Source organism: Centruroides vittatus, unplaced genomic scaffold (genome assembly GCF_030686945.1).
Source record: "Centruroides vittatus isolate TY-2023 unplaced genomic scaffold, ASM3068694v2 contig_926, whole genome shotgun sequence".
In the NCBI taxonomy this organism is placed as follows: domain Eukaryota; kingdom Metazoa; phylum Arthropoda; class Arachnida; order Scorpiones; family Buthidae; genus Centruroides; species Centruroides vittatus.
In genome coordinates, this window is record NW_027122612.1 from 431,308 (window position 1) to 575,486 (window position 144,179).

General features: G+C 29.2%; 1 protein-coding gene across 1 annotated transcript; it reads left to right on the forward strand.

Moving 5' to 3' along the window:
* Positions 1 to 56,995: 56,995 nt before the first annotated feature.
* LOC136984686 (DNA-binding protein SMUBP-2-like) lies at positions 56,996 to 118,905 on the forward strand. The gene is made up of 17 exons (XM_067281766.1): positions 56,996 to 57,308; positions 59,836 to 59,912; positions 65,166 to 65,329; positions 65,420 to 65,615; positions 66,014 to 66,114; positions 67,940 to 68,100; positions 71,317 to 71,517; positions 71,602 to 71,826; positions 73,299 to 73,396; positions 78,716 to 78,898; positions 78,962 to 79,080; positions 84,584 to 84,678; positions 85,772 to 85,895; positions 97,050 to 97,226; positions 102,818 to 102,995; positions 111,126 to 111,261; positions 118,166 to 118,905. The coding sequence occupies exons 1-17, from the start codon at positions 57,204 to 57,206 to the stop codon at positions 118,841 to 118,843; spliced, it is 3,018 nt and encodes a 1,005-aa protein (XP_067137867.1). The 5' UTR covers positions 56,996 to 57,203; the 3' UTR covers positions 118,844 to 118,905.
* Positions 118,906 to 144,179: the final 25,274 nt, after the last annotated feature.

Below are 144,179 nucleotides of genomic sequence, written 5' to 3' on the forward strand. Positions count from 1 at the left end.
TTTTTGTAATTTAATATTAATTATTCAAGACTTTTTTCTTACATTTTACTTTATTTTGAAAAACAATTTTATTATTTTATTCCTAAAAAAGGTTTTAGTAAATTATTTATTTACTTTTTTATGCATTTTAAAATTAATTATTCAAATTTTTATGCATTCTCAGAATTTTTGAAGAATACATTAATTTTTTTTCCTTTTTTACTGAATATTTAATATATTTAAAATTTCCTGAATTCAAAAAATGATTTATCATTCAATTTAGAAGAAAATTTAATTCTATTTTATAATTTTATAAGAAAATGTTTTGAAATTTTAATTAAATTTTGATATATAAATTGGATTTTGATATATATATATATAAACTAATGATTTAGAACTAACGTACATTAAAGATTGAAAAAACATTAAGTAACAATGTAATAAAAAGTGATTTTTTTTAAATATTTATTTTACAAAATGAATTTATAATAAAATTTTATTTATTTGACTTGATGAATTCCAAAATGTATTTTTTTTTTTTTAGATATTTTTTTAATGAAAATTTTCTGGAAGTTTTTGTATATTCTCTACAGAATTTAAAGTTTTTCTAGATGATATAGTTTTTTTCTCAAATATTATTTTTTTCTTTAATTTTCTCCTTTAATTAATAAAATATGTATCTCTACTTTCTTAATTTTGTAGGACGAATATTAATTATATTTCTAAACTTTTCACTAAAAGAATCTAGAAAAGTTTTTTCCCGCTTTAAAGTTATATTAAAAACAAAAAATGTAAAATTTTTAGAAGTTATTTTTAAGATTTTTTTTAAAAAAAATCTAAGTTTAAATTATAAAAATTCTTTATTTTAAATTTAATTAAAAATCAAAATTCCTTACTCAAGTATAAGATGATGCAGATTTTATTCAGTTTTAATTAGAAAAACTTTTATAAAATATATTTCACTCTAATTTCGTTAAATTAAACTAAATTATTTCAGTTAATATATTTAAATTATTTTTATAAATTTAATTCTACTGATACTCTAATGTTTATGATATTAAATAAAATGATCTGATAAGTTTATTAATATAAATAAAATAAGTTTTATTTCTATAATCTTTTAATTTACATAAATTAATTTTATAGAAGTTTATAATTTTTTTCTTAAGCAAAAATCTATTTTATGATTTTTTTTTCTATAACATTTTATGTCCACTCTTTCTTTAGTAATTTCAAGTTTAATTAGTTTCAGATATTTATTATAACTTAAACCTTGTTTTTTACTTTATACTTTACTTATTTACTTCTTCTTTTAGTATATAAACTTATAAGTATAATGTCAGGACATAAAAATAAAGTGAACAGATTAAAGAAGTAACAAAGTGATCTAGACGAGTAAACTAAATTAATATATAACGTAAACCTTTATAATCTAGCAGTATTTATAAATAAATGCTGCTGGATTACAAAGGTTTATGTTATTTAATAATTTAGAACAGGTTAGATAAACAAGACATAAATTCATATACTGTGTAAGTTTATGACAGTCGATCTATTAAAGGAATCACTAATTGTAAATAGCGCTGATTATCAGACAATTTCCACGGATATTTAGCGAAATAATTTTAATTTATTTAAAAAATTTAAAAAAAAAAAACATTCTTTTATCGATCATGCTTTTTGAGATTAAAGGTAGGTACACAATGGCGTGTTATCCTATGGGCCTAATGGACAATTGCCTGTGGGGCCTTCACCAACAGGTGGTCCCAAACCAATCTTTTATAAGAAAATATTTCCTCCAAAAATTCCTTCGAAGAAAAACGCTGTACATGGCTCCAATTTCAAATAAGCCTGGGCCTCATAAACCACTGTGGGTACGGTTAGTGTGACTCTATTGCCATCATATACATCACTACAGTACATTTAGACATACATCATGATTAAATTCTATATTTGGTTATATTTATTCGGATTTCGGGCTGGAAATGTTGGGTAGACATCTCCAAAATATCATATAAATATAAGTCCTCAAAATTTCATCCTTCAATCTTAATTAGATGTGGATGAAATTTGAGTTGCAAGATTTGAGGACATGATAAAAAGCAAGTTAAATAAAAATGTTTAATAATAATTAATTAATATAGATTCCAAGACAAAAATAAAACTTCCTTCTACTTCTCCTTCTATTCTTATATCTATTTTGATACTTTTAAAACTCTGTTTTCTTTACGTAACATCTTAATATATTAAATTATATAAGCAGAAATTAATATAAATTATAAGTTTCTTATATCATAATAAAAATTATGGACTTTTTTATTCAATTAGTAAACACTTATGGCTTTTACTATACTTTATTTTCTTTTTCAGTAATCTGGATAAACTATCCAGATTTATTCGGAAAAAAATCTTTCCTCTTCAAATAATTATTTAATTAATGAAAGAACTTATTTTTTTTGTATAATGTTTTCTATAAGATCATATTTATCTCCTTAAATATTAATTATATTTATTTATTAATAAATATTAACTTATCGAGCGTTAAGAAACAATGAATTTTTAGTTTTTAATATTCTGAAGTTATAAACAATTTTTTATTGTTTTTTATTTAAATTTTAATTCTTATTGCTGTCGTTTCCTATATCAAAAAGAAGAAAATTTGAGTAATTTTATTTTTTGAATGAAAAATCAGCATACATAAATCCAGAAATGAAAATATTAATATAGATTCTATCAATTATTTTTATATAACTTATATATTACTTATTCGTTATTGATTTTCTAATAAACATTAGCCTTATTAGTTTCAATATTCTTTATTATTTTCTGATCCATTTGTCTCTGTGAAAACAAGCAAAAATTACGTAGAAATCAACTTGTCAACGCTAAATACATCAATTCACAGCTTCTAAAAGCTGTAATTTAATGCATTTATCTTGATTTTACATTTCTAGTTACATTATATTTATCAGACTAATAATAATTCCTATTTTTATGCTAGAAAATAATGGTAAGTTGCAGCATCATCTCTTAGTTTATCATTCTTCAATCATCAGATCAGTCTAAACTAAAAAAAGAAATCATATTGATTAAGTGCATATAAATATAAATAAATATTAAAAAATCTTATGAAAAATTCGTGTTATACTTTTTATATTTCATGTATTAATATATTAAAAATTTATTATTATTGTGGTTGTTATTATTAAGGAGTAGACCCTACTCAAGGGCTGAAGAACGGAAGAGAAAGAAGGGTCTCAGTAGAGTATTGGACAGATAAAGTAAATGAGAAAGACATATTTATATATTAATTATTTCCTTAAATGCTTATTTTTTTTACCACAGAAAATAATTTCTATTGTGTTATCGAAGAATTAGAGATAGAAGCTAACCAATAACCGTTCACGTAATAAAAATAAAGTTATTTAATTGGATAATTTCTAACTCTGATTCTTTATTCTTGATTGTGATGCGGCTTGAAAAGAGAAATTTTATAATTCACTAATACGTTTGTAATTATAACTTAGATTAAGTAATTCTAAAAATACGTTAAGTTTAATAAACAAATATTAATATTTTTTTGCTAAAATTTAAAATAAATTGTAGAAAATTAGCTTTTTTCCCCCTATTTTTGCTTTTTTTTTTTTTTTTAAGCATTTACTTATCTCTTCTCAGTTGATTCATTTTATGAAGCGTGGGATTTAAATTAGTTCTTATCTCAATATTTAATTTCAGAAGTATTTTCATGGATAATTAATTCGGATAATAGGCCTAAATAAAAACTTATTAAGCCCCTCTTTAAAACTTCATAATAAAAGTTCAAATATCGATAATTAATTTCGGAAAGTATTAAAATGCGGCATATTCTTTAGATTAAACTTAATTATTTATTAGTTTTATCTCTCATCGAACTAAATTTTATAAAAATTACTGAGTAATTATACGATAAAAAATAATTACATTAATACAAATAAACTTCAAATGAGGCAACCCAAAATTTGAAGCAATAAAAAATTCATCATTATTATTATTATTTAAAAATGAAGTTTATTAATATTCTAAACCATTATAAAAAATTAATTTAATATGAATTATTAGTTTGTAATTTGCTTGTTCGGTATAAATTATAACGATAACTTTATATATTATCTTGATAAAATGATTGAAGTGTTCGATAACAGTTCCCCAAAGTTATTAGAATTAGATTGTCTCATGGATGAATCACGTAAAGGCTCTCTCTGCATGAGTCCAAATGAGTTTTTCCATTAAGCAGACCACACGTGTTCCATCAGAAAATTAATCTTCTTTAGAAAAGAATATAAGAGTAATTGTTTCCCCCGTGTACTCCAGCTGATTACTTATCTAAATGTTAACTTTCACAAGAAAGCTGTTTATTCTGTGAATATAAAAAGGATTTAAACGTATATAATTTTTAAATTTGAGAAAACTGAAGCAGAAATTTTCATTTTTTACAAAGTTTCTTCAGTTCTAGAAATTAATTATTCCAAGTTTTTTCTTATATTAATATACAGTACACACAGCTTTAGCATCGCGTTAAAATGAATCCACGAATTTAAAAAATACATTTTATTATATTATTTAAATTAATTAATTCCATTTTCATATTAAAAAATATATATATATATATTACATAAATGTTTATTTATTTAATAATTTTTTAAAGTTTCTTTAAAATTAATCTTGTTATCAATTTTTTTTTCTATTGAGGACGTTATGATAAAAAATTTAATTTCCTTTTAAAATAAAAAAAAAATGAATAAATAAATTTAAATCTAAATAATTTTAAAAAGTTTAGCTTATTTGTATTTTAAAAAAATGCTTACAGGAAATTTAAATATAAGCATTTTTTTCAGATCGGAGTAAAAAATGTTAAGTTGAATAAAGTTTTAAAAATTGTAATTCAGATGTAAATATTAACGATTTATCTCTGTCTTCTAGGACAGATGATGTTTTGTTTGTCCTTCCATTTTTATTCTTTAATGAGATTTTTGCGTGTTTTTCCCGTCGAATACCACACTTTTATATTTACCAAATATTATTCTAACTGTAATTATATGATTACAGGAACAAAAATTGATCACAGATGAAATTTTATTTAAGTTTATTTACTAAAACGATAAAGAAAAAAGTTTAAAAAACTTTAAAATAATTTCAATATCGAAGCTAACCTACACGAAAACATGTCATTAATTTCGACTTATTTATACCTTTAGTAGAAATAGAGTTATCAATAATACCCGAAGAAGTTTGTTTATGTTTTTTAAATATCAATAGATCCGTTTAATTTAATATATTTTTTATAACACTATTTTCGTTTTAATTTAAATATTTAATAATAAGAAGAAGAATTAATAATATAACGAAAAAAAAAAATACTATTCTGTTTACTTCATAATTAATATTTGAAATTAACATTATTCTTAATTACAGTAAATTTGTCACCATAGTAATAAATATAAGTGAATCTAATTTCCAGCTGGCATTGTAACAAACATAACTAGATAATACCACATTGTAATTTGCTCATTAGTGTGACTCTTCTACCTTAACAGCAATGTAATATAACAATTCAAACTATTTTATTACAGTTCCTATTTAATTTATTACCATAGAAATTATTCTTATTAAATTATTTAATGATATTTAATGTAAATTTTTTTTTATATTTCATTACATTCAATTTAATATGACTAGTTCAATAAACATACATTTTATATTATTATACATACATTATTATTTTTTTCTTTTTTAATACAGTTAAACCTCTGAACAACGGACACTGACGGAAACATCATAAACGGTCATTATTTGGAGGTTATTTTGTACGAATTTTAAGAAAAGACCCCGAAAAATGGCGGCCATTTTTAAATGGCGGCCATTTTCATAATGGCGGCAAAATTCATAACGAAATTTTTCATTTTATTTTGAATATTTTAATAATTTATTTACATGTTTTCTCGAGTGAATAAAATTTATTTACAGTTTTATACTGTTTTATATATCAGTAAAGTATGAGTATTGATTTTTTGACAACAATGATGAATTGAGATTTAAAAAAAAAAAATCTGATTTTTAATATATTTAAATGTATATTATTCACGAATTAATATTTATAAGATATTTGCTTAAATTGTAACTTATATTATTTCGTAAAACATTTTATAGAGCTTTAAATTTTAAAATTTTATTTCAAAGTTTAATAAATTCTGATATATTTTACAAAATAAATAATAATAATAATAATAAAGTTACAAATTAATTATAATTTTATTAGATTAAATTTTAAAATTTTATATTTTTTATATTAATTAATATTTATCTTAATCTACTAAATTACTATTATATTTTCTATATTAATATGCTAAAATGTTTTATTTTTAATTATATTTAATTAAATTTTTTATTTTGTTTATTTTAATATTAAATATTTTATTTTCAGCTGAATGCTTTTCTTATTAGGTTAAAGTTTTGTTTTGAATATTTTTATGTAAATATTATTATTGAGATTTTAAATTTATTAATAAACATGTTTACGAATATTTATAATAAATATTTAATTAAAAATGTTTAGAAATTTTTAAATTGAATTTTTTTAGAAAAATAATTATGTTTGGGGAAGATTTAAATAAATAAATAAATAAATAAATAAATACACAAGAAAATAAAATAAAATATGATAACTTTATACAAATTATACTTAAGTGAAGACATCTGTAACACAGTTTAAATATAAAAATTTTATGGTAATTCCCATAAGATTTATGTTATAAAGTGTTTGGTTAAAGTGTACCTACGTAACCCCTATCTCGGCACTTCCGGAATTTCGATAGCATTTGCGATTAGAGATGCAAATTTTTAATTTTCGTGGGTCTGAGGACACGTTCTAACCTAATCTAACCTATTCTATTCCCTAATAAATTACCAAAAAGTTAGTAATTTATTAAAATACGTTAGGTTAGGTTAGAACGTGCGTCCTCGGGCCCACGAAAATTAAAAACTTGCATTTCTAATCGCAAATGCCATCGAGATTCCGGAAGTGCCATCATAGGGGTTACCTAGGTACACTTTAACCAAGTGTTTTTATCACTGATATCATCATTTTCTATAAGATTCTAAGGAAGTTTAAAGACTGAGTCGATAATCCAACTGTGTTAATGGATGTGCAATATGTTTTATATTATTGCTACTGATTTATAAAATAGTTATAAGAAACTGTATACGTAGTATAAGTTATGTTTCCAATTTTCTACGTTTATAAATGACGAATTCAGTAAAAGAAAAAAATCAAAAAACAAAATTAAATTTTCTGGAGTTGTGCGGGAAAATCTTATGAGGAATATTGATAAATAAATACAATTTTTTAGTATAAGACCACTACGATGTAGTAGTAACGTTGTCTAGTCTCATAATAATGAAACTAGACAACGTTATTACTACAGAGATTAAGGGTCAACCGATGCAATATTGTCACGCTGATTCTTCACCCGTAGGAAGTTCATTATTATTTCTTCTGCTCAGAAAATCATGCTGACTATTTTTTGGAAGGGAAAGGAAGTTTTCATGCGGAATAGCTGGAAAAGAGAGAAAAAATCAATTCGGTGAAATAAAAACTTCCGAGCACTCGAGAGGAGTATTCGTAGAATAAGGACAAAGATACCGACTTTTCCTTGTACTATGGATAATGTAATGCCGCACTACAATAAGGAAACAGTAACGATGATTAAGAACTTTATTCATTCTGGTCAACCAGAATGAATAAAGATATTTGATAGAAAACTTGCCAAGTGTCTTTGAGAAAAAACACACAACATTAGTGTTTATAAAGTCTAAGGTGTTGAAAAGTTAACGCTTTTCATTGGACATCAAATTTAAACTTGCTGTATGGAAATAGATCAAGAAAATTCTGAAAAAGCTTTTACATTCACAGAATACAGAAATGGATTGAACGTTTGAAAAACATGTCACTTTAAATCGGTAGTTCTTAACCTTTACCGCTTCCATGCCATTTGAATTTTTAAACTGCATTCTCTCATCCCCATTAAAAATTAAATTTTCTTATTTAAGGGGTAATGAAATTACATATTGGTGAAAGTACATATATACTCACCTGTATTTTAGTATATATTCAGATACAATTTAAGCGATTAAGAAAGAAAAAATATTTATCCCTAATCATCAGTATAAAAGTAGGCCTATTTAGTGAGAGGTTATAAGGCATTTACAACAGAGAAAAAAATGTATAATTGAGTTATACATGTTAATTTGATATTAGCAGATAGGTTGAGAAATTATTTAAAATTAAAAAAAAAAGAACTTATCTCCAGGAAAACGTGTTTCGTTTACTGGGAGGACTCCTGTAGAATAAAAGAAGTTTTTCAAAAATAACAAAATCGTATTTTATAATAAATAACTTAAAAATATAACAAGAATAGTAGAAAATTCCGAGCACAAAGTAAACTATTTTGACACATGAGCCGCGAATGTCAATGTTTAACAATGTGTTTAATGGAAACTTATTTTTAGCAGGTCTGCTGTTCAGAAGTCCAAGGAGAAACTACAATATTTTCAAGAAGATGCACAATACACCATCATCAAAATTATCTGCAAGAGACCAAGTACTTTCAGTCCAGACTTGATTTATCATAAATTTAATAGTCGTGACCGTCCAGTCTTAAACCATACTGAATCAGTATGAAACATTAAACTTATTATTTTTATAATTGCGATGAAACTAACAGTAAATATTTCATGGTTCAATATATATAAAATATAAACGCATCATTGCCTTATTTTTTTCAAAGTGTTCGAAGGTCTTAGAATAAATTCAATATAAGAGAATAAGAGAGTCATTTTTCTTTTTATGATTTTATGAAAGGAGTTACAATATAAGGAATATTGCGTGACAAAACTGGCAAACAATTTTGGAATTTTGGTTATATCTATTCAAAAATTTTCAATTTAATATTATATCCATGTTATATGAATATAAATTCAAACTATTACAAAGTAAAAAATTTAGTCAATAGCTGTAACATAAATGTTTGGCTGTTTTCATCCTGTGGGCACTGAGGACCTTTTTTTCCTATCCATTGTGGGTTCGGTCAGGTCCACAATGGAAACGACTGGGTGACGAGGTCCGATATATTCTGTACAGGTTAAGTTTCTTGCAATATTAAAATATGTTATAACTTATGTTTAGAATTAATTTTATAAAATTCGTGTCGACATTAGAAGATAAACAAACTTGTTATTTCGTCGTGTCGACGTTAAATTCCATATTTAATTATTATTTAAATATAAATCATGTAGTTTCATACCAAATTATAAAATTCTAATATCTTAACTTTCACAAAAATGTTACAAACGTTTATAAAGTAACGAACCAAGCAACGGGTTGCTCAACTTTCCCGGCAACATTTAAAATTTTGGTGGCGCTATCTGTTATAAAGAATTTTTAATAAAATATGATATGTTTTTAACTATTATAAAATGTCAAAAAGCTTAATTTTGAGGGTAAGGATGAGTTTTATAATAAAAAATAATAATAAATAAATGCTAATGACGAGTAAAATCGTCATTAAGTTTGACCCTATTCGAAATATGACACACGACCCCCTCTACTCCCCACTCCATCGACCTTTAATCACCAAACTTTAATAGCATCAATCTCCCTAACAAACAAACGAGAATTTAAATTGGCTGGATTATAGGAGCTGGTTTATATCTGTATATAAACCTGCTCCTATAATCTGCTGTCTGATATAACAATGACAAGATTGTTGACATGATCGTAACAAGAATCAAGCTAATGTCACATTAAAAGATAATATAACACCAGCTTGAATCTTCAATTTTGCATCCATGTTTGCATCCAGATCTTCTTTTCTATTCTCTTATGTGTAATAAAAGTCTAGTAGGGCGCTTCAGGATTTATGTTTAAAACATTTAGAATCATTTCAACTATAGTATGCTAAGAATATCTCGAGCATATTGTGTAAAACATGAAAAAGTCTTACGGCGAATGAATAAATTGACATAAATCTTACAATTCATAGAGATTGGCCCACTTTTAATATGAAAGGAGAAAGATTCTAAAACGTTATATGGATCTCTTCAGTCCACTGTTAATAACACATATAACTTTATAAGTATTAATAAAATACTCGAAATTATAAACACTTTTATTAAATTTTTGAATACGCTTTAAAATCTAATTTTTTAAGGCTAGGAATTATCAAATAAAACTCATTATACAGAGAAAGAAAGATAGATAAAATATTTGGCATCCAGGTCTTTATTATGATTATAAAATCTAAGGCTGGAACTGATTGGAATGACAATTGTCCAATTGTTCGGACGATAGATGAAGATGGGCCAAAGCAACATTGAGGATATGACACTAGAAGATATATCTAATTTAAATGAATTATGAAGACAGAATTATTATAAACTTTTGAGAAAAACAAAGTAATTAATAAATTGGATAAATAAACAAATAACAAACATCAGATACATTTTATAGATATGTAAATTTATAATTTTTTAAAGTTTGCATAAGATGTTTTTTTCAAAACTTCCGAACTTTTTACATAAATTAATATATATTGAAATGTGTTTTCAATTATAAAACTTTTTATAGTTTGCGATAAATATATTTTTTATAACCCTTTTATTTATTCATTTTATTAAATTTTAAGGATTTTAATTAAGAATTTCTTTTGATATTCAGATTTGAGTTAATATATATTCACATCATTTCCTCTCATTCTTCCTTATCAAATATTAATAGGGAATTTTCAAAATAAAAACGTAATTAAATATTAAATACAAATTTTGATGTTTTAATATTCATTAAAGATATTTCGTTTCTAAATTGTCCAGTTTTTTTCCGATAATTAAGAAATGTCGATTCATTAAAACCTTCGATATAAAATTCCATTTAAGATTTACTTCAAAGGAATGGAAATTCTATTCTACAGATGTAGAAAATCTAAAACATTAATTATTAGTCTAATTTTAGTTACGGTTTTATAAAACATCTGATTGTACAATGACTATTTTTTTATTATTAATTCAGTTTCTTTAATGTCAAAATACAGGATTTTGATAAAATACAGAATATAATATATTTTAACTGCCCTATTATTACTGCTGTTCACCCTTCTCACTATATATTCTGTCAAAACTATGGAGAAAAACGTGCTAATCTCTGTAGTGCTGAGTTGAGAAATGCATTAGTATGAATGGATTGCACCTACAATGAACATACCATAATGAACTTACAATGGACATATAACAAAGAACTATTGTTTATAACTAGTGTAGTGTCATCGTCTCTACTGTGACTTAATGGTAACATTTTGATCATGTGGTGGGAAGTGAGAGTTGGTGGCCAGTCTTGGGAGAGTTTCATGTGTGCCAAGATTGTGTTCAGTTCATTCTTCTTTATTAACATATTTGAATACAGAAAACAGACGTATTCATTTGCCAACAACATTTCTATGGTATGGATCGTTAACACTTAATGAGCTTGATCAAGCTTTACGAATCTGTGTGATTACCTTGCGTAACAGCACTTGCATAAGCTATTTTCCATTTTGGAGTAGAAAAGAAACGAACCACGTGCATATCAATATCATAGCCCATTCATTGATAGAAACAGCATTAGAGTCGGAGACTTTTGCAGAAATAGCCTATAACATGTCTTATGATCAAAAACGTCAGATGTTGTTGCCACAGAAATATAAGCTTACTGAAATGATCATTAATCATTACCATTAAATACTATTACATTCGGGCAATAAAATGTTATTATTCATGTTACACCAGCGATTTTGGATTGTGGATGCTTGTAGCACAATTTGTCAGCGCACTTTCAAATAAATTCGATGTTTACGCGACAAGCCAAAGAGAATGACACAATTCATTGATAAACTCCCGCTTTAAGTGTCCTTCTGGTGTTGACTTTGGTTGCCCAGTTTTTATCAAGACAAGACAAGAAAAATTAATCGCTTAAACTGCTATATGGCTGTTTTTATTTGCATATCTTTACAAAAGCGATACACATTAATGACAGTTAATGCAAGTAATAGTACAAGCAATTCTATAAGTGAAATGTTTCCGAGAATTTTGCAGAACAATCATATTTCAAGGCCCTGCACAACTGTGACATAAAACTGATAGTTCAAATATTAAGTTCTGTTCGTATGTTGCACATACACAGTGGTATGTTGCACATACACAGTAAATTCGCTTTATAGTTACCCTCGATTTAGTGACTCACGATGAACAAGTCAATAAAGTCATTTTTAAACTTAAAATTGCATTTAACTGATATAAAAATAAAAATTGTTTACAAATAAATTCATTTCGATAATGAATTAATGGGAAAATTACAATACGTGAATATGAAAAATCATTGCACGGTCGTGTCTAGCTAATATTCCAGTCCCATATAAAAGCATCATTTATTAAGTGCACAGGCCTTAACCGATGCAAAAGTTAAATGTATAAATTTTATTACATTTTAAACTAACATGTAAATAAAATTCACAAATTTATAAATTTCTAGTTTACTTTCTACTGAAATATAAATTTTCCATACTATTTTAATATGTCAGATGCCTTTCAATTTGCCAATCAGTTGTATAATTAACTGAAATTCATGTTTAACTATTATATTACAAATTTCAATAATGTTAATGTGGAATATGATGTCTTTTGATAAAACAAATTAAATTCATTTAATAAATTTAAATTTTCTGATTATTTATATTTTAAATATATTTGATGAAAGATAATATCAATTACCTAATTGTTTCAATTTTAAGATTACATATTAATTAACTTCTATAAATGTAACTAGAATATTGTGAATTGTTCAATTTGGGAAATTATTCATCAATAGATATTGTTTATAATTATTGTTAATTACTTGTATATTAATTTCGGAAATAACTAATAAGATTAGGAAATATTAGGAAATGGCCAGATGGCCAAAGGTGTCTGCCTATAACTCCTAATTTAAAAAATGCTGTACGTTACGATATCTGTTTAAATAACTTAAATTATTATTCTTTAAATATCACATTATTTTATATTTCTTTTATTAAATTCGGTTTCTAATACATAAGTACCATAAAAATGTTCAAAACAAATTGTTTTCATTTAAATTCTTATAGCACGAAATGTTATCTTTATGAAAAGTTTTAAGCGGTGTAAATACTTAAAATATTTCCTGATTCTTGACAGGAGAACAAGAAGAAGCTTATATTTTGATTGCCATTTATCAGTTTGAAAACTACATCATGGAATGACGTCTAGATCTTTCGCTTTTAACTTGATGAAACATCAATGCAATTCGAATAATGTTTATTGAATTATACTAAAGTGAAGTTTCTTCCAAAAGAAAAAAATCAAATAGAAATCCTACGACTATTGTTTATTCAGTTTTTAAAAATTTTTAAATATTATAAAATGTAAAAATTCCCATAATATAATGTGGAATTAACTGATTTTATTACGCAGACACAATATATATTTTTCTCTTCTGTATGTCTATGTTCCTCTTTTACATATTTTCATAGGAACTTCTGTATTTTTTTGTGAAAACATAAAGTTAAAAATGTTTTTAGATAATTTAATATCCTACTTGAAAAAAGAAACAGTTACTTTAGATCGCATTTCGTTACTCTTCCAAAAATTCTGTTAAATCATTTTCTTCTCTTGTATCCTGTATCCTGTATTCTCTTGTATCCTGTATCCTGTATTCTCTTGTATCCCGTGTCTTGTATTCTCCTGTATCCTATTTTGTTTTTAATTAAAGTGATTTTTATATTTTTAATAATGAAACTATTATAACTATATTATTAGCCTGCTGCAATATTTGTGTATACACCTTACACTAAAGATTCAGCCTGTCTTTATTATAAAATTTCTCTATTGAAGACTCTTTCTGACCTCAGAATACATTTATAATTTTCTGTATTGATCAATAGACGTGTAAAGCGGATAATTAAACTATTATTTACTTGCAAAATTTATTAAAATATCTCATTTAAACTAAGAAAACATCAAACTTTTAAATTTTCAGTTATTTTATAACGTGATCTTCGTTTAAAAGCTAAGTCAATATTTTGCTTATGAAACTTTTATATAATTGCTTTGGATTGGTTTGATGAGGTGTGACAACGTAACATATGGGCGATCTACCAAGGAGGATTCATCCTGACAGATTTTTCTGTGGGAAACTGGCCCCTGTTTTAGGTGTTAGACACGTAAGAAAAAGCAAGAAAACTCCACGTGGCAAGCTATTGGTATGTGGAGAACTCTCGATACTGTTCAGTAGTTTTATATATTCGGTCACTGGTGGGCTACAACTTTTATATATATATATAAAAAAAATATCATATAAAATTTGATATTCTTTGACGGTGGGATGACTGAGGCTGTTACGGCATCAGCTTATAGCAGAGATAGTATCCGGGCGAACAACTCCAAGAACTTTTTCAAGGTCGGTCTGTTCCTGATACCCACATAGATATGGGAAAGAACGTTTTTAGTGCTCACGAGACAAAAACATTATGGAAATCATACTACTCATTGTGGGTCGGGTGAGGGAAGTTGGGCCTGACATATATAGACTGATCAACCATGAAAAATTCCTGGGAAGATCCAAGATCCCCAGAGCAGTAAGTTGGTGCCTTATTTCCACCTTGGCATCTGGATGTTCCGTGAGTATAATTAAAAAATCTACCTTAAAAATCACAGAAAAGAATGAGTTAAAATAAAAATTTAATAATATATCAGATACTGGTATTTACTAAAAATTCTTAGAAAACGATGAGGTTTGATAGATTTTTAAAATTCATTTTATTAAAATTAATCTCTTCTTCTCTACATTAAAAATGTTAAATGAATATTTTCGAAACTTTTGTAAAATAATTTAAAAATCTTCTGAAGACTTATTTTAAAAAGTTAAAACATACGGCAGTGGAAAGAATATTAATGAATAGACGAAGAAACTTTATTACGATATTTCTTACAGTAAAATAGATGAATACAATCTTTTCTTTAAATAAACGTTAACTGATGAAGCGAAATGAAACTTTCAAAGTATTATTCTAAAATTCTGTATAACGAAATCTTAGAATAATCAATTTTCAATTCTTTACTGTAGAAAAAAACTGAAATAATTTTTACTGAATTGAATTTCGAATAAAAAAAAACACTTGATGTATTATTCGCGTATGTCATTGGTGACAAATATAGCAGATTTATTAATAACTAAATCGAGTTTTTCATAAAATAAATATTTCAAAAAGTTTTAAAATAACAAATGCAACATCAAAAACGATAAGAAACTATTTAAATATTTTATTGAATTATTACAATTTTATTTTGACATTTCTTTACTATAATAATTGTTTTTAAACCATTTTATTTAACTAGGAGATGACTCCGCCCCGAAACACGATAAACATAACCAACTATAGAATTTAAACTACGACGTGTGATAAATTCATTGTTGTGATGTATTTGGTTGAATAGCCCATCCTCACTGTCACTACCATCTCCCCAATCTTGTTCGCACTAAAATTATTTACCTTTGAAGTTGCTCGCATGTCAATAAAAACTAATAAATTCTTCATAAAGCCAATTATCTTTATGTATTTGAATAGAGAATATTTAACGAAAAACTTTATTAATTTTTAAATTTTTCAATACGAAAATAGAATCGGAATAAAAGACACGAGCTATTTATTCCTGGGATATTATCTCTTTTCCAAACCCATTATTGGTTCGGCCAGGATTACAATAGAAAATGATAATGAGAGAAGGAACTTAACATTGTCCTCGTCGAACATTTATGACAATACTCAAGAATTCGGCCAGATCCTTTAAAGGGCAAGTAGATACCTTTATTGTCTCGATCATCTACATTTTGCTGTGTAAATTTCATACAAATATATTCTAAACTATATAAAACTTTATAAGAGTAAGGACGTAGAGGTAAAAAGAATTAAAGTACAGCTGGGTTCAAAAGCTTTTTACTTAGAATTTCCCAATTCTTCTTTATGTTATTATTGACGACAGACAACATCCATTTATTCATCTCATATATTTAATATTTGAGAAAATAAATGCATTTGCTTTTTAAAATATCTTATATTTTGTTTTGTTATTTTATTAATTAATATTTCAAAATTCTTATACTATTTTGTTTAGGCAACTATTTCGTAATGCAGTCATTATTGAGGAGGTGGGGCCTTTTGTGGCTTTTAGTGTAGCTTGATAAGACACAAATCGAGACAGTAGGATGGCCGAGATGACTAAGGCATTAGCCTATCGCTCTAAGAGATCCGAGATCGAATCCAGGCGAGCACTTCGGAATTGTTTATGTCGCTCCATTGTAAACCTGGCTAAACTCATGATTGGTAAAAAGGCTTTTTTTGTGTCCAAACTTTACTTCTTCAGGCATGAATTTTAAGTTTGAAACTTTTCTTATTTATTAGATTGTATTCTAAATTTAATGTATATATATTTTTTATGCACGTATGATGCACAGTATATACTCTTATGCAACATGGGACATTACAACAACATTTTAAAATGGGAGGTGACTTTATAATTTAAAATAATTTCCTACTTCGATATTATTGAATATAGTATACTTAAATAAAATGTAAGTTATGTAAATTCGTAATAAATTTTCTAACACAATAATTAGTTTTAAAATTATATTTCATTTAAAAAGAAAATTTTGTGTTTTTAATTTAAAAAAAAAAATTAAGATTTTGTGACCATTTTAAGGAAGATACTTTATCAGATATTGGAAACAAAAAGTGGTTTGAAGTCAATAAAAGAGATTTTTTTACATGGTCTTCTTTCAATGTTTTTTTATCTTTAACAAATGCTATTTATCCATTAGCAAGAAAAATAGGTTGATATTAATCTGTTCTAGAAGAAAAACAATTTTTTCCCTTCTTAGAATCGATTATATGTCTTTCCGGTCCGAAAAACGTTGATCCAACAAGAACTATCTTTATTTAACCCTGTTATCATAACTTCATTTAATTATAAAAGAAAGATTATATATATAGAATTCGAAACATGAATTAACTCGAGTGAAAATAAGGTTAATTATATTTAAGTTAATTTTAATCAATTCACTAAGTCCTTTCTGTATAAATAACATTAGCAATTATGAAAAAAAAAACTGTTGTAATTGTGACTTTAAGCTTTTTGAGGAAAATAGTTTTAAGATATGAAAAATTTTAAATGTGTAGGGCCTAAATAATAAATAAGTTAATTACATTTTTAAATTTATAATAAAATACTATAAAATGGTAAATCTTAATATATTTGTTCGCATCTAACAAGGGAACATATTACGAAAATCAGTGCTATATAAAAGTTAAAATTTATATAAGATATATCAATATTTTTCAAATAAAATTTATAATATTACTTATAATTTTATTGATTAATTCATCACTTTAAAAGAAAAGAAAATGTTAAACTGATTCCTGAATCTCAATTGTTTTCAGTGAATTTAAATACACATATATGTTTAAATAATTTTTATATTTTAATATAATAGAAATAAGTTTCTAATACTCTAACTAAATAATAATAATAATAATAATAATAACAATAATCGATAATCCTGGATTTTTATTATTATTTTTACCAAGAATCATCAACATCTCAAGTAAATGATGCGCATCGCACAAAACTACATTCACAACAAGTACAGAAAGAATCTCAACGGATTTCAACAATATTTTGATTTGTACAAATCCTTATTTGTCCCAGTAGAAATGTAAGATATTTAGTATATGAATATATAAGAAAATATAATAAGCATATAAGAACAAGCGACCCGTGGGAGCACCATGACAGAACAGGCAAATTATGTTGGCACTTCAAAATCCCTGTACAAAACTCAAGCTATTGCATATTTGCAAAACATATATTTTCCATACGATAATCCTCTTTCAGTATGTAAACATTGATAATGATCTAGAGCGCATATTTTATTTTTCCATAAACAATTTTACTGTGTAGAGATAGAATATATTGATTCTGATGCTATATTAAAATATATTTTAATGTATTTTTGAGAATTTTGTGTCATTTCTTTGTGTTTTAAGTTAAAAATATTATATCTAAATTTTTATGTATCATGCTTATTGTATCATAGTATATAAAATGTAAATTTTATATACTATGATACAATTCTGACCTTTCTTTCAAACTCTTCTCCGCCTTGAAATTCAAAAATTGCTTTCAGTCTACCTTTTATTCTAGCTTTTTAATTGAATTTAAATATATAATAATAGCACAATTTGTTCATTCCTATTGTTAATCATCATGCTCCTTTAGAATTAAATTAATTTTCTTCGCAACACAAATCTATTGAAATAATTTAACAATTATGAAATATACAGTCGAAACTCCAATAATTGCCAACAATGGCCACTTTTAAGCAGCAGCCATTTTTTAGAAAACAAAAATACATGCAAAAACCTCCGAACAGTGGCCATTTTTATGTTCCCATCAGTGGTCATTGTTCAGTGGTTTGACTATTTATAATATTATATAATATGTATCAATAATTTTCGTAACTTCAAAACACCAAATTTAGAAAAACAAAAGTCTAAATTCTGAATTTTCTTAACGCTATTCTGTTAAACAATTAAGAAAAATCTAAATTGTTTAAACTTGAAGAGTTGTTTCAACAATCAATAGTTAAATCAAACAGAATTCCTTTCAAAAACATAGTACAATCTCTTATTATATAAAATTGATTTGAAAAATCGACTACAAAAAAATTGAAATTGAAAAATCAAACATTCGACTTTGATTTTTATTAGAAAAGAAATTGTAGATTTTGTCAATTCTTCAAAAAATAAGTCAACTTTTGATACATTCGTAACTTTCATAACTTTTTAAAATACAATCCTGCAATTGGATTGACGGAATAAGGCAACGCAACATTTGGGCAATTTGCCAAGAGGAAATGTCCTCTGGGATGACTTTCTGTGGATAACTTCCCCCTACTTACGTATTGATACGTGAAGAAAACCCGAAAAACTTCACGTGGCCAGCCAGTTAGTGAGATGCGAATCTCCTACTAATGTTCGGTGGTTCCATACACTCAATACTGGTGGTGACCTGCCCACAAGTCGATAATTAGTGGGCAAGAGGAAGAACTGAAATGGGAAGAATCACCTAATCCATGAATGATCCAAGAAGATGTAGTTACTGTAGGGAGAATCTCCATTATTAAGACGAATAATAAATGTTCCTATCAGTTAATATCAATTAGTAGTATCAGAATTTAAGAATTCTTACGTATAGTAATTGATACCGGTAACAATTGGCATAAATTATTATTAATAAACAATTGAATCTTGAATTTAAGATCCAATTGCTTATGAACACATTTCATCTAATTAAACTTTTTACCATTTAACTAATTAAAACGAATGAAAATTTAAGTAATTTAAATGTAATATTTAATAAATTATATAAATTAATTGTATATTATTATTATCATTATTTATTCGTGAATAAAATGAAAATGATCATTAATAATTATAATTTTAATAAAATACTTTAAACTTTACATTACGTAATTTTAAATTTTGTTTGAAAATTTAATATTGAAATCGATGCTCGCTATTCAATGAACACAGAAAGAACTGAATTATTAAAAAATCTAATTAATTTTAAATTCAAAGAGTTAATAGGAGCGAAAATAGCTTTTGATATCATTAGCATTATTAACTGAACTCGAGAATCACTGATCAATAAATCATTTTATTCATATTAGATACAAGTTTCGACAGAGTTTGGATGATGTGGTGTGGATACTTAAATTATGTTTATTAATAAAAATTATTTGTAATAGGTTTATGCGTAACAATAAATGTCAATAATGTAACTCAATTTGAAAGAAAGAAAAAGGGGGGAAAAGCATAAAATTCGTGACAATAAATGCAAAATATAAGTTAATAAAGTTATTACTTTCAGCTTAAATTTTTATTAGAAATGAGATTTCAGTAATTTGAATATATTATTATCAGAGACAATTATATTTAATCATGTAACATTTATAATTTATTAGATACGTTTAGAACACTTACATAAACGCGCCCAACAGTCAATTAACCATGTTTTCTGTCTGTTCTATGCATTTACAAATAGTAAAGTAAATTTGCGTGTTGTAATAATTGGCATTAAATAGGAGGGATGGCATTTTTAACAGTCTTTTGTTATGTGAACGAAATAGTAATTTAAATTTTAAATGGTTAACTGAATATCTGATAATATCAATAATAAAATGCAGATACATGGCTATTTTACTTTTATTTACGAGTAATTTATGAATTTCAAATTACTATCTTACGAAATTCTAATAAAGTTTAGAGAGGTTTCTATATAAAATATACGTAAATTTATTTTGTTTTCTTCGATTCTTATATTATCTCAATTAGAGAATTAAACTTTGTATAATTCTTTTCATCGTTAAATTTAATTAATTCGAGATATTTCCTCTTTAATTACCGATTAAAATCTTTTCTTTTACTGTTGAATTAACATATATTTTTGTTGTCTTTAGTAGGCATTATCCACCATTTATTTGATATTTTAAACTGAATGTTTTCGCAATTAATTTGAAATTATTGAAGAGGATCAAGAATAAATATATTAGTTACATAGAAAAAACTTTGGGAAAAAATTTTCCTTTTTTTTCCTTGCTTTTTTTTTCCTCCAAAAACTTTCAAACTTCCAAGTCTCGGGAGGAAAATGTTTTCTGATTATAAACGTAAAATGAATTTTTCAAAAAACTCTTAAGCTCCTCAACATTTTCCTTCATTTTTTTTCTAGTAATTCTGCATTAAATTTAAATTTTATGAATGAATTAAACGTAGAGGAAGGAGAGTAAGTTAGTTAATTAATAATTTCTTATTATATAGTATACATTTTTTTAAAGTAGAATTGTAAAATACAGTTCGAAAGTTTCTTGAACTCAATTTGAAAAATTTAATAACTTATTTTATCGAGTTTCGTTTTATCGATAGATGAAACGAGACTTGATAAAGCAAGTTTTATTTTCCTAAATTATTTCTGTGCATGAAATTAATGGAACTATTTTTATTTTAATAAATTAAATAAGTTACTCTTTGAAGATGATTGCACCAAACCAGATCATTATCGATTTTGTTCGGTTAATAATAATTATTTTTATTTTTAAACTTAATTATAATGTACTTTTGTAAATTAAGATGAATCAAATTCGTGTATTTTATACAATTCCCCCCTTTAGAAAGATAAATTATATTTATTTATTTTCTTAAATTCGAATTTACATTATTTTCAGATTTAAAGCAGAGTGAATTATAATATTATAAATTTAAAAAAACTTTTGCTAAATAAATAATTGTAATTATTTTTAAAAATACCAATTTTTTTTTTGTAAACTTAATTAGCACTTTATAGATACAGGATGGTTCAAAACTCATTAACTATGCAGGATATATTTCAATAAATATGTTTCTTATTTTTACTTTCTCGACTCTGTTATATATAACAGAGGAAAAGTATCTTGGAGGTGGTTTTTTGACCCGATCGTCAAAAAAATGACCCACAGATTTTATATTTCCGGACTCAGAGGACCTTGAAATATCGAGTAATGCAAAAAAATCGGGTTTTTTTTCCCTGTGTGTTTGTGGGGGGCACGATTTTGTTTACCCTGTTTGAAGCTTAATAACTCCTATGCTTTTCGTCGAAAATTTCTGAAATTCTGCAGAGAGATTTGTGTATTAGGAGGATTGACGCTATCAAATTTTGGTGTTTAAAAGTCGAGGGGGTGAGGAGATAAAGGGTGGTCATATCTCGAGTAGGGTCAGACTTAATGACGATTTTGCTGGTTATTGTCATTTATAATTTTTTTTATAAAACTTATTCCTACTCTCAAAATTGAGCTTTTAGCCATTTTATAAGAATTAAAATTATAAAATGTTTTTAAGTAAAACATCATAACAGATATCACCACCAAAATTTTAAATGTTGCCTGGAAAGTTAAGCAACTCATCGCTGGATTTTTTTATTGCGTTTCTAAAATTTCTGAAATAGAAAAATACAATTAATTAAGTTTTGAGCAATCTGTATTTAAACTTTTATGTATTTAATTATTTTTAATACCCTTAATTAATGTTCAAACTGATTTTTAATCCTCTTAATTGAATAATTGATTATAAAATCCTCTTTAAAATATTAACTTTGTAAGGTTATCCGCTGTTATATGTGTTACCAATTAAAAAAAAATTAATGTTTAATTATTCATATGATACTTAAAACGTATCATTGAATAAAACCGGTTTCAATCATTCCAAAAGAGTTCCTCGTAGATAACATAGCTTAGACTACATAAGCTATTAATCTATAAATTCTTATATAGCTTCTGGAATCTTATATATATCTTGGTTTCTCGATTCCTATCATTCATTTCGTCGATCGACCGACATAAAAACGTTAGTCGCCGATTGATATTGCACTATCTTGCTGCGAGATAATCCTTAGTTTAGTCAAAGGTTGCACGAAAATCCCAACACAATAAAATCAGCCAGCCTTACTATTATCTACAGTAATTATCTTACTAATAAGATTAATACTTATTTATGAGTATCTTTAATCCTGTTTTAAATAGTTAATTTTCTTGTAAAATACACAGTGATGATAATTAAAGAGTAGAAGTTTTGGAGCTCTCCATAGAAAAATATTTTAAGCAAATTTCAACCAAATTTGATACGTATACTCTACTGAACACGCGGTTTCGATTTTCGAAAGAAAAATTTTGTTTTAAATTTTTGCCGTTAGGGCGAAAGTTAGTGCTGCAATCTCCTTGGTGTGCATTTTATGCACGTTGTAAAAATTAGCCAATGCATTTTTTACAAGAGAAAAGGCAAATTGTGCCATATCTTTGATTCAATCCTCAATCCTCATGGTACATCTTTAACCACAACTTTAATTAAAATAAAATTGTTGGACTTTGTTTCTAAACTTCCGAAATTCGTTAAAACATACGTAAGATACGTAAAATTAAGGAGAGCAGCGCCAATTTTGCCCTAGCGATTGAATTTTTGAGTAAAATATTTTACTAAAGACAGTGTAAACACCAAATATGATTGATATTTGCCAAATAGTTGTTTATACAAAGAGCTCTGAACTCTTTAATTATAATCATCCTTCATCTTAGACTAAATTTTTAGATAGAAAACTTGAGGATTTCTGAATAAAAGTGATCGATACAGAATCTCATTATGAAACTGTATAAATAGTAAATACTAATTCAAGTAAAGATAATATTTTAAGTCAAAATAAAACAAGTTCAAGTATAAAAGTTGGTTATAAACTAACTTTTATACTTGAACTTTTAAAATATTATTTAACAATTTCTATCAAGTGATAATATATATTAAATTAACTTCCTAATAATGGATTTTAAATTAATTTATAATTTCATACTTTATTTAAATGAATTATTTAATTAATTATATTGATAAGATCAAATATGTGGATAAATTTAATGCATGCATTATATAAATATAGAAGTGATGTAACGCATTATTAAGTTTCTTAGAAATTTCTATTTAATGATTAATATATTAGAAATTTTCGAATTTCTAACTTATAAACTTTAATTTTTGTTATTAATTTTTAAATTTAAAAAGAACGAATTTATTATTTGATTTTTTTTTGTATGTTTCTATTAAATTTTTTTATTATTTGTTCATAGAACATGAAAGACTTTTTTAAATTTCTTCTTTTAATTCATAAATGGTTAAGCTATGTTTAGAACTTCTCTTATAAAATAAAATTAAAAAAAACTTTTACATAAATAAAAGAAAAAGTAAATTTAATTTATTTTATTCATAAAAATAAGCAAAACAAATTTAAAATATGTTATATCTTAAATTTGTTTTATATCGTTTCATATCTTCTGAAATGCTGCATATACATCAAAGACTGTGACAGAAATATATTAAAATTGTTTCCTTTTAGTATTTTTTTATATTTATAAATAATAAAATTCCAGATTTTCCTTTTCAAAATAATATTTCGGATATAACAGAAACGTAATTTTAAAGTGATTAATATAAATACAATATTATAGAATCTGCCTATAAAAATATGTTATTATAGAGTTTCTGATAGTTTAAATTGATAAATTAAAGTAATTTATTTTAATGATTAGCAGAAAAATTTCTATATTTTATCAAAACTTTTAATAATTATACTTAACTTTCTTCTAGAACCGCTCAAAAAATATATATTTAGACATAAAAATAAATTAATAAGAAAAATAATATATATATATATATATATATATATATATATATATGTGTGTGTGTGTGTGTGTGTGTGTGTGTGTTTAATTTTATTTTAAACAATAAAAATTAATTGAAGATAAAATCTTTTATTATAATAATAATTTAATAAGTTCTTATTAGACATTTATAAGCTTTAGTAGTAAAAATTCTGTAGGCTATATTTTATAATTGATTTGAATAAATCAGCAAATATTTAAATTTGTTAAAAGCAAAAATTAATTAATTAAATAAAATATTTTAAATAAACTTCTTTTGTTTTGTTTTAAAAATTAATTATATTTTATTAATTATTTTACAAATATTTAAGCATTAACAGGAACTATTTAAAGATTAATGTAATAAATTTTTAATGCATAAAACGACAATAGATAAGTAAGAAATTACATTAAATTAATTGTTTAATTAATAAGTTTTATTATTATTATTATTAAAAAACAATAATAATAAAGTAAATAAACTTTAGATTTCATCTATAAATTATTATTTTTATAATCAAGAATAATAATAAGCTATCGAATATTTATTTTGAAAAGTTTTATGATAAAAGTTTTAAAAGATTTATTTGAACAAGAAAATAAATATTTTCGAATACTTTTCAAGATGTTTAAGCCATATTTTTAATTTTATTAAATAGAATATTTAAAAAGTTATATAAATAATTAATTTGTTTAATACTGGACTTAAACTATATTTAAATTAATAATTTTATATTATAATGTTTTCGTTCTCATCACTTCTTTTATGATCCTTATCTGTTTTCTAACTTTACGTTGAATGTCATTTTAAGTTATTGAACCGCAATAATTGGATTTAAAAATACAGTAAATAATATTATATTTAAATAAATTGTTATTGATTAATTTATTTTAAAAAGAATTGTATTTAATGAATGAAAACATATTCAATATAAAATTTCGGTTAATGTTACCTATGGTTCCAAGATGGCGCTCATCTCCGATCCCAGCAATCAGAAGACAGGGAACAGTGGGGACGCACGTTCTAACCTAACCTAACCTATTCTAATAAATTACCATAATTATTACCAACAAAATTATTAGAGTAGGTTAGAACGTGCATCCCCACTGTTCCCTGTCTTCTGATTGCTGGGATCGGAGACGAGCCGCCATCTTGGAACCATAGGTAACATTAACCAAAAATTCTAATATTTAGAAAAAAAAATTAGGGCAGAAAATAAATCATACTATTTTTATTTATATAAAGCTGATTATCTAACATTGTTTACAAAATTAAAATGTTCGATCCTTAAATTCCACTAAGAGTATAGGATAAGTGTTCTAGGAATCCTTTCAGTGATCGGAATAATATATTATATATTTTATAAAGATCTTTGCCTCTTTCTAATGTATTAACACTCTTTATAACTACTGTTTATATTTACTTATTAATAATTAATTCTAATTTTTTATTGGTTTATCTGTTTGAATTCAATACACGAAAAAATCTTTAAGCGAGTTTTAATGCTGTCAAATATATTTCTTTGGTATATTTAAATCTGAAAAGCGAAAAATTAATTTTTAGAATAAGAAATTTAATTTCTTCTACTTTCCTTTACCCTTTTCCTTCCTATGGTCACTAATAGAGCGCTTTTAAAGCTAATCACGGGCTTTTAAAGCTAATCAAAGCTAATCAATGTAGTTGCTGAGCGGTTTAAAATGAAGGCCGAACATATTTCGGACAGATAAATTCGACCCCATTCCAAATACGGTCGAAAAACCCCAAAAGTTTTGGGTTTTTCGACCGTATTGACTCTACAGAGTCATTCAGAGTTACCCTCTTCTATAGCGTAGTGTTTCTTACATCATCATTGTTATTAATAAAAATCCTATACATTTCTTTTTCATTTGCTTAACTCAATACTTAATTAGCATTAAGTCACATAAATTCTATCTTTATCATCATCAGGTTATTCGGTATTAATTATTTAGAATCCTTAGTTTTTTTTTTAAATCAAAGTCTAATGTTTCACACAACTGGAGTAATCATCATCAATAACAATCAAACTATAGTTATTGTAATTAGTATTGCTGTCACATGGATTAACAACTTCGTAGTGAATTATATTAATAATTTATAATCAGTTATCAAGCTTTTAATAATGACGATAATGGAAATGTATATATCAATAAATAATTAAATATATGAATAAATGATGAATGAGAACAATACCACAGTTTTAATAAATAATTTAAGACAAAAACTGTTACGCTTTCAATTAATTTTCTATTCATTAAAAATTACAGAAGCACTTATTTAAATAATAGTACTTTTTTTTTTCTTCGTATAGATTAAGTTTTAGAAAGAAAATTCTAATCGATCCGTTTTTGAAGATTTTTTTAACTAAAAAAAATTTTGAACTATTTTTCCTTCCCCATATTTTTTAGGTGAGATTCTCCATCAACATTTAGGAAAATAAAAATAAGATTAAATAAGAATAAAACAAAAGTAGAAGTTAGAAAAATAAAAAGGATTATATATATATATAGAACATTAGAAACGTTAAAAAAAACTTTTAAAAAATAAAGTTAAAATAACATTAAATGGATGGATTAGATAGAAGCATATATTTTAAAATAAAAAAATAGTTTTAACTTTTTAAATTAATTATTTCTTTCTTATTTTAACTACACAATTAATTAACCCATAACTACACAATTGTATTTCTGTGTTTAATAAATAATTTGCAATTAAATTATGAAAGTTCAAAATTTAATACAAAAAAAAAAAAAATACATAAATTTCAGTAATATTCAAAATTAAATTATTAATAAAGCAAATTATATTTCTTAATAATATGGAGAAAAATAATTTTAATTTTATTTTAATTGATTATTTAACTTAAATAATACACTTAAAATAATAAAAGTGATTAAGTTTACAACATTCTATATAGAGTCGAATCTCCGACAACGGCCACCTCTAAACAGCGGCCGGAATTTCGAACGGAAATGGACACAAAATAACCTCTTAACAACGGACATTTTTACGTTCCAGTCAGTGGCAGTTGTTTAGAGGTTTGACTGTATCTTCTTTCCAATACACAACTTGTAATAAACGATAAATAAATTTAAAAAAAAGTAAAAGTTAAATGAAATTTTACGTCTTTAATAGCTTCATCCTTTATAATTTTATATAATAAAGGCAAAAAAAATTTAATTTAATTTTTACACTTGACTTTTAATATCTTATTTTGTTGATAATTAGATCCAAAACTCGACAATGTAATTCTTTAATAAACTTTTTTCAAGTTTTTTACAAAAAAAAACTTAAAAAATATTCCTAAATATATTATATTATATTTTTATACAAATTTATATAAAATTAAAACTGAAAAATTTTATTTTAAACTATTTTTTTTTAATTATTTCCTCTCAATTTACTCAGAACTTTTTGTTTCTTTCGTAGCTTGTACTTTTCTCTAATTAAGGTGATAATTCTTAATTATTTTTACCATTTTTTTTTTTAATATTTTTAAAACTGTTGTAGGTTGTAAGTAGAGCGATTATGAAGTTGGTAATTTACACTTTCATTATAATTAACAAGTTACAACATCTTGTAAAAATTTCGATATAAATAAAAGCTTAAATGAAGCAAGTTGTACATTATCATAATAGTCGACATTACCGATTAAATATAATAATTAATGAGTAAAAAAATAGATATACATTAAGATTTTTATTAGAGGATTCTTATGTAAATCTTAATTAAAATTTTTGTTTTATTTTTATAGAAAAATCTGTATTAAAATTGTTTTTTTTTTTAGAATTATAATATTTATGAAGCTTTACATATTATTATACAGATAGAGAGTTAAAAACACAATATTCTAAATTGATAAATAAAAACAAAAAGAAATCCATTTAATAATAGTGAAAGGTATAGTGACGTTAAAACTTTACTTTTAAGAAATCGGGATAAGTTCTTAACTTCTATTCTACACCAGAATTCACTTAGCAAAAAAGCTTTCCTTTCCCCCTTTTATGCTTACCTTTACTTTTTCACACGGTCGAAATATTTTGGCAGATATTATAAATGATTTTGTCATTCTATATTCAATATATAAATTATATATATATATTTTATCCAAGCATTTTTTATTTTATATTGGAAGCCAACAAAAATACCTCTACGATGCTATTACAGTTTATATAAATTATATCACAAAAAGGGAATATCAATCACGTGTAGTTAAATATCGTTTTATTCTCTAACGATATAATTAATCTACATAATAAGGTGATTTATATAACAAAATTACTGGCGAATTTAATTCTGGAAATCTATAAGAATATATTTAAAAAAATGTTATTTTTAAATTAACTCTTACGACGTTTTAAGGATGTTTACCGATATAAAAATAATTCAATTGATAAATATACGTTAGAAATAATAAATTTACATTCGTTATTACTTCTATAAATAATTTAAATCTTAAACGTCAACGATTTTAATTACATTGTCAAACCTAGTTTTTATGCAGCTCTTTTTATGTGCGATTTTTATTTGTGCGATTTTTTTAATGCGAATTTTTAATTTGTGCGGTATAGTTGGCGACTAGTCTCGTGCGATTCGTCATGTCTCACGTTGACTTATTATAGCTAAATAAACTTATTATAGCATAAATGCACTTATTATAGTAATATTATTGCATGAATATGCGAAAAATGAAATAATTTACTTTTTAAGTCAACAAAACACCACCTGGACAAAAATATGTAAAACAGACGATAGACCAGACGATGCAGTCAAGTGCTGACATCTGTTGTCAATAAATTCTATTTCGTACGGTTTTGAGTTATTTTCTATGTGAGACTTTTTTTATGCGGTCCCTGTTGACCGCATAAAAAAATTATTTTTTTAATTGTGTTGCGAAAACTATTATTTACAGCCATTCGTGAAGTTTCGTGAGATTTTTTTTAATGCGTTTTTTTTAATGCGGTCCCTATCCCCCGCATAAAAACAGGTTTGACTGTACTTTGTATAACGTAAAAGCTTAAAATCATCAGTATCTTTATCATCATCATCATCAGAGCTACAATCGTTAAAATTTTATCACAGTTTTAACAGATGAATAATAAAACTTACGAGAAAACTTTCATGAAGAATATTGATGATGAATTTTTTCGTTAAACTTATTCGATTTCTTTATTTTTTCTTTCGATAAAAGGCGAAAAAACTTTTTTTAAGTATAAGCGCACACGACTTAATTACATAATGGAAAATGCCCGAAGCGATTACCAACGAACCAATGAGCTCCTCCCTCTCGATGTCCACCGAATATGAACATTAATTACTCATTGATGTGATTCGATTAATAACAAGTAAGGTGTTTGTTACCTTATTTGCTTATTGATTCGTAACTTATTTACTTTCGTCGTCTTATAAATCAATGAATTTATGCAAGAAAAAAATAATTAATATTATCATTTTAAATTCCAAAATGCTATCTCTATCACTTTGCAACTTATAATTAAACTCGTTCCTTACACTACATTATTATAAATTTAAATTTTAGATAAAGGTTAGAGCATCTACATTGAACCACAATAGAAACTTTTACCATACAAACCATTATATATAAAGCTTAAATTAATATACGTTTCAGGAGGCGTATTGATTAATTAAGCAATTTGGTATACTATAAAATGCCAGCATTTTGTCAAAATTTATATTTATTATATTGTCTGATTAAAATATTTTAGGCATCTTTAATTAGCCTGACTATTCTTTACGTTATATTTTCTGAAATTATGCAATCAATGTGATTGATCATTTTCAGGAACTTTACATAACAGCTAAATTTGTTCGAATCAGTCATTTTGTAAGATTCCTGAAATATATTTTTGCGTTATTGGTGTTTTGTAAAGCTACCTGACGATAACAGAAATTACGAAGTTCTAATATTTATATTAATTTTTAAAATTTTAATATAAAAATAGAATAAAAGTAAACAAAGCTGAAATTTCTGTGTAAAAACGTTTGTTTTTTGAAAACATTCAAAAAACACAATACAAAATATTAAAAACGTAAAAAATACATAAATTCTTCTATTTAAAAACATATTTAACGTTAGTAAAACTAGTAAAAACTAGTAAATAACCAGAACGATAATTACATTTTAAAAATTTATAAGAAGATTATTTGTTCCTAAGAGGTGAAAAGGACAAAAGATGAAGAAAGATGAAAAATTTCTGTGTTTTCTTCAGTTAATCTCTTGTTAAAAATTTTAAAGATTTTCTTGTATTTTTTTTTTTAACATAGTTGTTTATCTGTATTCTTTCGTCCACTCGTGGCTGGGAGTTGGCGGCGGGTTTACGCCTCACCAGCTGGCTACGTGGTATTTTCCGAGTTTTCTTCCCGTGTCTAACACCTAAATAAGGGTCAATGTTCCCGGAAGACACCCTTGGCTGATTACACAAGTGTACGTTGCCTTATCCCTTCCATCCATCTGTATTCTTACACTATTCTGAAATATACTAATTTAAACTTAAAAATCTAAGTTTAAAAGTAGATTTTTATTATTTTGAAAATAACAGAAACTCATTATTAAAATTTTGGATAAAATTTAAAAATAAACAAATATAATAAAAATATTATTGAAAAAAATAATAAAATCCAAATCTTTCGAAGACACAATGTAGTGACGTAAACTTAAACACTGGGCGAATTTTTCATCCTTTTTATTCGCTTGGAACGCTTACCAACCGAATAAAAAGGATGAAAAATTCGCCCAGTGTTTAAGTTTACGTCACTACATTGTGTCTTCGAAAGAAAAGAAAAGAAACGAAAATACAAAACACGGTTTCCTCAAGATAGAAGTAAAATCCAAACTTTATTTTAAGTATTAAAAAGTCCAGCAATGAGTTGCTTAACTTTACTGGCAACATTTAAAATTTTTGTTGTGCCATCTGTTAGGATATTTTATTTTTAAAAATTCTTTAAATTTTTAATTATTATAAAATGGCAAAAGGCTTAATTTGAGGATAGGGATGAGATTTTATAAAAATTGTAAACTGCTAACAATGAGTAAAATCGTCATTAAGTTCGAACCTATTCGCGATATGTCATACGATTCCCTCTATCTCCCTACCCGTCGACATTTTAATCACCAAACTTTAATAGCATCAATTTCCCTAATAAATAAACCTCACGGCAAAATTTCAGAAATTTTTGATAAAAAGTACAGGAGTTATTGAGTTTCAAACAGGGTGAACAATATTGTGTGTCCCCCCCACACACGCGCACACTAGCATTCATATATAAATAGCGAATCGCCTTCTATTTTCGAAACATTATATATTTTTTTGCTTTTGCATTGCGATCTGCTGAATTTATAAAAACGTTTCTTAAACCCTTCTCTTCCAAACGGTGACAATTTTAAAACAGTTTCTCAGAGTGTGATGGATATTTCTGAAATTTTGCATGTTAAAGGGAAAGCGCTAATCTACAAATCACTACATGAAAATCGATTTTTGATAATTCCCCAATTGTAGTATAAATCTGATACAAACCATACTTATATTCTCCTATTTTCCCTAAAACAATGCGTTTCTATAAAACCACAATTCAAGTTTTAGAACACCTATAAATATACTGTTACCAATTTTCAAATATTTCAATATTTTATTGGATTTTTCACTCATAAGATTTGCAAAGCGCTTATAGGCGCGATGGTCCTGTTCGCTTTCTTTTGTAATACATTTTTCGTTTATGCACTTAAAACAAAATATCTTATATCTTTATTTTCTTTGTTTTGTTCTCTACAAATAGCATGAACAGGCCGATTACAACGTACACGGAAATGGGCATTGGTAATTTCTTTGTAGCATAAGAATTGCAGTAAACTCTATTCTTCCAAATGAGATGAATGGATCTACTGCTCAGTTTCTTTTAGATTTAGATCTCGTTTATGAAGATTCTTTAGTTGTTTGGCTGTAATTTCAAAAAAATTGTAGACCTGTAAATTCCAACTGCCGTCTATGTCTGTCCTTCCTTAATCTCGAGAATTGTGTTAGATAGTTGAAACCAGGTATGGAAACCTTAAGGCAGGAGGTCCCGATTAACTATATGCAAACTTCTGATGAAGACCAAAAGTCACGTTATTTCAATTCAAAATCTCCTAAACGGAGTTACATAGATAACCGGCGCAACTCAATTGCTACGGGAAAAGTATGATATAAACAGGCAAGACACTACTGATTTGAAGATGGAGAACGTATATTTTAAATTAAATAAGTAAAAAATATGATTTAAATTTGCATCCTGGCATTGTGGCAATGTCGCAATAAAATAATTGCTCGTTTTGTTTCAGATTTTCTGAAATGAACATGCTTTGTTTTGTTGCCTTGATAATTTAATACCATTTGAATTATTCTGACAGAAAATTCAAATAGCTATTAAATTACAGTAGAACTGTAGATTTGTTTAAATCAATCTGTAGTTTATCTGTTTTTGAAACCGTGTTTTACTCTGTATTGAGTATTGAACACAAGACTGTGTTATTTATTAAACACCTGGCTTTTTCCACTTTTATTTAGTTGATACAGGTACGGGTACATTTACTCGTTTCGGGCATTTTGCTCCTCTGATTAAGAACATCGAAATCTTTAGAAGTTATTGATATCACGCTAATACTTTTTACTCTGGCATATTTGACAGAGCGAACTCAACTGAATATCTTACGATACAAATTTATTTTTAATAAAGTGTACTGTACTTCGTGTATCATGACCCTGAAATTTGCATTTCCTATTGGAGCATCTTATTTTTCTCTTTTAAATATGGGAATATCAGCTCCACTTACTTTCCCAATGTGGTAATTTTGCTGAAATGGTACCAGACAGCGGTCTTTCTTTATTTTGAAGATGTCAGATTTTGCTTCTTTCAGTTTCTTTATAATTTCTAAAATACAAATGGTTTCTTAAAGAATTTCTGTGTATCTCATGTGATGAATACTACTTTTGCTGAAAATTTCCGTCTACAGTTTCCAGACACATTGCTATTACTTGGACTAATAAGTTTCGTAATTTCTTCACTTTCATTTTCTTTGTCTTCCGTTACAGCTAAAACATATTGTTTTGGATTATGTCTTATCTATTTCAGGCTTTTAGACAACTAAAATACACATAATAGAGAAAAATTTACATTAATTAACACTTGTCAGAAAGCGAAAGAAACAACGTAAACGAAAAAGAAACTACTAGCAGCACCAGGTAATTACGAAGATATAAGTAAACACAAGGACAATATGCCTAAAATTTAGGCAAATTATATAACTGTAATTTATAAAAATATATTTAATACGACTGATAAGAATCAGGCAAATTTAACACGAGCAAATTAATATTTAGCCTGGTTGAATAATAACTCTAATTTTGAGAGTATGCTGGCAATTTGTAATATGCCTAGAAATTGCTTAAATACTGAATATACTTGCGACATATAAGCCTATATATATATGTGTATATTGATATACACGCATACAGATAAAAATGTATAAAAATAATATAAATCAAAATAAATTAATTAACAAGTAAATTTGAGAAAAATAATAATAAAAACAGTGTAATGTATGTATTAGATGACAGTTCTAAATGAGAAAACTTTCCAAGAAGAATAAATGTGAACTATGGCTTACATGAAATTTATCCAGCTAAGAGCATTGCATTTTTAGATTGTTGTGACATGCAGTGACAGATCTATTCATTCAAATTAAGAAGAGTATTACTAAAGTATACTATGACTTTTATTCCTTACAACAGTGTTTATATGCCTGAAAAAGAAACCACTGTGACGATCAATCAAAATGACTTATCCTCGAAGTTTCCACTAGATGACAAAAAGAAGCAGGAAGAAGTGACAACTTCTCTTTCATATTGACGTTTTACTCCGGGGTAATAATCTTTTTTTGCCCTTTTTCTTATTTGTTAGAAAGACAGAAGACAAAATGGAAACTCCTAAACTATTCGAGACAATTGTAACACGTCGATTACTGTTGCTTCTTCTCACGTTTCTTGTTTCACTTCTCGAGACTTTTTAATCACGAAATAATTTATGACTTTATAGTCTACTTCGAGATTCCAAAGAGATGAGACGATCCGAACAATCTAAACCAAATGAGACTGAGAAGAAATTTATTATTATTTTTTTATGATGTATGACCATAAATTATTCTTCGAATTCTTGGTTAATATGCGTCGAGAATGATTTATGGCAGCATCCAGCATATAAAGTGAATTTATAAAATTATCATGCTAATTTATTTATTTATTTATTAGAATAAATGTGTCTGCACAAGTTAAACTTAATGAAGAATGACGATTTACTTCACGCAATGACCTACAAAAGAATAACTTTATCGTCTCGTTTCAAATGCAAATATTTAATATTGCGAATTGTAGAGCAAATGCAATGAAACCTAACTGTTTACGTAGTGATAAATTATAGATTTACGCACTGATTACTGGTTCATTAACAATGTTTCGACTTATATTTATAAAATTATTTAGCTAGAAGTCGAATATCTTGATAAAACTATTAAATCATAATGTGTGGTGGAGTGTGATAAAAGACGAAGAAAGATTATTCAACATTAAAAATGGACATAGAAAGACTCAAACTAGATCATTTTTTATGGAGGTATAAGCAAATTTTCTTCTATCTCAAATTGTAGCTAATTAAACTTTACACAATGATGAAAAAAGGTTTTAATATTTATTACATTTTCTTGCTGTTATGTTACTACAAATTCAAAATGATCAGATATAAGTTTTTAGTAGAGATTTTCGTAGTAAGAAGATTGAATTTTGCAGAAACTTTGGAGGATTGTATAGAATTTTAGAATGTAGAAAATAAGTTTTTTCGGCTTTTTCCGGCCTAGGACTTTTTCTGTTCCTATTGTAGGTTCGGGCTGGTCCACAATGGGGCGGCTGGACGATGAGGAATGGGACCTCGAGAAATTTGAGACCCCCAAGAAAAAGTTCCTAAAAATAATATATTTAATTTTTTTTTCTTTTATACTGATAAATTATGAAGTTAAGTTCGATACGTTTCATTTAAATACTGAAGTTCCATTGGAAAGTAACGAGTACAAGTGAAAGTATATTAAAATAACAATTTGTCACATTGAAATTAAACTCTTCCTGCCATCTATCGCATAAACCGTACATCATTAAGAAACACGTATATCTGATGTAGAAAGAAACTTATTAAAACTTTTTACTCATCGTTAATGAAAGAAAGGGCAACAATAGCAGAATGCATCAGTCTGTGTCTATTCCATTGAAGTAAAGTGCTAGCAGTCAATCTTCCATATCCAGTTTCCTGCTGAGAACTTAATAAAATTGCGTTCCTTCTGCAAAAGCTTCTTCCTGTGTAGACATCACCATTTCCTGTCTCCATCATTTCCGTCTGTTCGCAGATTTGATTAGAATCTTTCTGCTAGATTTAATCTTAATACTTTGCACTATCTGAATATATTATGAGCTAATTAACTTGTTTGAAAATTTTTGCTTCATCTGATTATGTTAAAATGACAACCAATTTACTAAACTTAACATTTTAATACAGTGATCAAGTTTTGTGAAATTGGATGATATACCCTTTTCCCTTGATATAACATTGAAAGAAGATATTATATAAAAATATATATAGATAAACTGTAAAAATCTTCAATAATTGATAAATTATTCTCTAATAAGTCAAAATTTCAAGTGTGTATTCATGTCGACTATATTGTGTTTCAAAATATTACATTTATAAAGATTATTTTAATTATTTAAAAATATTTTTAATAGTATTAATATCTGGAATTCTATAAGCGAATAAATAGAAGATTTAAATAGATTAAATGTACTGAAAACTTAATAAAAAAAAAATCAATATAATCTTCAGAAATGCACAGATATGTGTTGTAACATACTGTTCTGTATGTTACTGTTAATATTTAAAATGCCTTGCAATAAATTTATATAAAAGTTAAGCGAGAAAAAAATGTAAGCATCTATATATCATACTCTACATTATTTTTATTATATATTAACATATAAATATACACATATATATACTATATACACTAGCATAGAACACTTGAAAGAGACAAGATATGGCTCCCTTGACATTAACTTTATTCATTTAACTTCAGGGTGATATTTTTTGGGCCATAGTGTATATCGGAAATTTTTCTGTATAAATAAATGTTAACCATTTCAACGAATTAATCATAAATTCTATCCGATTATATATTATTCAATTATATCATTATTATAATGATCTATAACATAGAGTAAAGTAAAGAAGAAGTATTCATATATTATCTTGATAATGTTAATCAAATAATTATTAATTAGATTGAGATTAAATTGACTTTCTAGTCAATATAACAAAAATTTCATTTAAGATAATTGTCTTTTAATTTTAGATAAACTAATGAATAACAATTATGAAGACGACAAAGAAATTTTTAATAGGATTATTTTAATAAGTAGTTAAAAGTTAATTAAATCTTAATTTTTTAATTTAAAAACGCATAAAGATTATTTTATTTATAATATCGCAACAGTTATTTAGTTTACTTTAAAGAAAAGTTTATTTTATTTGTGAAAATCCTATTAAAAATTTCAAAATATCGATCTCAAATACAAAGATTTGATGTTAAACTTCTAAATTAATTGCTTTTTAATTTAATAAACTAAAAAGTTTATTAATTTAAATAATTATATTATCTGTTTTGTTGAAATAATAATATATTTTATTTAAATCTTTCTAAATTTATTTCTTTAGAAGATAAAGTTGACGCCCCTGTAGCTTCTCCGTAAAATACAACGACTTAACAGAGAAGTGGACATTTAGGGGTAAATATATCTCAAGCAATAGGAAGAACCATTTGTTCTCGTTTCTTGAGCTACATTTTTCTTTTAATTTATATTCTTATTACACAAACTACAGATGCTCTTTATCATCCCAAAGATCAAAATTAAAATAATTTGATAGTCTTTAACAATCACTCTGACAATTCTCTAAACTTTAAAAAAAAAAAAAAATTCTCGTAAATAAACTTTAGAATTATTAAAATAAATCTATATTTTAAATTGGCATCCTTTAATTTAGTGATATTTTTAATCGTTATTAAAGGATACATTTAAGAAATTTAAATAGAGTTTTTCATTGATAAATTAAGAAATTTTCAATGAAGACTTTTGCATCATCATTAAATTATAATGAGAAGATAAAATTGCATATTTACAACACCAGTGATTTATAGCTTGTATTAAACAGTCATTATCCTTATTATCATCTATAAGGTTGCTATGATTAGTTGGAATTTCAGGCCAGTCACACATACGATCGATATCTTCCCTGATGATATCTATTTGTTACCTAAGCTTGGACCTAATTTGTTACCTAAGAATAGAATAAATGCTCATTCATCTACGATCTTTTACCCTTACTTTTTCCCATTTAACCGAATTTTTTTCCTAAATTACCGCTTCAGAAAAATGATATCCAGTTATTAATTTGTTTCAAACTTGGAGTTATATAAACAGTTTATTAAATATATTTTAAATAAATTCTCTATCTTCATTTAAAAATATAACAGGTTAAATAACATTATTGGAAGTGATCTGTTCTATTAAATGTCAAAAAAAAGACTGAAAAGAAAAGTAAATTTTTGTGTCTTAATTTAAATTTTAAAATAAAAGAGGTTAATATATATTTTATAATAAATATTAAATATGAGGTAGGTAGGTAGACAAGTAAATTAATTTATAGTAGAGCTTACTGTTATGATTATAAATAACATAACTAAAATTTTTTTAAAAATGTAAATTAAGTAAGTAATGTAATTAAATAAATGATTACTGAAGTAGTCAGGGGAGTAGCTAAGAAACTACATTACTAAGAAAATAATTTTAATTAAAAAAAGAAACTAAATATGAATTTTCTTTTAATCAATTTTAATTTAAATAGATATTTTTATTATTTTGAACTTGGTAATAGCAATTTTCTGGTGATTGATATTTTCTGATAATTAAAAATGAAAACAATATACTTATTGTTGTTATTTATGTTAACCCCTACAAACTTAATTCTTGGTTACTTCTCGATTTAAAATTAATAATATAATCATTGAATTTCTAATGATAATTTTCTTTACATCTGAAGTAAAATAAGTGAAGAAATAAATGACTTTTGCTGACATATATTTCTCTTAAAAGAATTTTTTATTACTATCATAAAATGAAGAATGAAGTGTTGATTAATTAACTTTTAGTAAAGTTATTAAAAATATATTTAATTTTGAAAGAATTTAATTATAAGTTATATTTTATATAACAATTTATATTTATATCAAATTAATAAGTTTCAGAGAAACAGATAAAGATATCATGTGATAATCTAAATTGCAAGAGAAGAGTTTTCAATTGACAGCTCTTTAAATTTTTATATTGGCATTTGCCACATATCTCAATGTAAATATAATAGAATTTGAAAGAATTAAAGAGAAGAAGTCATTATATACTTGCTAATATTCATTAAGTACAGTTTTCAAAGAATTTAAATTTTGATAAGTATATTGATTTCATTTTCTTCATTTCTTATCTCATTAAATATTGACACGATTATCTATTTAATGAAAATTAAATAATTATATCTTTAATAACAGGATATTGATAAAATGTCTGTGTTAATGATAAGAGCTGATAAAGATAACTCATTAGGAAACACAAATTCTTCCAGAAACAATATTTTTATTAGAATAAATGTTAAATGAATGTGATCTGTATACTTTTATGTATATTAAATTATAAATCTCCTATATATATATATAATATTGCTTAAATTAAATGAATGAAATGTTAAGATTTCACAGACATATTAAATAGGATATTAATTTTATAGTCGTCATTAGACATTAAACTTTTGAGATTAAAGTTAATAAATTAGATTCTAATCGGATGTCTCTTATCATATAAATTATTTCTACCTCTCAGCTTCAATTTTCGATATAATTAATAAAGTCTATATTATATAACGAAATAATTATTAGATTTCTTTTTATATAATTCGAAATTATTGAAATTATATTAATATTTTAAATTAAAAAAGTTGTTTAATCAGCAAACATGCATTTCAAATAAAATCTTTGTAAGGTTTATTTATTCTGTTTTGAAGAACTGAAAGATATTCTAATCATTAGAACATCTTTCAGTTCTTCTTGAACACTTCAAAGAGATTCTTCCAGTCTTTATTTTTAGTAAATAAACAAAATATTATTGAAAAATTTTATAAATAGAAATAAATCACGAAACAGCTCGGTATAACACGAACTTTTTAAGCCTAAACAACAGTCTAAGTTAGTAAATATGTGTACCATTAACGTTTATAGTATTACATATAAGAAAATATACATTACAGTTAAAAATTCACTTAAATACTCAATTTTCTTATGATTATTGTCGCATTTACGGTTGATATTATTGGGAATTTACGATCGAATCAAAAAATAAATAAACTTACTAACCAGCACGATCAAGAAATAGTTGGAGATTATAAAGTAATCTCCAACTATCCTTTGATCATGCTGGATTGAACTCTTGTAGACATTACTAAATGTCTACAGGAGTTCGATTTAGTATCTGCCAGTTTCAACAGTATTCCTTCTTTTCTGTAATATTAATCTTTTCTTTTTACAGTTTTTTCCTAAATATCCAATAGAGAAGTTCCATGCAATATTTCAGTGCATTGAATAATATGAATAAATGAATAAAAGTCTCTACTATCTCGAGCATCTTTTATGATCAATATTATACAATGGTAGAATCAGAGGAGGGGCAAATTTTATAACGTAAAACCAGTAAAAATTTTTGCTTCTCCTATTTGTAGTTTGTTTACGACGTTGATATATGTCTGAATTTTTGTAATTTTCGTAAAAGATAGTTTAGCTGTCTGATTTATAATTATATAAATCAAATTTATCAATAATAAAAAAGAACAATTGCTAATATCTTGCAGAAGTAATATAAAATATCTTAGAGATATAAGTAACAACAAATCGTTGAAAAGAATGAAGACGTCTTATGCCACTGCATTATGTATAGTCTCGATCTAAACAATAGAACTAAACATTGTATAACATAACTCCAACCTTGCACTTGTATTTATATACAAGAATAATATAGAATAATTCAGTGTTGAGTCTTGGTCAGCCGGAAAGATTTGTCCAACGTTACGTAAATATTTCCAATTGATTAAAAATTACACTAATCATAAATTATATCAACTTGATATCTAATCTCTTTGGTATAATAAACCTAAATGTGTTTACGTTTCAGCTTCATAAATTTATCAGTTTTATGAGAACATTGAAGCACTTTCGCAAATCATTTTGATAATAAACGTAGTTTTTTTTTATCGTAAGGACTGAAAGTGATCCTATTGTTTTTCTTTGAATTAAAATATAATTCCCAGGAGAAAGCTTCTTGCAAAAATGAGGCTAAAATTTAATCTCTTTAAAAAGAATTGAGATATCGTCTGTGTAAGAAAGTTCTTTATCCAGACGTAATAAGGTGTCATAGATGTCCAAAAGAAAGTTTCTGTACTGGAACCTTAAAGGCACTTTCAAAATTTAGAGGCGTTGAAGGACCTCATTGCCTAAAAAATAGCTTTATCTCTTAAGGCTGATTCTCTCTTCGGTTATGCATGCGATTTCCAATAGATGGAGTTAAACATTTCATGCTTTTTCTATGAGGAAAACCTTTTCCAAAAATTCTCGAAAACGGAGATAGATAAAACCAAACAGAATTTTGCATTATAATCTTATTTAATTCGTCTATTAACGTACGGTTCATAATTATGACAATCCAATTCGTTAATTTTCTATGAATTTTTAAAGTGGTGGAAAATTCGTAAAAAATTAACGAATTCGATTTTCATAATTATGAACCGTACGTTAATAGAGGAATTAAATAAGATTCTAATGCAAAAGTCTGTTTGGTTTTATCTCCTTCCGTTTTCGAGAATTTTTGGAAAAGGTTTTTCCCATAGAAAAAGCATCAAATGTTTAGCTCCATCTACTGGAAATCGCATGACTGAAGAGGTTACAATCAGCCTTAAAGCAACTACTAAATATGAAGATGAAGGAAAAATAGTATTAATATTTTCACAAAAATCATCAATGCAATGAGTATGGATATGAAATTTAGTACAGTAGAGCGTCGATAAGTGGAACAAAATTATATTAATTCGAATAAATATAATTCCCTATAATTGTTATTATGCAAATCAACCTCCAAAAACTTCAAAATTTTCGTAATAAGTTTAAACAATTTTCGAGAATGGAATTTAAAAATGGTCGCTATTGGAGTTCCACTGTATTTATGAAGACTTATATATGTCTTATATGTACACTATATATATATATATATATTATCCATTATCGTTGTAGTGTTGTACAAGATTTAAAAAATTTTAATTTTTCCGATAAAAATGGGATAAATTCAACGAGGAATAAAGTTTATAATATAATTTGCTTAATCTTGTAAGATATTTGATTGAATGTCCGTATACAGTAGAGCCTCTTATAACGACCATCTCTAAATAGAGGCTATATATTTATGTTTTCATCAGTGGCCATTCTTTAGAGGTTTGACTTTATATATATATATATATATATATTTTTTTTTTTTTTTTTTTTTTTCAATGTCTACTATACCATATTACATTAAACAATTTTTAATTATATATTATAAAATAAAATACAGTATAAGTTATAAAATAATTATATATATATATATAATTAATAATTAACTTTAAACAGTAAGTATTTCTGTATATATAACTGTTTAGAATTTCCTATAGTATACAGAAATTAATCTTAAAAAGTGAAAAATAGATCATTTACATTCCCAAAAAGTTAGAAAGAGACTTTTTACGTTAGTAAAAGTGTTTTTGACTTGTCAAGAACATTCGCCCCTATTTTAAAACATATTTAAAGTCATCTGTACTTCGAATGGATGCTAACTGATGTGAAATTGGGAATTTAGCCAATTCGTTTATAAATAGCTGGTGGCTCTCTTCTTACTTTTTATTCTTAAAAACAGAAAAAAAAATTATAACTATCCAAGAATTTTTGAAGGGAATTTTAAGTTTATTTTATAATTTCAAATCAATTCGTAAAAGATGTTTGAAAAAATTGGTTTAAAAAATGTTCATATATTTCTAAATTCTATTCAACTAACTTTTTTTTATGAACTAGAATAATAATAATAATAATAATAATATACTTTTCTTTCATTCTAATATTGAGTGAATATGATACATAATGTTTGAATTTTTTCCCCCTGTTAATTTATGATAAACTCTCTCCGAAACTCTTTAGTTTTCCTGTTTATTTGCAATTCAATACAGTTATCTCCTATTACACAGTCAAATAATACAAAGTATCATTAATCAAAACGCAAATAAAGTGTCATCTAATTTTTAAAATATGATTTTAACACAAAGAAAGAAAATTTGAACTTTTCTGTACTACAATTCGATACTGTATTTGAATCTTCAACTATCCATACTTTCACATTCATCTTAACTTCTCAGCATCCTACTGGGACTTTCTCTTCTCTTCCTTATCCTTTCTCATCCTCTTATTCTCTTCTTTTCTTCAGCCAGTAGACTTGAGTAGGCTCTTCATATAATAAGAATAATAATTTCCAAGTTTCGTTTATTCTAATTCTAATTCATCATTTATTAAGATGTGTTTGATTATTCTTCATCAAAGAAAATCATCATATTATAAATTTATGTACATTTGTAAACAAATCTTGCATAAAACTCCGTATAAAATTTGCTTAGTTTATATCAATGGAGCAATAAATATAAAGAATTTTTAAAGTTTTATATAACTAAACTTCGAGTTAATTAGTATTTATGTTAATTTATAAGGTATTTCCATTGTTTTCTTGGAAGAGATAACAGAAACTCTTCATTATCTTCTTTCGAATTCAAAACAATTGATGCACTTATCACATTTAACAAATGATTTTTCTTGATGCTGTTTAAATTTTATCAATATATATATATATTATTAAATAAATTTAAAATTAAATGAAATTTAAACACAATTTAACGTTTCATTAATTTAAATACTTTCTGAATATATCTTATGATAAACTACGGGTTATTCTATTGCCTGATTCAATTAACTTCCTTGTTTTGAACGATAATTTAATTAATTATTGAATATTACGAGAATTTATTGATTCGATATAATTATTTTAATAAATGAACTATGATTTTAAGATGAAATTTATTTGACAAAAATGACAATTTCGCCTTTATGACTCATTTAACATCAATTATCGTTTTTATTTGACAAGATGTAGAAAAAATGAACTTAATTTTTAACATCAAAATTATGTTTAATCATTATTAATTAAATTACACGACTTTTCTATTAAAATTTATTTTCTCACATCGTTAAAAAGTATTATCTGTCGATTTTATTACAAGACTTGATTAATAATTTGAAAAAATAATTCTTACTTCTTCCCCGAGATGGCGTTACATCCCGGTTACCTTTAGAGCGCCTATATATAGGTACTCTAGTTAACTTCTTTTTTTAGTAGCTGACGCCTAATCATCCCGCCAGAGGGCGGGCAAGCAAGCAACTTTTTTTAAAAATTTTTCAAGTGAATATGTTTCAGCTTTTCCAATAAACGTATAATTTATTACTGTATTATTCTTATGTTATTTGTACAAATAATTATTTTAATTAATAACCCTCTTCCTCTCCCTCACGGGGAAAATTTCCAAAAATCCCTTCTTAGTGTATACACTCTCGCGAAGTACTCGTGTACCAAATATCATCGTAAATTTCAACTCCTAACCGTTTGGGCTCTGCGCTTATTAGCGAGGTTGAGGCCGAAGTTTTAAACGCGAAAACGTGTACGTCGGACGTTCAGCGCCGCTTTCCTGTAAGCCTAGAAGTTTGACAATGGCGTTTGGAGTGTCGAGCACGATTCCACTGACTTTCCAAACGCCGTTGTCAAACTTCTAGGCTTACAGGAAAGCGGCGCTGAACGTCCGATGTACACGTTTTCGCGTTTAAAACTTCGGCCTCAACCTCGCTAATATGTCACAAATGAAAGATTACTTGTCATTTAATCCTACTGATCTTTAAATACTAACGCTAAACAGTCACACAGTAACAGCCGAACAGTAACAAAACTTTAATAAACTAAGGTCAGCGCCGTTGTCTTCATCCTCGGGCAACACTGGGGCAAAAACTAACAAATTTTCGCGCGCTTTTTTCTCACGTTGCCAGCCAACTCTCGTTAGCAAGTGTTGCCAGACAGTGTTCCGGATCTCTGGCGCTGGCGGCCACAATTATAAGTGATTTATTGTTCATAAAACAAAAAATTTGAGGAAAAGTATAGATAAAAAAGAAAAGGGTAATAAACGAATTAAATTATTCTTTACTTTACAACCGGATGTATAGATAGGCATTGGGCATTTTTAACATGTTTATTCAGGAATATCTTACATACCAATACGCGTTTGGGCATACTCTTCTGTTGGCTTTTTCTTTAAGACATTCAGTAAAGAAGTGCTAACTAATACATATTCTTTTTTATGTATTTAATACAATGTATTTTAATGTATGTATTTTAAAAAAGATATGTGTTAGTTAGCACCTCTTTACTGAATGTTTTAAAGAAAAGGCTGACGGAAGAAAGGCGCATGTCCGAACGTGTATCGGTGTGTAAGATATTCCTGAATAAAGAGTAATGTTAGTGACGCCCGATGTGTACCTATGAACCCAGCTGTGAAGTAAAGAATAATTAAAAGAAAGACACAGTTTCGGAATAAGTCAAAAAAATTAAAGTAAGCTAAACTAAAATAAATAAACTAAACTAAATTAAACTAAAATAAGAAATAAAATTAAATCATTTCGCATTTAAATCCTGGATAAATTGGAGTCGCTTGTTAAAAGCAGCAGCTTTTGAGATTTTGTCCAGTCTGGACTGAGAGAACTGTATCTGAAACATAACGTCAGTAAGTCGCTTGATACGGCTAAAAACATATTTGAAATAGTTACATAAAAGTTGAAAATTTCCGATGGGATGAGAGGAAGAAGTTGAGGGTAACTGCTGACATGTTGACGAAAGGAAATGACAATTCGTTTAAATCGGTACCGGTCCGAGCATGCAGTTACAGAAAAGCAATCGAAGAGCTGGGTAACGTGGCGCCATCTAGTGGGAATGAGAAACGTAAATCTGGTTCCTTTTTCTTTAAACTCGGATAACTTTTCCGTAGTTCAATCGAATTTCACCAAACTCTAAAAAATATCAATCAACTGTGTGGCTTTATATTCCCAAAAATGTCAAAATACTTTTTTGTTATTAGGCATCAAACAAGCGAAAGACGACACTTTTGTTTTTTTGAATATATCTTTTCTTTCGGTCAATAATATTTTCCCTAACGTAATTTATGCACATGCCAGGATTACACTGAAAATTTGACTCAAAAATTATCAAAATCTAACATGGAAACTTCTTTTGAAAAATCAGACACCAATTTAAAAAAAAGCTATTGCAAAGGTCTGGGCTTCGCCCAGGCAAATATATGTAGATTTGTAATACGGCATAAAAAAATCTATTGCTTATGAATAAAGATGTATATTCCTTAACTGCCAGAGCTGGGGAAGATATAATTAAAATATGATTGAGAGTAAATTAAGATTTCACACACTAAGAAAAAATTTATTTAGTTTAAGATATACAGTTAACATAATTACCGGTAACATATTTACTAGAATCCTATTATATTAACATCAAATTAAAATAGTTTCTACCAAGAATAAAAGAATTAGAAGGTGTATGTATTACTTTCAAATTGTTTCAATCCAATGTAAAACTTTCAGTAACAATGAATCTGGCTAATACAGTGCTTAACCTCTGCGTTTCTGTTTCTTTTATGTTCGCTGACATATTTACACAACGATATAGTAGTAGCTCCGATATAAAATATGGCATCAAAATCTTTGCTGAAGCGATGCTACACATACCAGAATTTCCATTGATCCATTTATCCCTATCGTTAGACAGGATGATTAATGATTAATAGGATCACATGGCATCTATGCAAGCGTAGAGCTCTGCATCAGAATCAGTTCGGCTTCTCTAAAAACAAAGGTACTGTAGATGCCATCCATCAGGTCATCAACTACATCCACCAGGCTAAACAAAACAATCAGCATACCGCAATTATCACTATTGACTTTAGAAGCGCCTTCAATCACACCTGGCGGTGCTTTCTATCCTACAAATATTACATACTTATCACTGCCCTCAAAATCTTTACAAACTTCTTCAATCCTATCTTAGCAACAGGAGGGCAGGTGTTTATACAACACAAAATAACATAGTCATACCCATAACTCGAGGCTGTCTTCAGGGATCCAGATCTGGTCCTGGTTTTTGAAACATAGCCTATAACTCTATTCTACACTTAAATGACACCCTGCCTCCTGGCTGCTATATACAGGGCTATGCGGACGACACAATTATCCTAGCTTCATACAGGAACAGTGAACGCTTACAGGGATATATGCAACGACATTCTCAATAATATTCACCAGTGGAGTATTAAACATAGGCAACCCATTAACAGATAAATGCGAAAGCATGATAGTTGGTAGGAACGCGCCACTCGTCAGGAAGCTTACCCTTCGAATAAGTGCTCATAGAATAAAGCAAACAACGGAAATTAAATATTTAGGCGTTATTCTTGATGAGCGACTTAACTTCACACCCCACATCAAATACATCACGGACAAAGCTAAAAAGACGGCCAACACCATCATTAGTATTGCTAAGAACACATGGGGCCTTGGCCCTAACGCTACTAAGCTTATTTACAGGGGTGCAATTCAGCCAGCACTCCTCTATGCCCTACAGGTCTGGGGCCACGTGGCCGCCAAAGTCCATAACCACAAAAACTATAATCCGTTCAAAGGATTGCGGCTCTCTGCATTTATAAGGCTTATAGGACCGCACCCACTAGTGCCCTTTTGGTAACGTCAGGATTGACCCCTATCAACCCCTATTAAAAATTAAACGCATTATTTGGCAAGAAAATCTTTACCTTACCCTGGCGAGATTATAGCGACTTGGATGTCGACAAAATGATTAGAGTAGGTAAGATTCCCCTTTGACTTTGACCGATGATATCAGAAAATTCAACATCGACAAGTCCTCTGATTAGGTCTAGCTTTAGTCCTCTGATTAGGTTCGTCTTTGGTTATGGTAGGTTAGTTTAGTTAGTGAGTAAGTTAATGTTTAAAAATAAAATAAAATAAAAAATGGGGTCTTGTCCGTTTGTCTCTGTCGGTCCGTTCGTCTCGTCTAGTTTATCATTGTGTTCGTTTCCTTTTCGCGCTGTCTGTCTAGCTGTTAAGTAGTAGTAAGATTCGCAGTAGTAGTAAGATTCAGTTTTATCAGTATGAAGTAGATATAAGTTTTCCTACTAACAGCCACTTGGCATTATCTTCTACACTTAGCTATTTGTGGCGGCACTCAATTAGTGGTGTTCGCTACACTCAGGTTTTCTTTTAGACCCTTTGGGGGACTACAACCTTGCAGAATAAAAACTGCACGCCAACATCAAACATAGAGGGAACTGTAGCCATATGTACGCCGTTCAGAGGGATCCTACCTTTCTATACTGTCTATCTCCTTTCCCTTCTTCTTCTCCTCCCTTTTCCTTACCCTCTTTTCTGCCAGCTAAACACTTCGTGTACGGCCGATGTCTTTCTTGTATGTATGTGTCGTTAGACAGGAACCTTCATAGTGATAGAAATAGAGAAACAAGTAAATATACTTGATGAGAAAGTAACATTGTAATTAACGATACGTGAAAGAACCTATAAATTGTAGAGATACAGACACAAACCTTGCTTCTTGTTCTTGTTCTTGTTCTTGTTCTTGTTCGTGGGTTTATGTTGGAAGGTATGGCCGAAACCTTGCTTCTGAATGCAAAAGGAGAGACTTAATTTGTGAGATTAAGATATTTCTAATTGTTATCTAAATAATATCCATTAATAAGACGAAAATAGAAAGTACTAAGATATCATTCATAACTTTGATTTAAGGTCAGATGTGTTTGATAGTGACGAAAATATTAATAATTTACTGTAGTGTAGTTGGAGTTTTTATGGCTATATGATAAAAGACAATTGCTTTTCTTTGTTGTTTCTCTCAGATTCAATAAGGATTTGAAAGTAGAATCGAGAGAACTCATAACCTGTAAAAATAAAAAAATTAAAAAAATTAATTATTGAAGCAAATTAGATCTATTTGTTTAAAATAAATAATATCATAGGAAAAAAGAAAAGAAGAGACCATATTTATATATGAAGTTATCTTCTGTTGATAAAAATATCCTCATGTTCTTTGATAAGTTTTTTAAAGAAATTTTATAAATATTGCTATTTGTAAAAGGAAACGATTTTTCTAATTCATCTAATCCATATAAGCATACTAAACACACACACATATATGAAAAAGCAGTTTCATTTGTAAAGATACTAGATGATTTGAAAGACTAAAAGAACTGTTCTGCTTCATAGAACCTCTATTTTAGCAACTACAGTGAACTATATTATTATATTGTAACTTAATCTTGATTACGTTACAATAAATATGTTTTTATTGAAAATTGTATGTTTCTCTCCCCTCAGTGTAACAAGTCCTAGCACGTCCAAAGTGGACAAAAGTATAATATATGTAATTAAGGACAAGAAGAATGTATCAACTACAGTTTAACTAACTTAACTGCATCACTTTTTGGAACTGAACTCCCCAATTGGCAAAGAATACTTGTACTAAGATTTTAAAATAAACTTTAAAAATTGATATAAATTAATCGAATTAATATAATTAAATTAATAATGACTGTTATAATAAAAAATAAAGTTTAATTACTCTTAAAACGAAGTTCTTCCTTACGAAGAAAAATCCGCCCATTGATAGGCCAAGAGGCATTCTTCCAAATCTCTTCATAAAATTTAATATCTGAAAATAAATTCACACGAAAATATCAAAAATGTTTACTTATAATTTTGAATTTTGAAAATGAATTTTTAACTATTTGCTTACTAACCTTTAATTTTAATACCAGAGGAAGTTTTGCAGATGAAATTCTTCCAATCGCAATAAAATTACTATACATCTTTATTTTAAAAAATAATAATAATAAATTTAAGAATAGAAAACATAAATAACTATATCATACAATAATTTTATAAGTTTCACTAATAAAATTTTAACAAATTTCTTATAATAAACATTAATCAATATTATAATATAATCATCTTGATTGATTTGAATTTTTTTATTTCTCGAATTTTACTTTATTTTTTATTACTTATATTTATTACTTATATATTTAAATTATGTTATTATTTTATAAATTATTATATACGATTAGGGCCAAGTGATTAATAAATCTTTGTTTATAATGCTCGGCCATTTTGAATAATGACTAAAATAGCAACGCGGCTATTTTAAGATGGCCGAGCGCGCACCATACTATATATTGATTCATTCATTAATTGATCCGTATTAAATTAGTCACTTATTAAATTGATCCGTAAAAGCCAGTCCATAATATATGCATATAAATAATAATTTAAATAATTATTCTACCTTGCTAGGTTGCCTAGATTATATTGGAAATCTATATTATGTCTCTGAATAATCCATCAAAAGATAAAAGTAACTAGATACTATCAGAACTACAAAACTTAGAATCGTCTAAAGTTATGCGAACTTCTTATATTACACAATTTAACACGCATGTGACATATTATAATGCAATATAATTGTTAAAAGAAATGCCAAATTTATTTGGCATTTTTCGCATCTATTTTCTTACCATTGAAGTTAACCTAGACAGTAGAAATGCAATAACGAGAATTCCGATAATTAATGCTCCCGGAAGAAATCCAAGTATTATTTTCAGGATCCAATCCATTTCCATGAAAATAATCGCATAACAAAACAAACAAATGATATAACATAAAAACAAATACATCACAGCTGCTAGATCGCTAAATAATTTATTTACGTCTTGAAATAATTCCCATACTTCGGTGTGTCTATCGATGATATTTTCAATAATCCTCTTCAGTTGCCGTGAATTATCATGTATGATATCTATCTTGTGTTGTATGTATTGATATCTTTTGAAAAGTAAAAGTATTAATGGATACGCTAAGGAAATCAGGGTTATTATTTGTCCAGCAACCATCAACGCCCAAACCATGTAAGAAATTGAACACGTTACAGCAACCGTTGGTGAATTAATCTTTGTCATTGCAGGATATATGAATAAGTCAAGAGCCAGTGAAATTATTATTCCTGCAGAAACAAATACGAATAACCAGCAATAGTTCATTTTTTCAACAGATATCCAGAATTCCGTTTCTCCATTGCATGCGCTTTTATTTCCCGTCCAGTTTATTTTGTGTCTTCGAAATATAGATGATTCGAAAGCAAAGTATAAGCCAATAAGGAGAGTTATCATTTTCATAATAAACGAGCCTTCATCATAAAGTGTGTTCCATCCGGCACAGAATGAGTTGTCGTCAATTAGAATCAGAAAGTAAAGTAACGCCATTATCCACATGAAACATTCAAATGTGATTGAATAAATGCGAAATAATTTCAATTTACATACTTGTTTTCGTCGTTTTTCATTAGCACAATCACATTCTAATACGGTGTTTAAGCCAAATATTCTTCCTATTTCGCTTAGAGGATGTACTGCACAAATTGGATTTACCATTTTCTTAATTTGGATGCTTTATCCATAGATATGCAAGAATTGCGATACATTTTTATTCAGAATACTCAGTTGTTGGTATTCATTTGATTTTGTATATTTACTCTTATTCAAGTGGAGATAATGTAATATTGTTACGATAAAATAGTATTTTATTGCTCACCTAAGAATTTAACTAAATAAACGGATTTCTAAGCAGTCAATTTTCAATAAAATGTATTTATTGATTGAATGTGTCACGTTCGGGTGGATATTTTATTGGTTAAAGCGAAAGTTGTTTATTTTACGTACTGTACTTCAATCAATAACATTTAATATTCAATTGTAAACTCTAGCATGAAAATTTACGTAACGTAGAACTGTAAGATAAACAACTTACTATTCTAGTCAACAAAATATTTATAACTGTTATATGATTAACTCCACATTTTTTAAAAAAACTACAGTTATAATTAATACTATTTTACTTTATGCTTTACTTGTTTTTAATTATTTCAAAATAAAAAGTTCGCTTTAAAAAGTACAACTCAGAACTTAAACACACAGGTATCCCTTGCTTAATGCAGGACTTAATTAACGCGCGAAATTAATTTAGGTAATCCCTTTATATACGTGGCAGAAGCTTTAATTAATTAACAAAGAAAAGATTTTAGAAAAATCGATTTTCTGATCACTCTGTGCCTCAACTTTTTATCGGCCTTTTTTAGAGCGAAATGCCAAGTGATTGCATGATTTAATATTTAAAACGCGTGTTAAATTACTCGCATATACCAGATAAATACATAATAAATAATAGTGAGGTAAAAATTTGTAAAACTTGGTTACTGTTCTTGTCTAACAGAGAGTGATGTTAGTAATAACCATAAATTGCTACCGAATGAGTACAGATTGTATCTGTTATGAGTTAATATATCGTGTAATAATGTAATTATATAAGCAGAATTTTAAATTTAGATCATAATCGATTCATATTCTTATGTAATTAAGAAGAAAGTTTTAAAATACTTTATTTTATATTATATATTTAATATAAAATAAATTTGTATATTATAAAATATTATAAAAAATAAATATTAAATATATAAATATATTTATATATTTAATATTTATTTTAATATAATGAATGAATGTTACACTAACGCGTAGATTTAAAGCAAGTTAGCTGTAAAACTTGTACTTGAATTTTTAACATTTTTATTATTATAGCTTTTATAATTTTATAATGATTGTAGATACCTAGTCATTCGTATATGACTGAAGAGGATCTTAATTAAGAATCGAATTGCAAACCAGAAATCAAGTTGTGTTCTAATTATAGAGCAGATATGGGCAAATGCGGCTCCAAGAGTCGCATTTACCCATTTCTGACAATGGTGTTTGGAAAGTCAGTGGAATCATGCTCGACATTCCAAACGCCATTGTCATACTTCTAGGCTAACAGAAAAGCGGCGCTGAACGTCCGACGTACACGTTTTCGCGTTTAAAACTTCGGCCTCAACCTCGCTATTATATTCTACAAACGTTATGTCGATGACGTGTTTATATTTTGGAAAGATAACAGACGTATTGAAGAACTTTTACTTGCAATCAATAGCAATGGCCATGGGTTAAAACTAAAACTAGAACAAAGAAAAAAAAAAAAACTATACTCATCTCCATTTTCTGGACATTGATATAAAATTTAAACAAGGAAGTGTACAAACAGATGTGTATTTAAAACCCACTCATGCTCCCTTATATATACCATCACGATCCAACGATCCATATAAATACAAGTTATTATCATTTAAGGCACTTATTAGAAAAGCGTTTCTATATTGCATCAATATTCAGGACCGTCTGAAGGAAATTAATAGAATTAAAAAGATTGCAACAAATTCAGGCTACAAAACCGCCACAATTAAAGGCCTACTAGATACTAAAGTAAATGCAATTAACAAATTCATATACAATAAGCATATAGAAGGAGCGATGAATGAACTGAACACTTATAAAAACGAAAAAATGGTATATAAAAGAGCACCCATCATCTATAACCCCACCATTATATTACTAAGGAACGATGAAGATAGCGTAAAAATGCAAGAGAAGGCTGGAGTTTGTAAAATACCATTTGAAAATCAACAATTATGAGTAACAAAGAATTATGTGGATGTAACCAGAAGAAGCTTAGCAATACGTCTGCGAGAACACAAATACAACGTTAATAAAGGGCACAACAACACCATTTTAGCAATCATGGCGCAGACGGAAGGAGCAAATGTAAAATGGGATGAGGCAAAATTCATTAAAACGGTCCAATCTCCATCCATTGCATTAGAAATGGAAAAGATAGAAATATATAAAAGTAAAATGAAAAACCGTTGCCTAAATGCCAAGGATGCTAATGCCCTTCAAACAGCGTGGAAGTACATAATAGAAAAAAGTATGGGGATTAAAAACTTTTAAAGCTTGTAGTAGTTATATTTAGCCTTGTTCACTATGTTTATTTATGTATGCTATTTTTATTTTATTTGCTGTTATTTATTTATTGCATTTATTTATTTTTCATTTATTTAATATACACAATTATTGTAAAACTTTTAAATTTAAATGAAACGTATTCGAAAAACGTTGCGTTCCATTTCGGAACGGTAATCGTAAGCCTGACGATGGCCTATAATAAGTAGGTTGAAAACGTTTGAGAAATAAAATAATTATTGCTCGGCAAAAAATTCAGGTGTCTTGATGTAATCATCAAACACTTTCGTTCTATGGACATTAAAATATCCTTTTATACCTTTCCTAGGTTGTCCACAATAGCGACCTGACACAAAGGTTTCTCGTTCTTCAACATCAGCTCAACGGTGAAGAATGAGTGCCGAACGTTTGTGGACAGACTGCTTATTGCGGATCATCTCTACTAAGATTCAAATACCGGTCGAATCTGAGTAGAGAAATTTCCGGACAATAAAGGTAGACTGCTCTATCTTTCGAACAGTAGGTAGAGCAACAATCTCTTGTCTGATTGTCTGGCCTTCACCCGAAATTGAATAAGGTGTCAAACAGTAGCGTAGCTAGGAGGGTGCAAGGGGGTGTATCATGCACCGGACGTCACTCTCAGAGGGGCGCCCAAATGGTCTCCAAGACAAACTATATGTGTTTCTGGAGAGGGAAGAGGGGCGCCAATAAAGTGTCGGGCGCCAGTTACGTTCGCTACGCCACTTGTGCCAAATATCTATATAGGTGTCAGAAACATTTAAATCTATTTTCTTACCATTGAAGTTAACCTAGACAGTAGAAATGCAATAACGAGACTTCCGATAATTAATGCTCCGGGAAGAAATCCAAGTATTATTTTCAGGATCCAATCCATTTCCATGAAAATAATCGCATAACAAAACAAACAAATGATATAACATAAAAACAAATACATCACAGCTGCTAGATCGCTAAATAATTTATTTATGTCTTGAAATAATTCCCATACTTCGGTGTGTCTATCAATGATATTTTCAATGATCCTCTTCAGTTGCCGTGAATTATCATGTATGATATCTATCTTGTGTTGTATGTATTGATATCTTTTGAAAAGTAAAAATATTAATGGATACACTAAGGAAATCAGGGTTATTATTTGTCCAGCAACCATCAACGCCCAAACCATGTAAGAAATTGAACACATTACAGCAACCGTTGGTGAATTAATCTTTGTCATTGCAGGATATATGAATAAATCAATAGCCAGTGAAATTATTATTCCTGCAGAAACAAATACGAATAACCAGCAATAGTTCATTTTTTCAACAGATATCCAGAATTCTGTTTCTTCATTGCATGCGCTTTTATTTCCCGTCCAGTTTATTTTGTGTCTTCGAAATATCGATGATTCGAAAGCAAAGTATAAGCCAATAAGGAAAGTTATCATTTTCATAATAAACGAGCCTTCATCATAAAGTGTGTTCCATCCGGCACAGAATGAGTTGTCGTCAATTAGAATCAGAAAGTAAAGTAACGCCATTATCCACATGAAACATTCAAATGTGATTGAATAAATGCGAAATAATTTCAATTTACATACTTGTTTTCGTCGTTTTTCATTAGCACAATCACATTCTAATACGGTGTTTAAGCCAAATATTCTTCCTATTTCGCTTAGAGGACGTACTGCACAAATTGGATTTACCATTTTCTTAATTTGGATGCTTTATCTATAGATATGCAAGAATTGCGATATATTTATGTTTAGAATGCGTAGTAGTTGATTTAGCACTTGATTATCTACATTTAATCTTATTCAAGTTAATATGAGTTTCTATTTCTAACGGAATTCTATTTTATTCCTCTCCTAAGAATACAACTAAGGAAATGAATTTCTAAGCAGTCAATTTTCAATAAAATGCATTTATTGATTGAATTTTTCACATTACTGGATATTGGCCAAGAGACAGTTGTTTATTTTATGCGCAATACCTCAAATAATAACATTTAATTGTCAATTGTAATCGTGATATTGATTTTACACAGCGTTCATCTGAAAATTTACGTAATATAAAACTAAGATGAACAACTAATTATTATCATATTATTCTTATCAACAAAATATTTATAATTGACATATGATGAAGACTACAATTATAATTATTAATTCTCATAGAATATATTGTATACTTTTGCAGTATACAATATATGTATACTGCAAAGTATTTATGCAGTATACAAAATGTGGCTTTTTATTTTTAATTCTTTTCGCTCTGTGGGGACTAAACCGGCCTCTATTAGCAAGCCCATTATGGGTTCGTCCAGGCCAACAATGGGACTGCCGGGTGGTGAGGGACGGGACCCGATATATCCGGACAGATCATCTTCCGAAAAATTTCTGGGGATCTTCCGATCCGTCCGAATTCGATCCCGGGTTCCTTAGAGCACCGTTCTTCAACCTTTTTCTATTCGCGGCACACCCATGACTCGACATGTCTCAATACGGCATACCAAAATGTTATTCCCCTCAAAAGCGTATGATATGATATTATTAATAGAATTACGTAAGACCGCCAACCTATTATTATTATTAAACAGACAACACCCGTGAGCAAATTTATTTTACGTTTAATTTATTAAAATACATAAAAGTGCGTGGCTTGTAATAAAGAATAAACAAACATCATCTTATTTCATAAGTGCCGCAGCACTTATGAAATAGGATGAAATAACACTTGAAATACAGCAACTGTGACAAAAATATATAAATAAAACTTGAAATTAATAGAATATGTTCACGTCACACCTTTCACCTAATGAGGGCACACCAGTGTGCTGCGGTACACCGGTCGCGGAACATTGCCATGTGTCCGAAACACCCAGCTATATTATCATTATTATTATTAGTTATTAGGGTTATTACACGCGTGTGGCTAAAAAATACGGTTATAAGAGAGGCAAGACTTTATGTAAAACTTAAAATAGAATACTAAAAAATCAGATTGAAATTTCTGAAGTAGTTTCGCTATAAAATAAATTTCATACCGCGATATTTGTTTATTCTTTTAAGTTACATTATGCATAACTTGCTGTGTATGAAGAATTTAAAAATTTCAATGTCGACTTTAAAAATATAAATTCGATATTATTGCATTCCATTTTTCACTAAAGAATTTGCTCCTCTGTCGGAAATTTTGAATTTTTGAAGAGGAAGCGCCCTCTGTTGACGATTTTGAGTAACTACTTCTCCTGTGTTTTCGCGTACTTGTTTTGAGCCAGTTAACACGTGTATTTAAATCTATTTGTGGTGTTTATAATCTGTCGTCGTGAGTTTTTGACCAAATAATTTGAATCCTTATGTTTATCATTAAATAAACACATCGATTATTACATTTTTAAAAGTAAATGTAAAATAAAATTTTCTTTGATATGTTTAATTTTATGATAAGAAAGATATGTAAAGTTTTGTATTAATTTGTTATGCAAATAATTTTTTCTCGATTCTGTTCGAGTCCTTCAAAGTTGTTTAATTCAAAAAACGCCATTCATTTGTTAATTAATCGAAAATTCAACTGGAATTGCCAGGTAATAACTCGACGAAAGCACAATATAGGCTATAATGCTTTTAGTAATGTCTTATTTTTATGTGGTTTATATGATATGTACAGTGGCACACTCAGAAGGGAAGCCAAAGGACTTTGCCATCCTCCAAAGAAAAAGGAGACATCAAAAAATTTTTCCTAATTAGGCCTAATATTCATTTTTTTATTTATTGTGTCTTCTATTTTTATACTACTAATGAATTAGCAGTCACGTAAGCTGAGAATTTTATTAAATTCGCATTGAAAAGATTTTTTTATCGGTTTAACTTCTCTCCTCGAGATTAAATCCTGAGTGCACCACTGGTTATGTAAATATAAAATGATTTATGTGTGTTTGTATGAAGTATACAAAGTGTTAATGCTTATGATTTCGGTAGAAGTTGCTTTTAAATATACTTTATAAACATTTATGTACTGTATATAAATAAATGATCTAAAAATAACTTCAATTATGATTTCTTCTGTTGTTTCTCCTGTGTTTTTGATAACAACAGATTCTTTGTTAATGGATGAAAATCACGTTTTCAGATCCTGTCTGTTATGAGCCAGAGTTCGGAAATTTTCAATGACCAAAGTGAATTATCGTATATAAATCTACCTCTTTGAAGTGGGCCACTTTTGACTGTAATGTCTGAGAATGGCTAGTTAACCAAGCCAAAAATGTTAGCATTATTTTAAATTTTACCACTGTTAAAGATGTATTAATTAAACTAAGTAATCATAGTGGCTAGTCACCTGTATTAATATGTTGTATATAACTTTTGAATAATTAAGATATTATTTACATAATTGAATATATTACTAACATATATTGTATATAAAGTCAGTTGCTTTTTATTATAATTTTATGCATATAAAATGTGTGGTCAACTATTGGTAGATTCAAAATCAGTTATCAATCAGATCTTCATTGATCACTTACTGAATTGTTTTATTATTTTCTACTATGTATAGAGTATATAAATTGTAAATTTCTTTCTTAATATAATAAATAAATATATTTTAATTAATTACAATAATTATAATGAAATTATGTATACTGTACGTTAGGGGGACTTTGCTCCTGCTTGCTTTGCTCACTCACCCCAAGGGCTTAGACCTCTTATTCTCAACATAGACTGTTTGTAACAAAATTTTTATGATTGTCAATTCCTAGTATCACCACTTCTAATTTTTTTATTTTTTGACATATAAATGTGAAATTTTAAACTAAGTATTACATATAAATGTATAGAATACATTTAATGATGATGATATTTCTGTATGATTTAAAAATGTAACATGAGTTTTTACACTCAATATATCTTTAACAAAACAATGTTGTGTATATACAGGAAAGATCTTAAGTTACATTCCAAATATAATTGGTTAGAATAGTGGGACAGAGTTCACTGAGTTTGGCATTACAGTTGCTTCTTTATCGCAAGTACTTTCAACAATTATAAATTTGTTGAAAGTACTTGCGATAAAGAAATAAGCAGTAACACCAAACTCAGTGAACTCTCCATCCTACTATACAGTATTTGATGTATCAATCTATAGTTACTAAGAGTTGGTTAGAATATTAGAACATTTTAAAAAGTATCTCAAATGTAACATCTCATATGTAGATGGTGCTGGAAAAAGCATGACAATGTTGTATTATATCAATAATATCTAAAATAGAAAGCCTAAACACACTTTTGAGATTAACAGTAGTCAATTAATTCTTCAATTAGAGAAGTATCAAAATACAATGTTAAGCTCCAGTAACCACCACTTTATAAGTTGCCGAGGGAATTTTTAATTAAGAAAACTAACTTATACGTACTGGAGTATATATTTTTGCTGAGTACGTTTATGTTCAATACAATGTTAAGAATGTGTTATGATTTGTTTCATGTTTTTATTGTAAAGTTTGGTTTGCATTTTTAAAACAAATTCTTTACTACTATGTATTGTTTTACTGCACTGTATTGTTAACATAATGTTTGAAGTATATAGGCAGATTGTATATGTTTCTGCTTTTGAATTGTTTGCTAACTGGACTAACTTGAGCATGTTGAGTCCCATTTCTCTTCATCATCACTCCCATTGTCTGTCTGGTCAAACCCAAAATGAGCTTTAAAATGGCTCTCTTTTAATGCCTACAGGACAAGCATTATAAAAACAAGATATGTAAAATGTAAAAGAAAACAAAAATATCTATAATTCATTTTCTTTCAGTACTAATATTGTATTATATTATTTAAGTTGAAAAAGTAAAGCTAATTCAAAATAAATTATTATGATATTAAAAGATATAAACATTTTTTCAATTATATTATATATATATATATATATATATATATATAAGTGTACTAATTTTGCATTCATAATTACAGTAATAAGAAAATTAATATTGGTGTTTAAATTTTTACTGCAGTAAATATCTTGCTTCTTAAGATTTGCTTAATATATAGATTATGTTGTCAATTTTTATTGTCTTCAATATAAAAATTTATTTAAACTTTTGCTTATTTTTTCTTTAGATGGCGGTAGATAAATTTGTATCGAAACACCTTGAATTACTTAATATTGAACGTGATGCAGAAGTGGAACAAAGCCAGTAAGTAATATTTAACATAAAATTTTAATAATTCCATTACTTTCTATTGTTCTATGATAAATTTGTTTTTATTTTCAATATTATTACAGTATAAGGTAGTTAATATTAGAAGCAACATACCGGTCATGATTTTATAAGCTTCTTAAATTTTAACATTTCTTTACATGCAATTGTACTTTTATAATTTTTATTGTTTTTTGATCTAGAATAGATCTCTAAAACATTTTGACATTTTTTAATAATTAATAAGTATTACACATGTTTACCAAAAAGTGCTAATTACAGATATATGTTGTCTCTCTCTCTCTCTCTCTTTCTCTCTGCAACCGGTAACCTTGGGTAGTAATTTTGATTGTCTTAAAAGCACTTTAGCACTTTGATTAGCACTTTTTGGTAGTCATAATGATTGATATTGGGAATACATTGTTTCTATAACTTGGACAAGTTTTGGCATTTATATCAGTCAGTATAAATAGTTGAATTTTCAAATGGTATAATGGCAACAATGAATAGAAAATGACAACTTAGGATTGGTATTTACAATTATTTCAAGATGTTGATAAAGGGGATTCTGATAGCAAAGTAGAAGAAAATTTTCAGCACAAAAGCAATGAATTGGTGAATTTCTGTAGTATAACCTTTGAAAATGATAGTGACTGCTAATGATACAGATCAATTTTTCTTCTCCTGATCCTTCTACAGCAAATCACTGTGGCTAGAAGAAGAATCTGAAAAATTTAGCAACTTTCAAATTTAGAAGTAAATATTAATCAAAAGATAGGATTGTTTGGGAAGTTTTAAGCCTGAAAAATTCAAGCAGATTTGATGGGATAAAACAATATGAACAATTTGTCAAGCTGCCTCCTGGGAGGACTTTCTATTCTTATTTATATGTTAGACACACGAAGAAAACCCAGAAAATTTCAAAGCCATCTCCTGGGGATGAATTTGTGACCAGCAACTAGTATTCAGTTGTTTTGTCCACTTGGCCATTGGTGATAATGTGGATAAAACAATTGGTGGGCTCTTCATTTTAGAGCTGACAGAAAACATTTGAAGTGATATTTAAGCCAACTTCTTCCACTTCCTCCTCTACTGAAAAATTACAGAATGAATAGGATCTTAGCCCACCTGACCAACCCAAAATCTTATTGGTTTCCAGTTTTGATGTGTACAAAAGTTATGGTCTGGGAACTGAAGGAACATTGGGAAACTCTAGAATGGTTGTTAATTAAATTGATTCAGTCCAGATGACCTGACTCACAGATATATGACCTCTTTCTCTCTCCCTCCCTCTCTCTTTTACAACCAGTAGCCTTGGGAAGTAATTACATGATTGTTTTAAAAGCTAACAACTGTATTTCTCACACCTGGACTGTAGTTTTACAAAGGAGTTTGCAGATTAATACTTGGAATTGAACCCAAACTCAAATGCAGCTCAGGTGGCATGGTTGACTTTAAGGTGATTGATTGCACTTAAATGTTTTATTGTTTTCATTAGATTGTGTATTTGATAGGCAGCATTTATGTTATAACTACTAGTTTTTCTTTGATAAGCCGTGGCTTAACATCCTGTAAATACGGTAACTGTTGGAATCAAATGGTGCAGGTGCAGAGTTCAAAAGGAAAACATGTGCTAACGCATCTGTACAAACTTTCACAAAATGCAAAAAACCTGTATCTGGACAGTGCATATTCAAAAGAAATATCTACTGTATTTTATATGATGTTTAGTTCTAAATGGAAAATGCATGATTACAACTATGGCTATAAATACAAATAAAAATTTTAAAACAAGTAAAAATTATTTAATTTTTACTTGTTTTAAAATAAAGGTTTATAAAGCTTGCATTGTTCAACCAATTGTGCTGTGTCAATTACTCAAAATAATAAAAATTGTGATGAATGATTGACGCCTTTTTTTTTTTTAAATAAATGGGACATTTTTATATCAGTCATATTGACTGGAAATAGTGCTAACATTAATTTGGCAATAATTCAATAATCCAGAATTGTTTGATGATAATCTGGCATGCTAGCATTTCACGAAGGATTTGTTTGAACGCGTTAGAGCAAGTCATAAATTTTATATTCCATAATGTGGATAACTGATTTATTTTCTTTTACACAGGCCAATTCAACGATAGTGCATTTGAAAAACAAGTTTTTTATACTCAGAGCATATGTAACTTTTGAGAACCATATTTATATTGTATGTGCGGGAAATAAATTTTTTTTTTTTTGCACATAAATCATTATAAATGTTGATTTTGTGAAATAATAAGTAATGAATTTTCAGCATTTTGGTTAATCTTAACATGCTATAATCATACACTGTTTCATCTTCATATTGATTAAAGAGCATATGTAAACAAATCATATAGATCACGGTGCACTGATACAAAATGTACATTGATGTCATGATGTAAGTGTTCAGTGATGTCAACATTCAGATCATATATAACTTGTTAAATATTGCAAAATTACAAAAACACCCAGTAATCTGACATTTTCAGTAATCCAACTCTAGTTTTACCAGGTGTCAGATTAATTAACTTTTTATATAACTTTTACTTTTATGCTGTATTTCTTGAATTCTAAGATGTGTCTCCCCATAAAAATATAATCTTAAAATTCAGTTTAAAAACTGAATTTTAAGATTATATTTTTATGGGGAAAAAAATTTTTAAATAATGAATTGTATTAAGTCTTGTTAAGTGTCAATTAATTAGAAAAAACAATATAGAATGCCATGAACTAGGTGAGTGATGGTCAAAGGTGTGTCGAAATTGGATTTGAAATATATTAATTCCAAATGAGGAGTCAAATATTTAATTTGAATAATTAAAAATAACAAAAAACTGCTCACAGTTTTACTTTATTTAAGTTTTTAATCTGTACGATAAGAATAAGAATAGAACATAAATGCGAAGTTTCTTTTTTAAAATTAAATAAAGACATGAGGTTGGAATATCAAATCTATATATATAAAAACGAATGTGTGTGTGTGTGTGTGTGTGTGTCCTTCATGCATTACCACACCATTTATCCGATTGCCATGAAACTTTGGAAAGTTGTTTAATACATTCCCGCGAAGGTTTGTGGCATATGTGAAGATCACCATTTCCCCCCTTTCAAAAATATATTTATATATGGATTAAGGCTTTCATGTCCAACAGATGGCGCTAACTTCTGACAACTTAAGTTTGCTTTTCTGTGAGGCATTATGCTTTTCTGTGAGAATGGACTAAAGAAGATCATTTTCTATCTATCTATATAAATAATATATAACGTTTGTTTGTTCCTACCGATTCCTTTGAAATTTTGACACAACGTTGCATTCGAATATGCACGTGTTTTTATATAATATACATGTCGAAATTCTCCCTACGGGGGGTGATAGACGGGATTAAGGCTTACCGTGAAGAACTCGGCTTCTATTTATACTATTTTACATGCGGTTTTTTGCGTTTTTAATTGCGTTTTAATAGGTGACGTCAACAGAATATACACTAAAAAGGGATTTTTTGAAATTTCCCCTACGGGGGAAGTGTTACACATTTATAATAGATATTTTTTGAGCCACAACAACGCGTGGCTGGGTCAGCTAGTATTTAATAAAAATTCGAACAGTAATAATATAAGATGCATGCAAAATTATCAACGGCAATATAAATCCCCAAGTATACAGATCTTTAGAGCATCTGCAATGTGAATTGTTTAAATAATTCTATCTATAAATTGATACAGAATATCGATGGTAGGGATATTGCAGGGTAAAAACGACACAATATAAAGATAACATTCTTTTGTCATAGCACCACCTCAGTAATCTAGTATTAACCTAAAGGGCACCTAGCCATGCCCTACTGCTATTTTTAAAAGCACAATTGTGAGTCTATTACGACAATATCCTCTTGATGTTCTGCTACCCAAACTTGCAGCATTCTAGACGTGGCTCCAATGTACATTAATGTTGTTCCCGATAACAGCTGCTGCAACGGAATTGGGTGAACCCGATTTTTCATATACAGCAACATTGTCCCTATCGTCACATAACAATCTACATAAAATAGGCTGGGGAACAATTGTTAAAAAGAGGCCATGAGTTCTGAAGAGATGGACTATGCATAAAGTGCCCACATAAGAAATTGGTAGATGAATAATGCGGCAGTTTTGTTTATTAGAAAGGAATGTCTGAGGATATATCAATTTCCTAATGCGATTAAGGAGATACTTAAATTTTGATATTTTAACCTGCCCTGCATACTGCATCTGATATAATTTGTATCTCTTTGTTTACATATATTTGAGTGGCTGGAACTAAGAACACTATGTACGAGAGCCAAAATAGCAGAATTTAAAAAGCAGTGGGGGCTGGAAGGCAGTAGCATGGACAATTTGTGTAATGTACCAACTTTGTGGCGGACAGAAAACATAAGCCCAGCAGATACTCTGTGTATAAGTAAGTCTAAAAAGTGTATCTCCTTGCCTTGTTCTTGCTCAACAAAAAAAATTAATTGTTGTATAGATAGAAGATAACATGTCTATAAGGACATACAACTCTTCCTCAGAGCCATCCCAAGCAAGCAAGATAACATCTACATAACATAGATATAAGAGTGGGTAGCAAATAGCCAACAGAGAACTAAAAACTGTAAACTCAATATTCCTTACGATAAGTTCTGCAAGAGCAGCAGAGACCATAGGTACTGTACATCATGCTTCTGCTTGTAAATAGTGCTGTTAAATTGAAAATAATTGTTCTCCATTATACGAAAAAGCACTTCCCTCAAATCCAATACCTGGGGTTTTTGTCTGTATTATACCATTGATTGTAAAAAGCATCTCTGCTGTAGATAAGTAAAAAATATAAGTAAAATGGTATAGGCCTATCTTAGAATTAAAACTATAGTATTATGTCATTTTGATATTTAAATAAATATAACAATTGTAGATAATGTTCTCTTATGCATTGTATTATCAAGAGAGTTATAGAAATCTAGAGGAAAAACATTTAATTATTATAATAGTCTTCTTCTCAAACTTACTGGGGTGAGTAAATAATCACAAACAAAACCTTTTTAACCATTAATCTAGATTACTGGTTAAAAAGGTTTGTTTGTGATCATTTAATTATTATTTCGACATTACTTTATTATATTTTAATCTTTAATAAATTAAGTATAAATATAAATTGAACAATTTATTACAGAATAGAATGTGATCTAATCAATAAAGTATTTCTTATAGATGCATGCAAACTAGCATTTCTCTTGCTAATTTGCAACGAAAAGGGATTTGTATATCAAAGTTACGTTTGGGATCATGTCATACTGGTTTGTTTGGAAGAAGTATTTGTGTTTTTGAACCATTTACTCCTGGTAAAACGTTTGAGGCTCATGGCTTTACAGCAGGTACTACATTTACCGTAATTTTTTGCAATTTTTAAATATTAAGAGATATTTAACATTATATAAAGTTATTTTTATGAAAAATTATTTCAGGTGATATAGTTGGAATAATAACATCTGGAAGTGATGACAACAGAGAGACAATTGCCTCCGGTGTTGTGTCTCGTGTTTCTCAAGCAAATATAAGTGTATCTTTTGAAGAAAAATTTGATTCTCTTGGAATAGAGGATGATGTTCAATACCACATTTGCAAGTTAGCAAATGAAGTAACTTATAGAAGGATGAAGAGGTATTTTATAAATAAAAATAACTGCTTTAATTTTTTAATGTATTTAAGATGAATTAATGATTAGAAAGAATGCTGAAGATGATTTAGGAAAGCAAACTTATGTTTTATTTTCAGTTTCATTAAGCAATCTTTTGGCATTCTTTAAAGATAGTTTCATTTTAGTGAAGCCTTTTATTAAAAATCTTGATATTAATTATGAATATTTAAAATATTCTATATTGCATTATATTATATATTATATCATAGAATATTTTGCATAGTTTTTATTATTTTTTGTATCTGTTTAATCAAGATAATAGTAAAATAGTGTGTCATATTTAGTGTAACTTGAATGAAAAATTGTATTGTTAGTGAAAAGTACTATAAGTATTTAACTATTTGTTATATATTTCATTTAGGGCTCTGTTAAACCTCAAAGATAATGTAAATTCATATCAACTAATTAGTGTACTGTTCAATGAATGCAAACCATGTGATAATTCTCAAATTTTAAATAAAGGTAAAATTAATTCAGTTTATTTTCATAAAGAATGCATCTTAATTTTATTTATCTGTTCAAAATTTTTAAATAATAGAAATTCCAAAATAAAATAATGATATTTTCATATTTAATAGTAAGATTTGTTTAATTGGTGAAATTTATGAAAATTATTATTAATAAAATTGGTTAATTAGTTATTGCATGAAACAATATACATATTGCTTCATGTTTCATACTTTATCATCATACTTCAGCAAATCATACATTAGTTTGTTTATTTTTTCAATCATGAGAGCACTTCTGTGAGCAGGGAAATTATCATGGTAAAAGATGACATTTTCCTTTGGTACTCCTTGTCCCTTTTTTTCAAATATTTTTGTCTAACTGATTCAGAAGTTTAGCATAGTATTCTCCCATTATTGCTTTACCCTTTGGAAGATAATCTATTAGTGTAATTCCTTTAGCAGCCCAGATCAATGTTGTGATGTTTTTTAATGCTTTTTTTTTTGTACCAAGCATCCATGGTTTCTACTGCTCCTTTGTTTCTGGTGTTTAGTGGTAGATTAAGTCTCACTGTGATAACAAATCTGTGCACAGAATCAGTTGTATTTTTCTTGAAACAGTCCAGCCATGAGAAATTTGAGTATGGATGTGTTTTTGTTTAATTAAGAAACATGATACTGTCTTGTGGCTAGTTTCTTCATATGTAATTCCTCAGTCAAAATGTGAAATACCAATCATCTGAGATGTTTACAGCTTTAACAATTTTGGATACCTTTAATCACAGATCTTGCAAAATCATATCATAAACTTTGTTAATGTGTATCAACACATCTGGATGTCCATTGTGAAGATCATCTTCCAGGTTTTTCATAACCACATTTAAATTCATTAGTCTACTTGGAAACTGTTGAAAATGAAGAAACAGAATCCCCTAAAGTATTATTCATATCTAAATGAATTTCTATTGCTGATAAACCTTTTTTAACAAAGTATTTAATAACTGCACAAAGTTCAATTTTTCCATTTTATAAAAATGCAAAACATATCTTATTTAAACATCAACAATGAAGTAATTTATAGAATCACTTTAATTTCACATATGTTTATATGATTGATTTGTCATTCCACTACACTAAAACTTTCAATTATACTCTGACATTTATGTTTCAGTCTAAGAACTTTTTGAATGACCCTCATAATCTTAATTAAAATATTCAGATTCTTTAACATTTTAGCATTTCTGTGTTGGCTTGTTTTGATGAAGATCTGAAATTCTGAGAGAAATTTAATTAACTTAATTTCTAATTATTAATCTTAACACAAAATGTTGAAATAATCACTACCTTTAGAACGTATTTCTTAGTATAATCAGTCCTAAGTTGAGATAAATTTTAATTTAATAAAAGTTTCAATTTGTGATAAAATTATTTAACAATTACATTTAATATCTAAATTTAAATTAACCATCTACAGTTTTTAATTTTTTACATTATTAAATATAGGTACAAAATGGTCTTGTTTTATTTGAGGGTTGTAAGTGAATAGGTAACCTGGAATAAACATCAAACCTGGATATTTATCACATAATATCACATAATTTGACTCTTGATTCAGCAAACCATAAAGCATGGTTCTCTGATTCAAGAATCAAATTCAATGGCACTAAAAGTGGATTAACCTAATCATTTACTATCCACAAAAACATAAATTTTGCTTAGATTAATCTCATTTAAACAAAATCCTACTATACATGTAACTATTATTATTTTAATTCATATTGAATAGATATTAATTTTGATGATTATAATATTGATTACATAAAAATTGTTACTTTTTTCAGAACTAGTATTTTTCAATGATAAATTGGATAATTGTCAGAAAGAGGCAGTCAAATTTTCTCTTTCGCAAAAAGAAATAGCAATTATACATGGACCACCCGGAACTGGTAAAACTACTACTCTTATAGAAATTATATTACAGTTTATTAAAAATGGATTAAAAGTAAGTCATTTTTCTGATTACAAAATATATTTAACTTAAAGCATAAATTCTGCAAGTATTTTTAATGTATAAATAATAATATATACGAGGGCTATTTTTTAAATAAGGTCCGTTTGTGAATAAAAGTGAGAATAATGCGCAATCACGGCAGTATGCATATGCTTCTGCTCCGAGCAAGCTTGGCGCGCGTTTTGACGCCATTTGCAGCCATATGTCTGTCTGTATGCTGAGCTGTAAAAGTTTAAAATGTTTAAGAAAATTGAGTCTCCCGCAGACTGTGAGATACGATCTGTTATTCGATTCTTGAATGCAAGAAACTTGGCAGCAGCGGAAATTCACTGTCAGATTTGTGAAGTTTATGGTGATAATGCTATGAGTGACAGTAAAGTTCAAAAATGGGTAAGAATGTTCAAGGATGGGCGAGTTAATGTGCCTGATGAGCCACGCCCTGGTCGACCTTCTCTGATTTCTGAAGATTTGGTTCGTGATGTGGATAACAAAATTCGAGAGGACCGACGATTCACGATTTCAACGTTATCAATTGAATTTCCACAGATTTCAAGATCAGTTTTGTATACCATTGTTTCGGAGAAACTGAATTATCGAAAATTGTTTTCTCAGTGCGTTCCAAGACTGCTTTCTGACGATCACAAAACAAAAAGATTAAACAGTGCTTTATCGTTTTGACTCGATACGATCATCCACACAGTCCAGACCTTGCACCCAGTGATTTTCACTTGTTTCGATACTTAAAGGAGTTCCTTGGTGGTCAACATTTCAACGACGAAGAAGTGAAAACTGCAGTCGTGGATTGGGCTTCTTGACAGGCGGCAGATTTCTTTGAAGTCGGAATTCAAAAAATTGTTGAGCGGTATGACAAATGTTTAAACAAAATGGAAATTATGTAGAAAAGTAGATAAAAGTATGTAGAATATAGAAAAAAATATATTTTAACGATATTTACAGTATTTTTCTTCTTATTAAAAAACAGACCTTATTTAAAAAATAGCCCTCGTATTTCAATATAGTTGAAAATGTGGATAATTCAGTGTTTTATAAAAACTATTGAATTGAAATTGTAATTATAACATGTAAAACAATACAAACTGCTGTCAATATTTGAATTCTTATAAAGATAATAACAAATACAGGATTCAAAATAAGTGGTGGTTCATTTGTTGCAGGCAACCAAAATGTACTTCTAAAATGATCAGGCAGTCAAATCACATTAATATTTTTTTAAACACTGTTTTGTGCTTTGTACATATTTTATTTTATTAAATACTAATAAGTACTTTTTTTAGTAAGTAGTAATAAAACCAGAACAACTAAGTTGTTTGAGATACCAAACTTTCTTATGCTGACACATCCAATATGGCCACTATGGCATATGAGAGAAAGTAGATGAGAAAATACGTAAATTAAGCATTGATTGGTAACAGGAGGAAACTTTTTATGAAGTAATAGTCATCTGTATGAATTGAAAAACATTATTAAATAAGTCTTTAAAACAATTATGATTATATAGTCTCATATTCATTAATTTTACTTGCCATTGCATTTAAATTATAAATTTGATTCAAATTGAAATAAATTATTTTTTATAACATGTTACTAAAGTAAAAATGCATCTTTAAGACTAATGTTTTGTGGTATTAAATTAATTTGGTTTTCAGTTTTATACAAAGTAAAATGCTGTACATAAGAAAACATCCTATTTTGCTAGAACTGACAATTTTTTTTTTTTAAATAAGTTTTTATTTTATTCACACTTTGAATTGAAAAAGTCTTAGTGTATTTTAAATAACACACACCATGCCAGGAAACACGTAATGACGAACACAGAACCAATAACTGGTGTGACGAAAACAAAAAAAATATCTCAAGACAAACATTTTATAACTCCTCCTGAGTTCTTCAGGTGCTGTAACAGTCACCAAATGGAATGTCCTTCAGAACATAAAAGCTTTCTTGAACGTATTTTAAATATAGAAAAATCTTATATTTTTAAATAACAGTTTTGCATTAATAATTCACAGTGCTAATACCTGTTCTGATTTATGTTCTGATTAATGAATTCTTTAATTCATTAATCAGCCATCTATATTTTCATTTTATTTGTATATAGTCATTTTGATGTCATTATTGGTTAAATAAAATTTATTATTTACATGTAATAAATAAGTAATGTCAACTTAATCATCATTTTTGTGTTCCTATTGAAAAGAATTTTAGTATGTGATTCTTAATGTGAGTTTTACTACTGTAACCAATTGTAGTTTTTATATATTTTTATCACAAAATTCTTTTTTGGAGCATTTAACAATGGAATCCAGCAGTTTGTGTTTATGAATATGAAGTTTGTGAATATAATTTTACTTTATTAAAAAAAATTTTTTTGGCAAATTTTGAAGACCATAAACAGAGTATAAATTTTAAGTTGTACTATTGTAAATAAACCTACTGCAATAAACACCTTGTAGATTGCAAGCAATGATTTTTTATGTAACCCCAATAAATAGCTGTGAGGTGTGCAACAAAAAATGCTTTATATGTAAGCATGGTAGTTTTTGAATTATTTGATAGTTTGAAAAAAAAGAAAGTACTTTGGATAACTTGTTTCAATACAGGACAATCAGAAGTATAGAGCTGGTTGGCCTCTATACTAAGAAATATTCTTAATTTCTACCTGCCAAACAGTTTTAATAAAACTAAAAATTTGTTATATTTGCTTAAATTATTAAAGAATGATATGCAAATACATTTAAGTATGAAGAACCCATTCTAATGTAAATTCTTACAAATGGAAGATTGCTTTTGCGTTTAGATTGCCCTTTAGTGTTGATGTTACCTTTATTTGATTTTGAATTACTTTTAAAAATTCTAAATAATAACAACTGTTTTTAAGGTTTAATTTATATCTGAAATATTTAATTTTTATTCAAATAGACATTTTTAACTTTCTAGTCTGAAAAAACTATAGAGAAGCTGCATTTTTTTTAAGAATAAGAAATGTTATTGGAATAGTAAATTTTCTACTTATATAAAATAGAAGGGATAGTACTGTTACATAATTATTAGTTATTATTTCCAATTCTTTTAAAATTTATACATATGTTTCAGTTTAATAAAATTAATGCATGCATAATTTAATATTGAAATATATTAATAATAATTTTATGAAAATAAAATGTGAAAAAAATGTTTTTATTTTAGGTACTTGTTTGTGCACCTTCCAATATTGCAGTAGATAATCTTGTGGAAAAATTAGCAGTTCATAAAGCAAAAATTGTTAGATTAGGTCATCCAGCTCGTCTTCTGTTTGACATACAACAATATTCTTTGGATGCTATATTATCAAGATCTGAAGAAAATGAAATTGTCAATGACTTGAGAAATGAAATAGATATGCTAAGAGTATAGATTTGTTTCATTGATTATACATTGATTATTTACATTAAGATTGGTATTAATATAGATTTATTTTAAACATAATTACAGAGACGAAATAAACAAAGTAAAAGTAAAATACAACAAGAAATAGCTGGAAAAGAAGTAAGATCTTTACAAAAAGAGTTGCGTGAAAGGGAAAAGGTTGCTGTTCAAAGAATATTAAAGAGAGCTGATGTAATTTTATCGACTTTAACTTCTGCATCTGATGATGGACCTTTAAAGCATATTCCACCAGAGCATTTTGATGTAGTTGTTATTGACGAATGTTCACAGGTATACTTTTTAAATTTTATTATTAGCTACATATTAAAATGTTCATTTTGATAGAATCGTTACAATTGAAGTTTCTATATTGACTTTTCAATACTGATTAAAATTTTAATAAAATATATTAATTCATATAGATATCTTCATAAATTGGCATATAAAAAATGTCATTTTAAATCACTAGAAATATATTAGTGTAATATTTTAAATAGGAAATAAAATGTTTTTCTCCGGTTTCCTAAAGTAAACAAAATTTAAAAAATGGGAAGGATTGTAAATAATTTAAATTTTCTAGCACTTAAAAGTGAAGTAACTATTACTTAAAAAGTGAAGATTTTCATCTGTCTGATCTTTTAAAACAGAACATCTTTAAAATCATTTTCTTGCTCAAAATTGTTTCTTTTCTGTTATTAATATACTGTAGTATGCTAAATGAACTTGAACAAAGCAAAAAATTATTCTGTTTAGCTTGATTAAATTTATTTTGTTCTGTTTAAATGATTTGTAACTGAAGAAGCTTTAGTAAAAGAGGCAAAAGATTTTTATATATTGAGTTTCTTTATTTTATAATGCTGCTTTTGTTTATATTCCATATTTTTTCATTTTCAAACAACAGCCAATATTAGGCAAGTATCTGAAATTTACTTACATTATTCTAACATCATATATTAGCACATTAACATCATACAGTAGCAAATATTTATGACAAAAGAACAGATTCATAAAGAATAGCATATTTAAAGTGAGCATAATGAAATTCATATAGTAATAAATGGAACCAAAAATCATCTAAATTATTTTCAAAATTAGTTTTTGATTGTAATTACTAATTGGCATTCAGAAAAATAAATATTTCAAATAGATTTCAATTCAAATTTAATTAAAAAATATTAGTTATATCGCTAGTACTTTCGATAGCTTACAGCCACCATCCTCAGGCGAAAAAGAAATTGAATACAATTAATTTTTGAACATTCAGTTAGTTTAATGAACGTTTTCAAGTTATCCAAGGCATGTGGATAGAATACAGAACGAAATGAAATTAAAATATTTTCAAAAAATTATAGAAGGGCATTGTAATTCCCATCATACTTTTCAACAGTGTCTTTTTATTATTATACTTTTCGTTTAACAATAGAATTGTGCTGGTCATCTATCTAACACCCTACAGGAGAAAATTTTTGAATTGAAATAACGTGACTTCCGGTTTTTATCAAGTTCTTATATAGTTAATTAGGGCCTCCTGCCCCTAAAGTTTCCAAGTTTCCATATCTGGTCTCATCTTTCATACATCTAACTCCATTCTCGAGATTAAGGAAAGACAGGCAGATGACAATGGGAATTTATAGGTCTACAACTTTTTTGAAATTGCAGTCCAATAAAAAATAAATAAAGTTAGCTAATGTGTAGAATTATGTAGAATTTTTATGACAAATAAATGTAAGTTGTAATCTAATAAGTTTTTGTGTATTGTAAAGGCTATTGAAGCTGCTTGTTGGATTCCATTGTTAAATGCTCCAAAATGTGTATTAGCTGGAGATCATCAACAACTTCCACCAACAATTGTTTCAGAAAGGTAAAATTGATTTTTCTTCTATTTAAAAGATTTTTAAGTAATATGTATTATATATTAATTAATATTTTTAACTATGATTCTGCATAACGTTTTTATCTAGTTCTTTTGCTGTTTATTTATTTTTGATCTCTCTTTCCTATGGACACTAAGATCTGTTTTTCTGTACTCATCATTGGTTTGGTGAAGGACAGAACTTGACATATCAGGAAGAGACTGTTCATAAAAAATTCCTTGGGAGTTACTTGCCTAAATTCTATCCTAAGTATCTGGAGGTGTGGGCTGATTTCTTTACCATCTCTATCTCATATTTATGAATATTATGTAGTGAGTAAGAATCGCCAAGATTCAGACCCAACGTTAGTAAGGAATACAAGGGCTGTACAAAAAAAAAGAATCATACAAAATACAAATTAATGTAATGAAAAACAATATTTATATATCTCACAAAGATTCGACAATTGTCACACTAGTAGACTAATTACTAAGATTAGAACGACACTTAACCTAATAACAATATATACATACAAGGCCATTCAAATAAATGTTGGGATCACCGACACATTCATTGAATCCCGTACAATCCAAACACGAATAAAAAGGCAAACTATACATAAGTGTGAATTCTTTCCTTAAACTTCCTTTCTTAACCAACAGTTTTTCTGCTCAAGACACAACCTTCCTCTTGATGTGAACGGATTTCCCTTTCGTTCCCTGATCCTTCGAAGCCTTCCTTCCTCTCGTGTCTTCTCGACAAATCCTTTTACAAAAAACAAAAAGTGCTTGTACATGTTGTACTCTCCTTTTTATATCCCCTGCCATCTGGGGCTTACTCGTTAGTCACATGATGTCATTACAACCAACCACGAGCCAGTGAGTGGTTGCTGAAGAAGGAGGCACGTGACAAATGGAATATTTACAAGTAAACAGGTATCGTGACAACAAAACTTTGATACAGAAACGAAACCAATATACAAAATATATAATTACAAAAACAAAAAAAAGAACAATTTAGTGACGGAGCACTACAATTATTTAAAATGACATTTATCTTATTTTTATTTGAATATTCAAATTTAGAGAGTAACACAGATGATAATTCATAAAACTATTTCCTAGAACAGTTATCTGATTAACTTTTAAATACAGGTATCTTTTAAAATTTATTATTAATAGTTTCATTTTAAACATATTCTAATTTTATTATTAATAGAACAAACTTGTAGATAAATATAACAATTTTTAACAATTTCTTCCTGCAATTTTTCTTTGTCAACAGCATTTGGATGCCTCCTATGTTTTGTGTCCTTTAGTTCAAAATTTTCCTAATAGAACTTCTTAAACTACATTTGATGTGTTCAAAGTTTAGGAGCATATTCCTCATACACATTACAATTTTCTTTTTACTGTTTGTACAGCATTGTAGCCTTTTTGAACCTTATAAAGCAATATTTCCATAATATGCTTTTTATCTGAAGACATTACAACTTAATAAGCCAACAACTACTGGACCATATTGGGCTATTATATCATGATTATTTTAAATTGTTTAGTAATTAATTTAAAATAATCATGATATAATAGCCCAATATGGTCCAGTAGTTGTTGGCTTATTGTATACTAGCAGACCTTGCCACGTGTTGTCGTGGCTTAAAATGTATCTATTATAAATGTATAAAACTTCCCCCGTGGAGGGAATTTTAAAAAATCCCTTCTTAGTGTACATTCTTTTGACGAACCCTATTAAGACGCAATCAAAAACACAAAAAACCTCATCTAAAATAGTATAAATAGAAGCCAAGTTCTTCATGGTAAGTCTTATTCCTGTCCCACTCCCCGCAGGGGAATATCGAAAAATACCTTTTTAATGTATATTCTGTTGATGTACCCTATTAAAACACAAAAAACCGCATCTAAAATAGTATAATAGAAACAGAGTTCTTTACGGTAAGCCTTAATCCCATCCATCTCCCCCAGTGGGTGGAGAATTTCGACACGTATATTATATAAAATCACGTGCATATTCGAATGCAACGTTGTGTCAAAATTTCAAAGGAATCGGTAGGAACAAACGAACATTACATTTTTATTTATATAGATAGATAGAAGATGATCCGCTTTAGTCCATTCTCACAGAAAAGCATAATGCCTCGCAGTAAAGCAAACTTAGGTTGTCGGAGTTAGCGCCATCTGTTGGACATAAAAGCCTTAATCCTAGATGTTATCTTTTAATTTATATGAATGTTTAACGGAATAATATATAGCCTATGTCCACCCTGAAGGTCCATTCTAAATATTGGTGAAAGAATTTTTGAAATCGGATGAGTAGTTTCGGAGATTACCTGTTACAACCAAACTTAGTTACCTCTTTATATATTAGTATAGATATACATTGGGTTTGTATATATGCAATATTGGGTGGTTTATAGACTTGATTTTATTGAAACAAAATATAAAGAGTTTAAAGTAAACTTCTAAGTGTGAGATTTTATTCTGTTATCTGTAGTATGTTAAATTTCACAACTATTATAATTAAATGATACATCTATGTTAAGATACCAAGTCCACCTTGTGAACCAATAAATGCAATTTTTATTTTATTATGCAGTATTTACATATTCTATTTATGGTTTTTGTGTTTTAATTTATTATTAGAGTATTTAATTGTATTATTTTTACCTTAAATTATCTGTATTTGCTGTTTTAAGTTTGTTGAAATAGTTATTGTTTAGGTCTGGAAATGGATTAATTTACTTTCCTTTATTTTTAATGGTAAAAATTGATTCGGAGTTTGAACAACCTCCTGGATTGAATTAAATTTGAAGTACAGTATAGGGCATCATTGTATTATACAATCACATAAATAAATAAACTATAAGTGCCATCATATTAATAATTGAATCTGTCTTTATAATCTATATTATGTGTAATATATATTGTATTATAATAATAAATATTAAATATTCATTTTATAAGAGACTAATTTTTATGAAATTCAATTACCAGTTGTTAAGTAGTAGAATCAAATTTTATTAAGTTTTTTGTCATCGTATTATATATTTGTAACCCCGCTAATGACATTTGTACCTGTTTACGTGCTTTCCTACTTGCCTGTCTACATATTCTGACTTTCATGCTTATGCTTACTTAACATTGGTGTGAGTTATCAAAATTTACCCCAGAGTAAAAGTTGTTTAGATTTTCATGAACAGTACTTTCCAATGGCACAATTTTTGTCTACCATTGAACTTTGGCAAGAAATCCCCTTTAAGACCTTGTAACCCAGAGTCTCCAAAACATACTTGCTAACTTTTGGATATGTAACTTGCATCTTGTTTGGCTATTATTAGTCTGATCTTCCTATCTTTAGTCATTTCCAAGTTATGAGACTGGTTTACTTTATTTGTAACATCCCTGTATCCATATCTGAATTTGTGTCTGTATGCTATAATTAATGAGAACTGTCTACAGGACCAAAATGGATCTAATAGATATAACTTTTCATGAGGAATCTAATGGTGCAATTTAAAATTACTAGAATGGCACTTTTGCTTAGTTATTAAGTAACATGTACTGTACTGTACCATATATATGATCAGTGAGATGGTCCATTTTCACTCCAATGTAGGTACACCTCACTATTCATAGCCTTAGGGACATTGGAAATGAATAATCTAGTAATTTCTTCTGTAAAATAGTAATCAAAATTGTGATTTGGTATTTTTATTATTATCACATCACCTAAAAATGGGAAAATTAAGTATTTATTTCAGAGGTTTATTAATGAGTTAATTTAATTTAACCATGTTATATAAAATCACACGCATTGTTATTTTTTTAGTTTTTTCTGTCAAATTAGTCATCTTATAGACTTCTATTGCCATTTTAGTTTTGTTTCATATCTTATGTAGATATTATTCATATTAAATTTTAATTAAATCAGTTTTGATTGTTATAAATAAAGAAAATTCATACTTTCTCACACTTTCCAGCAGTAATAAACAAGTATAAATAAACATTTTCAGCTACACTCAGGGGCTTGCATCAGATTTAGCTTATATGAAATCAAGTGTTTATGGCAATTTCAAAGTTTGCATATCACAGATTTTCTTTGACATCATTATTTTTGAATTTAATATCTAGTATATTTATGTAAGTATTAATAGAGTTTTAACAAAATAAAGGAATAAATATGAACTGTCACAAATAAAACCTTTTTTTACCAGTAATTGAACTAAACAAATAAAAGTGAACAAACATTAAAAATGCCTAATAAACAACATGAGTGAAAAAATATTCGCTTATGTTAATATTATTGGCTGAACTCAATGCTGTTGTAACGAAGTTATCCCCATTAGCTCTATTAATGGTTTATCCAAAACTTTTTACACTTTTTTTCAGGCTGGCAACAACATCTTTTTGATCTTGATAACTTACTAACTTACTAAAATATTTACTTTAAATTACAAAGTCAGATTGACATGTGACTGTGACAGTATAGACTATGCATGCTGGTACACACTTACATCCTCTGGTGTTTTATTCAATAGTTATTCAAAATTCAATATTTATTTTCATTAACAAAATTATTTTATGTATTTTTTTTTTTATACATCAGTGATAAATTTAGTGCTTGATAACATAAATAATTATGTGACAAAATGTAAAAGATTTTTAAAAAATATAAACAATACAAATACATTTGAAGTGTTATATTAAGATGATTAAGATACAGATTATTATATAATGCAAAAGATTATAATACATCATATGATAGTACTACTGGTTATGTGACTGACCAAAAATGATTAAAATCATTAATAATTTGATCGAGTTGAAATATATTTAAATTTTTATAGTTTTCTAGACATAATAAGGTGTAATTTGAGGCCTCATTTGCTGAATTTGATCAATGGGAATAAGTGATTTTGTTTGCTTCTAACTAAATAGTTTGATAAGACGTACACAAAAATACATTTTGTCTAATAAATTCCATTTTTAATAAATTATTCTGTAAAAACTTGCTTGATAAAAAGAATATGAAAATAATAGAAATCAAAGCAGCTTTTTAAAAAAGTAATCAGAAAGGATAAAAAAGATTTTGTCATGATCAAGAATTATTTTCTAGTTATTTCTTACTATAACTGTATTTTGTTTTAATTAAATTATTCATATTAAATCTAAGTAATTTTATTATATTTCTTATTTAAATAAACATCTTTTGGTTTATTCTTTAATTCTAATTATCTTTTCTATAAATAGTTAAACGTTTTTAATTTTTGAAAGGTTTATTTATTTATATTTAATATTTAAAACAAATAGAGCAGCCAAAGAGGGATTATCAGTGTCATTAATGGAAAGACTTGTTAATTTGTATGGAGAAACAATTACAAGAATGCTGTTTATTCAGTACAGAATGCATGAAGATATAATGGCTTGGCCTTCTTCAAAGATGTATGAAAATAAACTCATTGCCCATTCTTCAGTGGCTCAACATTTATTAAAGTAAGATAATTAATTTTTAAATTTATCATTAATTAATGAAAGTATAGACTGACAAAAATTTAGGGATATGAATGGAATTGAGGTAACAGAAGAAACATCAACACCTTTACTTTTAATTGATACAGCTGGTTGTCAATTGTATGAATTAGAATTAGAAGAGGAGGAATCAAAGGGAAATGAAGGTATTTGTTTTCTAAATATAATTATAAAGATAACTTAATTAATTCATATTCTTTTCTTTCACTTTGTTTTCCTACTCACTGCTGCCATTAATGCTGGATGATAATGTTTAGAAATGCTTAAGATAAACATACCTGGAAAGTTTCTCTCTGAACTATAGAAACCCAGTGAAGAGTTGTTTAATGATGTTCTTCTGGTGTTTCATTCATGTTTCAAAGTGATTTGAAATATCTTTACAACACATACAGACATTTTCAAATTTTTCCTTGTATTTAGGGGGCAAATGGCACATAGATCATGACAGCAGTGATACTGCTGACATTATCTATGTGCCATTTGCCCCCTAAATACAGTAAGACCCTGCTTAACTCGGGGATGCATTCCTAGATGACAGTGCTAAACAAAACAGCATCAAGCGAGGTCATTTTAACATAGAGTGAATAGGGATAGGGGAATATGCGACCAAAAATAAATAAATTTTACTTTAATTTTAAGTTATTTTTATATTAATTTGTATAATAATATATGTTAAATAACACATAAACATGCACACAGAAATGTAAAGTTCATTTTTTGTGACAAAGGTCCTGACTTTTCTGAAATTTCTGTTTTTTTTGCAATAAAGTCGTGAAGTTTCATTTGTTGCTTTTTTTCTTTTCTTAAGCAAATGTCAGTAGCAGAAGATCACATCCAAAATGCCTTGTTTTGCTTTTGCACTCCTTTCAAAATCTGGATTATTCGCTACAAGTTGATCAACAATTTTGGTTATCGTTACCAAACTTTTACTAAAGAAATCTGTAGAGAAATTTTTTGGGTTCTTTGTTTTCAGAATCTCTATTTTACAGTTTTACATGAATTTCTTGTTCTGCCAGTTCTTGAATATTATCGTTGGTAAGGCTTTCACCAGAAACCTGCTGTAACTTTTCAATATCCTGCTTGTTTACATCTCCTAGTCCTGCTGTATTGATTAGGTTGACCAAAGTCAACCTAATGATACAGCGATAGGTTCTTGTTGAGAATTCTTGGATATCTTCAGCCATAACTTCTTCCACACTTCATTTGTGTATTTATCAGTTAATTCTTGCCAAGCGAAGTCAATATTGCCTATGGCACCCATGATGTTATATTTTTTCCAAAATTGCACCAAACAAACATAGATTTAAAGAAAATACACCTTTTTGCCACCTTTTGTTGATTGGTTTGTGTTCACAAATAATCATATTATATACGAATCAATGAAATGCTGCGATAATTTAAATCAGCATAAATTTTGAGCATTTTTTTAAGGCTTCGAGTAGACTGCATTATATCAAATCAGCATTAAGTGAGATAAGTGGTGTCTTACTATAGTCTTACAATAGTATCTCATTTTACTAAGCCAAGTGATTATACCCAGGGATGTAACCAGAAATTTCTGAGTGAGGGTTATCTGCATTGTTGATAGCTTACATAGATTTGGCATAGGTAGGTAGACTACTGTAAAAACATAATAGCACAACACAGTATTGTGCAAGGAACTGCCATAGCAGTATGACAGCTGCTTGCATTTCATATGCACACATGACAATATTCAATGAAAAAGAAAAGGCTGAAGAAGAACAAGTAGTCAAGTGCTTGTGATTTTTTTTATGTTGTTTACTTTTAAAGCTGTATTAGCAGAGTGAGGGAAAGAAGAGTGTTAGTGTAGGAAATTGCACCCCTTGGGGCCAAAGAGCTACATCTGTGATACCACTCTAGAAATTTTACAAATTGCACATTGTCTCCTACCAATTTAGCATGTTCTATGTAAGGAATTTGGCCCAACAAATGGTCTGCCTTGAGGGGAGGCAGAGCTACTCACTTTCCTCGCGATCTGTCAAGATGACGTTTGTACATATGGGGATTGCGATGCTGGATACAGATACTCACACGGACACCAGAGTCACAAAATTAATCATGTTTAATAAGACAAAACATGCTTACAATGGTACAGTGTCATCTGTTTGAAAGGCATCTCACAAAGAAGAAGAGTACACAAAAGAGTTTGTTCCAATGATATAGGTTGGAGAGTCACCCAAGGGTGGAGATGATGACAGGAAGTTGGATCCTGGTTGTCGTCAATCAGGTCCTCAACGATAGTTGGGAGTAAAGTCTCCATGGCAGGTGTTAGATGTCTCAGAGCCCACTGGTTTTCGCAATGGTGGATCAGAAGCACAAATCCCCAGCACAGACAATCTTGTCAACAACTCGCTGTGTCCTTGGGATTTCAGGTTTTTATTCCATCTTTGCCCAAAATCCTGCTTTTTGGTTGGTCTGAAATGGTGGTCCCCCATAATTCTATTGGTTCCCTATCTGTTGCCAGGGATGCGATTCGGGATTGTTGAACACCCCTGTCTGGACAGTTTACCTTGGGGTCAGGTCATGCTCTTTCACCAGTGACTGTTCTGTAAATTTTTGCCAATGTGTTTTTTCGTACCTCGGAGAAGACACAGCTAGGTTCATATGATCCCAGCTATCACCACCTCCTCCAAAGGAGCATTTGCATTTTCTTTTTTAAATTATGTGTAAGGTGACCAGCAAAATTTCCCTGGCTGCTGATCTCCTGCTCTCCCTCATGATCTAAGACTGGGTATGTATCAATTAGATCTCAGGAATGTGACAATTAAATCATATCACACCCCTTTTCTTTGCAACCCAGTTTTGTTTATGAAAATAAGTCATCGGTTTATTGGCTCAGGTTTGACAGCCAGTTTCCCCTTCAAAGGGTGAGGTCTCAGCCTCACATCTATTATTGTGTCAATTCTGTTCTGCCTGTTTTATTTCCTGAATGAACTGATTCTGGCAATACAAATCTTCATCAAGCATTTAATATTGATGGCTTTTTATTTTTGCTCTATATAATGCTGTATAAAAAACAAACATTTAAACTGATTTTCTGAAATGAAAAAAATTTTATTAGAGTTTGAAAATAGGATTTATAGTTTCCATTTCAATTACTTTTTCATTCACCTGTAAGAACAAATAATTATATGATTAGTATGCTTATATTGCATCACATTAATTAAACCAAGGGTCACCAAACTTTTTCATAGCTTGCGAGATAACCGAGAGAATGATGAGTGCAGGCTGCATAGACATTTTGTTCAATACAGTAAACTGAATACACATAAAATAAAGACAACCAACATATTTATTTACCAATACACAAACACGATTGCTGCAGCAGACTCATAATCGCTTTTCTTAGAAACTTCATTGTAGGTACTTACACCAAAAAGCACGCTAATATCCAAAGTTGCAAAAAGTTGCGAAATTTTTTATTTCACTGAATTTCCTAAAAATTATATTACTGTCAGAAACAAAAATCAGATTGGACCACTTTTAGCATTTTTACTTACACTTATTTTAATTTTTTCTATGTAGTAAGTTTATCTACAATCTATGATATTTCTATATAAATAATTATATTTTAGCTCATTTGTTGCACAGTGTGATGGCGGGCGGGCTGGATGAACTGACCTTGCAGGCTGGATTTGGCCCACAGACATTGTTTTCATTGTTTAATTTAGGAGTCATCAAACTATTATCTTTGTTATTTTGATGGTGTAGTTTTGATTTTTATCAAGAAATTTAATAGTTATTGCAAATTTTAGAAACTCTCATAACTTTTTTCTTTGAGAAAATTAGTGTTTTTATATTTGATTGATACTCATTAGCTCAGGTGCTTTCAATTAATGTAAATTATGCCATGTTTATGCATTTGTTTTTCTGTTATTTGCCAGTTTAGAGTTGGTAATGTTAAAATTCTAATATAGTCCAAAATTGAAAAATTCTTCTGCACTTCCATCACTTATTGAAATCATTAAAATGAAATTAAAAATCAATTTGAAAAAATTTATTTCAAATATTTTTTGTGCACTTCCATAAATGATTGAAGTACAGAAAATATTTCAAATCAATTATTTCAAAAATTCATTTTAATAATTTTCTAATGAGTTTTGAAGTTGTTCTGGTGATTGTAAACAGATATATACAAAAGTTATATTTTTAAAGTTTCATGAATATAGTCTTCAATATGTAATTTTGTAATTTAATATGTAGTCTTCAATAATGTAATTTTGAAATATATTTCATCTTGGGTTTTTTAGTCTTTATTTTACAATCATGCATTTTACTTTAATTAAAAATTACATCATGCATATTGGCATATGTTTACATAATGATTTAAATAATCTAATTACATCTAACTCTGACCACTCATTAATTATTAAGTTGTATACATAAATAAAATTATTGTAAATATTGCAAAATTTGGAATTACAGAAGAGCGTCGTTTATCCGAAAGCTTTCCAGTTGGACTGTGTTGTGTTGAATCAAACGTTTTTGATACTAGATTAACTTCTAAAGTATAATTTTTTTTGTTTTTATATTTTTTCAATATATTTATTTTGTTTGTACAAAATAAAGAAATAATTTTTAACGATACAATAGCCTCAATTATTATTATAAAAATTTTTGTTAGGCTTAAAAGCGACATGCAACGGAGAAAAATTTCAACATCAGATAGGTTAATATATTTTTTCGTACATAATCGGTTATCTGAAAAAATCAGTTATCTGAACAACCCCAGTCCCCGATTGATTCGGATAAACGACACTCTACTGTATTTACTTTTTTGTGAAATTCCTATACTGTGTGTACCAATTTTTAAATCTGGCCCTGAATATTTGGATTATTTTCAGGAATGCATTAGATTCTGATAATGAGGTATGGCTGTAGTTTAGTTCTAAAGTCATTGATTATATTCCTGCTGTCTAAATAGGCTTGATCAGATCTGTCACTTCCTTCCATGTTATTCTTGTGCATACTTTTTAATTAAAGAATAAAATTAATAACAAAATTAAGAGAAGCATAAATGGCAGTATTTACAATATATCATTTTTAGAACTATATGTTTTTTTGTATAACAGCAAAAAATTTAATTTAATTTTAATTGAATATTTAATAATAATTTATTTCCAATTAATTCTGTGTAGTTGAAGTTTCTAAATAATTGAATTTATACTAGTGAAATACAGTTAAGTTTAGATAATAAATATTAAAATTACCATATTTTCTGGTGCATAAGATGACTGGGCGTATAAGACAACCCCTGACTTTTACAGTTAAAATATAGAGTTTGAGATATACTTGCCCTATAAAACAACGCCCGACTTTTGGGAAGATTTTTGTGGGTTAAAAAGTCTTATATGCCGGAAAATACGGTAATTGTTATTTTACATCAGATCCAAATTAAAATAATAGTTATAAAAAGTACTTTTTCAAATTATTAAGAATTCAATAATTTCTGATTCTGGGTAATATATAATATCTCGATGAAAGATATTAATCTTTGAAATATAATTAAGTGCATTGCGTGCAGACAAGATATGTAATAAATCAAAATTCAGATTAATATTCTATGAGTTTTTGAGATTATTAGTAAACAAATTTAAAAAGTTAAATGTATATAACTTTTCTGTTTAGGTGAAGCAGATTTAGTAACTATTCATGTTGAAAAATTAATAAAAAGTGGAATTAAACCCGAAGATATTGCAGTAATTACACCATATAACTTGCAGGTATTTGCTTCTAATTCAGATCATGGTATCTGATAGCATTAAATGAATTTTATTTATTGTTAATAAAGATACAGAACAAAAAATATAATTTAACATAGAATTTCAATTATTTATTACATTACCTTGGTTATTCTTTATTTTATCATTAACAACTTGTATAGAAGTAATTTATCTAAAAGATATTTTTATTGATCAGAAAATTTTAATTTATCAAAGGAAAATATAATTGATAAAATAATAAATTATATTTGTTAATAATTTTTAAGATTAGAAAATGGAATGTTCTATCTAGTTAAATTTCTATTAATACAAGCTTGATGATGGTGATGAGGTTTGAGATGTAATGACATGAATAACTATCACCTATTCTCGTAACTATGATGTTGGCTTCGAGAAACTCATTTCCAGGTTCACCAAATGGACTAAGAAATGTGATGAATATTTTAAAAAATAAGCAAACATCTGTTCTAAAGAAATAATAAGTCAATTTAATAGTAAAATTATTTTTGCCAATCTGAAACCATGTTGCTATACATTTTGTTGTTTAAACAACAAAAAGTAAAATTTTTTAGAAATGTTTTCTGGACTTTGTATCTTTACTTTGCAAATATGCCACATAATTTGAAACCTGGTAAATTAATATTAGCATTTTTTTTTTATTATTATTTTATAAACCTAAAAGTTTTAAATACAGTAGAGCCTCGATTATCCGACTTAATTGGGGACTGGGGTTGGTCGATAACTGAAAAGTCGGATAACCGAAAAGTATGAAAAAAATACATTATTAGTATTAGGCCTGGTTTAAATACTAGCCTCCCTTTCATGGTCGAGCCAGTACTGCCAGCTAAAACATGGAAAAATTTAACAAAAATAATATTATAGCCGCCAAGACATAACCAAATATTGTAGCGCCACATCACTAGCGGACATTTGAATTTGCCGACTAGAACGCGGTCGGTTGATCGGGGGTCGGATAATCGATGCTCTACTGTATATCTAAAATGATACATTTGCTAATTTTAGACATTTTTATCTTTTAAATTATACATTAAATTATCTGTTTTAAATTAAATATGAAGAAACTTATATTTAGGTAGATCTTCTCAGACTAAGATTGATATCCAAATATCCTACTCTTGAAATTAAATCAGTAGATGGTTTTCAAGGAAGAGAAAAAGAAGCTGTAGTTTTATCTTTTGTAAGATCAAATACTAAAGGTAATGTAATATCTGATTTATTTTAAGAGTTTTAAAGAATTCATAAATCTTTCAAATTATGATATGTAATTAATATTTTGCTTAAAAGAAAGTTTTGTTTATGCAATTAAACTTTGAAATAATTAATATATAAAACAGTTGTACAATATCAAGCGGAAGTATAAAAGAAATTACTGACAATAGAAATGAATTTTTGGAGAGGATGAGTAAAGTAACCATATTACAGAAAATAAAAAATGAAGTAATACAAATAGAGAAATAGAAAAGATTGGAGGGACATGGCAAAAGAATTGGAAATGGACTATAAAAGGGGAGTGGAGGAACAGAAATAAATGGAAATGATTAAAAAATATTTGTTTGGTTGGTTCTTGAGTAGAGACTAATCATGTCAGCATCGTAAGAAAAATAAAAGTTTAATTACATATAATGTCTGTAACTCTCAACACAATAAATGTGTTTCTTAGAAATACAAGGATGAATAACACAAACATTTTCAGCATATTTCATAAGTGCATTAGTTTTCACTATAGCTTCAATTTGATAATATTGGAAAGTTGAATGTTACTCTAGGCGATTATTTAATTTTTAAGATATGGAACATTAATTAAATAACATCACTTATCAAACTGAAGCTAGAATGTGAAACTTGACCAAGCTTATGAAATATGCTGAAAACGTTTGTGTTATTAATAAATGTGTTTGTTGGAAATGCAAGGATGGTGTTAAGAGTTACAGGTTAATCATAGTTCCAGCTTTATTCATCATTTTTACAGGTAATAATTTTTAATGAATAAAAGAAACATTTAGCAATAAAGTATAGGAATTTTGGATAATTTAAGCTATTTTTTATATTAATTAAATTAATTATAATGTGTTATTTGCTTTATACAAACAAATCTTTATACATTCTTTGAAACATCCATATTGGAATAAAGCCTATTATAAATAATATATTTACAGTAATGGAGTTTTGATAAATGAACAAGATAAAAGAGATTGTAACTGAAAAACATACTAAATAACATGATTGAATTAAATAATAATTTTTTTTTTTACTTGATGCTAATGAATATTTGATTAATCATTTGTCTGCTATGTCTTCTTCCAATATCTCATAAATCTGCCAAATTTGAAAACTCTGCAGGAAGAAAATTCTATCAAAAATTAATAATCAATTTGTTGTAAAGCTATGTAGTGAGAAATGCATTAAGATTAGAAATAAATAAATTTAGTTTACCCTTTTTAAGAAATATGGGAATAACCAAATTTTTGATAAAAATAGTTGATGATAATATAATGTTAGAGCTGTAGAAAATGTTTTGGAATATTCAGACAAAGCCAGAAAATATAAATAATTGGTTCTACCATGCATCTAATATTATAAATAAACTAGGTTTTTCTATAAGGCTGTTTATAGAAAGAAGTGAGTTAAGAGGTTTGCTGTCTTAGTTAATACTTTAACCAATGAAACATCAATAAAGTACAAAAGTCAGAATATCATTATTGGTACCTAGTTATCTTAAACCATCCCAAAATAAATAGTTATGTGCATTGTATGAAAAATTCTTCATGCAGCCATGACTTAATAAAATTTAGCTAATTATTAACAACAATGTATATATTTTTGTAGATGATGATGACTATTACAGATATAAGGACAAGTTGTCCAAACACATTTTTTTTTGTTGTTGTTGTTCATGGAAGAAGCCTCATAATCTAGTGGAATTACAAAATATAATAGGGGAAAAAGTGTTGTATGAATATTTTTATAAAGTCAATCAAACAAAAATTGTTAATTTATATAACTTTGTACAGGAATTTATTAAGACTTAATTGCTGTGATGTGATTATACATATTTATTAATTTATAACAATAAATTTAAAGGAAAAATTCTTTTTAAACATAATACCTATAGTATATAAAAAATAAAAATTGTAAGATATATAATTGAGTTTACTCTCATTACAAGGAAAAATGATTAACAACCAAAGGAAGGTTGTTAATAATTTTTCTTGTAATGAGAGTAAACTCTGTAATACAATAAATATTTGATTTTAAATTTGAAACTGACTTCATGGTTTTCCATAAAAGATGTTTTATTTTAATCTCCGCATTGTAGAATGATCTTCAGCTTCAAAATCTTGACCACTGCAATTAAAATTAACTACAAATATATCATTGAAAAGATAATCATGATCAAAAAAACAAAAAAAGAAAACCTTACTAGTTCCTAAGAAACATAAAAATAATGAGATGATCAAGAAATAAAATCTACATTTAAATATTATTTCATTAGAAGCAAGAATGACTAAGAATAACAAATTGAGCAAGAATAACTTGAAAAGCTTGAAAAGTAGCTGATTTTCATTTAATCACCTTATTTTATTCAAATTGTTATAAACATTAGTTATAAAAGTAAACATTTTCTAAAGGATCTAAAAGAAATCTGCCATTGACAATAAATTTGTTTAATGTACTTTCATGATTTCATTTATGAAACATGTATCATGTTAATATATTTGTGAAAGTTCGAACCCACCGGAATTAAGCCGGTAATGATACATCCTTTTCCGCGCGAGTAGAAGGAAAAGGGATATGAGTCAAAAGAAAGAAAAAATGAATCAGGAGGAACAAGAGTCGAAAAACGCGGGTTGGCGAAACTGGAACTCGTGACCGAGAGAATAAAAGGGCGACGACAGAGAAAAGGGGGGTCGGTTACGTTTGTCTTTTAACTGTGCGTGTGCGGACAAAATCGAGGGGAACCGCCTGAAATCAACGGAATCGTGTCGACTACGAGGACCGACCCGGATCACGAGGTATGACCCGAATTTATGTAAACTCTCCCTCCGCGAATCCAGAAAGAGGCGACCGTCGCGCGCCCCTTTTGTAATTATCCTGCTAGCTTAAATAAATTCTTGTTGTTGTTATTATCCGTTGGCTATGTCTTTTATTCGAATATCGTCATCCGCCGCTCTACCGTCGACCCCATTCACTTCCTCCACTCGCGTAACGCGTAACGCGTAACTCATCCGAACCGCCATCTTGACGTGGGCAGGTCTCACGGACCTGTTAGCCGACAAAAAGGAGGAACGAGACTTTGGCCGCCTCCCGGCACCCACAAATTTTTCCTCTCCTGAATGGAGGGCGTGGGTTCAAACCCCACTTCTGACACCAATTTGTGGGTGCCGGGAGGCGGCCAAAGTCTCGTTCCTCCTTTTTGTCGGCTAACAGGTCCGTGAGACCTGCCCACGTCAAGATGGCGGTTCGGATGAGTTACGCGTTACGCGTTTTTATGCGAGTGGAGGAAGTGAATGGGTCCGACGATAGAGCGGCGGAGACGATACCCGAATAAAAGACATAGCCAACGGATAATAACAACAACAAGAATTTATTTAAGCTAGCAGGATAATTACAAAAGGGGCGCGCGACGGTCGCCTCTTTCTGGATTCGCGGAGGGAGAGTTTACATAAATTCGGGTCATACCTCGTGATCCGGGTCGGTCCTCGTAGTCGACACGATTCCGTTGATTTCAGGCGGTTCCCCTCGATTTTGTCCGCACACGCACAGTTTAAAAGACAAACGTAACCGACCCCCCTTTTCTCTGTCGTCGCCCTTTTATTCTCTCGGTCACGAGTTCCAGTTTCGCCAACCCGCGTTTTTCGACTCTTGTTCCTCCTGATTCATTTTTTCTTTCTTTTGACTCATATCCCTTTTCCTTCTACTCGCGCGGAAAGGGATGTATCATTACCGGCTTAATTCCGGTGGGTTCGAACTTTCACACCACCTTGGGCTTTCTAAAATCGAACCTGCCCTTCAGGGACAGCTTCGATTTTTTTTTTCTTCTCCAGCTTCTTTCTCTTCCCCCGTAGAGGAAGAGGAGGGTTCGGTAACTATGATACAAGAACTTTTAATGCCGGGGCTAAAATTAATATGACCACAGAACGGATAGGAGGCCCAAGAACTAATTTAAGCGTGTTGTCTCTCCCTGATTGGTGACGTACAGGCGACGTTAATTAGTCGCGACAATGATTTATATGGCGAATTTATACACGATCTACCTGGCGACAGTAACAATCTATTGTTTTCGCGACAATCAAAGATTAATCGGGCGCGCGTTACAATAAGTTGTTATGTTAAACCAACTACGGTGGGTGTGGTAAACTACAACGGTGTTCCCGGAAGTGAGGTTGTTTCCTAGCTGGCACGTGGTGCAGACGTAGTTTCCTTTTGTCACTTGGGCACGAGAGTAAAGTTCAAGGTCTTGAGTGTTTGTTATGTCCTCTTGTTGAAGGGAGTTCGTTGACTTGTGCTACCTGGTTGGCGTGTTCGCTTGTTGTGAAGATCGAATTTAAACAGGAACTTGAGGGCTGGAGAATTTCGGTGAGTGGTGTCTTGATGCCGTTTGTTGTAGTGTGGCGATGTCGTCGTGCATGAAATTTGGTGCGGTGATTAATTTTGGTGGAGGGTCGTCATAGTCTTAGTCCGTTGCGGCGAGGATGTCGTCCTATTGGGACTCACAAAAGTTAATTACAAACAGTTATTTGAAATGAAAAGTCTATTTGTTCTCGGATCGAGGTACACATTACAAAAAGTTATAAATGGGGTTACTCTCCCTCAGGTCGCTAGGATGATAAAATCCTAACTTAAATCTAAATGGGATAAGATAACATGTTGGTCTAATTCAAAACGTTGGTTAAAATGGTTAAATAAAATTTGAATAACAAGTAATATAATATGTGAGTAATAGTAAGTAATAATATAGTTTAACATGTGATATATAGTGATATATTATAATGGATTATAATAAGGACAAAACTTTGGAAGAAGAAGCTGAACAAAGGATCTAAAAATGGCGGTGTCAATAGGTTTGAACAATGGCTCGTTGGTGAAGGCGGGTAGGATCGCTCCGGGGTGCTTCCTGTAAGGGTGTGTCGCTTCCTGGAAGCGGGTTAGTTTCTCTTTCTTGAAGACGGATTTCTTCGGGTCGAGTATCTTGCGATAGTTGTCGGCCCGCCGGAGGTTGTTCTCGGCGGCGTGTAACCGATCGGAAAATATAGATAAGGCCAATAAGAATATTTCAGCATCAAAGCAGTTAGCAAATATTACGGAAGAGGCAAAGATGAAGGTCAGTAATAGATGTTATTGCTAACCTTCCTTAGTCTATTCCCTGCGCTCAGGGGATGACGGTTGGCTTGTCGCAGGCGAAACGAATCGCGGGATGCGACTACGATTTCGGCTTGGCCGTGGCATCACCCATGACTGTTCAGGCACTGGGCCACGGCTGCGTAGCGCGTATGGAGGCGTACTTTCTGGTTCCTCGGCTTCCGATTGTTCGCGTTCTGAGTCCCCGTGCTCGGTGTCCTCTTCACTTTCCCTTTCCACTATTTCTCCCGTAGGGGGTTGAGTAGGGATAGAGGTTAAGATAAATTCGTCCCACGGGTCGAGATACGAGGATTGATCAAGCTCGGCGGTTGCGGTCAAGGTTGTGAGTTGATCATTACCTCGAGCTTGCCGCAGGTGGACTTCCTCGCGGGCGGTCGTTGGTTTGATTCGATCCGCGTGGATGTGCATTCTACGTTTGGTTTCTAAGTGTTCAATTTTAAAGTTTACCGGACCGAGAGCTTCGATAATTCGATAGGGTCCAGACCATCGCGGTGCTAATTTCTGCTTTAACCCTCTTGGCGTAACGACTTCCTTTAATAGAACTCGGTCTCCCACCTGATAACAGGGAGGCTTATTTTGTCGCCGGTGTCGTTCTTGTCGAGCTTCGGCGGCCTGTTCAGCCACTTGTTGAGCCGTTTGATGGGCTAACTTCATCCGTTGTTGCAATTCTGAGGCAAAGTTGTCATCTATATCATAACGCACTTCCGCCGGCTTAGTAACGATATCAAACGGATAGGTAGGGTCTCTACCATACAAAAGGAAGAATGGGCTCTCATTCATAGAAGCGTGAACCGAGGTGTTGTACGCGAAGAGAGCGTAAGGTATCCACTCGTCCCAATCGTGTTGATCTCTGGCTACATAATGTGCTAAAATATCAATTAATGTTTTGTTAAATCTTTCCACAACGCCATTACTGGCGGGATGATAGGCGGTGGTGAGGAGCCTGTTTATGTTCAGGAGCTTGCATACTTCGGTAAACATTTTCGAAATCAGATTCGGGGCTCGGTCCGTCAGTAAGTGCGTTGGCGTCGAGTGACGTAATATAATATTGGTAACGAAGGCTTTCGCGATCGTCTTACTACTAACATCCGGTAGTGGAATAGCTTCAGCATACCGGGTAAAGTGATCGACGAAGACTAAGATATATTTATTCCCCGTAGTGGTGCGCGGGAGTGGTCCAACAATATCCATGGCGGTACGTTCAAAGACGTGTGAAAGGGGAGCAAATAATTGTAATTCGGCTTGGGCTCTGCGTCCGCGCCGACGATGTTTCGCGCAGCTTAGACAGCTTTGACAATAATTTCGTATCTCCTTGGTCATTTCTGGCCAATAAAACGACTTAGCTATTTTAGTACGCATCTTAAGTTCTCCCAGATGTCCAGCGATGGGATTATCATGGAAGGTATATAGGAGATAATCCTTAAGAGTGGCTGGGACAACAATTTGTTCCCACCAGTCGGACTGTCCTTTATTGGTGCCTTTGTGGCATAGGGCGCCTTCTTCATTGAGATAGAATTCGTCTAAGGTAAGGCCGTTCCAACTTCCTGAGATTGCTCCGTCTTGCAATTGTTGGATAAGGGGTTTCCACTGCGTATCTCCTTGTTGTGCCTTCGCTATTTGCGTCAGGGAAAATATAGGGTCTACCTCCTGGATTTGCCGAATAGGGATGCGGCTAAGAGCATCTGCATTTTTATGCAACTCTCCCGCTTTGTGAACCACGTCAAAATCGAATTCTTGGAGGAAGATAATCCATCGTGAAAGCCGCGAATTTGTAGTTGAGTCCTTACAATCTAATAACCAATGCAGAGGTCGATGATCCGTGAGTATCGTAAATTTTCGTCCATATAAGTAAGGTTTAAAATATCTCACAGCCCAAACAGTAGCTAAACACTCCTTCTCAGTCGTGCTGTAGTTAAGTTCGGGTTTTCTCAGTAATCGACTTGCATAAGCAATCGGTTTCTCTGTGCCATTTTCCTCTTGGGATAATATGGCTCCTAAGGCAACATTCGAAGCATCTGTAGCAAGGAAAAAAGGCTTCGAAAAATCCGGTGATTTTAATAATGGAGTGGAGGTTAGAATTTGCTTTAGCGTCTCGAAACTTTCTTGTTGAGCCGGGCCCCATTCGAAAGAGGTATCTTTCTTCAATAAATCCATTAAGGGTTTGGCGATTTTTGCATACTTGTCCACATGTCAACGATAATAACCAGTTAATCCCAAAAAGGATCGAATTTCTCGCTCATTTTCAGGCCTAGGGAAGTCTAAGACGCACTTTATCTTATCGCTATCTGGTTTTATACCCTGTTCGGAAATTTCATGGCCTAAAAATTTTATTTGCCTCTGCAGAAAATGACATTTTTTTGGTTTTAACTTAATTCCGGCTTCGCCTAATCGTTGGAATATTTGTTCCAAGCGTTGGAGGTGAGTAGGGAAGTCGGGACTGAAAGTCAAGATGTCGTCCATGTAGACAAGGCATGTCTTTCCCTTCAGACCATGCAGGACGAAGTCCATGGTTCTTTCAAAGGCTGCAGGTGAGTTACGGAGCCCCATGGGACACCTGTTCCATTGATAGTGCCCATCAGGTGTGGAGAAGGCTGTTTTCTCCTTATCACATACACTCAGTTGCCAAAATCCCGAGACTGTGTCCATTGTGGAGAAATATTTTGCTTGGCCCATCAAGCTAAGGGATTCCTGCACTAAGGGCAGTGGATATGGATCTACTTTGGTGATTTTGTTTAATTTGCGGTAATCTATCACTAATCTTAAACCACCCAGTTTTTTCTTAACGAGAAGCGCTGCTGAACTCCAGGGTGATGTAGAATGTTCGATGATGTTATTCGCTAAAAGTCCATCGATTATTTCATTTAATTGCTGCCGTTGCGCATATGGAATTCGATAAGGGGGGGAGTAAACGGGCGCCGCATCGCCGGTATCAATTTTATGTTGCACAATATCGCAATACCCCAAATCGTAATCATTTACGGCAAAAACGTGTCGATATTTATATAATAAGGCTAAAAGCTCTTGATGTTCGTCTTCCGGGATATCAGTCCAGTCAAATAATTGGTTGAATTCAGCCTCTGATAATTGTGCCGTTTCTCCTTCTCGGATAGTCCCGACCGGGTCTGTTTCCTGGACCGCCTCGAAATACATGCCTACTTTTTCTCCTTTCTTTAAAGTTATCGTTTGGTGGGTCGAATTACGGAGACGGATGGGTACTTGTCCCTTTTTGTTGGGGTGACCAATACATCGGCTCCGAATATTCCTTCCTGGGCAAGGGGAAGTGTCTCAATTACTCCCATTTTATTACTTGGAAGGCGACGTCCTCGGATGGTCGCGCTTACGATATTATCCGTCATGGGGGGAAGTCGGCACGGTTCTATTAAGACTACCTCCTTTCCTTCTTCTCCGTTTACCTGTCCTTGTGATCCCTTTTTAGATCTTATAGCCGCAGTTACCTGGGCCTTTTCCCTCGATTTATTCCGACTTCCCTGGACCTGTCGGTTACGCGTTGTCGTTTCGTCGGGTAGTTCCTTCCCCGACTCGTCTCCGGACATCGTGGAGTTTAATAACGTTACTACCGTAACAGGAGGTATAATCAATTCTCCTTTCTTTAAGTTGATAAGAAAGCCCTTATCAGAGATCATATCTCTCCCAATAATGCCGTCGCAAGGATATGTAACGTCTATATCTACTAGACAACACGCGAAGGGGAACTGCAGGTCGCCGATTTTGAAGGTAGGGTTCGCAATACCGTAAGTTTGAATGATATGACCGGTAGCGCTTCGTAAATCGGTCTCTTTATGGTGGTCGATTTGTATCCTTTCCTTCATTGTTTTGGCAAAAGCTTTAGACAAGAGGGATACCTTAGCTCCAGTGTCTATCTGCACAATGGCCGGGCTTCCTCCTATATAACATTCAAAGGTAGCTTCACTTCGAATATCGGGATAAGTAATAGCAGTTACCGATTGAGCCTGTGGTCTCCCGGTGTGCGGTTTTTGCTTTTTGTCCTTTTACGGGAGTATATCCGGCACGAGAGGGTCGTCGCCGCTTATTATACGGGGATCGCTGGCCCTGGACGCTTCGCACCTTTCCTTTCCACCTGTTGGGTTTCTCCTCTCTAGCACGACCCCTATAGCTCTCACCGCTTTCGCGCCTTCTTGGGGCCTCCGAATGCTCGACGTCGCTTCGCGTACGCGTAGGAACATCGCTAGGGTTGTTCTCTCGGCGATCGGAGGGATTCCGGTTCCGATAGCGTTGATTATTCGGTCGATTGGGCATACGACTAGGGTTACCTGCGCGGTAGCCTCCTCGCCGGGAAGGCGGATTATTCTGATTACCTCGTTTATCTCCCCGATTATTTCGCCTCTCTGGAGAGATTCTAGCATTACCGGTCGCAGAGGTTCGGGTTAACCCTTCCACTCTGGCTTGCAGTTCTTGCATAGCCGACGTTAATTGAGCTATCTGATCCTGTGAGGGGGAGTCTGTCACCCGCTCGCTGTCCCGGACTGTTCGTAATATTCCCCGCGGATGGGAGGTGAGCTGTTCGATCGTCTCCTCACTGATCGCGGCTTTGAGCGCCTCATCGAAGGTCTCAGCCTCGCGACTCATTACTCTTCTACGGATCCTTATATCGATCCCGTTAAGGAATTGCGCCTTTAACCGTTCGTCTAACTCCTTCTGTTGAATGCGCTGAATAATAGCGGCTTCTGCGGCGTCTGCTCCGGGCTCCGGCGTGATCTCGATTTCCATCGCAAGCGCTTGGAGCTGGGCGGCGTACGCTTGCACGTCCTCGTCCCGTTTTTGTACGCAGGTATAAAATTTACTAAGCCTAAACGAATAAGGTTCCCGTTCGAACCGCGCGATCATTAAGCGCTTGAACTCGTCAAACTCGTCGACCTCTTTGATTCGTCGATCTTTTCGGACGAATTCCCGAGCTATTCCGGTGAGTTTGAGCTTGGCTACGGCCAGCATTTGGGCCTTTGACCATGCCGCGACTTTCGTTAGCGGATTTTTTCCGGAATTACGGATTTTTTTGACTCATTAGCGGACTTACGTCCGCTAACGAGTCAAAAAAATCCGTAACTCGGAGCCTCCCGTTTCTCTGGAAAATACGGGCAGGAGTGGGATAATTCTGCCCAACCCTCCTAGGGTGAGGGGGTTTGGATCTGGATTCGCGGGAGCTGGTCCTACCGCGTGTTGCGGATTGCCCTCCTTGCGGATGAGTTACGCGTTACGCGTTTTTATGCGAGTGAAGGAAGTGAATGGGTCCGACGATAGAGCGGCGGAGACGATACCCGAATAAAAGACATAGCCAACGGATAATAACAACAACAAGAATTTATTTAAGCTAGCAGCATAATTACAAAAGGGGCGCGCGACGGTCGCCTCTTTCTGGATTCGCGGAGGGAGAGTTTACATAAATTCGGGTCATACCTCGTGATCCGGGTCGGTCCTCGTAGTCGACACGATTCCGTTGATTTCAGGCGGTTCCCCTCGATTTTGTCCGCACACGCACAGTTTAAAAGACAAACGTAACCGACCCGCCTTTTCTCTGTTGTCGCCCTTTTATTCTCCCGGTCACGAGTTCCAGTTTTGCCAACCCGCGTTTTTCGACTCTTGTTCTTCCTGATTCATTTTTTCTTTCTTTTGACTCATATCCCTTTTCCTTCTACTCGCGCAGAAAGGGATGTATCATTACCGGCTTAATTCCGGTGGGTTCGAACTTTCACATATTGCTCACTTAATTAATAAATAAATGTAATTACAATTTGTATTATCTTAGTAAAATGACAGTAAAATAGAATGTATTTAGGATATAAACTCAAAACTATAAATTAATGTAAATACATATTTGGGTTTGCATAAACATAAGCTTGATATTTTTACTGATTTACAACATGTAGATTATTGTTATTAACGTAAAAATTGTATTAATATAAAGAAATTGCTTATAGCCCTTGGTATAATTAATAAAAATTATATTTTTATAGGAGAAGTTGGTTTTCTTGCTGAAGATAGAAGAATAAATGTTGCAATCACTAGAGCCAGACGTCATTTAGCTGTTATTTGTGATAGTGAAACTGTCTCTAATCATCAATTTTTGAAAAGTTTTGTTGAATATTTAAACAGTGAAGGAGATGTACAAACAGCTCATCAATATGAAAATGGTAAAGTAAATACTCATATATATAAAAAAAATTATTTTAAAAAATGCTTAAATATAAAATGTTCTATTTGAAGCTGTTGTATTATACAAGAAATAAAAATTCTGAATAAACATTCTGTAATTTAGCAATTAATTATAAGTAAATAATTACTTGCTGGATTAAAGGTTGTTTGAATTTTTATCACAGAAGACTGAAATAATCATTTTTGAGTATTATACAGAGTATATTCAGTAGTATTATACAAAAATACAGCTGTAAGCATATTTGAAAGCAGATGACCAGTGCTCTAATGGTTGTAGCAGACCTCAGAATGGATTACTATTCTCACTATTTTTAAATTAGTCACTTTTTCTTAACTTTTTCAGTGATATATCACTATTTCTCACTTTTTCTGCCATTATGGGCAATGACATTATGGTTATGCCAAGCTGTCACATGTTACTTCATTAATTAATGTTTAATTAAATACTTAAATTGCAACGTCCAAAACATTTTTCTCTTGTTGCACATTGAAAACTTCATGTTATTACGTGATTTTGAGGTCTTAAAAATGTTAGTTACATAATATCATAAATTTGAAAATGCACAGTCTAACATGGATAAAATTTTTTTTGAAGTACAGCATTTTAATTCCTTCTGAGCCCATCACAATTAACCTTCACACCTTCAATTTGAGGGCAGGTGTTAATAAACCAATCTAAAAATGAAAACCATGTGCAAAAAATGATAAACAAACATAATTTAAAAGGATACTATCATTTTTCAATTTTTGTTTTAATAATTTTGATAGTGTAACAAAATTATCAATTAAATTTTTTTCAAGTTTGTTAATAAACTTTCCAAATTTTATAAAATATTAAGGGACAATTTAATAAATTTATAGCTGTATAAAAGATTATATGCTTTATTGAGGAATAATAAATAAAAACAGTGTTTTACATTCCCAGCTTACGTATATATAACACGGGAAAATATTGGAATTGTTTCAAATTTGATCCTCCATGTTTTGTGAGACCTCCTGAATCCAAAAATGGCAAAAAAAAAAAAAGGGGGGGGGTGTATGTTGGCATCTATTTTGTTTAATAACTCAGGATAGGGTAATGATTAAGAAACAAAATATAGCATGGTGGCTTGTGTATAAAGAGCATTGATGCTATTAAATTTTGGTGGTTATAGATCAAGGAGTGGGAAGATAGAAAGGGGTTACGTGTCGTAACTCGAGTAGGGTCGGACTTCATGAAGATTTTACTCATTATTAGCAGTTTTTTTTTAAACAAAATCTTGTAACAGATGGTGCTGCAAATCACTCTTAAATTTGTTCTATTACATTGTTGTGTTTTTGCTAGGAAAGTTAAATAAAAAATCCAGAAATGAAATGCATAATGTCTTAAGTTTTAATAATTCTGTGACTCTGAAAACTTTTTTCTAATTAATTGTAACCAATTAAAAATTAAAATTTAAGATGATAGCTCATTAGAATGATAAAAAAAAATCGCCTGTATATTTAAGAGAAACATGCTGTATATCTTCTAATAAATGCCTCCTGCCTTTAATTACCGAACTGGCTAACCGACCTGATGCTTATTAGCCTACGGTTATGTTCTACAAAAACAAAGAAACAAGTAAAAAAACAGATCAAACTACAGTATACAGATATAGCAAAGGATAATTAATGACTCCTTTCCCTAATTTTGGTCAATCGACTTGGATATGAAGCACTTGAAAATGAAACCAGAAATTCCCAAGTTCCAATTTTGGTTTTGCCAGAGACTGCAAAACCAAAATTGGAACTTGGGAATTTCAAGTCTTTGCTGTAAGGCTGCATTTATGCAAATGCGAGAAGAGGGAAAGACATGCAAAAATAAACTTTTTGGACCAGAATTTGCAATCACTTCACCGTTTATTTAGAAGTGAGAAATGCACACAAATGTCTAGACTCTCTGCAAGCATTAATTCTAAATTATGCCACTGCGGCAAACAATGCCAATAGCCGGCAGCTCAATTTGTGGTATTTTCTGGTTGTAATTACAAATTATGATTGCTTTATTTGTAATTACTATTAGTTAAGAATGTTTTCTTTTGTTTAAAAGACAATAACTTGTCTTCATTATTAACTAAATCAAAATGTCAAATGAAATAAAACCCATAAACATAAAATAACATATGGATTCGACTCCTTACAAATTTTGTATATTATCATTGCCAACTAATTTTATTTCAATCAGTGTAGTCACTTTTTCCTTGCTTTGAGTTACTATTCTCACTTATTTGAAGTAATTTTCTGTTCTGAGGCCTGTTGTTGTAGTTTTGACAATAATTTTCTGTTGTAAAATGAAAACAAATTTAGTTTATATAATACAAACAAAAACAATATATGTAACTGCAAAAAAATAGTACATAATATGTTTAAAAAAGATTTTACAGGGTGGTTATAAATTACTGAGCATATTTCAGGGAGGAATAAAAAAAGAACATAGTAAAGTATTCACATGTACGCTGTTTTATTTAATAGGCCATTAAATAAAATATTTTACATTTTAAATAAATTCAACATGATCTCCAATGTGCATAGGTCATGCACTGGGAATTGAGGGTATCACAAACAATCCAGCAGGCTGTCCATGCAGCACCAGTGTCATTTTTCATGTTTGCATCCATTTGACACTCCCATATATTTTGCACTCTTGTGGCATCCATTAAAAATGACAGACATGAAATCACGCTTGTCTGATATTAACTTTACAGTTGATATTAGAAATGCTTTTAGGACATTTAAGCAAAAAATATGAAATTTGAGAAATTATTTCTTTTAAGATCTTATGGATTTGTTTTACCAAATATTAAGCTTTGCATTTAAATATCTGTAGCATTAGTTAAAATCATAAGTAGAAAAAACAAAATAGCTTACAACAAGCAATTATTTATTGTTTGTAAACTGTACTTGCTGGGCTGCAATTTTTAATTATATTTTTAAATTTATTTAATTTAAAATATAGGCCTTGATTTTAGTATGTTTTAGTTTCTTGCATCTTTACGTCATACATCATACTTTCTTTGTTAACAATAGAGTCATGCCAGTCATCTAACTCTGTTTAGGAGAAATTTTTGAATTGAAATAACATGACTTCTGGTGGAAATTAGAAGTTCATATATAGTTAATTAGGGCTTCCTGCCCATATGGTTTCAACTTTCATGCATCTAACACTGTTTTTGAGATTAAGGAAGGACAGATAGACCTATAAATTCCAACTGTTGTCTGGAATTTTTTCAAATTGTAGCTCAATAAAGAATTAAGATAGTCTTCATATAAATTCTTATATATATATATATATTTTTAAAAATTTGTCAGGACGAATTCACATTTACAAATAAATATATTTCTTGATAGACTATACATACAAGATGAGTCCATATCATTTGGTCCTTTCACATGCCTTAAAAATGTAATTATTAATTTTTATCATTGTACTACCGCTAGACTTTTTAACTTTTTTGCATTTAGTGGAGGACAGTAGCCTACAATAAAAGGTTGACTCTGCAATGGAACTGTTATTGCCTCAATAGCATGTGAAAGGACCGAATGATATGGACTCATCTTGTATGTATAGTCAATCAAGAAATATATTTGTTTGTAAATCCTATATATATTCTTGAAAAATAAAAGGAGCCATTTACTATGCATTTTTCTTACAGAAATATTATAAAAATAGCATCTTGCTTCTTCAAAAGCTATCAGAAATAGCCTATATTGGGAATAAGTGGGCAAAGCCCTTCAGGCAATTAAGGTAAAGCAAACAGGCTGCTTATCTATAAATTCTGTTACTGATAAATCTGCCAATTTGTCAATAATAAATCTATAAAGTTTTTGCTCAAAAATCTATAGATTGAATGCAGTGATTCAATCACTGCATTCAATCTATAGATATGAAAATAAATGGTTACAACTGATAAATACAGTAGAGCATCGATTATCCGACTTAATTGGGGACTGGGGTTGGTCAGATAACTGAAAAGTTGGATAACCGAAAAGTATGAAAAAATACATTATTAGTATAGTGTATTAGGCCTGGTTTAAATACTAGCCTCCCTTTTGTGGTCGAGCCAGTGCTGCCAGCTAAAACATGCAAAAATTTAACAAAAATAATATTAAAGTAGCCAAGACATAACCAAATAATGTAGCGCCACATCACTAGCGGACATTTGAATTTGCCGACTAGAACGCGGTCGGTTAACTGATAAGTTGGTTAATCGGGGGTCGGATAATCAATGCTCTACTGTATATGAATAAGCAGGCAAAGTTAGTGGGGAGTAAAGCCCTAGTACATTATATTATCTTAATACTTATGTAGATTGGTTTCTTCAGTTATGATCAGCGCCGGATTAAGCCTCTAGCGGCCCTAGACAAAATTTAAATTGGGGCCCCATTTAAATAAGTTGCTTCTAAACAAATCTTATATAATGTGACATTAGCATAGCTAGCATGGGTGACACCCGGTGTGGATATCGTGGTGTCACCCCAAGTCACACCGTAGTGTCACCCTTTTTAACTCTTTTATAAAACACTATTGAATTGTAATATCTTCGCACTCGAGCAACTTGAACGCTATATTGAATATGTGATGTCGCGACGTATAAGTGTAGATTTAGAAAATAAATCATAACCATCCATACATCAGTACTACCACGAGAGGTGGCCCTAGGAATATTTCTAGATGGCGCGAGAGATCCTGTGGGGTACTGTACATTACTTCTGATGCACGGGTGGCTGTTATTCCTTTTTTTTTTTTTTTTTTTTTTTTTTTTAGGTAATGGCTAGTCGAGTGGAGCTTAGTAAGAAAAGAATTGTTAAATACAGCCTTTTCTGTCCTGTCAAATTTCTTAAATAATTTTTAACTCGTTTTCAAACAGAGAAATCTTCTGCACTAAAGCCGTGCCCCTCCAAATTACGGGCCCTAGACATTTGTCTACTTTGCCTATTCGATAATCCGGCCCTGGTTATGATAATTTATTTGGAATAACGTACATAATACAAAGTTGTCTTTAATAAATAGTTAGCAAAATGATTTGAATTTGCAAACAAACTAATAGAGAACATTATGAAGAAAGTTAAGATCACATTTGACAAAGAAAAGAACTTGATTTCATCTATCTTGGATAAAAGAATAATCACCAAAATATTATATCTTCATATGAAAAAACAAGATCACTCCTTCATTACACTCTTTCTGACATGAAAAGTTTCTTAATAATCTGCAGGTTTAATAAGCTGTTTTTATTTCTTAGGCATGATTTTATGTTACAAGAAATCAATATTGTATCTAACTGTTCACAATTCAGCAATTTATATTGATTAAATTACAGTTGAGTTATATAGCAGTGATTATAAAAAAAAGTAGACATTACTAACTTAATAAATTTCTTATTTATTTGTATTGAACGTATATATAATAATAATAGTAAAACAGATTTTATAATATATAAAATAATTTTTTAAGTAAAAATTTAAAAATATTTTAATGGTTATAATATTACTGTTAATTCTAAAATGTATTATCATTATATTTAACAAATTATTAATTCATAATTTTTAGAATTGGGAAAATTTGATGTGAATCGACCAGAACATTTACAATTTAAGAAAGTACAATCTTCTGTAGAAAAATCCAAATGTAATAAAAAACAAAATACACAGGTTAAATCAAAGAAAGAGAAAATTACAAATCAGACATCAGAAAAGGAAAAAGAAAACATTTCTTCATCGTTAAAAGGGTAAGAAATATAAGCCTATTTTTTAATATAATTTTATCCAAATAACTTCAGATATTAATAAAATCAAAATAGATAAAATATTTATCCCAATAAACAAAGTTATAACTAAGTGTTATCATCTCTAATTTCATACATTAGCTTTAAAATTACCATTCTAAAGAACTGTAAAAGATTTAATAAAATATTGATAATTTCATTTTGTCAAATATTAAATTATGCATTTTAAAATTTTGATGTAAGTCATATAAAACTATGCATATCTAAATGTTTACTGAAATAATACGCAACATAAATTGGTATTTGGTAATTGTTTTGAACAGTTTGCTTGTTAAGTTTAAATTAATTTAAATCACATAAGGGAATTTGTAGTTTGAAGGGTTTAGTCTAGTTTTTTTCTATTTCAATAAGAATTTCTTTTACTTAATTAATGCATATTTAAAAACAAAATATTTTAGATAAATATCATCATTAGAAATCTAAAATATTTTTATTAGATTGAAGAGGTTAATTTTATTATAGAAATTTATCAACAATAGATATATAACAAAACTTAAATATACAAAGTATTTTCTTAATTAAAAAAACCAAGAAGAAAAAAAAAGCCAGAGCAATTTTATAATCTTAATTTCATGTTTTGAAACTTTTGATTTACATCAAAAAGTGGATATATTTTTAAAAATTAGAAAAGAATTGAAAATAGTCCTTAGGAATACATAAAAAGTTATATATGTATCAAATTCGTATGCCCTAAGGCAAGCATGTCAAACACGCAGCCCGCGGGCCGCATGCGGCCCGCCAACACATGGGTTGCGGCCCGCCGAGACTTTTTAAAAATTTTTAAATATCAAGCTTTGACGCTTGAAGTTGGAAAGTTTGAACTTTTTTGAACTGTACGATTCCCACCCTTTTTGTGTTTGTTCGTTCCGTATTTCGTCCAACCAATTCAAATTGGTTGACGCTACGAAAGACGGTTGGATAACGACCGCGGCTTTGAATCTACGAATGATGATTGGCCGGCGAACATCGTACGAGAGCGGACGTCGTGGAAGACTGCTACGCGCTGATTGGTCCATCAGCGATTGCTACAATCCGTATAAAAGGAAAGGTTTTGGCGCAAAAGTCAAGTTTTTGCTGGAACTTCAAGGCGGATATTTGTGTTTCGTTTACGTGATACTTTTGCCGTGACGAGTGACGGGAGGAGTGTTCCGAGTAACTGTATCCGAAGTATACGTCGCAAGGTGTCTTTTTGATGGATCTGTTCAGGAATAGTGACTTTTGGAACTTTGACTGTTTGTGTGAATCTACTTTGTAAATGTCGTAATTTTTGTGATTTGTAAATCTCGTAAACCTTGTAAGTTCACGTAACGTCAAATAGTTGTCATAAACGTTTTGTTTAATTTGAAAAGAGGTATTTCAAATTTGACTAACTTCAAGAACAATGAGTAAGAAGAAAGAGGAACATCGTAATTTTCAAGAAAAATGGGAATTGCAATATTTTTGTGTCCAAAACAAGAATAAAATATTATGCTTGATATGTAAAAACTCTATTTCAGTTCCTAAGGAATATAATCTTAAAAGGCACTATGACAGAAATCATAAAAGAAACTATGACCAATACGTTGCAAAACTTCGTGAAGACAAATTGTCGGAATTGAAATCACTCCTTCAAAAACAACAAAGTGTATTCACTAAATCTGTTGAAGACAATACAGCTGCTGTAAAAGTTAGTTATATATTATCACATTTAATCGCAAGCAGATCGAAACCATTTACCGAAGGGGAATTTATTAGTGAATGCTTAATTAAAGCGGCGAAGTATTATGTCCAGCACAAAAAAAAATTTAAAAGTGTAAGTTTAAGTCGTAATACTGTAGCTAGCAGAGTTGATGAAATAGCCGATAATTTGAGAAATCAGCACAATTCAACAATATCAACATTTCAAGCCTACTCTATTGCAATTGATGAAAGTACAGATATTCGAAATATCGCTCAGCTGGCTGTTTTTATTCGCGGATGCGATGTTAATTTAAAAATAAGTGAAGAACTTTTGGAAATCATTCCTATGCATAATACAACCACTGGAGCTGATATTTTTGATGCACTTATGGAAGTTTTGAAGAAGTATAAGTTACCATTGGAAAAGTTGGTTTGTCTCGCAACTGATGGTGCACCTACCATGACCGGTATTACTAAAGGAGTTGTTGCAAGATTAAAAGAAACATGCAAACAGCATGGTAATAATAATTTTGAACATTTTCATTGTATTATTCACCAGCAAGTACTGCGCTCCAAAGTTTTAAATATCGGACATGTTTTAAAAATAGTCACCAAAATTGTAAATTATATTCGAGCACGTGGACTTAATAATCGTCAATTTGCTTCATTTCTGGAAGATATTGAATGTGAATACACCGATCTACCATATTATACGGAAGTTCGTTGGCTTTCGAGTCATAAAGTGCTAAAACGATTCTTCACATTGCTGGACGAAATCATAATTTTCTTGGAAACAAAAAATTATGAATGTGCTGAATTAAAAGATGGACAATGGATAAAGGACCTGGCTTTCTCAGTTGATATTACAAGTCATCTTAATCAACTTAATCTTAAGCTTCGAGGCAAAAATCATGTTGTTACAACGCTATTTGATAATATTAACGCTTTCAAACAAAAATTATCACTTTGGCGAAAACAAATAGAAAAAGAAAACTTGTCTCACTTTGAAAGCTGTCAATATCTATTGCTTAAATCACCTAAATTAAAATTTACAGAATATGCTCACCAAATTAAATTGTTAGAAACGGAATTCGATCGAAGATTTTCTGATTTTAAAAGCTGTGAATTACAATTTCGTCTTTTTACTTCGCCTCTATCTATCGATATTGAAACTTGATGAAAACTTACAAATGGAATTAATTGAAATCCAATGTGATAATTTGCTGAAGCAAAAATATATGGATGTTGGAATTCCAGATTTTTATACATATTTATCTGTAGATCGGTTTCCTAAAATGTTATCGTTTGTTACCCATACACTGGCTATGTTCGGAAGCACTTATTTATGCTAGCAACTATTTTCTTTAATGAAAAATAACAAAAATTCAGAAAGGTCGAGGTTAACCGATCAACATTTATCATCAGTTTTAAAAATTGCATCGGCTCAATATATTCAACCAAATTTTTATGACTCGCTTTGTGAAAAACGTTGTCAAATATCTTCTAAAAAGTAATATTAAACTGTAATTTTGTTTATTTTTTATTATAACTTTTATTTTTGTTTTTTATAAAAAATATAAAATATTTATAGTTTAAGTTTAAAAAATAATATGAAATATAAAATGTCTATGTACGTATAATATACAATACATTGAGGCTAATAAATACATAATATAATCATTCTAAAAACCGTATTTTATTAATTTTTTGAACATTGAAAACATGCGGCCCCCGACTTATACAAAATAGATCATGTGGCCCGCAATATCATATGAGTTTGACATGCCTGCCCTAAGGGCACCTTTTCTCAGTGTCTTGAGTTCTTAGGGACAAGGTCTGATCTATCCAGGGCAGTAGAACCACTTGGATTCAAACCCAAGTTCCCAAGTAGTAGATGCCTCAACCACTTCAGCCATCTAACCATCAATAAATTGCAATATATAAAATTATACTGTAGTAATTATCATATTGTATGCATATACATAATGTTAATGAAATTAAATGATGCACTGATTTCTGTTGCAATGTTATAATTAAAATTATTTGAAATAATATATTAGAGTATAATGAAACAGCTTCAATATAATGAAGTGTTGATAACAGTACAATAATCAGTGATGATAATATTAATGATTACACTATTATGTATAATAATATATATTCTATCTCATGTAATATTATATAATATTAAGATATTTAACTTAAAATCATCATATTTCTTACCATTGTAAAAAAAAAAAAAATTGGCAGAAATGGGAATTGATGAATAATTGAGAAATTTTTGTTATGAATAGCCTATATTGGGAATAAGTGGGCAAAGCCCCTCAGGCAATTAAGGTAAAGCAAACAGAAGGACTTGGGCTGCTTATCTATAAATTCTGTTACTGATAAATCTGCCAATTTGTCAATAATAAATCTACAAAGTTTTTGTTCAAAAATCTATAGATTGAATGCAGTGATCTACAAACTGTATGAAAATAAATGGTTACAACTGATAAATAATATGAATAAGCAGGCAAAGTTAGTGGGGAGTAAAGTCCTAGTACATTATATTTCAATATGTATTATGATAATTTAATTGGAATAATGTACATAATACAACATAGTACAGAATTATAAAAGTTGCAAGTATGTATAAATAAATTCCAAAGTTAAAACAATGAAACAAATAATGTTTTTATTGTCTGCATAAAATTCATTACTGTTGATATTTAAATAGTCTAATTACCCTTATTTATATAATAAGAAAATATTTATACTTCTTACACTTAAGATAGTCAAAAATTATCCAAAATAAATCTTTAATTTACTTTTTATTCTTCAGTTTATTATGTTGTTATTCTATTGCATTCATTTTCTAATAGATAAATAAATTTTACAGTTTTAAAAATATAAAGTAAGATTACATTTGTTTAGATAGAAATATTCTTATTAATGGAAAAAAGACTAAATCTCATTTAAAATTTAGTCAATATTTATTAGTTTAATTGAAATTAAATTATAGTTATATTAATCTCAAACCTCACTCAAGGAATAAAATATTTGACTCTGAGTTAGGTTTGAGACAGTTTTATATGTTTAATGGAGCATGGAGTTGTTTTTTCCAAGTATGAAGATAAGATTATATAATCTTATCTTCATAAATATATAAAATAATGTAAAATTTATTTTATTAAGTTCTGGTTATGAATCCACAGTTAAAAATATAATATATATATATATATATATATATATAATTTTTAACTAAGATGAAATTCTAAAATCTGATAAATTTCACTATTATAACACAAAACACAAAATAAAACCAAAGAAATTATTGAAACTTAATTAATAATTTATCTTGTTTTCTTTTTTTTTTCCATGAAAAATCTTTTGTGATTTTCCAAAGAATTACATAAAACCATATCAGACATAACAGTTCATTTCATTGTTAAGTAATTTTAATATATGTGATGGTAGATTTAATTAAATTATTATCCATTATGGGAAATAAGGAAAGTAATTGAAGCACTTTAGTACTTTATTTATGTTAATATCTAACTTATCATGATTGGAGCATTTGTATAGTACACAGAGAAGTGAGGTAGGTTAATGCCTGGATTGATTATTTTGACAAAAAAAACAGTTAAATAAAGTCAATATAAAATAACATAGCACATTTCAAGAATTTTTAAGTAAAGGAAGCTAAAACATTAGTCATTCTTAGGTTTTACATGCACTGTTGCCTAGTTGTAGATAAACTTTCCACTAGTTAAAACTCCAATTTCCATAAAATTTGAACACCTTCCAACTAAATGACACATGATATAGAGTACAAGCATGGATGCTAGAATTTGGGCATAATATTAAAGATTATTTTAAGCAGCCTAATGTGAGTAACTTATAACACAATGTTGTATAAATATAAAAACCAATACCCTGAAATTTCCCACCAAATTTAGCAGTATTCCATCAACTTGGCAACACTGATTATTAGTGATGACAAAATGCAGAAGACAATTGAAAATTATTTTAAGAAGATTAATGATTAACTTGAGAACTCTAAAATACAGTAACACATGATTACTCTCTTTTCATATTTTCTTGCTATTTTTATTAACAACAATGGACTACTAGGTGCAGTTTGTTTTTAGTTCAAATGCAAACTAACAACGAGAGGACATATCTGGCTACCCACCAATTTTTATCAGCTTAGACATAGTTAAACTACATCAAAAATGATCAGATACAGGTCTGAGCTTTACAGACACTGTGCATTGCATATATCAGCTTTTGATATTTGAAAATTTAAAGATTTGTAGTATATAGTTATAAGCTGTGAGAGAAGACACATTTGAGAGTGCCACATATCATAATTTGATAAATTGTTATTAATTAGTGCCGACAGCTATAGTTCTGGTTATGAATCCACAGATTTTTTTTTTAGATAAAAATTGTGTAAGTAACAAAAAGAACTGTGGATTCAAAACCAAAACTATAGCTGTTGGTATTAATTAACAACAATTTAACAAACTATGCTATGTACTGTACTCTCAAATGTGTTTTCCATCACAGCTTATAACTATATACTGCAAATCTTTGAATTTTCAAATATCAAAAACTAATATTTGCAAGGCACAATGGATGAAAAACTAGGACCCATATTCACTCATTTTTGATGTATTTTCACCATGTCCAAAATTGGTGGATACCGGATGTCCTCTCATTGTAAGAATTGAGTTGAAGTAATAACAAGTCAATAATAGCAAGGTTGAGGCAGAAGTTTTCAGCACTGGTTTCCTGTAAGCCTAGAAGTTTGGCAATGGCCTTTGGAATGTCGAGCATGATTCCACTGACTTTCCAAACACTATTGTCAAACTTCTAGGCTTACAGGAAAGTGGCACTGAACATCTGACATACACGTTTCTGCATTTAAAACTTTGGCCTCAATCTCGCTAATTTGTTTAGGGAGAGCACCCAAGACAATATTATTGGCTTGAATATAAAATAAAGAATTAAAAAACATTTTGCATGCTCACGCTAGCAGCCTTAGACATTGTCACTTTGACTCCACTGTATCTTGAAAATGAAATATGGATCAGTAATTTTTATTATATTTTTTATTTCCTTGTCTCATTATATAAAATGACAAAATTTGATCAAATTTTATAAACCACATAAAAGAGGTTTTGATAATGCTCTGTCTCAAATATCATGCAAATAAACAAATGTTTTCTTTTCAAATGATTAAACCATTAAATTCACCTTATGTTAGATTACGAAAGTTGTACTGTAGTTGTGTACTTTAATTTTTAAAATTAATTGTTTGATTAATAATGTTCAGTTACTTGTTATACCTGCAATTGAAATTGAATATAAAATATTAGTTAATTTACACAATGGAATTCTAATATAGGAACAAAAACATTATTATTGTTTTCCCTACTATATTTATCACCTAGAAAAGAAACTGAAAATTATTATTACATTTTTTCAGATACTAAATAATTGAAATCTGAATCTATTAGTGGTATGATTCAGAATAACTGGTTGTATATGCTAAGTTCATTCTTTTGATATAATAGCAGTCAAACATTCTACTATTTATCACAAAATTAACAAAGCTGGATGACAGCATAGGTGAAAAATGAGCAATTTGAATTTGTTCAATACAAGAATTAATGAACTTTTATTCTAAGAATAAATCTTATATTTAGGATACACACTGTCATTGCAAGTGATGGAAAACATTGAAATTTAATACTAAAACAAACATTTCAAAAATATTTTATATTCACTAAAAGAAATCAGCTTTCTAGACACTATAGTTTTTTTACTGTATTCTTATTTTATTCCTAACATATTTTTATGCGACATCCTGTACTTAAGTACATTAATTGTTGTGAAATTTGAAAAAATAAAAGACATATGTTCATTAAAATGAGTGTAATTCTATTTCTTTCTGAATGATAAGTGCTAAAGAATTTTTAAAAATGTGTTTAATATCAATCTCATCAGCAGGCAACTTGAGCTACAAGATTATTAGGCTGTAATTTTATTTAATATTTAATAGAATTCATTAAACAAGATGTCATTCTTATTAATTGTTGTTTACATTATAAAAGAGTTGTAAATTATTCAAGAAAAAAATAATGAATACAACTGTTTATTAAGGCACCAAATTTATTTAATTAACAAAAACATTTTCAGCTCTTATTGAGTTTTTGGTTTCTCTTATGTAAAATGGTACCAAGCTTCATAGAATTTATGAATCGGATAAGTTCATTTACAAATTGAACCTGAAATAAACTATTGAAATGCAATATGCAGTCATTTTCATTTTAAAAATATCCTATCACAATATATATTGTGTTAAATAAAGTGTATTAAATATATTTATCAATTTTATTTAATATAAATTTTTAAATCTTTTAGACCTGAAGTAGATGAAGAGAGACAAACAATTGAAAATGAGATGCAGATGAAAATTAATGCTTTTCTTCAGAGTGAAGAAAACATTTTGTCATTTCCTACAACATTATCTTCATATGAAAGGAGAATTATCCATGAGGTATATTATTATATATAACAATAATTAATAATTTATGCAGAAAAACAATTACACAAACAGTTGTAAATGTAATATGTTAGCATTTATAGTATTAACTGCTTATCTGTAATCAGTAACATGTGTATTTTAATTTGTAAAACATAAATTACAAATTCAGTAGTTAATGAATTAGAGCTTGATAAAATGATTCATATATAATTAAAATGATTTTAAATCTTATTAATATAAATTATATATAGTAGAATCTGCTTAATGTAATCATTTTGGGATCTGCCTAAACTAATAACAATGACTGAATTATAACTTCAAATAGAGTAAATAAGGCTACAGTTAGTGAAAATTGTGACGTTGACAATGATATTAAAAATATATAACCAAAAGATTTCTTATTAATAAAGAAAAATTTTAATTATGTAATTTCATCTGATATTGTTTACCTGCTAAGATATAATTGGAGTAAGGAATGCCAACAATTTGAACTATGTTATTGTAAGCAAATAACAATTAAAGTGATTAATTTCTTAGCACTGGTAGAGATTGATAATGATTTCTTGTTATCAGCCATAATGTGTGGTTGATTACATGTAAAAACAGTTTAGAATTTGATTATCTTTGGGTAAATAGCCATTTTTAAGTAGGCAGTCCTCTACTTTCATACAATTTGCTGTTTTGTACACATTTCATACTTTCAATTTTTATCAATATATATGGCAAAAGTCATACTTTCATGTAATGATTCTCCCCTTCTCATGAACTATTAGTAACTAGTCCCTCCCCACCTCTGCAACATTAATCATGTCCATTTTTGGTGTCACAGGTTCAGTTTTGAGCAGAGACATCTTGTGTTCACACTTGTGTTGATAAGATGTGTCAGTTTATGAATTAATAAGGGTGAATTTTTTTATCAGAACAGAAATTTCCTAACATAAACATGAGTGAAATACAAAAAAAAAACAGCAGTGTTGATACAGACAAGAAGAAATCAAGGTCTCATAACCTTCGTATGATCAAGAATGTATATCTTATGTACGAAAGGTAATAGAAAAAGACACATGTTACAGAACTCTTTATAAATTTGTCAAGAGAATTGAATTGTACTCTTCTTTTTCTTTTCTTGATAAAGAAAACACCAGATACTAATCAATAAAAAATAAATATTTCAAAAACACTTTGATATTTTCATACATTTCAATTTTCACACACATTTCAGGAACCGATTAGGTACAAAAGTAGAGGATCACTTGTACATCATCATCAAGTGAAATTTTTATAGAATGTTTTAAATTATACTTTTAGGGACCTGCTTATTTTGACAACAATATCAGTGTCTATTGTATTTCATGTTACTTGTGGTTATATTACTTCTTAACTTCATACATTCATAAGTTATAACTGATATAAATAATGTCCTAGATCTATGAAGAATTATTTACAATATCATTGCAAATAAATACAATGTTTAATGAAACAGTTCTTATTTTCTTACTTGCATTTAAAAAATGAGTGAATACTCCGTGCATTTATTTTCACAAAGTAATTGAATTGATGAAATGACTGAGTTTCTCAAATTAAAATTAAAATTAGGCAGCACTGATTGCACTCTCTGTTATATATTTTCAACCCAACTTGATGGATGAGCTTCAATTGTAACAAAGAACAAATTTCTTAGAATATATTCAAAATTTGAAAAAAGAACATGGTTGAATGCACAATAGCAAATTAATATTATTGGAGAATAATGTGCAAGTTATATTAATAAATATGTAATGTATAAAAGAAAATATAATTGTCTTAATTTATATTTTTTTTTATATGTGATGCAAGAATTTAATTAAAGGTTATATTTCATATACAGTAGAGAGTTGAAAATCGGAATCAATTGGGGACTGGGGTTGTTCCGATTACCCATTATGTACGAAAAATGCATTAACCTGTTTGATGTTCAAATTTTTCTCCATTGCGTGTCACTTCGCGTTGAATTTTCGTCGATTTTAAACCTAACGAAAATTTTTATAATAATAACCGAGGCTATCGTATCGTTAAAAATTATTTCTTTATTTTGTACAAACAAAATAAATATATTGAAGAATATAAAAACATGAAAATTATATTTTAGAAGTAAATCTAGTATCAAAAATGTTCGATTCAGCATGACACAGTCCAACTGAAAATCGTTCCGATTAACAACTCTCTACTGTAGTGATTTCCATGCCATTGATAAGGAATTTGCATCATGTAACAGCCTTGATTCTGGAAATATACAAGGTAAATTTTGGACAAGATGTTTTAAGTTGTAGAGGTCACTCATCAATTGTACTGTTTTAGCATCCTCCCATTGTACTTCAGTATTGATTTTCATTGCATAAGCAGAGAGAGTGATGTTACTTGTAAGTTTGTATAGCCCATTTGTGCTCTTTAATTCAACTGACAAGATTCCCCCCATAATGGCCCTGATGTATTGGTTGTTCATAAGTATGGAATAAATTCCTGCTACATTGGAAAGGTTACAGGGGGGTTGCTTATCATTGCATAATACTGTATTTCAAAAACTGGAATTATGTTTGTACTTGAAGATGATGTTTCTGCTTTTCATTGCCACCTTATGCAACACTTTCTTGCCTTGTGAAGGCAAGAAAATATTTCGAAACAATTGTTTTTTCTACTTTACATGTTGTGCTATGACATTTTTGTATTTAAACAAATCAAATTAATGAGAGACTTAACCAATCTGATAGAATATACATATTGATATGCTGCTCTTCTGATATAATTCAACTCCTTTCTGTATAATTGCTCTAGGGTGATGAATATATTACTTTGATACAGAAAGGTGGGTCAAAGGATTGGTGTGGTAATTTGGTTTTTGATAAACTTTTTGTGGATTGCTCCATGCTTGATTGAACATGATGTTATGGTCCAAAAAAATGTGCTTCTGTGTTGCTTTGTAGCTCCAATCATAACCATTGATCATAAAGGTTATCATTAATCTGGTGGATTATATACAGTTTCTCCATTTGCTCTCTAATTCTTATGGCACAACAAGCCAGATGTACAACAAAGTTATAGTCAATGCAGCTCTTTCTGCATAAGTTATGGAAACTAATATTGAAGTGTATTGGGAGGATACTAAAATAGTATGACTGATGGCTGACCCCCCCCATAACTTAAAACATCTTGATCCTGGAAATATACAAGGCTACATCAATTATCATGATGTGGATTCCTTATCAATGGCATGAAATTACTACACAGAATACAATTGTAAATGATATGGGGAATTATTTACAGATACTATCTTAACAAGCAATTATTTATTGAGACATCGTCACAATGCCAGGCTGAAATTTTTAATTACATGTTTAATTTAATTTAAAATATGTTGTCTTAACTTCAAATTAGTAGTGCCTTGCCCTTGTAAATCATACTATTCCTGTTAGCAACTGAGTCATGCCAGTCATCTACCTAACTTCTTTCAGGAGAAAATTTTAGAATTGAAATAACATGACTTCTGGTTTGTACTGGAAGTTCATGTATAGTTCGTTGGGGCTTCCTCCCCCTAAGCCTTTCATATCTGTCTAGGCTTTCATCTATCTAACATCATTCTTTAGATTAAGGAAAGACAGACAGACAGGCAGCTGATGGACTACACTGGGAATTTATAGGTTACAATTTTTTCAAATTGCAACCTAATTAATTTATATTTTTAAATATTACATATTATTCTTCAATAATATAATTGAATGCACAGTTACAAATTTTGAATGCATTTTATGAATGTTATTCCATTTGTTATTTGTTACAACTGAAGCTGATCTATCAAGTTGGGGTTGAAAACAGTTTTGTTTAATAAATTTATTGCTGGAGATTAATAAGGTGGATTTAAGTTTGATCCAGTAATACTATCATAGGAAAGAAGAATTTAAAATTTATTTTTGTGATACATCTTTTCCATTATCATTGAATTGATGTTATTCAACCAATGAATACTCCGGGTTGTATATATAAGAAACCTTCTTACTTGAACCAAATAACCGGAGTAAATTGTTTCTTAGGTGCAAACATTTTCGATGCCCCTTCTGGGTTTTTCAGGCATTCCAAATCCGTTGCTAGCTGTTCTTTAAATTTTAAAGCTTTTTTAGAACGTATTCTATTTCGTATTCTTAATGCGCACGCATTCCGAAATTTATTCAAATATTGCGAGCAACTGTGTCGTTCAAAATGTGTACAGTTCACATTTCCAATGAATATAAGCGTGTATAAAATAAATATAAAATAATTTAAATATTATCATTAATTAGAACCTGCCATGTGGTAGAAAGTGTCAGTTCCTCTTTATAATTAGTACTTTTGGATTTTCCCTCCGTTTTGAATATTTCTATTGCCTCTAATATTTTAAGGTGATCCTGATGTGGGGTGGTGAGAATGATCCGTGCTCGGTCGAAGTCAGCCTTGATGTCAGGGTCTGTCGCGAAGGCTGTGGTGCATTTATTGTGTGTTATGTCCGCCTTATGTTCCTTTAACTGTACCTCCAATGATCTTTTAGTTGCACCAATATAACACAATAAATGCACCACAGCCCTTTCAACCTTTGCAACAGACCCTGACATCAAGGCTGACTTCAACCAAGCACGGATCATTCTCACCACCCCACATCAGGATCACCTTTGAATATTTCTATTGCCTCTAATATTTTAAGCAGAAGGAAAATCCAAAAGTATTAATTATAAAGAGGAACTGACACTTTCTACCACATGGCAGGTTCTAATTGATGATAATATTTAAATTATTTTATATTTATTTTATACATGCTTATATTCATTGAAAATGTGAACTATACACATTTTAAACGACACAGTTGCTCACAATATTTGAATAAATTTCAGAATGCGTGCGCATTAAGAATATGGAATAGAATACGTTCTAAAGAAGCTTTAAAATTTAAAGAACAGCTAGCAACAGATTTGAAATGCCTGAAGAAGAACCCAGAAGGGGTGTCGAAAATGTTTGTACCTAAGAAACAATTTACTCCGGTTATTTGGTTCAAGTAAGAAGGTTTCTTATATATTGAATTGCTGATGGTGGTATTGCAGTAAGAGTGATTGTCAAAATTATATTTTCCATACTATACTTAGTTGCTACCCCACTGTTACTACTAGTGGCATGCCATGACATTTGATGATAGGGAAGCTGTGCCCGCCCTGGATAGAAACCATATTGGAAGCATTATACGATATTTTGATGTGTCCACTGGCTGAACCATGTGAAGTTGATGCTCTGTAAAGTGCATGTGCGAATGCATATAATCTGCTGCTTTACATGATTCAAATATTTTTGCCATGGAAGCTATCCCGTATTTGACAATAGAGTGCTTCCATTGAGAATATGCATATATGAATTTATATTTGAATATACAATAGCAATTTTCTCATTGTTTTTGCATGTAGTATAGAAATTTGTAATAAGATACATAATGCGATTATAATAAATATTTATTATAATTACTGTATTTGCTTGCATATAAGACAAGGTGTGACTTTAAAGATCAAAATAAAGAAAATTATATTTATTAATAGAATTCTAATCACAAGTAAAATAACAAATGAACGTAAATGCACACATTGTCCTGCAAAAATTACAATTCGTGTAAAGCTGGACAATCAGGAACCTTTTTTTTGCCAATTCTTAACAGTCGAATCCACTCTCCATCGATTACAGTTATGAGTTTCTCAGAATTTTGATTTCCAAATAATCATCTGTTTTGACATGGGAATGCAAATGCAAATGCATGGTTTACAAAAATCATCTGCAAAAACATAAAGAATCTTTTGCTTGCACATATAGGATGACCTAGGAATTTGAAGCTGTGATAAATGAATAAAAACCTTGTCTTATATGTAGCAAATATGGTAATTCAAAGTATGTGAAAATATGAAAATAATCACACAATATGTATTTATATTTTAGAAAATACAAGGGATGCAGCACTTCCACAGCTTCCATGGATGGCACTGCCACTGTTGCTACCATCACATGGTTGATAGCAGTACACACTAGGATAGCAACAAAGTGTACTTCATCTGTCATTCAGTTATTTCATCAATTTACTGTATTAAACCCAAATTTCATTGTATGTGTGTGAATATATAGATTAATTTAAATAATATTTTATCAGACACCTATAATTACTGGACAATATGTATGATCCTTGCATAGAAATAGGAATATTAGTGTATTTTTAATTTGATTAAGTGGACATTGCCTCTTTTATACAATGGATAAAAATCTACTCTTCTTATTCTCCAAAGTATCTGTTAAACATACAGTACGATGGATTAAACAGATACTCATAAAAACATACCTTTGATTTGATGACCACTTCATGATAAGACCTTTTTTTAAAATCCTTTTTTACTGACCAATAAATAAACTTGAATTGTCTACTTACATGCAAGACATGTTTCAAGCTTTATGCTACTCTTCAGTTGCTGGTAACCACTTTGATGGTTTATAGTGGATTTTGTCATTTTCTTCCTATTACTTGATGTATTTTTGCATTATAGAACCATATTGCACCTTACTCTATGTTGTGTTGTCTTCAAGTTGAAGATTAAGCAACAGTTTTTTTGACAATGCAAAATGGTTCTACAATACCAAAAAGCATATCATGCTTATCTTCAGTGTTGTCATTTTATAGAATTTCTGTTCCCCCTTAAGCTTGTCTAATGAAGTTTTCACAGTTTTGCAGTTAAAAAACAAATATTATACAAATATTTGTTTTTTAAAATTAAATAATATTGTTGTTGTAATAGCTAGAAAGGAAAAAGAATACAATAATCTTAAGGTATCTTTTAAAATAAATATTATATTAAATATATAATTATATTTTAATTTTTCTCCCTAATAGCTAGCAGAGAGAATTGGTCTGATACATTCAAGTCATGGAGAAGGTTCTGATCGATACATTGTTCTTTCTAAACATGAAGATTCCATTGTAAATGTTGATGACTCTTTTACTAAAGATAAAGATGAAAATGAAAATGTGGAAAATTTATCATCAGAGATTATTGACAATTCAGCAGAAAGTGAAGAAAATTGTCCAATATGCAATAAAATGATACCTAAAAATAACTTAAAGCTTCATTTATTTCGTTGTAAACCAGTTGTGCAAGATAAGCCTAAAGATAAATGTAAGACACAAAAATTGAAACTTCGTCCAAAATTTGAAAAGAAAGAAAGCGATATAAATATAGACGAAGATATAGATACACTTCTTACAGAAATAAAAAAGGCAGACAGCACATGCTTTTTCACAAAATGCAAAACAAATATAACTGTTTTGAGTCAAAGATGTCAATTTTGTGGAAATAATTTCTGCCTTAGTCATCACATGCCAGAGATTCACGGCTGCGGCGATGCTGCCAGATCTCATGCGCGAAGTCAAATTCGCAAGCAAGGAAAACTTTATAGTGGTAGTGGAGTACCTTCCAAAAAATCAGATCCTACGACAAGAGCACATCTTCAGAAAAAACTGGATAAAAAACTATCAGAAATGTCACAACAGAGAAAAACTAAAAAGAAATAATATGTAACTATATTTGTTATGATTTTAAATTATGTATAAAATAAACTATTTTAAATATTGAATATATTTTCATAAGACATTGATGAAAATAGGAATGTTTGAAAATTCTTACTCAAGAATTTTTCCAGACAAATTACATTATATTCAATATTTTTTGTTAATAATACACAGCATTTTTCAGTTCCAGTGTATGCTGATGATTTATAGATAAGTTTAATTTCTGAAATACAGAAATTATTATTGTCAATTGTAATTATTTATTTAAAGAACAGATTGCCTACTAAAGCTTTTCTTAGGTAATATGTAAAAAGTTTTTCAGTTGTTTTAAATAAATTATTATAAATTATTTAATTCTCTGTGAACTATTCCAAATACCTTTCCAGTCAATAGTAAAATAAGCATTGTTATAATAATAAATTATTTGAATTTTCAAAAGTAAAAAGATTACATAAAATATATTTTATGTAATCTTTCGTGTTTGTCCATTACATTATCTAATTCCATGGAAAACAATTCACAATTCAAGATGCTAAAATGATTATGAAATCAAGATTTACTAAGAGAGAAAACAGTTTTTCTTTTAATAAATTTTGACCTTAATCTCTTAATAAATTTTTTATTTTAAACTCCCTTTACTTGAATTTTTATGTTTATTTTACCTCATATTGTACTTTTTTTGAGAAAATTATTTTAATTTCTGATTGGACTGCAGTTTGAAAAAATTGTATACCTACAAATTCTCACTGTCATTGGTCTGTCTTTCCTTAATCTTGACAACGGTGTTAGATAAATGAAACTCAAGACCAGATATGAAAAGCTAGGGGCAGGAAGCCCCGATTAACTATATGAACGTCCAATGCAAACCAGAAGTCACGTGTTTTCAATTCAAAAATTTTTCCCTGAAAAGGTGTTAGATGACCAACACAACTCTATTGTTAAAGGAAAAGTATGATGTACAGGGGCAAATCACTACTAATTTGAGGTAGAGGGCATATATCAGACATGGGCAAATGCGGCTCTTGCTGAAAGTGTTAATTTCTGTTTTTAATTATTATTTTTACAATTTTATTTTTATAATTTTGTGAAAATATGTTTATTTAAAAAATTCAATATTTGTTTTATGTTATATTTATATTATATAATAAAATCGCGCGCCTTACCATACTATCCACCACGACGGTACAGAACTGCGGCTCCCATGCAGTTTGCAAAACCTACATTTCGGTTCCCACTGAACTCTTTCTTGCCCACCCCTGGCATATATTTTAAATAACTTTAAAATATGATTAAAAATTGCAGCCTGGCATTGTGATGATGTCACAAGAAATAATTGATTGTTCTTGTTTATATTCTCGAAGAAAAATGTTAAAAAATATACTTTTTTAAGCTGAGATCTATTTTCAAAATTTCTTTCTTTATAAAAGTAAGTGAAGAAAGAAATTAATTTTTTTGATATCTTTAATATGAATTTGTCAGTTATTTAATGTTATTTTAATAAATAATTGCTTGTTATAAATGATATCTTAACAAGCAATTATTTATTGTGACATCTTTACAATGCCAGGCTACAATTTTAATCATATTTTTAATTTATTTAATTTAAAATATATGCTCTCCACCTCAAATTAGTAGTGGCTTGCCGGCATACATCATACTTTACCTGTTAGATGACTGGCACAACTCTATTGCTATCTAATTATTTTCTGAAAATTTTTGAATTAAAGTAATATATCTTCTGGTTTGCATGGGATGTTCATATATAGTTCATGAGGTCTCCTACTTCTAAGGTTTCCATATCTGGTCTCGGTTTTGAGATTAAGGAAGGATGGCCTGATGACTGGGAATTTATAGATTTTCAATTTTTTCAAATTGCAGCCTAATAATTCAACTTTTGCTCCAAGAAAACACGTTAAAGTTTATAAAAATACTTCTGAAAATGGATGAATAATCCATCTTCAGAAGTTAATCAGAAAATAAGATTTCAAGATAATTTGTCAGATTATATAAGTTATTTGAGGAGCTTTCATAAATGTTTCATCAAAATTATTCATTTTTGCATGTTGTATTAATATAACATGAGAAAAACTAATTAATACAAATTATGACAACCTCAACAATCAATCTCTCATAAACAGCATGAAGTATCACTTTATGCTGTTTATGACTGCAGTATTATATATTGTTGATGCACTTTCTGGACAAAGTGCTGTATTAATATTTCATAAGTTTGATTAATTTTATTTCCAGTAAAAAAAAAAAAAAAATATCCTGAAAGTTGTTAATATATCCTGTAAAGCATTTCTCAAAAATATTAATACTTACAACTGTATAATTACCTTTATTTCTAATTATCTTTGAATGAAAATTAAGATTAAATTAGACTAACCACACCATATGTTTGAAGTAGTAAATTCTATGACCAGACAAAACTGAATTATTTTCTAAAATCTATTACCTATACTTAATTTCTCAAGTAGCACTTTGTTGGGTTGCATTTAAGAATCTGTCAAATCAGAGAAATGCCTTCTTAATTATCATGCTCCACTTACAGGCAATGTCTAAAGGAATAATTTTAAAATGATATATATCTCACATTTCTAAATAAGTTTTTCAATAGAATCACTTTAACCGAATTAAATTGTATAGATAAGTCCGAATAACTATGTAGAATACAAAACTCCATTATTCATCAAGTCTGTATTGATTCAGACATTCTTTTTGAATCAGTGGCTTCAAGGAAGCCTATCATTAATTTCTGAATAACTTCATAACAGAGAGATTACATTCATAAATCCTTAAATCCATTAAAGAAAATTATTATTATTGCTATTGAGATAAAAATTTAGTTAACTTGGATTTTATTTATTCAATAATTATAGAATTAATGTATTTTGATGATAAAGAAAATGTAGAAATTCTAAATTTTGCATTCTCCATTTTGCACAATAAATTTTAAAAGAAATTAAATCACTCATTAATATAATTTAAAATTTAATAATTATTATAATCTTCCATCTATAAAAATACTTGGTATAAGAAATCAACAACTTAAAATTAGCTTCTTACAGAATTACTGGAACGAATCACAATCAAGAACCTTTAAAATCCAGTAAGAAAATTTTAACAAAAACATCTAACGAATGTTTTCGACCTTGACCAAGGTCTGCTTCATGTTTTTAAACCAATAAAATTCCAAATTGGAATGCGTAGAACAAAACTATTTTTGAATGTTCTGATATATGGCTTCTGGTACTTCCAAGTGTGATGTCTAATATTGAAAGACTCATTGTCGGTATGAATGTTGGTCACAAAGAATATAGATGGAAAGCGGCCTTCAAAATTTGTTCCATCAAAGACAAGGCCCAAGATAGCGGTTTTTTGGCGCCTTTTACGAAAAACCAAGAACACATCGTCCTGAAAGTGGATAAAAGCAGAGATCTCGTTCTACTAAAAGAGGGTATTTACATAACCATCTTCGACCGGTTCAGTCTGTGTCCATGATGTACTGATGCATGAGAGATCTGTAATAGGTTACAGGCCCGGGTCACAGGGTTTACACATACGTCCCTGGCCAAGTGGTTGAACAGGGTGGTTGTTGCCTCACGTTGCGCAGGTTTGGGACATCTGCCCAACGTAAACAGATCTTAGAACTCGCACACTTCATGTTATATCGGTGTTCCAATTTACTAACAGCGCACATTTACATAAACGGGGAGTACCCTTTCGGGTGACCTGTGTGTAAAGGATCGCTTTTAACAGAGTAAGGGTAAAAGCGACACGACCTTGTTAATTGGTCCCACCTGGCGTTGTGTTTGTAAACAGTCAGGGAGACAAAGGGTGTAGCGTCTCTGTTTATGGGACTTGTGTGTGGGCGGCAATGTGTTTACCACACATGTTAGCTTACTAGAAAAAATGTAAACAAGTGACGGACGTTACGGTGAGCTGTTTCGTCGGGAGGAGAGCCGAACTTTTGGAAAGCTTCCGATGAAAAGAAGAATCCTGATTGGTCGGAAGTTGTCGTCCAAAAACTCTTTAAATAGTAAGAGTGGCGAGAGACACGGGGAGAAGGGCAAGAGACTGATAATATGGTAGTCTCAGGCACTTGGGCAGCTCGCTGAGCGTAGAGAAAGTGTTCTCCTCTGATAACGATCTCAGAGATGGGTAAGTGCGGAGACTGGACGGGCCGTATAGTTGAGCCAACTCCACAAACTGACCGAGGCTTCCCCAGAGTCTAATAGTCCCCGAAGGACAAGCTGTTACGTGAGACACCACACTTTGTTGTCCTGTGTATGTAATGTTGTTAAACTTGTATATTCTGAAATATTTTGTTTTGTAAATAAACTGTAAATATTCACTGAATTGAGTGTGGAGGAGTACTTTCATCGAACCGGAATTAACTACCGGATCGTGCGTGACACATACGGAACCCAACTTAACGAAACGGAGTTTGGGAGATATCATCACGAGATCGTCACGGATTCTTCACTCTGCGAGTAGGTTGTGCGTCAGTTGAAGGGAAAAGTCATACCTGGGTTCATATCGAACATTGTTGTTTACAAGAGATGACCTGTTTGTTCTCTGGAAAATTGAGCCGAATGTTAACGATTTTTTAAACTGCAGGAACGACAACGCTTAAACTAGATCAGATTAGTAGTATTAGCGCTCATTTCTTGGATATCAACATTCTTCTTAACAAGGGCCGGATAAAACCGGGCGTTTATTACAAGCCCTGCTACTTACCATTATTCATTCCGGCAAACTCTGCCGACTCTTTTTTCTATAAAGTCGAAGCCTTCCGTACTCAAACAAGACGGGCCTTTACACAACGTACTAATTGGGAAGACACTAGTGGAGCTAAAACATATCGAGGACAGAAGTAAAACATGGGTATAGAAGGGATCTAATATATTAATTTATAATTTATCTCGCGCCAACTCCAACCATCCGCACGCAACATCTCCAACATCCAAGGGACTTCCAACAGAAATCAGGATTGCAACCCTAACTCCAGGCGCACTATAATAGAGTATAACCAGCTTTTAAACACCATTTATAAAAAAATTGCTGGCCATACGGATATCAAGCTCATATATCGTGAGGGACCTGCTGTATGCAAGTTATTACGCAACGAGACGCACCGGTGAGAGACAACAGGTTCCAAAGGGATTTAGTTTATATTGGTTCCATTAAACGCTCAGTACAAAAAAAAGTGCAAGGACTTAGGTACGACATTGTGAACAAAAGGCATACCACCGGCCTGTCCACTTATGCCACTGACCCCGACGTGCGTACCGGAGTTTAAAGGTTCTTGATTATGAAGTCAACAACAATTATCCACTGACTAGTGGATAATATCAAATATTATTAAGATGGATATTTTAAATTAGAAATGAAAGTTAATGTAATTTGGACGATTTGGCATTAACTTCCATTTAAAGTTTGAAATTTTTCAACTAAATCAAACCTGTAGAACTCACTTTAGTATTGTTGAACTGCACAGATGAATATCATCCATTCTGTCTATCTTATCCCATAAGTGACTGTGACGACAAGTTATCTATAATGAAATAATTTTAATAAATTAACGGTTTAAAACTAAGTACAGAATAATAATAAGCGTTTTAATTTCCAGCTAGAAACCGATATACTCAATTTTATGCCATAATCATTACATTATTATTTTTTTGTAGAATAAAAAATGTAATGTTTATGCCCGCATCTATACGAGCGTTTCATAGAATATTTAAAGATCTTTTTAAAAATTTATTGCATTCTTAATGTTATTCTATAATGTTTAAATACCTCTGTGCATTATTTATTCATTTTTTCTCATATAGGCTAACATGAACAAAACAATACTGCAAATGATTGTTCTTCGTGATAAAAATACTGTTTTATAATGTATAAGACGATCAGATTTACGTTTAAAGATAGCATTTTTATATAAAAATAAAATTTGCATTCGTTTTGTCAAAAATAATGTACAATATTATGTCAGTTTGACGTCATCTTATACTTTTTCGGTACAAAAAATACTGGTTCTTGCACGAGTTTCCGACACTCCAACGAAATTACGCTTTATTTTTAAGGGTAGGGATGGGTTTTAAAAAACATTATAAATGCCAATAATATTTGCTTTTAATAAGCTAAAACTCTGAGTGAAACTTTTATTAAGTCTGATTCCAATCGAGACGACCCCTACTCACTCTTCTATATCATCTCCAACATGTAATAGCATCAGTGCTCCATATATATAGGAATATATATGCATTTCTGCCAAATTTCAAAATGTTTGGTCCAAGGGATCTTGAGATGTAAAGCAAAATCGTATAAACAAGACAATACCCTATTAATATAACCTATTAACTTGTATGCAATGATGTACGGGATTATGGTTCAAGATAATATTTTTAATAATTAAACAAAATTTAAAACACGCTTCATCACTTTAAGATTACGAATTTTATCCGACATGTAGCCTTAGATATCGATTTCTTATGAGTCTTAGAATTATAACAACATTTATATGTGCACAATGTAAAGAAATATGATCACAATATATAAGTGAAATTTGATAGCAATTAACGATTGTTTTCTTTTCCCACCCAGCAATTTAACTCTTATTTTTTCCGAGAAAACAGGCAGACAAACACCGACATTTTGAATACAATAGGTTTTTTTTATTGCTAAAAAAGATTAAACTCATCTAAAAATCATTATACGAGTCATCACCATCACATTGTTATATTCTTCCATGTTTTAGACTTTAGACGTTTGGTTAAATTCTAAAAATTCCAATAAAACGAGCAATTATCTATTGTGACGTCGTCACAATACCGGGCTGCAATATTAATCATATTTTTAATTTATTTAATTTAAATATATGCTCTCGATCTCAAATCATTAGTGTCTTGCGCCTGTAAATCATACTTTTCTTGATAGCAACAGAGTCATGCTAGTCATCTATGTAATTCCGCCGAAAAATGTTTGCATTGAAATCATGTGACTTCCTATATAGACCGGAAGTTCGTATATAGTTAATCTGTGCCTTCTGGCACAAAGCTTTCCATATCTGGCCTCGATTTTCATCTACCCAACTCCGTTCTTGAGATTAAGGAAGGAGACAGACAACAGTTGGAATTTACAGGTCTATAATTTTTAATAATTGCAACCAAAATACAGAAATTAATCCTTTCTTTGTAGTGCTCAACGCAAGTATTTATAATCTTTTTAATTAATTTTTTAAGTTACTTTTAATCGCAGTTATATATTAGACGGGTATTGTAGATAGGGAGAAAGGCCATTACGTTTTAGATGCGAAACGTTTTCTAGAAAGAAAAACCTTCCTTTCGCATTTACCTATTCATAGACACAAATAAACGAAGGGCTTTCTATAAGCTCCTTACCAGAAGCTTCTATTGAAGATCGTTTCTGCCCGACTTATTATTTTCCGACTTAATACAGTCACAATACTTCTCCCGAGACGAATGCTCCTCTTGTTGCTTCACACTGCATTAATTTAAGAACCGTATCGCCTGGAAATTGTAAAAGATAGTAAAGTTGCCAGTGAGTTTTATACCATGGAAATTTTTCCGACGGATTTTAGTGAGAAAAGAAGGCACCAGATGTCGTTTAGAATCGATTGCACCCCCGAGCCATGATATCTACTTTCGAGTGTTTCTGCTTCACTGCTTTAATGAGCTTTTTGTGGCAGGATTTAGTACAGGAAAGTTAAATTTTAAAGAATCGACTGATTACTGTTTTATAGAGAGAAACAGAAATAAGGTTTTATATAAGAAGCATCTTATATTAAAATTTAAGAGGAGGAGGAAGAGGAAGAGGAAGAGAGCTTTTCCTTTGGCTTCAAAATCTTACAAATATGGAGATTCTCTCTTCTTTATCATCTCCATTTTTATTTTATTATTATTTATTTTTTAATTTTTAGCAAATTTTGGTGATATTTCTCCTTTTTTTTCATAAAAAGTTTATTAAAAAAAACTATATTTATAAATCCTGTTTTACAATTTTAAAATCTAATATGATTCTTTAAAAAAACATTTTTCAAATACGCAATATTTTTAAGATTTCAAATGGAATTTCTGATATATGGACAAAACCAAATTTTAGAAATTTTATGAATTCCACTCTACATTTTTTCCCTTTATAAACGCATTTTTTATCTGTTTTATTTTTATTTTATTTTATTTTTTCCAACGAAGTATCTTGGACTTTAGTTAAGTCTTTTTTTTGTTAAGGATTGTTTTATCATTAAAGGTTATTTCTAAATCTCTGTTGTTTTCCCAAATTTAATTTCTTTTTCTGTTTTTAATCTTTGAAACGAATTATTGTTTTCTCGCGGATAATAAACTCGGTCATCAATAGCTCTTGTAAGAGCTATAAAAACAGAGTCACCACCAAAAATTCTAGAAGTAACTTTGAGATAATAGGAAAAAAAATGTTATCATTTGTTTATAGTTTAAAAAAAACAAAAATTTGCTTTTATATAAGTAAAAACTGGTGTACATTTCTAGAATTTTACACTTCTACCAACGTAGGGCTTCTCGATATTTAAATTTTAAGCTGTTTGGGCTGCAATTTGAAAAAAAAAATTGTAGACCTGTAAATTCCCAATTTCGTCCGTTTGTCTGTCCTTCTTTAACACTTCTAACTTCATCTCCTCTTTTATTACAAGTGATATTTAATTTCTGAAGAGGAAATGTTTAATAATTAATCTCTCGAGAATGGTGTTAGATAGATAAAATTCGAGATCAGTCATGGAAAGGAGGTCTCTATTAACTATATAAGAACTTTATATAAGTCACATTATTCCAATTAGAAAATTTTTCGACGTAACATACGTAGATGATCGTCACGACTCTCTTGATATCAGGAAAAGTATGATTTACAGGGGCAAGGCACTACTAATTTGAGATCGAGAGCGTATATTTTAAAAGAAATAAATTAAAAATATAATTAAAAATTGCTCGTTTACTTTGTAAATTTACGTTTATCAGAATATTCGTCACGCGTGCGTCACGTATATCCGTAATTTATCCTCTTAATTCATTCGATTTTTCGTAGATTTTTGCACAAAGTAACGCGTTTTAAATTCAATTTTCTAACTGAAAGAACGATGAAAAAGTTTTATGGTGTAATCTCTCCATTTAGAGATGTTGGATGCGGAGCGAAGCAGACGTTTCCCACGAGAACAACAGAAACGGAATCATTCAGATCGTGACCTTATCCCACATTTGCTTCCCAGTGTGGACGTCACGTGTCAAATTTGGTTCGATTGGGTGCAACTCTATTGAATATTCCAGGATTTGTCTATGACATCTGTCTTTCTGCTCTTTACTTCTCACGAATGGGGATAAACGCGGTACATTTATTAAAGGAAGTACTGATTGTGGTGACAGGACGGGCGAGAGAAAGAACAATGATCCTGTAGTAAATATACTGTTAAAGATTGATAAATAAGATATGCCAGATGCTTTTTTTTATCTGAATAAGTTTACATAATCTACATAGAGATCCTCGTAAGAGCATTCTAAATCCGGAATACAGATGATGGATGCTTATGGATGCTTAACGTTATAATATGATCAGAATAATAAAATTTAAATAAAAATTGTTCTATTTATTAATTTTATTAATTAAAAATATAAAATTTAAACTTATGAAGACTCAATTTGTATTTTTTAATTGTTTTTTTTTTAATGAAATTACAACGTAAAAACTACGACGTTGATGATAAATATAAAGAGAAAATTTTAAAAATTTAAACTTATTTAATATTTAAAATTAAAAATAAGTCCCGAAGATATTTGTCAATAGAAAAAGAATACATTAAATTCAATAATAATCTTAAATATAAAGCTATCAAGTACATAAATAGTTTTTTAAAAATGATATTTGTATAGATAAATGTAACATAAAAACAGTAATAAAGAATAATATTTCTTTCATGTCACCCAAAAAATCTGAAATTAATAATAAATAGAATTTTAATCGACATTCTTTCCAGCAAGAGAATCAAAGAGATTTTTTTATCGTGGAAGATAGCAGTAAACAGACAATAAAAAGAGGACGTAAACCAGATTCTTTACACCAGTAGCCTTTGATAAAGTCCATTGAGTAAATATCTACAAGTTGGCATTTTTATGGAAGATGGACACCAGCTGGACATCATAACTTCTTACAGGAACGTAGAAGTTGCACGTAAACTTATAAATGAAAAGAGAAATATTTGGAATATTTGAAAGTCTATCAGAAAAGATTTCCCCCTTTTAACGTAGAAGCCAAGTATTTTATTGAATAGACGTGATAAGTTCTCATTCGTACTTCTTGTAAAAAAAAGTATTCAAGCATTCAACAAAAACTAGTAAATTTAATAAGCTAAAAATTAATAATTTAATTAATTTTTTTAAAAATAAAAGATAGAAAAATTTGATATTTTTACTTTTTACAATGAACGAGGCATTGATATACTAGATTTAAATAATATTTACAGCATTTTTTCTTCTTAGTTAGATCTCTACTTTATAAATTTAAAAAGTCGTCCAGAACCACACTATTAAATCCTTACAGATCCAATAAGCTTAAAATCATTCAGAAACAGAACTGCATCTTAATTCGTGTCGACGTACTATAAATAATCCTATATTGAGTTTGTTCAAAGTGTAACTTTTGTTTAAAAAAAATTCCTCAGCTTTTTTTTTCGCATTAAAGTTTATTTTGTCTTGCTCTCTATCTTTTACTTGTATTTACAACATAAATTCTTTTATTCGAGATTAAAGAAGAAGAGAAAGATGAAATCCGTATTAAATCCTCAAAGGAAAAATATTTCCTACTATTGAAAATAAATCAATTTGTAAAAAAATCCTACAATTTTTTGCGGTTTCTCTCTTCTTCTATTAGTAAAACTCGTAATATTTTCCCCAATAATATAATATAAAGTTTAAATTTTTATTTTATTTTCTAAAAGAAATTGATTTGTATATTTCTGAAATTTTTTTCGTATCAAACAATGTTAGTTTTTAATTTCCATCCTCCACTCTCGAATTAATGAAGTAATTTGTTGATTTTTAAATCTAAACAAATTAATATCATAATTAAAATTTGATTACTGGAAGTATGTCAACTATTAAGGAAAGAAAGAAGCGACAAGATCGATCAGAAAGAAAACGGAAATTACCCTCTCTATTGTTCATCTTTGGAAAGAATAAACTCCTCGAGAGCTAAACCATCTTGGAAAACATTTTCGAAACAGCTTGGGGATAAAGTAGCAGAAAATTCTTTTCTCTATTTTTTTTTTTTTTTCTATCCGCAAAACAACAAAGAAAAAAATGAATAAATCAAAGCAAGGTTTTAATATCAAGTAGACGTTTCATTTCCTGCCTGCTTGCGATATTTTATCCGTTTATCCACTTTCTATTGACGAGTGGAGGCATTCATTCCCTTAAACCAGCAGAAGGCACAACACTCCCCTGGGTGGGTGTGTTCTATTAATCTTGTCCTCTCCATTCTAGTGACAACTCGAACGGCACCGGCTGTAATTACGCCAGCAGAGAAAGAACTTTTTACATCCTCTGTTGTCGATCTGTTAGAAATCACGACCTTCTCTTTCCATCTATCCAACCTTGTAATGAAATATAGCCCCTGTATATCAGTCTGCACCGCAAGGTAGAGATGTCTTGAGGGTAAGCCATAGACTAGGATCATTATTTTTCTACCGGCTTTTCCCCTTCTCCCTGTCGAGTTTCGATTTACGATTTGGGTTGTGATCGAGGTTCGAGTGTTACTGATATTACTTTACTTTTACTTTCTAGAAATCGAGCACTATCGCTCCTTTTTTTTCTATTCTCCGGATCCACCTTGGATTCACTTTATCTATACTTATTTTTACTATTAGTTTTCAATAGTTTGATAGATAAGAAGTGAATTTTTTCGTTATTTCTCTCTTCGTTGACTTTTGGATGTGCGCTTGAGTTTTTTCGATTAGAATCACTTATATTTACATTTAAATTTGACTGAGTGTTACGTGCAATCCTCATTAATGGTCTGTACTCGTTATTCTTACTAAATATCTCGTAAATTTATGCTTTACATACATAAATATTACATTAATACAACCCAAAGTCGTGTATTCAGATAGAAAATATGTTTAACATTTCGCTTTTAACATATTTTCTATACATTTTAAGTTAAATTGAAGGACGTCATTAGGAATGAGGTATTTGATAGATGTCAGGTGGAATTTTTCTGATTTAGCCGAGAAGGGAAATGGTACAGGACCCGTCCTGTCAGTCAGAGGGGGATTTAACGTAAATTGTCCCTGATTGAATTCCTCACGTCCAATTGAACAGTCAATTTGACATGCAAGTCCCGTGCTTCCAGATAAGTAATGTGCTGACACATTGCTAGAACAAGACGAATACGCCAACCATTGGTAATTTGATTTTGCAGAAGGACCTTACGAATAATTCTCGACATAAAGTTACAGAAGAAATATTTTTCTCTCTACTTAATCTTCCATCACATTTTTTGAAATTATTTAAATCTTACTTCTTTTTTTTTATTAAAGATTGAATGTTATGTCAATTTTTCGATACTTTAAACTAATTTTTATAAAATATTCCTGGATTTATTTTAATAAAACAATTAAACAATATTTTTTATAATTAAAACTTTAAATTATTTAATTAATTTAATTCTTTAAATTGTTTTCTTAATTTTTTCTTTTATATCTGAAAACTTTAATTTCTCGACGGCGATTAAAGTTTTTGTAAATAAAATAAAACTCAACTAGAAAAATTAAAATTTAGATTAGAATTTCGATTAAATTTTTATAAAATAATAAAATTCATTAAGTTGAAGATAAGTTTTATACAAATTTAGAAGAATAATATAAAAAAAATAGAATAAAATTGGATCAAAGTTTAGACATCGCTTCTACAAAAAAGAAGCAGACACTTGAAAATAAAAAGAAGTATCATATATAAGCTAGGAAAAGTATTTGTAGCTGTAGAAATATTTCAGAAAATAGATAAAATATTGAAAAAGTTTAGGATATAAACAGGAGAAAAATAATTAAAAAAGAATTGTGGAGAAAACGTCAAATCTTTCCCGAAGACAGAGCATTTATCTAATCTTGTCCAAGTGGCTATCTCACCTGTCCACACATACAATTCGCTTGTGTCAGCCCTGAGGTATGTGACATTAATGTCTGGACGAAATCACAACTTCCAAAAGTTTCTCTCTTCTTTATGTGAGTTATCGATAATCGATAGAAGAGCACCTGAAGAAGCGCATCTACATAAATCTCCGTCTATGAAAAGTTCTATCAACATCTTATCGGTTTAGGTGGTTGTAGCTGCTGGCAAAGATAACTTCACTTCTTTATTAATATAGAGAAGGTTTGAGAGGCTTTGTCGGCCTTCTTTACATGATCCGTCTACTTTAAGTTTGGATGGATGAACATGATTAATGTTTCTTAATCATTTTTAATATTAAAAACTAAAGATTTGTTTCCTTGCCTACTTGATCAATATGTTTGTTGATTGCGCTTATTTATTATACTTATTAAACTAAATATTGCTTTAGTGTACAGTTAACGAGTAAGATTACAAGTCTTCCGCGCTGATAGATTTTTCTCGTAAAGTTTTAATTAAAATTAAAGTAATAAAAATGTATAAATATCACTAAACTATTTACTTTTTAACCTTAATCTTTACTCTTTTTATCATTTAAGAATAGTTCTATTCTTATACAACTATTTTCTTTTAGGAATAATAATAATAATATAAAAAAATAGCCCTACAAACCCGAAAGTTTGGAGGACAAATCTATATTAATAAGATTTTCTACATAAAAAGTAAAATAATAATAAATTCCTCCAAGGCATTTTACACTGCGCCATTCTGACTGTGATCCGAACCCTTTATCTTAGTTGTGCCATTCAATCAAAGGAAGAAAAAAATAATAAAAGGAAGACTAATGCATTTGAGAAGGGAGAAGTTTCCTTTCCATTAGATCCGTCAGGTGAAGCGTCAACGAATGACAGAATCACTCGACGCAATTTCAATTCGATATGTCGACTTAAGAAGAACTGAGACCCTCCAGATTGATCGAGAACATTCAAATTTTCTGAAAATCCTTTCGCTTCCAGCTTGCAAAATTGAAGTTTTCTGAAGGAAGATAAGATGTTTTTCTCCTTTGTAATGAAGAGGATGTATGTATTTTATACATACATACATACTTTTTCCATTTTTCTTCTCTTCTGCATGTTTGTATTTTTTTTTTTTTTAATATTCAATACTCGACATAGTTTAACTGCAATAATATCGTACAGAAGAAAATGGGTTTAGGGCAAAAAAATATATAGAATTCTGTGGAGGAAAACAGCAAAAAAGAATTGAGAAATGATGTGGTTCTCGAGTAATAAAGCAGTAGAAGGATCATTTATGAGAAATGATGTACCTTCAGCGAAAGAAAAAAAGAATTAATGGTTGCAATTAATGTGCTCTTTAAAGCAGAACTTGATGCGAAATTGAAAAATGGAAGAATAAAATGTGAGAATTTCTGGTTTTTTGTAATAAATTTAAAAATAAAAATTAATAATTTAACAATAATATATACTGCAAGATAATTTATGTATGTGTGCGCGTGTGTGTACAGGCAAATGTTTATAATATCCTCCTACAAACAGAACATTAAAAATTCTTTTAAAATATTAAAGAAAGATTACAATTTTTATTTAATTATATTATTTTCTTATTGTCGACTGCACTAGAATGTGGTTAGTAATTGAGTCATCCTGTGTGGTAATCAGTTTGACAACGTTTAGGAGGGTGGCTTAGTGGAATTCTCATCAGTAGTTTGGCAAATTGGACAAATGGACACAATAGCAATTGTACCCAATAGAATTTTCCTAAAAAATTATAATATTGGATTCAATTCTCCTGAGCGAAATCTGATACGCTACGGAACAGCGTAATATATTATGCAATAGTTCTAGGTTTCTATATGTTGTATGGCTTTAGTATGTTTAATTATATATTAAAAGTAAGGAAAAGTTGAGTTTAATATATTTTATATAACCAAACATATAGAATTTTAACGTTAATTATGGTCAACTTATATACAGCATACGCAAGTACACACGTTAAACACAATCGCTATGCTTAATATATGAAGAAAGAAAGCAACTTATTGCTATAAATATAAAGATTTTACTGATAATTTATAATATAAAATCCATACTACATTCATAATTAGGAGTGTAAGAATATTCTAAATATGAATTTTAATTAATTAAAATATACATTTATTGATAAAAACGTTAAATGAAAACACTTTAAAAAGTATTATTGAATGATAAGTAAATGTATTATACACAGTTTTATACTCGCATCTTTGGATTTTCTCTTCATCTTCCTGCATCTTCTATAACAACATGGATGCAATGAAGAAGCATCAGCCATGGTTAAAAATTTATTATTATTATTATTGTTATAAATATTTATTTAAGATACGATTTAATTACTTCATAATCCACGATTTGATGCATAAAATCGTGGATTTTTGCCAATCGTTTCAATTTTTAAACTAAGAATTAACATTGTATCCGGTCAATTTTATAAAAGGTCACATTCTCAATTATCCGGAGCATGTCTGAAGAACATGACATCACGTTCCATTTCTTACGACCGATGAGCCAAATCCATTTCTATAAAAATGGCTGACATGATGAACTTTGCCACTTCCAAAAGAGCACTTTCGTATCCTTATATTTTATTGATTAATACAGTTCTATTGATATATAACTTTTATACATGACTGCACCAATGATGGAGCTAATGTATATCAAGATTCTATAGAAAATCAACCATTCGATAGGCATCTTACATAAATTTTTACATTCTTAACTCGTCTTCTTAACGAATTTCATTTAATTAACCTCAAGCATCATTTATTTTATATTTAATTTATCAAAAATCAATTTACAATTCGTCTTTTAAAAATATCTTTTATATAAAACCCTTAATTCTATTATATTTTTCATAGTTATTTTTTAAAATTAAATTCTTAATTAATTTCCATCGAAGTTTATTTATTTTCTTTTATATAATTTTTATTTTAATTATGTTCTTAGTTTAATAAAAACATTATTAAGATTTTATAAACGATCTCAAAGTTTTAAATTATTAATTGAATTCGTGTAAAAAGTAAATTTTAATTTTAATTAACTTAAAAGGAGACTTAATTAAATATTTCACAAGAAACTTGATGATGTATAATCACTTTATTTTTCTTTGACTCTATTTTTGTTAGAAAGAGAAGAAGAAGAAGAAGATGGAGAAGATGAAGAAGATGAAGACAACCGGATTAAGTTTGTCTAACTAATACTTAACAAGCAAAACCTTAAGTATAATCACATAATAAAATTTATAACCTATTTTTTACTTTATAAAAATTAATTTAAAATAATTAACATCTTAAAAATGCCATCAATTTAACATTTTATAAGCTTATCACGAAAGTTTTCTTGTTATATGAATGTAAAATTTGATGTTTTTAAATTAAAATTTTTATTATTCATTTATTTAAAACAAAATAACGAATAATTAATTTTATTTTTTAAAATATTTTAATATCATTTAATTTAAAATTTTAACATTAAAACACATTTTAAAACCCTTGTCATCATACTAAATATAAATTATCCGCTTAATTGATCAACGTGGTATAAAATTATTATTATTATTTGAAGAAAAGTAATGTAAAATTATAATAAAATATACTAATTTTTTGATTTATCGATGGAGAAGAAATTTAATTAAATTTCTATAAACATAATTTATCTTGCTTAAAAGATTTTAACGTACAGTTTTATTAAGAAGGACTTTATCTTAATGATGATTTGTTTTAAAAATTAAGAAAAAGTAAGATTAATAATAGATAAATATAATACTTTTTCTATTTAATCATGTTTTTCTCTATCCAATCATCCATTATTGATTTGTATAACGGATGATTAAATGAAGAAAAATATAAACAGAATATTTCTTCTATTAAGTAGAGTTTTAATTCATTTTTAAATTTAATTATCATTAAATTTAACGAAGTTTTATTTAAAATATGTTTAAATTTGTCTTAACAATGGTTAGATATAGAAATAGGAAGAATAATTTAATTTTAATTTATTTCATTTTATCTTTTTTTGTAGACTTATCTTCACTCTTCTCCCCTTTTTGCTTAATTTTATTCCTCTATTATCTTATAAAAATAATTTAAAGAATATTAATTAAATTTTAAAACAATTTTCTTTTTTATTGCTTCAAATATTTAAATATTTATTCTTCACAATTTTAATTTTTTTAATCATTATTAACATATTAAAACTCTTTATATCATCATTTTAAATTTACGTCAACGTATAAATTTACCTAATTAATGTTAAATTTATTTTTATAGAATTCTTGTAACTGTATAAAAAATAAATATAATACACAGTTATATTCTTCTATATAAATAAGTAAACTGTATAAGAAAATTATACTGTTTATAATATAGTAATAAATAAATAAAAAATAGATATACTTAGTTACAGGGTCACCAAGAGGGAAGTTGGGGATTTTTTCCATCTATATCCCTCGATGACCCTACGTTAATGGTTCCTAACGTTTCTCGTGTCGCGGGCCCCTAAAATCCCCACACCACGACAAACCGCAGACCCCTAGGGATCCGAGGACCACCAAATAAGAAACTTGGCCCTAAGTTTAATAGGTGTAGGAATCATTATAGGTCCTAAGTTTTCTCCAGGCTCCTAGTGACTCAAACCGCTATAAAATTAACCGTATTTTTACTAACAAAATAAAATTTAAGACCTTTTTTTTTAATTAATAAACACTCTACATATCTTATTTGTTTATAAAACAAAAGGCTAAAGGGGCCTTCTTGCTAGGAAGAGAATGGGGCTCTATCTCTCTCCTGCTCCATACAAGCTCGTATAGTAAATTACGTATAGTTATACATTTAATATAGTTTACAACCTTCTTAATATAAAAAGATAAATAAATTTTTAAAGTTTATACACAAAAAATTGTTTACGTTTTATAAATTGATTAATTCTTCTTTTAAAAATCTTTTTTACAGTACTTAATTAGAAGAATTTCACTATAATGTTAGCAAATATTTAAGGGATTCTCAGCTTTTTATACTGTAAAAATATATTATTTTATATATATTTTTTTAAAATAGAAAATACTAAATTTTTCATTAGATAATGCGCTTATATCCGACCATTTCTCTCTCTATGAAAAGACGATTTAATGGATAGTTCCGTGCGCCCATTGAAAAATAATGGAAAATGCGATAGTTTCTTATAAGAGCAATTTAATATAACCGAAAATATATATATATATAAGAATTTTTCGGGTGACGATTATGCATAAAGATCTTTATAAGGATCTGTTCAATCGTAAAAATTAATTTTCCAGCATAGGTTACGGCGCGTTACGCTCCTTTAGCAAAAATTTTGCTAATATATCAGGCCAACAGCCATTGGTTCATTAATCATTCGTGAAGAAATTAAACTGATTCGCTGATGTTTCTAGAAAGGAAGGAATGATAAAGAGAGAATCGCGTGACTTTACCTTAATGTGACAGCATTTAGATGGTGATTTTTCTTTTCTGATGGCGAATTTACATGTAAATACTCCGCTGACCTTTTTTACAATGCAGAATTACAACAAGTGAAGAAAGATACAATGGAAATGATGATTGCGTATAAAATATTCAACCGTAAGAAGAATTTATCAGAAATGAATCATTTTTTTTTTTTTCCAACTTTTTCTTACGAAATTTGACATTTTTATCGACACGACAATTGTTCTTAAATGTACTATTTAAAGAAAAAAATTTTCAAAGTTTTTTTTTACCATTAATTGAACCTCTTAAACATTATTTTTATAGTAATTTCTTCTGGAGAAACACAGAATTTTTCTTATATTATGGCCTCGTAAAACTGTTTAAACGAAGCCAGTTTGCCCCACGAAAGGGGAGGAAATTACCGCACATTTTACTAATATTTACCGAAAAAATTAACATTTTTTTATTATAAATTTCTACAATTATTAATTTTATTTTGTGTACTCGGTTCCTTATTTACATATAAACTTTAAAACCTTTGTTTCGTAACTACGACTTTGAGTCTAGTGCTTCTAAACTTATTGTTTAGTGAAGGGAAGGAGGGAAGATCCTTTTGTATATTATAGCTTAGGGCTATAATAAGTTTAAATTCGGCCCCGCTTACACTCTTAGAAGGTCACTGAAATTACATTTGTCTAATGTAAATCAATAAAAAAAAAAGTCGAAATTACAACGTCAATTTTAATTAGAGGGATAAAATAGCAAAGTTTAAAGTACTTTTTATAAATTTAAAGAAGAAATGGGAGTATTTTCTTTAAAAAAAAAATATAGAAAATCTTTATAAATTTAAACAGATAAAAGACTTTAAATTAGAGTAATTTAATAAATATTTTCTAATTGTTCTAACAAGAATTAATTTTAATCTGTTAAGTTTTAAAATATTTCGAACAGTTTTAAAGTCACACTTTAACCTTTAGAAAAATTAATTTCCTAGATATTAAGTGTAGAAGAGATTGTTTATTTTGTATTAACTTGTATTATCCTTTATTTAATCGGGACTGCCCGCTTTATATAAAAGATTTGCTAAAGTTTTGGCAAGTAACCAATGAGAAAAGTCGATATATATATATGCAGAGAGAATAATTCGAGACGTTTCAACCACCGAAACCATTCGTCAGTGGCTTTTTATTGAAGGAAACATTCTAATCTGGCGTGTTATCCACGCTCGGGACTTCAATTTAAATGACAATTCTACTTAAGAGCGATAACACGTCACACCAAAACCAATCCTTTGTCGTCGTCATTGGATTTCGGTTCCGTAAACAGATTCTTTAAGCGTTTAAAGGTGACTTATTTTCCTCTTTCTTATCTCCTTCTCGTATGTTTACACAGAAGTCGGAAGAGGGGATAAAAATGCACTGCTCTTGTCCATTTACCTGCTTTGGATCCCAAGGGAGAATTTAATTAATTCGCTTAACAAAATACAAACTGGAGCGGATGAAAATGATTTGGTTTGTTAATTCCGACTGTTTCCTTCTGATAAGCTCAATGCTTTTCACGAAAAAAGAAGAGAAAATATTCATCTGGAAAACTTCGCCTTCATGTTATGCAAAATAAAAGAATGTACAACAGAATATTGGGAATTAAACGGTGACACTTTTGAACTTTATATCTCTCTCTCTCTCTTAATTTAAATTAATTAATTGCTTGTAAGTAGATTATAAAATGGAAAAGATATTAATGAAATAAAACGGATTACCTTTTATACAATAAGAAACTTTCTTTGAATAATATACATTTTTAAAAATTACTTTTAGAACTTCTTTAAATTGAATTAATTTTTTAAAGCTATTTTTTAAGAGAAAAAGTATAAATTAAACTTTAATCATATACTTTTTTTTATAAATTGGAATCGTTATAATATAATCATAATATAAATTATCTATAATTTGTCAACGATATTATGCAGAGTTTTAATTCGAATCATGTCTCGTCGTCTTCATCACTGATACCTTCAATAATTGAATGTTTGTTTTAAAAATAAATTTTTATTTATTTATTAATTAGTAATTTTAAATTAGAACTACTATTTCTTCTTTATTTTCTTTCAATATTTTCAATATAATGGACAAAGAAAAGGTCAGAGAGAGAGAGAGAGAGAGAGAGAGAGATGGTTTGATCACAGATGTGAAATTTCATTCTTCTCTGAAAGCCATAAAAAATATTTGAATAAAATCAATAAAACAAATAAAATCAGAGAAATGTTTCTTTCATATCGGACTTTTTACATTGGAGACTAAATTTTAGGGCCTCGCTTTATGCTCGTACGCAGAATGGGCCCAAAACAGAGGGTTTAGACACACAGACGGTTATGTATCCCCTTGTGTCTAAGTCTATACGAAATTATTGAGAAGAATCACGGAGAAATTACTGAAGTTGAGCTAAGTTGCACTTATTTATTTTTGAAATTCTAAAAATTACGATAAATATCATATTTATTACTTTAAGGTGTTTGTTGAATTATTCAAGTAAAATCCTTCTGACTTCCCCAAGAACTTCCTTATTAATATAAATTATTATAAAAAATTCAAACATTCAAGATAAATACGTTAATTCCTCGTATATTATTAAATAAAACTTAAAAATTAAACACGTAACGTATATTTTAAGACGGTAAATTACTCGATTTTCGTTACCTCGTATGAAACTTCATATAAAAATTAAAGTAATTTAGAAAGTAGAAAATATAATTTTAAACTTTTCTACACGAAAAAGTGAGAATATAAGTGAAGAAAAATTGTAGAATGATAAAATAGAAACGTATCAATTTCTAGGGGAGGAAAAACTATTTTATAGTGGAAAATGGACGATATAAAACTTTATCTGCATAGAAATAATTTCTGCAACTTCCCAATTCAGAAAAGAATTTAAAAGTAGAAGGAAAGGAAGGAAGAAAAAAAAAAGCAATTCTGCATGTAAAGAGAGGGAAGTTTAAATTACTCATAAAATCAGCAGTTAGTGATGATAAACTAGAGATATCCTTTCAAGTCACCTTTGAACAGGTAGTAGATAGGAGTTTGGAATAAACGACGTCAATGTGTGGTCGCTTACTTTCTTCTTCTTCTATTGACAGAGTTTGATGGAAACCTGACAGCTCTTCCTGTACGAGTGCTTGTTACTCCATCCAGTATCACCTCGCGTGTGCCGAAAGTCATGTAGATGAGACCTCGTTATCTGAGGTACTTCAACCGCTGGCTCTTGTCACGGCTTGGGGAACTGTCAGAAAGCACGTACTTATGTCACACGCTGAGCAAGGGCAGACGGTAGTGACAACCACCACTCGATTGGGTGCAATCATTAGAGCAAGTAGAGAACAGGTATAATTAGCAGGGGCACACACTTTCTCCTTGATAAAACTCCTTCTTAGTCATGCTTTAACGTTACGTTCGTGTTATTATCGAGGATCCACTTTCAAATTTATGATAAAGAACTGGCATTTTCTAGGTTTTGATGCGAGTTGCACAAAATGGGGAAAAGTCACACGCTTCTTTAATGATTTAAATATTTTTTTTCCTCCCCCCTCCCTTTATTCTTCCTTCTGGAATTCCTTTGTAAATAAATTTATATTCAATTGCCTACTTCTAATATTTTTGTCTTTTAATTTGACGAATTTTTATTTATTTATTTTCACTTGAATTATTGTTATAAAATTCAAATTAGTCTTTAAAATTTCGTTCTTTTTTAAAGCTAATTAAATGACAGTTTTTAAATAAATTTCTGTGTACAATTAACAGTAAAAATTTTAATAATTTGAAAAGGATTTTAAAAAGTTTTATTTTTTATAATTGATTTAAAATTAGAATTATTATTTTTTTATCTTTTAAAATTATTTTTATAGCTTATTTTTATAGCTTAGAAGTTTAAAAAAAGTATGAATATTTAAGAAAATTTTATTATTATTTTTTAAAGTATAATTTTTAAAGCAATAAATTTCTTTAAATTACAGATTAAATCGAATTTTTTTTTATCTAAAAAAATATTTTTAAAAAGAGATTTAATTAATATAAAATTTTTATTTTTTTAATTTTAGAATAATATTTTTAAAGGAGAAATATATATATAATTACTTTCTAGTTAATTTTTATTTATATTTTCTCTAAAAAAAGACAAAGAATGTCTGTTTCGAGTAAAGAATTTTTTAGATTAAAAGAATTTAACAGAATTCCCGCATAAAGAATTAATTATTTTTAAAAAAAAATCATAAATTTTAATAATATTCTTTAAAGAGAGAATTAATTTATTGCTAGATTTGAACAATTTTAAAATGTATTATTTACAGTCGCCTAAATTATAATAAAAGCGATAAATCTGGTAGTTAAGATTATAAAAATCGAGTAATTAATTGCTCTTAACTTAATTTTTTCTTTTAATTATTTTACGTGTAAATTCATCATTTTTTTATGTCTATATATTCTTTATTTTACACGAATAAACTACAATATACGTTTATCACTTTACACTTATGTTCTATACTGTATATTCATTACTCATCTGTACATCCTGTATCTATATTTACCATTTTCCATTGAATATTCTATAATGTAAACTCGTTATTTTATATGTATAACCTATAATGCATATTTATCGTGTAAAATAACGAATGTACATTAAATATTATATATTTTACTACATATATTTTACATGTATGTATAGAATATGTTATAAACTGTATGTATAATTATCATTTTGTATTGTATATTTTACATTGTACATTTATTATTTACCTGTATATACGTTCTATGATGTAAATTTATTAATTTATTATAATTTTAGCATAATTATTTTCCAGATATTCGGCAGTAGATCGAATATTTTCAAATGAAGTAAGTTTAGTCGAATCGAAACAAAGTAGAATGGTTAAATCCTAGTCATAAAAACAGACCAAGTCTCCCCTACAATATCCAAGGTTTTTATGAGTTCCAAGAGAAAAAATGTTATGTAAAACTACATAGACTATTCTAATACTTTCTTATGACTCATATTTTAGCCCCGTACATGGATGGAAACAAAGAAAGGTTAATGTGTTCCATAAAAACCAAAAAAAGAAGTAGACAAACTTTACTTTCTCTTTCGCTTCCTCTCTCTCTCTCTCTTCCTCCTCTCAATCTTAAAATTAATTTCCAGATAAGAAAAAAAGAAAGAAAAAAAATTTATTTTCAATAAAGATTATAAAACTTTTAAGAAATTTTAATTAAAATTATTTTATTTTCTCTTACGTAAAAATTCTTCAGTTCTAATCTTTAAAGAAAAAAAAAATCCCTAAAGATTTTCGGTTATATTAGAAATAAGGACCTTAAACTGTACTTTTTACATGTTCTAAATGGATTAAAATTACCATTTTAATCCATTAATATAATAATGAAAAAATATCTAGGGAAATTTCCCTATGTTATAGAAATTTAAGATAAATCTAAAATAATTTCGAAATTAATTCATAAAATATAGAAACTTTAATTATTAAGAAGTTTTCGAAAATGAAATTTTAAAAATTTAGAATATATCAGGGAAAATGAGTTAGTTTTTCCCTCTCTTAATAATAATAATAATTTAGAAAATTCCCTAACAAATTTCCCTGATATTCAGGGAATAAATGACTATCAGAAAAATTATAATTTTCCCTAACATTCCCCAAATTTTAAGCACGAATTACACTAAAACAAACTGATACAGGATTTTCTTTCCTTATACAAAAATACGAAAAAAAAAAACGAAACCGTAAAATCGATTTTTAACATAGTAAACTTTCGATATATAAATATATATTTTTCTTTTCTTATTTTGCTATTTACAAAAAAAAAAATCAACAATTTAAACGTTATAAAAATTTGTTGAAAATTCCCTATCTGTATGGCCTAAAGGGTAGCGAGAAATAACCATCAAGGAAGAGACATGTTACGGAGTTGAAAGATGCACAAAATTGATCAAGTATAATATCAGAAGAAACTACTAGTTTATATTATCAAGATTGTAAAAAGTATCTTTGCAGTTTCCACGGAGTATCAGCAACGTTAGTGTAGAAGATCGATGTAGGAAAGAGGAAGTAGAGGTGTATGTATGTGTATGTGTGTGTGTGTGTGTGTGTGTGTGTGTGGAGCCCTTACGGACCTTCGGGCTGTAAAATTAGATGGGAGGAGGTGCAATAAAGATAAGAATACCGTCTTCGATTTTAAGACGGTCCGAGAGATGGAAGAGACAGATAGAAGGATAATAGTGTTTGCGCATGCTCCTAAAGAAAAAATGAAGTAGACAGCGATGGAATGGTTACCCCCAGGAACTTACCTTTCACACACTTAAAGGCTAAGAATGTCGTTGCAGAAGCAATAAACTCTCTAATACTAAAAGAAAGCGTAACTTTATGATTCTTCGTAATAATTCGGACCCGAATTTAAAAAATATATATATATATATAACAAAATTTCCCTTATTTTAACAAATTCGGTACAAATTTTGCTTCATCTTCACTTCGGTTTAACACCTAAATAAATTGTTTAATGGTGCATTTTTATTATTTTCTGGTATTAAAAATTAATTTATACAAGTATTAGTGTTATTTTTATATGCTGAATACGTCTGTGTGAGAGAGAGATAGAGGGAGAAGTTAATACTATTGTCGCCAGTGTGTTTT

Bases quoted from the DNA above. Each gene is read 5' to 3' on its own strand.
- LOC136984686 (XM_067281766.1), top strand. From the start codon at position 57,204: ATGCAAATAATTTTTTCTCGATTCTGTTCGAGTCCTTCAAAGTTGTTT. The intron at 66,115-67,939 runs GTAAAATTAATT...TACTTTTTTCAG, and splicing joins TTCTCAAATTTTAAATAAAG to AACTAGTATTTTTCAATGAT. The intron at 73,397-78,715 runs GTAAAATTGATT...TAAAACAAATAG, and splicing joins CCAACAATTGTTTCAGAAAG to AGCAGCCAAAGAGGGATTAT.